The sequence below is a fragment of the Fundulus heteroclitus genome, chromosome 12, assembly GCF_011125445.2.
Source record: "Fundulus heteroclitus isolate FHET01 chromosome 12, MU-UCD_Fhet_4.1, whole genome shotgun sequence".
Taxonomy (NCBI): Eukaryota; Metazoa; Chordata; class Actinopteri; order Cyprinodontiformes; family Fundulidae; genus Fundulus; species Fundulus heteroclitus.
In genome coordinates, this window is record NC_046372.1 from 11,364,584 (window position 1) to 11,471,616 (window position 107,033).

General features: G+C 39.2%; 2 protein-coding genes across 3 annotated transcripts; both read right to left on the reverse strand.

The window, feature by feature from the left end:
- Nucleotides 1–14,453: 14,453 nt before the first annotated feature.
- LOC105931415 (creatine kinase U-type, mitochondrial) lies at nucleotides 14,454–22,729 on the reverse strand. The gene is made up of 10 exons (XM_012870091.3): nucleotides 22,599–22,729; nucleotides 19,650–19,811; nucleotides 19,185–19,383; nucleotides 19,005–19,100; nucleotides 18,700–18,921; nucleotides 18,507–18,592; nucleotides 16,464–16,587; nucleotides 16,176–16,310; nucleotides 15,934–16,059; nucleotides 14,454–14,743 (listed from the first exon to the last, which is right to left on the reverse strand). The coding sequence occupies exons 2-10, from the start codon at nucleotides 19,787–19,789 to the stop codon at nucleotides 14,627–14,629; spliced, it is 1,245 nt and encodes a 414-aa protein (XP_012725545.2). The 5' UTR covers nucleotides 19,790–19,811; nucleotides 22,599–22,729; the 3' UTR covers nucleotides 14,454–14,626.
- Nucleotides 22,730–26,511: 3,782 nt separating this feature from the next.
- rasgrf2b (Ras protein-specific guanine nucleotide-releasing factor 2b) lies at nucleotides 26,512–104,667 on the reverse strand. Of its 2 annotated transcripts, XM_012870063.3 has the most exons (29): nucleotides 104,007–104,667; nucleotides 67,920–68,026; nucleotides 66,193–66,340; nucleotides 61,324–61,413; nucleotides 61,104–61,240; nucleotides 57,347–57,463; nucleotides 57,108–57,187; nucleotides 56,005–56,198; nucleotides 55,788–55,897; nucleotides 55,590–55,708; nucleotides 52,206–52,366; nucleotides 52,053–52,119; nucleotides 51,496–51,632; nucleotides 50,975–51,057; nucleotides 48,410–48,658; nucleotides 45,825–45,917; nucleotides 41,034–41,521; nucleotides 38,856–38,981; nucleotides 37,758–37,847; nucleotides 36,106–36,212; nucleotides 35,344–35,456; nucleotides 35,132–35,192; nucleotides 33,408–33,511; nucleotides 32,385–32,469; nucleotides 32,104–32,301; nucleotides 31,694–31,773; nucleotides 30,179–30,296; nucleotides 30,020–30,088; nucleotides 26,512–28,543 (listed from the first exon to the last, which is right to left on the reverse strand). In XM_012870063.3, exons 1-29 carry the CDS (start codon nucleotides 104,280–104,282, stop codon nucleotides 28,451–28,453), a joined length of 3,900 nt encoding a protein of 1,299 aa, XP_012725517.2. In that variant the 5' UTR covers nucleotides 104,283–104,667; the 3' UTR covers nucleotides 26,512–28,450. The 2 variants fall into 2 exon arrangements, with proteins under 2 accessions (XP_012725517.2, XP_012725518.2); XM_012870064.3 differs by lacking the exon at nucleotides 45,825–45,917 and having other exon boundaries at nucleotides 104,007–104,666.
- Between the last annotated feature and the right edge of the window lie 2,366 nt (nucleotides 104,668–107,033).

The window sequence follows — 107,033 nt, forward strand, 5'->3', positions numbered from 1 at the left end:
AACACCAATGTTCCCGCGTTTTCACTTGCACTTTAATTAATTACAGCCAATTAAAGATATTGGTAGTTTGACTTTTGACCAATAGACCAGTTCATTGTTATTGTTTTGATGCGGGTTTTTCGCGCATGTGCGCCGGACTGGTAGGCAGAAGGCGAACACAATGGCAGACGCAAACAAAGGAAACAACGAGTTCTCCATGTATTCTTCTTCTTTAGATAACGTATCACAAGATCGTTTTAGGAGTAAGTTGATGGTTCATGGTATCAGATTGCCAGATCCACACAGCAAAAGCCTGAATGGACGGAGCGAGTCTGTGAAATGCTGGCCAAGTGTTCCGTATGGCAACATATACAGCTACCTTATAAACACGGCAGGCCAGTACAGACGAGAGAGCATGACAGCCATGAAACCACTTGACGGCTACAATTATTTTATATCGGGACATAGGCACCAGCAACCCCCGCGACCCCATGAGGGATTAAGCGGGTCAGAAAATGGATGGATGGATGGATGGATGGATGGATGGATGGATGGATGGATGGATGGATGGATGGATGGATGGATGGATTTTCAGACATGTTTGTGTAACATACGAAAGCGGAGTCGGACACAGACAGCGCCTCAGCAGAGAGGAAGACCCGCCACCTGTAGGTTAAAAAAAAAAACATTGTTCACAAAGGATTATTTTGGTGTTTTTGTCTTATTAATCCTTTTCACAGACACATGCCAGAGGGTTTGCATACATTGTACATGTACGTATATTATTACGAAACGAACGTTTATGTCTTGACTTAAGTATATATATGCAAATTTTTTATTTATATAATTATTTAAATAGAACAATGACCAGTGCAAAATTAAGTTGTATTTATCGGAGATGAAGTGTAGACTGCAAATTCTGTCGTAGTATGATGGCTCCCACAGTCCATTGGGAGTGTCTGCCTGCGCTCTTTTCATTGAAAATATCCATTTCTTTCGTCTTTCTTCGTCCTTCGGTAAACGAAAGAAACGTACATCCGACGATTTGGAATGCCTCTGTGTGCAACCGGGAGCACAACAAGTCATAGGCATTGTTTAGATTCCAAAAATAAACTAACTAAAAGCACGCTCTAAATCACCCGTTTTGTCATGGTAGTAGACGAGAACAGTAATGTTTCTGTCTACCTGCGGGACCCGGATGTAGCGCGGATGTAGCTCGTGACGTCATGCGTGAACTGGTCTATAGGTGGCTACAACTAAGAAAATTGCCATTTCATTGCTTTTATCCAAGTGGATTTGACCAAAATACTTTAGAATAATTTCGGCTGATAGTTATGAAAGGTTTTATAATGAAAGTACCGTTAGATGTCTACCGAAAATGTAATTTTTAAATTTAGTTTTCATTTCCTCCACTAGAGGGCCACTGATTCTGAATTACTGTCAGGATTTCAACACAAAAAGACATGGCACATTAACTAAATTCAGCAGGACCTTAATCTAGTTCATAGACCTAACTGATATTTAGATTTATTTCTTTTAAGCTGCATTATTTAACTAAAAAGTTGATAAAACCAAGTAGTATATTATCAGTTGAAAAATAATGAATCGAAACATTATACATTTAGGGCATCTTTCACAATTACCTCAGCACATGTCTTCACTACAAGTAGCTAGCTATTATAGTCATATAGAAGTGACATGTGGTCATGGATTTATAATATATGTACTTATTAACAATTCAATCCAAAAAATAAAATGAATGAAATGCCTACCTTCAGCACTTTCCAAACGTCGTACTTTCGATCGGGTGTTAGCGTGGCGTGTTGGTTCATGATCTGGCTTTTTCTTTTTGGAGTCCTGCTGACTTTTGACTTTCTCGGTTTCAGCTCCTTTGCGGGTTCTCCCAAATTTGGTTTTGTCCGTGTAATTCGAGTAGCACTTCCTGTGGTATCCTAGCTCAGCAGGTCTTGGCTATTTCTTTTTCCTTGCCATCAAGATCTATCCAGGACATGCAGCATTCAATAAATCTTTGTCAACTGGCACCAAAAAACGTTATTATTGGGCTTTCTCTGTTTGGAAACAAATGCATACAAGACCTTATGGGCACAGCCACGATGAACTGGTTGAACTCACACATCTCACAGTACAGCGAACTGATTGGCTGGGCGGGAACACAGGTTTTTTTGCGATCACTGCAATCATTATCCGTAGCAACTGATGCAAGTGGAAGAAAATTGCCCCCAAGTAGTTCATATGGAAGTTCTTAAGGAGACGTCCTACAGATTCTGGCCCACTGCCTAATGTAGTAGTATAAGGATCAAATCAAAAATTGTCACTTGCGGAAATGAACTTTTCACAGTTTTTCACCCCTTTTCTGGTTTAGTGACTGATTGTCTTTAGGGAATTTGGGGGTTGTTCCTGTTTTTAAAACCAAACAACTCATTATCATTAAGCCATTATTATTAATAATTCTTGTAGAATTTATTCACCTGCATTAAGATGTCTGTGAACATATTTCTTTTCTTCTTGTGGCTATCTTACATCAAAACAGTAAAAAAAAAATTAAATACATTTTAGGTCAAATTTTTAGAATGTATACACAGATGGACGTCACAGATTTGTTACACAATGACGCATCGGTTCACAATCTAGAATGGATTTATTGTCATGCATTAAAAAAAAATAGGTTTTTGGTAATCAGTATTAGGCAATGACGCATTCTTTTCTCTCGTATTTTATAATCCAATCTGTTCCGGAGACAGCCTATGAAATAATTTTCACTGCAGTTGGTCAGTGCTCATAGTGATAATTAAAAAGAGCCCAGAATAACACACCGCAGTGTTCTAAATCAGTGGAATTATTAGTTTTCTCTCCAGTTTAAACCCAAATCTCCTCCACAGCTACTGTATAGCAGAGCATTTTCAGTCTGAATGAACGTACGGCTCTTAATGGGATTATCCCACAAGCCTCAGTGCTCTTATTTCCCTCAACGTCTTTCTGACTGGGACGCTTTTGATCTTTTCCTTACGTGGCATTAATCTCAAACCTACTCAGCCGCAATGATTCAATTAACCAGCGGATGTCTTTTTTCGCTCGATGTGTTACAATTTTCAGCCTTCATTAGAGTAGAAAATGCACCCTGGATGCCACAGTTTCTGATTACTTGTTTCTAGCAAAAAGCTCATAGGAAACATTCATGTGTTACCATGATGATTCCGTTTCTTTCTTTCCTTAACTATCTCTCTGAGTTAAAGATACTTTTTCCCAGTACAGCAGTGGTCACCTTGTCTGGACAGACAAGATCAAAATGGCGCCCTGATATTGATGTTTTGCCTCTCATTTCCCAGTTTAAAAAACAAAGAATTTACTATTAAAACACTTTAATGCAGTAGTGGCTTTTATCCTAAAGACTTCAAATGAAAGTCAGAAATGAAAGGTGTCTTGTTTTTGCTCCATCATGTCAAATTATCACAGAGACACAAAACAACTAAGTTGTCACATTTTGTATGTTAAGAGAAGGACTAAAATGTGGAAAGAACCTAGGATGAACATCGTGGAGGTTTGATAATAAAAACAGAAAACGTAAATAACTTACAGAAGGAGAACAGGACATGGAGCAGGAGCAGAATAACAGGAGAAAGGAACAAAGAACAATGAAAACCAGTGAGCCTATATACTGTGGTGAGAGGGGAGAAGGGCATTGAATACAGGTGAGTAATCAGCTGTGGAGGAGAGCAAACAAGCAGACTGAGGGAAGGTAATTTATTAAGACAGAATTCTACAAACCAAAAGGGAAAAAACTAACAATATCTTAGAAGTAATAAATTCAAATGCACACATATCAGAACACACGATAAACCAAGAAATTAAACACAAAGAATTTAACTAGTATGGCATCATCTTTCTAGCAACAATGAACTAGAAATGGACTGACTGCGGCAAGGTATTTTAAACAATAACAGTGACCTTAGAAGTGATCAAAACACAAACACAAATGAAAACACTCAAGAATCATAACAGTAAATAGATTTTACTTATTTCAAGTTTTTAAAATGTGAGGAAATCCAGCAACCCTGCAACAGCTGGTATGTTTTTCTGAAACATTTGGACAGATGATTATATAATATTGATTTTAACAAGCATCAAATATGCCTTTATACATTCTCTAGGTGCTTTATGTGTCATGTTGCATGGCGTTTTGAGTAGTACCAAAGTGAATACAGGTTTCTTGGCCAGATGTTCCCAGCTCACCCTCACCACTCGTTTGGGTATATCAGGTCTGTCCGGCAGCCTCCCTAACACTTACATCACTACCAGATGGTGATCAGTTGACAGTTCTGCCTTTCTTTACCTGAGTGTCCAAGATGTAGAGCCACAGGACTGATGGTACCGTTACAAAATCGATAATCAATCTTTGAGCCAAGGTGGCCTGGTACCAAGTACACTTGTGGACCACCTTGTGTGCGAAGATGGTACTCTTTATGGACATTTTGTGCCTTCCACAGAAGTCCAACAACAACAGACAGCTCAGGGTCAGATCAGGGAGGCCATTCCTGCTAATAACATCCCTCCAGGTGACTATTATTGCCTACATGAGCAGTGAAGTCACGCAGGTGCACCCCTAAATACCCAGATGGCTCCCCTTGCAGGACACCATTCAGAGATTCCAAGAAGGCCGGTATTGTGCACTACGTTTTGGTGTATAAGCACAGAAAACAGTCATAAACATTTTCACATGTGTACATTTTACAAACTGATATAAACTGGAATATTATTGAATAGTCAGTTTATTTCAGTTATTCAATTCACTGAAACACATTATGCAGATTATGTAGTGTAGTGTTATTTTTTATTTTTTTATTTTTCCTTTTTTTTCCCTAGTGTAGTGTTATTTTTAATACCTGCCTAAAGGGTATCATTTTTAAAATATACTTTTAATCTGACAAATAAGGATCATCATATTCCAATTTACTGTGATGTAGCTGTAATTATTTTGAAGCCCAGTTTCTTCATAATAAACCAAAAAAAGAGGACTCTAACTATGTTATCAATAACAGGCATTTAACACTTATAGCTGCTTATAATTGCAGTTCTGAAATATATATACTACCCGTTGAAGAGGTTGTGAACTTGAAAATGACCCATGATTGCTAGTTTCCTAAACTTACACTTACTACCTACAGCAAGTTTATCCATTTTTGTTCTGTAAAAATGTGACATATATGTAGGATAATACACTGTCATACATTTCTCACACATAAATCTGACAGATTTTTTATAGAGCCTCCCTGATGAGGTCTTCAGATTACTTGGCTATTGGGATGTATGAGTACATCGAGCTGCTTACAATAATCAACACATATAACTACAATGATTGAATGGATACAATTTACACAGTTTTACTGAATGACTTTAGAATAGTAAGAAATTGTCTGTTAAGATATGTACTTTCACAAGAAGGCTCTGAGCCAGATTTTGATTTCTCCTCTACTGCCCTCTGCTGCCTCATCAAATAATGTCCCCAAATTATTAGCTTTTTCATCTTAGGCAAGTCTATATGAACCCAATACTTTTTTTTTTGATTGATTGATTTGATTTTGATTTGATTTGATTTTGTATTGTTATGTGTAATGCTGTGGTAGTTGTCTTTTTTAATTAGACAAACTAATCCCGTTTTTCTTTTATTTAAAATCTACAGGAGGATCTGATAAAGTTATTTATAAGTTCCTTATAAATGAGTCGAACAAATTACCTATAGAATTAGGTCAGTTTCAATAAACAATTAGTAAGCATTTAATAATAACTAATTAGGTGTTAACAAGCCACACATATGAACATCAATAGACAGGTAGCTAAAGGTTAAAGACTGGATGGATGGATGGATGGATGGATGGATGGATGGATGGATGGATGGATGGATGGATGGATGGATGGATGGATGGATGGATGGATGGATGGATGGATGGATGGATGGATGGATGGATGGATGGATGAACATCCAGTATTATTTTGCTTCTACAGCTATGCACTTACCAGCTACTAAACTAGCGAAAAACAAAAAAATATAAACAACTGATATATTTAGGCATATTAGTGCAGAGAACTAATCTGCACCTCCACTACCAAGTAAACGTTGTTCTTTTTGTGTGTTTTAAAGGTGATAGTGTGCATGTTGATGCATATTTAGGGACTCCCCGCTACTTTATATGTATTTATTTCATAAAGTTGACCATCTTGCACTGCTTACCTACTGCATGATCAGCAGATTTTAAAGGGTTGTCACAGTCACCAGAAATTTTAATTATCTCAATCATTGATTTTTATTGGTGCCAGCCGTGTACTCAACACAACCGATGACACTGCGAATAAATTAACTACCCATGAAGCTAACTATATTAGAAAATACATCTGGAATGCTGACATTCTTCATATTTAATGGGAAACTTTCTCATTAAAAACATGATAACTCTTCAACCCAAATTGTCTAAAAAGTTTTTTTGTGGGCATTCAATCTAATTTTAGTGTTTATCAAATAGACTTTGACCTCATTTAGGTTGTATTAATTGCAGCAATGATTCTATTGAACACAGACCTAATACACTCACTTTCTTAGCTGTTTACAGTAGCTCTGTAATAGCATTAATAGATCTACTGTGCATCATTAATCTTCTACCAGAAAGGCAATACAGATTCAGAGATTCTGTTTTAGTAGGACGATTTCAAAGGACTGATTTCTTAAGTAATTAAAATAATAATTTCTCTTGGCATGATGCCTTTGTTTATAAAGCAGGATCCTCTTTGGTCTTCTGTTTTAAGCCTGTAAACAAGCTGGAAATGTGTGGACCTGTCTTTGGTTTTGCCATCTGTTAATGAGCTTGGCCTTTTACTCCTGGATTAAACATATTGGAGAGGTAAGGGCTCAATGCCAGGGCAACCACATGCTCCTTAAGACTAATTATGGTCTGACTAATATTTTTATTCCCTAATTCCTTAATCTTGTCGTGAGTTTCTTTGGTGATTTTTTTTTTCGCCTCAGAGACGGAATGATTAGCAGTTAAATAATGCACGGCTTCATAGTTTATTTTGCCTTTAATGTGTGGTATCATGACTTTATATGCAACAACTTTCCTACTGATCTAACGTTTTTTTATTCACTTTTTATTGCAATTTATCAACAATAAATGTGAAAAGTAACTAGAGTTCAGTTGAGAAATATTAATCTCTGTTAAGAATGAATATTTGCTTTTCATTATTTCTTTTGAACAGTCCTTTTTAGGGACAAATCCCAATGCAACAAACAAACTATTTAAATGATGTCAAAATCAAGAATTTATTGCACAAGTAAGATTGCATATTTGCAGATTTGTAATGACCCCACAGAACAATATATGCATGCAGGCTCAAATATAAAGTATATATGTATATATAGTATATATGTATATAGAGTACATACAGTAACCCCCACAGATGTTTGGTATAAATGTCACTTAGCACATTGTACCTCACCTATAGGTTTGTTGTAGCCGTCAGTATTTGACCATTCTTCATAATGCTAACAGTAGAGCTAATTTAACCCGGCTGATTTATTGGCTCCAACCTTCCATCCTCGTCTTATCTTAAAATTGGTTGCAGTGGCAATAAGTCCAGGGAGAAAACCCAGATGAGACAACACTCTCCATCCCAAAAAAAGTAAAAAACAAAGCAACTGGACTTGTTTTCCGTAGTTGAAACTACGACCTGGATGACTGAGAATCTTCACCAGCAACACTCTCCATCTCATTTTAGGTCTACTCTTAGGCCAAGGGGACTTACAGTCCCCCCCCAGCAGAGGGTGTGTGTGCCCCAGGGTCTCCACCCTGTAGGACATGCTCTGATTGTCTTCAGAGAGAGGTGCCCAGGAGATTCTCTTCAGAATTTGTAGTCTATGCTTAAAAATAGACCTGTAGGAATTGAACTAGTTTAAATAAATTCTACCAATTATCCAGCCAGAATTATACCAGAGAGCAGTGGACGGCTAAAAAACAAGAAGATCAAATCAAATCAGTGTCTCAAAGCACTTTACAGAGTCAATTCAATCAAATCATACAGATTGGTCAAAGGTTTTCTATCTGAGGAAACCCAGCAGATTGCATAGAGTCATTGACGCCTGCATTGGGTCGTGGACTTTGCAGCAATCCCTCATACCGAGCATGCATGTAGTGACAGTTGAACGAAACATGGTTGATGTGATCACATTTATCCAAAATATTTTTAGCAATTTTTATGTACATGTTTCACCCTGTGTAAGTATTCAGTCGTCTGCTTTCACTTACATGCAGTATGACATTGTGTTGATTAAGGCAAACAAAAATAAATTCCACAAAGTCCACAAATTCAAACTTGTGCACCCAAATCTGTTTTTTGTTTTGTTTTGTTTTTTTGTTTTTGTTCATAAAAATCACTCCCCCTTCAGAAAAGCTAATAAAAGTTCAGAAATATTATGGAAGTCATTACCATGATGGATATATGAAAACGTCTGACTGGAGCTGTATATTTAATTTAAGTAGGGATGATTGTGACCCAGTGGGTAGTGTAGTTGTCTTGCAATTGGAAGGTTGTGGGTTTGATTCCATGTGTTCACAAAGTCACATGTTAATGTGCCCCTGGGCAAGGCACTTAACCCAAGTTGCCTACCGATCTGAGTATCAGTGTATGAATGTGTGATTGGGTGAATGTGGCTGTAGTGTAAAGCGCTTTGAGTGGTCAGTATGACTAGAAAGTGCTAGAGAAATTCTGCCCATTTACCAAGTAAAGGTAGCAGAATAAAAAATTGGCTTTCTTACTAATACAATATTAGAAATATGTCCTTTTCAGTTTTCTCTGCATGGTTAAATACACAAATTAATTAAAAAGTGTATAACATATGGTAGGTCAGACACTGATGTTGGACCAAAAGGCCACGCTAAGAGTTTCTGTTCTAATTTATTCCAAAGGTGCTCTATCAGGTTGTGTGCAGACCACTTTTTTTCACTCATCCGTGTCTTAGTGACCTTGCTTTGTTCGCAGATGTAGAGCTGAGCGGAAACAGGGGAGCTCACAACCTGCTGCTCCCATAAAGTTGGGAGTATGGAATTGCCTAAAATGTTTTGCAAACTGAACCACTGAGAGTTTCTTTCATTGGTACCAGCCAAAGTCCTCAAAGGAAGCCCCACACCAAATGTTACACTCAACACAACGTGGTCAGGCAAGTGTTCGCCAACTGCTACACCCAGACTCAGCCATTAGATTGCCAGATAGAGAGATAGATACTTCAGAGAACATAGCCCCATTTACACTACCCTTGTTAAACCGATCCAGGCCGAGCTCGGTCCGAGCTTGGATCAGTTAACCAAGCCGAGCTTGGTTCTGACGACTGTTTACACATCACGCTATCTCGGTTCCTTGGTTTCCTCGCCTCCTAGTGACGATCTGCGGTACTACTATTCTCTAGGATTGAAGGAGGGAATCACGCAAATAAAAATAGCGGCGCCCGTAACATTCAGGAAGTTATGTTTGGTTATATTTCGTTGTTTGCGGAGAGTCAGGCGAGGACGACAACTTTTGGTGAATTTACTTGACAGAGTCGGCTTTTGGGACATGGATAAGGCAAACAAATGGCTAATAATGTAATGAACGGGGACAGATGGACCCAGAATTCAGACCGACAACAGGAGTGGATGAAAGGAGGATTTATTAACCTCAGACTGGCAGAAAAAGGGATAGACAGGCTCAAAAAACAGTTCCAGTCAGTACATGAGAGCTGAACCCAAAAACAGGCAGGAACAAAGAAAAACTCAGGGAATCCAAAAACACAGGTCCTGGAAAGGCAAAAACTCAGAAAATCCAAAACACAAGTCCGGTCAAGACAAAAACAAGCAGGTAATCCAACAAGCAGGGCAAAACAGGTAAAGAATCAGCTGTCTCAGAATCCACAAAGCAAAATAAGGTCAGGATCAACAGATAGGGAAAAAACCCACTGGATACAACTCACCAAGTAAGCTCATGAGAGGATCTGGCACTGATGTTGGGTCTGGGAGCTGGTTAAGTAGTGGTAGATACAGGTGGAGCATGTTAGAACTAATTGCAGCAGGGGTGGAGATGAGCAGGTGTGTGGAGTAAGTAATCAGAGCCAACATCAGTACCGAGATCCCAACAGAACTGAGAAAACAAATGAACTGCACAGAAATAATACTGAAAACAATGACAGATATCAAACACCAACAGTACCTAAACTAAAAACAGAACTCAAACTATGACAGAACCCTCCCCTCAAGGGCGGATTCCAGACGCCCATAGCCAGTCCAAAAACAAATAACCCAAACAGGGTGGGTGGATGGGGGTCCAGGACGGAGGGAAAAAGTCCAAAACTGTCCAACTAAAAGTCTAAATCAAAGACACCCCAACAGAACAACCTAAACATAAGGGAACATCCCAGGTACAGATCGCAACTTCACAGGCAGTCCGGTGGGCGTCCCGGAGGACGGCCCCGATGGGTCAGGTTCTCAGGTGGGCGTCCCGGGGGACGTCCCCGACGGGTCAGGTTCTCAGGTGGGCGTCCCGGAGGACGGCCCCGACGGGTCAGATTCTCAGGTGGGCGTCCAGGAGGACGGCCCCGACGGGTCAGGTCCTCAGTCGGGCGTCCTGCAAAACGGCCCCGGCGTGTCCGGTAATCCGGGAGACGTCCCGAAGGATGACGGCAGGACAGAGCCTCAGGAGGCCGACGGCGAAACAGGAACCTCAGAGGCGGACGGCCGATGAAGACCCTCAGAGGTGGATGACGGAGCAGAACTTCAGGAGGCTGATAGCGAAGCAGGACTCTTGGGGGACGTCGGCGGAGCAGGGCCCTCCGAGGACGTCGGCGGAGCAGGGCCCGCCGAGGACGTCGGCGGAGCAGGGCCCTCCGAGGACGTCGGCGGAGCAGGGCCCTCAGAAGCAGTCGGCGGAGCAGGGCCCTCAGAAGCAGGCGGCTGCGCAGAACCTTCGTAGGTGGACGGCTGGCGAGGCCCCTCAGCGGCGGGCGGCTGGCGAGGACCCTCAGCGGCGGACTTCTGAAAGACAAAGCCCTAAGAGGCGCCGGACTACAGGCTTCTGGAGGCGCCGGGCTACAGGCTAAAGGAGGCGCCTGGCTACTGACTAGGGGAGGCGCCGGATTGCTAACTAGGGGAGCCTGGCTACAGGCAACTAGAGGGGGAACCTGGCTACAGGCTACTGGAGGCGCCGGGCTACAGGCTACTGGAGGCGCCGGGCTAGAGGCCTCAGAAAGCATCAAACTACAGGTTTCAGAAGGCGCCGAACTACAGGTTACAGGAGGCGCCGTACGACTGGACACAGGTGGGACCAGGCTACAGAGCTCAGGAGGAGATGCCTGACTAACAGCCTTGGGAGGCGCCTGGCTAAAGGGAGCCGTCCCTCCCAAACCCTTGGACACCATAAGCCTCAGAATAAGACTCCTGAGAGGCTCGGGCAATGACAGCCAGTAAAAAACCTCATAAAGCCAACTGTCACTCAAGATAACTGGAAACTGAGGCTTAAGTAGGAGCTTAGGGGCCTTAACGTTCCTCTGAGTCTTCTGCTGTTTAGCCCCTCGACGAGGACCCAAACCTCTGCCTCTACGTCGATATCCCCGACGTTGGTCATCCAAAGGAGGACTACTCCGGACAAACATGTCCCGATCAAGCGGAGAACCCACCTGGGACCCTACTTCACAGACCGAAGGTACCCACGCTTGAGTCTCCACCTCACAGGACCATGGGGGTTCCACCTGAGTCCCCACCTCACAGGCCTGTGGAAACTCCGCCTGGGTTCCCACTTCACAAACCTGTGGCAACTCCACCTGGGTCTCCACCTCACAAGATCGTGAGAACTCAACCTGAGTCCCCACCTCACAGGCTAGTAGAGAAACCTCCTCATAGGATGACGAACTGGCAAGTGAACCACCCATTCTGACAGGACTGGCAGTGTCTGATAGGCTCTTGGTATGAAGAACATTATCTGTGGTGTCATCCCAACCCCCAGTTACACCACTATCCTCTGAGGCAGCCACCATGTCACCCGAAATAGAATCAACGTTAGCGGTGACCACCCGGTCCTCAGGAACAGAGTCATGACACTTAACTCGGGCCGGTTCTGATGTTTGTGGTATTGAACGAGATAATTCCTTAACAACTGTCTTGGCTGAAGCAGGCGATGATGGATGGTGATAAAAAGTCTTAAGTGTCTCCCTATACTCCTCCTCCAATGTCTTTAACATCATCTCTAACTCAGGGGAGTAGTGGGCGAACAGCAAGTCCCTCAACTGCTTAATTCTAGGGGCAAAAGATCTTAGCTCCTCCTCTTTCTTAAAAACAAAATCATCCTTCAGGACCGAAAGGGGAGAGCTGGAAAACTCCACTAGGGCAGGAGCTGGAACCATCTCTGGCAGCAGAACGGGATTAGAAGCAGAAGAAGACTGGGAGGACCTGACAGATTGCTCAGAAGGAAGGGGAGGAACCCGTTTAGTGGGTCTGCGGCGATGTCTCCGGTGCTGACCTGACCGGGAGGACACTGGGACTTTATCTGTTTGCGGGGATGAGTCGGCAAAAACTTGCGCTGCAGGGCACGCCTCCTCCACGTAATCAGGAAACAAGTCAGGATTAAGAAAAAGATCGGGGCGGATATCTGCAATAACATCTGCCTCAACCTCCAAATACAGTCTCGGGTCTGGGACGAACCTTTGGGTGAAACTGACAGCGGAGTCTCTGGGTAAATGAGCCTTATTTTTCTGAACGGGAGGAGGGGTTTGTGTGTCAAGCAAAACCAGTCTCCCAGAGCGAACGTTCCGAGCAGGAAGCGGACCCCCGTCACTGTTGGCTCGGGCTTGCAAACTCAACTGCTTGTCGGTCGATGGGTCCATGTTATGGCCAGATCCTACTGTAATGAACGGGGACAGATGGACCCAGAATTCAGACCGACAACAGGAGTGGATGAAAGGAGGATTTATTAACCTCAGACTGGCAGAAAAAGGGATAGACAGGCTCAAAAAACAGTTCCAGTCAGTACATGAGAGCTGAACCCAAAAACAGGCAGGAACAAAGAAAAACTCAGGGAATCCAAAAACACAGGTCCTGGAAAGGCAAAAACTCAGAAAATCCAAAACACAAGTCCGGTCAAGACAAAAACAAGCAGGTAATCCAACAAGCAGGGCAAAACAGGTAAAGAATCAGCTGTCTCAGAATCCACAAAGCAAAATAAGGTCAGGATCAACAGATAGGGAAAAAACCCACTGGATACAACTCACCAAGTAAGCTCATGAGAGGATCTGGCACTGATGTTGGGTCTGGGAGCTGGTTAAGTAGTGGTAGATACAGGTGGAGCATGTTAGAACTAATTGCAGCAGGGGTGGAGATGAGCAGGTGTGTGGAGTAAGTAATCAGAGCCAACATCAGTACCGAGATCCCAACAGAACTGAGAAAACAAATGAACTGCACAGAAATAATACTGAAAACAATGACAGATATCAAACACCAACAGTACCTAAACTAAAAACAGAACTCAAACTATGACAAATAAGGATTTACAGACGCAGGTAACAGCGACGGACGCTGAGGTTCATTACACCGCTAAGGAGCATCATCACTGAAAATCGTGTATCACGGTAGGGAAGCTAATATTTTTGTGAATGTCTGAAATGTCAGCTGGCTGAAAGGAGGTCTGCTCATGCGCTCTTTGTTAATAGAGAACCGGGCCACGGAAAAACCGGGCCGAGCCCACACATGGAACTGGTCTGCATTTAGCGCGGATCGGTTGTGTCTGGCTCGGTTCAGTTCAGTTTGCGTTCCATTTACACTCGATAGTTATCTCGGTTACCGAGCTTGGACTGGTCTCGGCACGGTTAAAAAGAGTAGTAGTAGTGTAGTGTAAAGTAGGTATATATCTCTACTGCTCCAGAGTCTAATCGTGGCATGCTTCACAACATTCCATCAAACACTTCGATGATGCTACTCAGCCATAGAAGCCTGATTCATGAAGCTTTCAATGGATTGTCTTTGAGCTAATTTGAAAGCCTTGTGAAGGTCTGTAGCTACTGATTCTGCAGAAAGTTAGCGACCCCTACGCCTGAGCATTTGCTGAACCCGCTCTTTGAATTTAAGTGGCCTGCCACTTTATGTCTGAGTCACTTTCACTTAGTTATGATATCATTCACAGTTGACGGTGGAATATCACAATTGGGCTTATTGTAAAGGTAAAATTAGCTCATGAGAGTGATACATTCTTTTAAAAATGTTTGTAGAAGCAGCCTGGTGCTTGACTTTATACATTCATGACAATGGAAGTGATTTTGAACGTCTGTATTTGAGTTTGTGCCCTCTTTATAATTGAAATAAGGCAGCATAAGCTATTGTGGCGACTAATTGTGGTGGGGTAGTAATGAAAAACACCAGCACTGAAATTTATAAATAAAATGCCAACACAACTCATTTCACTTTTAGAATTTTATTTTTATCAGAATCCATGTACAAGTAATAGCTGTAATTTACATGTAAGTTTTTACAGCGTTATACATGTCATGAATATCTTATAAGAGCAGAAGATTAAACAATGAGCCACTGGAGCAATCGTTCTTCCTCAATGTTCCCAAGAGAGGAAACCTTTACTTCCTGAACTGAGAAATTGGAGAAGGGATCTTGATGTCCTGACCCCTTTCAAGCCTCTTTTCACACTCAATGAGGTAGTTGACACCGTCAACCACTAGCTGTACCAGCTCGACCTGCAAATGAATCACAGAAAGGATGCTCAGAAGGAGTTTTATATAATAATAATAATAATAATAATAATAATAATACACTTTCATTTAACCAGGTTTGTCCCATTGAGATCAAAATATCTCCTTTACAAGAGAGTATGCTGCCTGGCCAAGGCTGGCACTATACAGAGATTCAGTTACAACACACAGTCACAATGAACATAAATTTACAATAAATGATATGCAAATGACTCAGGTAAAACAATTCCATTGCTGCAACCTAAACATAATGGGATCTGTCATGGTCTTAAATACATTCAGAGATACTAGTGTTCTAAGTTTAAGCTCTAATTGCAAACTGTATCTACAAATGCTGTATGTTTTTACAAAGGATCACTTTTAAGCCAGTATTAATACAGACTATTAGGTTCACAACTATGCTTAAATTAATTATCTTTATTAATAACATTTTACCCTCTAAGTTTGACAATAAAAATAAGGGATTTTTAGTACTTGACATTATTCTCAATTAACTCTACATCAATGATTCATGTTATTGTCTATGGCAATGCTCACACTGGTCTTTCTATAATACTGGGTTAATTTCTCTTCATGAACCCATATTTAAGTGAAGAGTTTGTACATCAAATGCAAAGTACTAAAATGCAATATTCGAATCATGTAAGGTAAGGTAAGATAAGGTGATTTATATAACATGTATGTAGCATGTATTGTGTACATTTGTTTGCCTAATACTGGACTATAATTCGTTTTACACTGTAAAGCTGATTGTAAATCAATATAGTAGTTCCTTCAATAAGGAGTTAATGAAAAATTTTACTTACAGACTGTTGTTCCCTGAGATCGGCATTACTCTGTTTTCTGAGAAGATACGCCAGTTTAGCCCAGACCTGACACATCTATGACTTTGTCTAGCATTTGACCAGTAAAGCCTTGCTGCCACAGTCTATTTGGAGATCTTTCACGACCGACTAAGCAGAGCAAAAAACAGTCTTTTAACCTCAAGTGGCACTTCCCTGCCAGGATTAGAGCTTAAGGACCAGCAGGTAGTAAGGTTATTCCCAGCACACACCTGCTGTGGTCCGTACATCTGATCTCCTCAGTCTGACCCTGCCGCTTTCTGCCTGCTGTTCAGCTTTATTGTTACTTTATTGTTACTTTTTTTTTCCACCCCCGACATCCCCCACTTTTACCTCTGACTTGCCCAGACGGTCGAGGTTTGAGATGTCAACGGTGTCTCCAGTGGCAGCGGTGTCCACTCCTCCTGTGCCTCGCTTCTGTAGTCTTAAGTTCTCCAGGATCTTTTTAAAGCGTGGATCCTACATTTCAACCAGCACAAAACCAAAATTACCTCCAGACATGAACGCCATAGATACAGGGTAAGAATCTGTTACTGTGTTTGTTTGTTTGTGTCTTTGTCCAACTCTTCTCTTACCTTGCTGAGAAGCGGCAGGCGAATATGCACACCAGCCCTGAGCCCCGTGCCGAGGTTGGAGGGACAGGTCAGGATGTATCCCAGACGTTCGTTCCACATGAACTCCCATCCTCTCTCTTGAATAAGATGCTCCACCTAAATGTTACAAAAAAATAAACATAGTGAATAAAATTCCTGATTCATTGTTTGGAAAAATTTTAATTTATCACTGACTCACAAAACAAACATTTGTGTTTAAAATTTTGACTGGCTCAGTGAGGTGGATTGAAGAAAATTAATTTTTTTGACCTGCTTTAGACCTCTGCAGAACCTCTCAAACACTCGCTTCATATTTCCTCCTTTTTCCATCGATATGATCCTTGTGTGGTCCTCCTCATTAATCCAGATCAAGAAGTTCTTCCCATTGTTGTGCCTGAATCAAACAGGAAGCATTTTGGATTTTTATCGCAAGTTATAGAAGTGAAGGGTCTATCAGAGAATGTTTTATTTCAGTCACAGTAGGATAAGCAAATTGTCTTTCATTGAAATTGAACACACACTCAAAAACAAACAAAAAAATAAAAATAAAATAAAAACACGTGGAGTTAGGTTTTGACACTCAAAAGAGACAAAAGTCATAAGAACAGAATTTAAAGCAGTTTTTCTTAACTAGCGGGTCCCAACCAAAATGTGGGAAACAAACACATTTTCAGTGGATCATTGGCCTTTGTCTGGGGGAAATGGTCAGAAAATGAAGTTCCATTTAATCACACTCCTCTCACAAGGTGGTGACAATGTCTTGTCATGTGAGTTTGCACCAAACGTTTTGCACCATGTAAAAAGATATGCAAAGTTTGTTTTACATAAGCTGATTGGGCATGCCGAAACATGACGAGATGAGGACTGGATGCGTGACACATTTGAAATAAATACTGAAATCATCACATTGCTAAGAAGTTAAGACAGTAAGCTGGTGGGGCAATCGTGTGACTGCATGCAAGAATTCACAGAGTAGGCCTCTCTCACTTCTGGTGCTGCACCATGATGAGTGAGAACCCTCGCCACCCGTGGACCTACCACTCAGCAGTACCTGCATCTGTCAGATTGGCTTTAGCTAAAGACAAAAGACAGAAACAGACTGGTCATTGAACATGAGCTCAGAGCTGATACAGGTTTGTCTGCTTTAACTCCAGCCATTGAGGATCTTATGTGGAGCAAAAAACAAAAAACATGCTCAGTTGTCCAATTAATTTTGTGCATAATCTTGTTTTTGATATTGGTCTTACACCCAAATATGAGCTTAAGGCTGCTTAAGGTTTTTTTTAAAAGCACTATGTTATTTAGCAATTAGCCACTGATAGGTGGTCCGAACAAAGCATACTCCTTAACATTAATGTAAACTTGAATGCTTTTGTTTTGTACTTTGTCTGAAGTATTTTTGTCCTTACTGAAGGGTTTACTTTTCTATAATGCATTGTTGCTTATAGTTTCCGTGAGAGAATTCTCAATTAAAGCTGCTTATATAATTTTAAACACTTCTTTCTACTTGCAGGTTTTTATTCTGCATTTTGCATGCAAGAAACAATAGTGTGGTAAAACCGGTTGTTACAGATTGCTCTATTTTTGTTAGTCTTGTATAAGTGATCAAATTTTAAAAAGACCAGCTCATAACCACCAATTTACATATCTTAAAGGCAAATAAAGATTAATTGTATGATATCTTCCACTTGTTCTTTATAACATGTGTATGCAAACCCTGTATGGATTTTCCTCTGACAGAATAGAGTCTAAGTAGATTTACAATATGGGCTTCTTGCATGGGACAAAGTAGAGCTGACCAAAATCAACCAGGTCTAAGCTGACACATCTAAACTTCATATGGGTGCCACTTTTTATCCAAAAGTGTCCAGAAATGCAACTAAAATATAGCTGTCATCTAACCTGTAGGCAAAAAACATCTGGGGCCCATCTTTTAGTGTGTTTCCATCCCACATTGGCCACATATGTAAATGTTGGCTGTGGCTGTTGTTATCACTCCTATCACTCTGCTTACTAATAAACGCTGTTATCCAAAATGGATAAATCTGTCTGTCTGCGATATTTCAAAAATTCTCTCAAAATGTTTCTGTATACTCCAAAAAGATATTAAATAACATATTTTATGATTATAACAATTACAAGTAAGATTTTGGCTTCTTGTATTCTCACATATGTGGCCCACATGGGTAGGAAATGGAATAAAAAGGCCTTAGATGGAATTTGTCATACATTACATGATGGCCACATCTTAACTGGCTTTATATGAGCTTGAAAAAGCAGAATGTCCTCTAGACTCTGTTGCTTTTTGCTTACCAGATGCCACGAGCATCAGGCCAGTCTCTGGCCATCCCAGCTGCCGTGAGCAAAGGTGATACAGGTTTATCAAACAGGAAGTGCTCCTGATTGGCCAGTGAAGGGACAGAAGAATTGTTGGGGATATTAGACAGCATGTGTCATCAAAAGCAGAACAAAAAGCAACAATGTCCTTGTTTGAGTGTGTACTGACATCAATTAGTTGCTGTTGCTCTGTGTCAGTCATCTCTCCCAGGCTGTAGTACCGACCGGCCAGGTCTCCTTTCAGGCCAGAGAGGGCGGTGACAACCACACGCTCCACTTCACGGCGCTCGGACCGCGTGCATGCAGGTGGAAGGCTCAGTCCACGGATGCTGCGTCCGGTGCGCACACGAGATGACAACACGTAGCGCTCATCAAACATTCCTGAGGTGATCTGAGAAAAGAGAATCAAGGGTTACTGTCTATGTGAGCTTAGGTAATTTTATTAAAAAAAATATATATATGAATGAGTGCCACCTTGGAAGCCTCCAGATCAGTGGGGTGCTTCATTGTGCGCGGATCATATCCATTGTGTCTATCCTTAATGACGGGGTCAAAGAGCTCAGCAAACACCTGAGAGAGAAAAATCAAGCAAATGGGCTTCACAAAATTATTACAACTGTACTCAAATTAAATATTTTGTATATCAAATCCAACCTCGTAGCTTTCCTCATCCCCAGCCACCATGCCCACAGTCTTAATGAAGGGGTGTCCGGGGTTGTCCACCCCAGTCTGGATGCACTGGTCCAGGGTCCAGTTGTTGGGAGTTGCCTTGTCCCTCAGATGAGCATAAATGGTTGGGGACAAGGCTGCTGCCATGCAGTTGTTGTGCTTCCTCAGGTCAGGGTAATCAGCACTGTAGAAATGAATCAACAACAGCTTAGGTGTCATTTTGAGTCAATGCAATGTCCAGGACTAGATCAGCCAAAACAGCTAATTTAGTCTGTTGTTTTGGGAAACCACATAATCACAGCACTAAAGGATTCACATGTACTGTTAATTTCTCAGAGTCTTTAAGATGTGAGTCTTTAACTATATTATTGACATCAGGCTGCAGCCAAATCTACTACTACTTTGCTCTTGAGGGTTTGTATAAAAAAAAAACACTTCTCAGAAATGTACCTGGGGGGATAGAACCTTCTCCTTTCAGCTGCAGCAGTGTTATCATTGAGGAGAAATGTAGTTGCCAGTGTGCCGGCTCCCATGGCCATCAACACTGCTGTGTTACGACCGGTTATCATACGGGTGAAAGAGTTGGCCATAGCTATTTGGTCAAGGTATTACCTGGCAAAGAGAAAAAGGTCAAATACGACATTTCAATAACTTTTCAGCATTAAGCATTTGTTTGCTTGTGTTTTCTGTATGACTTTTGTCCTAAACCCTGAATTGTACCATAATTGTTCACAAAAGTTAAAGATAACCAGACTAAATAATGTTATTTAATGAAAATTTTTTTTAAATCAGAATCAGTTTAAATACAAATTACGTCCTATAATAGGAATGGTGGCATAGTGATTAGAGAATTGTGCTTGTGTCCTGGGGATTCTGCAATTGTTTGGGTTTGAATCCCACTGCCTGCTACTCTGGGTCCTTGGGCAAAACGCCTTAGCCCCAGAATGCTCTGCAGGCACCACACAGTGATAGCTCACAGCTCCCTAAGGAATGAGTTAAATGCCGAGAACAAATTTCAGTGGATTGTCTATTGTGATACAATTAAAGATGATTATAACAGGAAATTTGACATTGGTTGGACTTGATTTTATTTTTTAATGGGGCGGTGCATATTCATGACCATTTAAATGTAAATATGCTAATTAGCCCAAAGGCTACTTTACATCTGTAGTCTCTGGCAAGCGAATTAGAAAAAAGCAAGAAAACACCAAATAATTAGACACTAGACAGAAAACACCAATAAATCAATCAATGAATAACAATACAATAGAATAAAAGACAGTGGAACATTAACAACACTCTACATGACATGGATAATCTAAAATTAGTGATCACAGATCTGGTTCCCTGTAAGCCATTCTTTTTACAATTGGTTTTAAATTAACTTAATATAGTACAGTCTCTTATAACAGCTGGGATGTTGTTGCAAATTTCTGTACCCTTGACAGATAACACCTGTTGACTAAATGTTGTGCATCTGTGAGGTGTTACACAGTCACCTCCAGTGGATGCTCCTGTTACCTTTCCACTAGTGCTGGATTTTAGCCTAATAAACTCTCCCAGAGGTGGTGAAGCAAGTACATTTAAAACCTTAATTATAAATGAAATTTCTCTCAATAAACACTTTTTAAGAAAAATATACAAAGAAGTTAAATGTAAACATATACAGAAGAATAAAAAACACAATAAAGTCAGTATGTGGCACAAATGGTTTGGGGATTAATTTGTGATTTTTTTTCCCCAAATAGATAAATGTGTGAGATTATTTTAGTGCATTCAAAAAAAATGTCAACACTTTGTACACCTCTAGAAGTAATGCCAATGAGTGTGGAGGATGCAGGAAAAATTTTGACTGCAGTGTTTTCACATCATAATTCCTTGAAAGATAAATATGCTAAAAATATCTTTTAAGTTAAAGACAATATTATTCTAACTTATTTTTGGGTTTGAGTTGTAGATGTCAGTGTTTTTTACGTTCATGTGCATATATCTTTTCTGGTTGACAAAACTAATTGCATTAGGCCATCAGATCTTTAGTTGGCAAATACACCTCCAGCCTGCATGATGAGATTAGTCCTGAAGCAGAAAGAAGCTCTCTGATTGGTCGACCTTAGAGAGTCTCCCGCTCAGCTGATCAGTTGATTGGTGATTGGAACCTGAGAGAGAAGCTGCCACATTAGAATAATACAGATTTCATCCTAAAATAGAGGCTGCTCATTTTAATGATAGCATTTGAATGCAAATTTGATAGATATATAAATGCCGTGCTTTTTAGTTGTCTAATATCACAAAACAAATTTCAAATGTAAAATATAAAAGCTTGCAGTGTGGACAAAATTAATCACAATTTTGATGTTCAGTGAAGCTGAAGAGCCACCTAAGACTGCCTATCGGCCCTGCACACTGGATGATCCGTTTTGACTTGGCTAGCTGAGCTTATGCAAGACAAGCCGGAAGGACAGAAAGTGATACAGTGAGTGGGCAGGTGGAGTCAAACAGGTCCCAGATTAGATGAAACAGAAAGATCGGAAGTTTGATAATTGTTACTATGGGTGGGTGAAGTTTGATAAAGAAAAAAATGTAATTTGAAGTTTAAAATAAGCAGTCAGGACAATTTGGGAAAGTAAAAAAAAAGGAGAAACAAAATGTGATTTCTCATTGTGAGAACAGAGAGGAGAGAAAGAAAAATGAAAAAGAGGTGGAAGACCTGTAGCAGGTTAAAGGGTCAGCAAAAAGTGTGTTAAGAGTCACATAATGGTCCGTAGTAGGAAATGGAGTAAAATGGCCCCTTAAAGAGATTGTAAAAAGGGGGATTAGTTGGGATTTTCACCACAGAAGATTACATGAGGAGAGAAGAGAAAAGGGGTAATGCACCTGTGCCCTGTGACCTCTGTGTAAATGTAGAAAGGCAACACTGCAGTTGTTAACTTTTAAATTGATCAATTGGATGTTTTTATTAGGTTGAACCACATTAATAAAGTGCAGGAGACACAAATGGAAGTTTGATAAAGAATACATTTAAGACAATAGTAGCTGACAGATGGCTGACACTTGTGAATAGCAGGCAGCTTAAAAGGGTCTTACACAATTGGCTGCTGTGTAGACAAAGAGCTGTAAATGTTCATCCAATGAGCTACTTTCAGCTGAATGAAAGAGTGCAGTCTTGTTAAATGCTATTGTGAAAAATATTAACCTTTTATCTCAAATGACCCTGTAAATGCTCACAGATTACACATTAATGGGGTTACAACAGTTGTCACTGTGGATGTTTTAAAAATAGATGTAGGCTATGGACATCCTCAAGGCTAATCTGGACCCACATCAGGCCGCTAAACGTATATAAGAAAAGATTGCAGAAGCTAGCAGTGAAAAAGTAAAGGTTCAGATCTCATCACTTACCTTTGCTCAGCTAAAAAGAAGAGGAGGCTGAAGAGGGCCAGAGAGTTCCTTGCAGCTCAGTTCAGAGAGGCTTGATCTGCAAAGTGAGTGCAGATTGAAGAATGTGAAGGGGATCAGAGACGGACAACGCTACCGGTCCTGGATTAGCCTCTACCGGGCCATCAGACAGAAAATCCTCTTTTCTCCGTCACTCATAATGTCTGCCTTCTTGCTCCTATTGTAGCTACACTGAAGCCTGGAAACTTGTGCCGTTTGTGGACTATCTGAAAATGGGCCCTGATGCAGAGATTAGACCTATTTTTCATGTTTTGTCTTTTGGATTCAGTCTATGCATCATAGACATCAATCTCTGCTTTCCAAAACCATTTGTGGCAATTTAGTGCAGCCAATCAGCTATAAGATGAGTATTGGGAATGTTAAAAAGTGATTTTCATGGTCAGTAAGTCCAAATATTCAGGCCCTTACAGGCAAAAATGTAATGACCCTTTGTTTTGGTTGTCATTTGTGTTGGTCTTCCTAATATTTCATTGTTTAGTTATGTCTTAAAGTGTTGCCATATCCAAGTTAATTATTTGTTATTATTTAGATTAGAGTATTTCCATATTAGTTAATTCCTTAGTGTTAGTTGTCTTAGTTCTTTCTTGTGTTTTGTTGCCTGTAATCGTTTGGATCGGTCTAGTCTTTGGGATACCTTTGGTAAGTTTAATTCATTTTGTATCTTGCAACATATTTTGCGTAAACAACAAACAACAAACTTAATTTTTGTGGCGTATTGTTGAAGATTTACTCCTGTCATGTCTGTTTCTCTAGGCCTAATGATGTGCACACATTATATATGTTGTGTGCATATTGGGATGAAGGGTACAAAGTGAGCTGTGTTCTACCATGACAGGACAGAGTAAGCCACTTGACCATTTGAGGATGGAAATTCAATGTTCTACACACAGTGTGTGTAAGCCCCAACTGATCGAACAGTTATTCGCCTATTTATTCAGATAATTGGCAGTGCTACTCGGTTGTTGGAACATTTTTAAGCATTCGGTAGGTGGAGGTAAGTGAACCCTTATCAGTGCAGACAGAGCTTCTGCATTGCATAGTATCAGACGGTATAATGCTATTAGGGAGTTTATTGCTCCAATACCTGAAAAACACTTGAGTAAATTCTGTTGTAGTGGCATCAGCAGCATTTCTAAGTGGATCTGAGTCACTCATGTCACAGACTTTCATAAAAGTTTTGTTCTGCTGGAGATCACATTATTCAATTCCATTCAATATTATTTATATAGCACCAACTCATCTCAAGACACTTTACAAAGTTAAATTCAATCAAATCATACAGACAGATTGGTCAAAATGTTTCCTATCTAAGGAAACCCAGCAGGTTGCATGAAGTCTTGACAAGCAGCATTCACTCCTCCTGAAAGAGCGTAGAGCCACAGGGACAGTCGTCTGCGTTGTTGATGGCTTTGCAGCAATCCCTCATTCTGAGCATGCATGAAGTGACAGTGGAGAGGAAAACTCCCCTTTAACAGGAAAAAAAACCTCCAGCAGAACCAGACTCAGGGTGAAAGGTAATCCGCCTCGACCGACTGGTGCTTTGAGAAGACAGAGCGGAGACACAAAAAACACAGAAGCACACATTGATCCAGGAATCCTTTCTGTTATATGGTAATAGCGGATGATCTGCCTTCCCTGGACGGTGTCACAACTAATAGAACGGCAGGCCAGGTGTATCTATTATGAAGGGAAAAAAAACAACCTACAATTTCAGATGCATGGAAAATTATGCCAGAATGTTATTTACTTAAAGCGATGTCTCTTTGTAGGCCACTGAAACACAAGGAAAGTGCAGCGTGATGTGGATTTTGCAATTAACACTTTGAACTAAGTTTACCTGCACTCAATACCGAAAATTAAAAATCCTGACTCAATCACTCGTCAAACATTTTATTACGATTTTCCTTTTTCGCTTTGTTTCCCTCAGCCCTCTTGACTTGTCTATTCTTGTTAATCCTATCAGATGGTTTTCTACAGCACACATATATCTCGGCCCCTTTTCACCCTGCAGTTTCTGAAAGATTAAGGACCGTATCTGTTAAATATAAAGTCTTGCTTCGGGGAAATGACTGCTAAATATGTTAACTGAAAATCAGTCAAGGGGGATCATTGAGAGGAATCATTGCTGCTTGCAATTCTTAGCCATTTCTCATATAACTTAATAGTTCCTTCTCCTTTGGTTTCTTTCCATAGTATGTTGTTTGGTTGTATAAAGTCTGTAAAACTTAGGAAAAGGAGGAGTTTTTTCATTCATTTTGGAAGTTATTATTTCACTTTTTTTAAGCCAAGATTTGTGAAATATTAAACCAGGCATTAATGCGGTGTAGCAAGAAGTGAACTTGTTGATTCAAGCTGAACTGTAGGGTTGTAAGTTTACAAAAAAACTTTAGTTTCCTTATTCAGTCTAAAGAGTTTCATGTTAGGTATTCACGTGGTTCTAAATGTAACAAAGGGTTAGCCATGAGTCTGCCTGGGGGGTTACCTCTGTGTTAGCCTATAACTGTCCAGTTTGGGTACTGTAGTTCTTGCAAAAGTTCACCAAGGATCAACAAACTTCACAGAAACAAATGGATGAAGTTTGTAAAAGGCACTCCATGCATTGTTGTAAATTGAGATAGAAAATATGGCTGAGAGATTAACAAATTACAATACAAGCTGATTTCATTAGCACCTTAAACAGTTTAAATACATATTTTAATTTAGCAAATTAGCTAAAAATGCACTGATCGTTTTCAATGCGCAAAGTGCATCTGCCTCAATTGCATCAGATATGCTTAGATTTTAATTAAACTTGTGTTTCATGTTGTAGACTTTATTACGTTGTGCCCCTCCATTGAATGCAGATTGCTTTCTAGATATTTAAAGATGCATTTAGCTTCCCTATGGTTATGAAATGTCTTTGCAAAGAATACAACGAGTGGACAACACACTTTATGGACCAAAACGTAAAAACACTTATCATGCAAAATGTAATAAAAAAGGACCACATTTAAACAGTACAAGCACAAGACCGTGCTGAGAAACAATGATGTATATATCTTGTGAAATTCAGGCCTTTTTTTCTTTCTTCCACCTTTTGTGTGTGATGTGCGTGTACACATTGCGCAAGTAGGAAGATCGTTTTGTTTAAAGCTCATATTTTAAAGCCAGTAAAGTATGCAACAACATTACAACCGGCTGTTCCATCATATCACACCTTTCTATGATGGAAATATCTTATTATATAGTCACCACTTTATGATAATATATTTTCCTCTCAGAACATAACTGGCTGTTGTTTAAAACTGATAACTGTAGATGGCCCTAAGTGTAGATTGGGTTTGAGTGGCCCAACAGATGGTATCCTCAGAGTAACATTTTGACAGCTACGTAGCACAAGTGCTGCTAAACACTCACAAGTAAAACATGATCTGATATTGTGAAGAAGAGTGAGACTGGGTAGTATTATTCAGATTTCTGGTGTTTGTTCTCTGATATATGCTCTTTAAATCTGTGCGATTCAGAAAGAACTTGCTTATTGCGGTTATTTTTTTTAAGAAAATACCTTATAGGCTTAAATGTAAATGTATATAAAAATGTTAAGTGCATTTCTAAGGCTCAACCTGGTTATGCATAATTATCTTTCCTAATTAATTTCACAGAATAGTACAAATGAGGTCAGCTTTGTCTTGGAACATTTTGGATTCAGTCCAACAGTATGCAAGAAATAATCTTTCGTCTCGCATTACAATCCGTTGTGCACAGTTTGGCCCCTTGGACCTGAAATGAATTGTGGTTTATTGTAACAGAAGCTGCAGTAAAATTATCTGAATATCATCAAAGCCGCAGAGCATTAAATTCAAGGAGAGAAAAAACGTGTAAGGCATGTTGTATTTATTTTTCCCTGCACCCACAAGTGGAAAATGTAAACAGGTAAAGTAACACAAAATCATAAACACATAAATAACTACAACACAAACACGTCAATCTGTTTTTCCAAAACAGACATTCAGAGCTATAGACACATTTTTTTAAATGAGGAAAGCTCCAACTGTGTAAAAACAGGTTGGTTTGTAATTGGCAGCCCCAACACTGGGCTTGACAAGAGACAAACATGCCCGATTTAATTGGACAAAATATTGTTTTTATACCTTTCTTTTTTCAGCACAGATAATTTTCATACAGAGAAGCAGTGGATGAAGGTACAGGAGAAATCCAGTCAGACATCCACAACATGCAGCTGTTGTGTGCATGCAACACCATTTATCATATCATCAATGTGAAAAACAAAGTCTGATCATTCAAATGCTACATTTTTTTTTTCAATCTAATAAATACACATTTTTTTGTATGTTCATGAGATGAAAAACAATAATTCAATATAAATACCAACGCAAACTCAAATTGATTTATTAAAAGAATAAATGAAAAACAATAAAAATGTTATTCACAGCATAACGACTTCCTTACCAGCCGCATATCTGAGGAGTCCCTATTTACAAAAAAAAAAAAAAAAATTGTATATAGTCTAATGTACTAAATAAATTAAACTGTAAACAATGATCCCACCGTCAGTCAAGCAAAGCTACATCTCAGAGAGAGCTGCCCCTGCCTAACATGCGGTCAGCCAGAAAACACACATTCACACAGCTGACAGTTTACAAAAGCCAATGCATTAGAACTGCACACAGATGCTGCAAACGCTTTAGGCTGGCAGGGCTCGTTACAACATTTAAACAGCAGAGGGCGATGTTTGCTTATGTTTCGGTGTTGCATTCCCGATCTATACACCAACATGCTACGGTACCGTTCAGCATACATGACCTATTTTCTTAGAATTTAAAAAACAAAATTAGTTTAGATTTAGATTTAGATTTTTTCCAGTGTACACTAGAGAATTATACAAAGCTCCAACTGGACAAATAGTCAAGTATGCAGAAATTGACCGACACAAGTGGAAGGCACTGGAAAATATCTTAAATTTGAATCATTCATCTGGGCAAGAAAAAAATAAATAAATAGCTTTCCTTTTGACATAGAATTTTGCAACTAAACAAAGATTAAAAAATATATGTTATAGACTTAAATATTTGGTTTGGAATATGTGAAAATCTTGCAAGAAATATGGAACGTCACTTCAGTGCGTCCTTCAATGATAAATCTGAAGAGGGCTGATGTTTTTGTCCTATTCAGCTCACAGAGGATGCATTTGACCAAATAAAGTCCTTCTTGGAGTGATACATGCTGCGTTCAGAATTCAGGTTAAAGGCCATTCAAACAGACACATCCTAAGATGAGATCATGCAAGCTTAATGTGGTCATAACAAAAAAAGCATTTTCTACGGGGATCTTTGCTCAGGACATTGCATGGAAATGTTTAAGCGACATACCACAAACCATTGCACAGAGACACAAGCTCAGACCTCTCTTTGCATCTCCACCCAGTTATGCTACATCTCTGTTATGTTCATCCACTTCTCTGCACTCTCAGGCTCTCTGAGGAAGAGTGATCTAATGTGCACCACACTCTGTACTGAAGAAACCTTCATGCTGTGCGTCCGACACATATTCACCTTGGTCCGGTTGAAAACAATCGTTCAGACACTTTACCGATCTCTGACACTACCGATCTCTGTCCTCTTCTCATGCTACCTCAGTGTCCTGCAAAACAACTCATTTTCCACAAGTCCCATTCCATTCCATCTCCGCATTCCTCCAAAGACGTTCTTCCAGTTCTCTCTCGATGGATCAGGTTCAAGTGGGTGTTTAACCTTTGCAGGTTCGGTAGGTTCTCAAAAGCTTCAAACAGAGACAATTCAGGCAGGCAGTCTGGGCTCAAGCTTCAGTGAGAGATCATAGAGCGTGTCCTCGTCCATGGTCAGAGTCTTATCCATGAGGTACTGAGTCACCTAAGCCAGAAAGACAAATGAGAGAAGTGCAATTGTTTTTTTTTTTTTTTGGTAGGGGGGGTAGTTGCAGCGCATAGCTGTGAGGAATAAACCTTAGAAAGATTTTACAACAGAAATGGATTTCTGCACAGATGTGTATTTCTTCAAGAACCCTATAGCAGATACAGATCCATCTCCAAATTTTATATACTTTGCTTTCAAGACTCCCGGCTTGGGGTGGATGGCCTATCAAAAATTTAAAGTCAATTACCCGTATCTGACAAGGACTGGACTGCATATTGTGAATTCTGTGCCTCAAATATGAAATATTTTAACAGATGGAAAGTAAAAGAAGTGTGAATTCTAAAAATAAAAAAAAATAAAAAATAAAAAAAAACATGAAGAATATCTGACAGGCATGTCTTTAAGAAAAATGAAAAAAATTAGCAAACACCTGACACAGTTAGGGCCAACATTTCAAGTAATCGCTCTGTGAGAACTACAAAGTTGTTGTCAAACTAAAAATTGTTGGTCAAAATGTGTTAGCTTAAATATTTTGTGAATTAAGGCAAATGGCAAAAAGAGGGAAAAAACCACAAGTGATACAAGAACAAATGTTTTAATGTAGATCTGGTTCTTTGCAAGGTGAAAGCAGCACTGCAAAGCAGATAAAGTTGTGGACAAATATTCATTAGAGATCCAATAAAAAATGGCTGAAGACTGGAGTCACCTTAATTTAGCAAATTTAGGCCCTGATTGGGCCCTGGTCGGAAACCCAAAATCCTGCCTTTTTGCAATCAGTGAATGCACTATACACTATAAAGATACTAACAGTATACACAGTGGGAGAGTTGTTTTTCTGATCTGTGCATCTTTCCTTAAAACCACTTTAGAAAAGAGGATTACAAAAATGTCTGGCTTTGTGATCACAAAATATACAGTACGAGGTCTGATTCATAATTTTCACATTCGATAATCTCAATAAACACTCTTCTTAAAGGTGATAGCCAGGACCAGCTACTCGCAGCCAAAACACGGCACAAATAAATTACAGTCGCAGCTCCTTCCAAAATATATGCAAGGTCTGCAGCATGCTATCTTAACTCTGCCAAGCAGGCTTATGCTCCTTTTTGAACTGCTGCTTTGCTCTCAGGAACGTTGCCTGCTCCTGTCAACCTTACGCACGAGATGTGGTTCCATGAGAGCGAAAGGAGGCACTAAAAGGCTAGAGAGAAGTGTCCCTTCAGAGAATATCACCTGGCACCCACATAGGGAGGACACATTCTGCACTTCTGTAATTACGCCAAAGCTTCTCACTTAACTAACACCTAAAAACATTTCCTCCACTCAGAATGTATGTTTTTGTCGCTTTATCACTGGACAGTAAAAACAAACTGGTTCCTCTAAGAAATATATATATTTTTTTTTTTTTTTCTCTGGAAATATCCGTAACAAATTTCATCAGAAATTAAGACACCGCAGCAGAAAAAGAAGTACCTTGGGTTGATGCTCTATCCTGTACGGTGTTTGCTGGAACTGTCGGATCTCCCTGATGATGTGCGATATCTAATGGAGATGCAAACAAGAACTTGATGAATAAAAAGCAGTCCTGATATATTTTTATTTGGTTATGACTTCTGGACATTATATGCCTACCATCCTCATTTTGGAGAAATTAACAAGACCCTCCTCTGTAAAATTTGGAGTTCCTTCCTCGATAAAGGCCAAGTCTGTCAGATACATTCCCAGGTATGGCACACATGGAGGGTTGCAGCTGGGAAATTAGTGTGTGGAGATCAAACAGATCCGGTCAGAGGTTTTCATACACATATCGACATTATTGTCATAATCATTTTTAACTTTTATTGATGTATTTGAAATATTTACTTTTGAGGTGGAATATTATACAATATATGATTTTAATAACTTAAAAAAAACAAAAATCAGGTGTGCAAGTTTGAATTTGTTTGATTTTCCTTAGGGTCAAAGTTATACATAGAGTTATGCATATAAACATATAAACAACACACAGCTCCACTAATATTTGGTTACTTCTCCAGAGTTTCATGTACTTTACATGGCATACATGCATTTTCCACAGGGTGCTCAGGTGCTATGATGGCCACTCCAGAAACTTGATGTTAGTCTGTTTTATCCATTTCAGAACCAGTTGTGTCCCAGTTCTACCATCTAGGTGTTGATTTGAGGTGTAATTGAAGAACTTGCTGTTAGTCCTACTCCTGATTCTTCTTTATTCCACTCGCTTTGTAAGCTGCAACAGATTTATACCTCTTGGGTTTAATAACCTATTTCATCGACTCTTACTAATATACTTATGGTCACTCTGACCAAACAGTTCAGTGTTTGTCTCAGCTGACCATAAACCCTGTCGCTGGAAGGCATTTAGCTTGTTCATGTGGGCAGCTGCAAATTTCCATTGAAGCGATGTGTTAATTTAGGATGCTTTATTTCTTTCCTTTTTAGCACCACCCCAGTTGATGCCGTTTTAAAACTGGACTGTGCACAGTGAAACCAGCGCTCCATCAGTATCCAGTTTAAGATCAGACTGAGCTTAGGTAGTTTATGATTAGCTTTTTAACGTTCTAACCAATTTCCTTTAAGCTGAGGGTAATAGTTTCCGTGAAATGGTTGGAACTTGGACACAGTTGGGTCTTCAAACAGGACAAAGATAAACAAAACTTACCTTATTCATCAAAAGTGGCTTTAGAATGAATAAAACAGGCTGAGCTTTAGGAAAGACCTTCCCAAAAAGCTGACCTCAACCTTGTGGAAAATTTGAGTATGTTTAGCTATCAGCCACTTTAAGATAATTATTTAATAAATAAGAACATTATTGAAAAGTACATTTTCAATAATATATATAATGTGTTCCACTAAGAATATTATATACATTTATTACATGTACACTGATGTTTTTAAGCCTTTATTTCTGTGAACTCTGATGATTTATGGTTCAGAGGAAAACCACAATAGTGGAGGGTGTGTTGTGTAATCAATAAACTCTAGAAAACAGTTTTCAAATAAATCATTTAAAAGCTCTAAAGTTTATTTGCCATTCATGTAAACCTCTGAGCAGAACTGTACGGATGATTAAAAACTGTTTCAGGACTAGTTAAAATTATCTTTTTTTTTGTATGTATAATGTCTTACTTTTTCAGCGTCTCCCTCAGGTTTTTAAATCTTCCCTCAGAGGACACGGTCTTCTGCAGTTTGTCCATCAGAGCTTTAGTCTAGACAAGACCACGAACACACGATGACATTTATTTTAAAAGGATTACTGCAAACAAACCAGAACAAATATGGACTCTACCTTAACTTCTGACCCACTTATTTTTACTGTGAAGGTCAATAAAATCTAAAAAGTGAATTTTGCTCTCCTTAATATGGACCGAACATCAATGGATTAGATTATTCTAAATATACTCAGTCAACTATTGTTAGAATTGTATTTTTGTCATTTCTAGGATTCACATTGGGGAACACATTACAAGTAAAAGCATCACGACTCTTTGGTGACTGAAAATACACGGACAGTTTAAAATGCCCTATACATGTTGTACCTGCTTGCTGACTTTAGCCCAAGTCTTTTTCAGGCGGTAGATGGCGCTGCGATTGAGCGCAGACGTGATCTCCAGCACTCCGTTGTAGTTGTTCAGACAGCGACAGATGTCCGCCACAGCAACCCACTTCTCGATGGAGTTGGCTCTCGAGCCGACATCAGTGTGGCTCATAATCTGGGATGCCACCAGGTTGCTCATCTGCGGAGGAAATGGGATTTTTTTAAAGGAGATAGTGGGCCCGCAAGATGAATAAAAACCATATCCACGGAGACATAAGTTACATCATTAAAGTGTTGGCTAGTCTTCATGATGTAGGGAGTCCTTTCAGTCTTATCGACCTTCATCCAGCCCTGGCCCAGGAACTCTCTGATAGAGGCGAGACAAAGACAAACTGCTGAGGTCAGATTCATTTGCTAATATATAGCACAGGAATCCCTGCCTCCTGGAGGTATCGCAGATGTTTACCTCTGGGGTCTGTCTGCTTTTTCAGCATTTACAGAAGAATGTTAAGCCATTCTGACATATGGAAGTTAATTTAGGAGGAGAACGTCTTCTAAACCCAAGGGATAAATGCTTTTTGTTCTACATATTACAGACAGATAGGCAATTCAAAACTAAAATTAGATATTTATCATTTTATTCCTACATCCCTGTGACAAAAACATAATTAATTTTTATTTAAATAAGAAAAAGATGTATGTACAGGAAATAGCATTTTAGGACAATTGAGGAGATCCCTCGTTGGAGCTATTACCCAAATAAAGGGAAACAGTAGCTGATCAACATAAGGAGCGTAAATCTCTCAATTCCTGCTGGACTTCTGTTTATGTGTCCCAGAAATAACATTTTGATTTAGTTAAACTCATGTAGCCAATTTGTTCCATTGACCCTTCCTCCATCCTCCAGCTGACTACTCTCCTCGTTTTCTAAGCACCCACCGCACCACTGTATATGTTGCCGTTGACAAGTACAAGGCAAGGTGAGAAAAGAAGTAAAAAGCCAGCTGTGGTCCAAAGATAAACCACAATAGGCCTCCAGAGGACATGAAAAAAAGTTAACTTTGTCTTTTAAAAAAATCTAAACAGTTAGTCTGCTTTAAAGCAGAGTTTAAGGGTATCTGAGTGTACAGCACTGTATTGACTAAATACGATCAAATGTGCAACTAAAACATGATATAACATGTATTAAACAAACATTTTGGTTATACTGTTTTCTCATTGTCCACCTAAAAAGGCATGCAGTTATTTTATTACGATGTATACAGACAATTGAGTAAAAACAGAGAGTGCTGTAAAAGGACTGACTCGTAGGGGATGCTCCTGAAGACGATGTGATCCAGCAGAGTGATCTGCTCAGCCAGCTCCATCGCCGAGAGAGACTCGAGACACTCAGCCTTTGGACAGTCCGCCTAAACACACACATGCAGAACAGACTCTTGAACAAGCGTAAATAACAAGGTATATATGTGTCCAATAGAGCGAGCTGCTGCGGTGGATGTAATGGATGACAGCTGATTGTCCTCTGGTGAGTGGCAGCAAGGAGACAGTCTCCTTACGCCTTCTGCCTGGGGGACAGGACGATGAGGACTGACCAGGACTTTTCACATCTCACACACTACTACTCTGAAGCGTAGCTATTTCTATGATAGTATGAAGTGCTTTGGAAAAGTATTTATTGCACCTAAACCTTTTCACAAAACGTAATAAACTGATTTTATGTAATGGACCACAAATAGTAGTACATTATTGTTATGTGGAGTACAACAGTACACTGTTTTCAAGGTTTACAAAACTAAAAAAACTGTGGTGTGAATTTGAATCAAGCTTTGTGAAACCGTCTTTCAGTGGAATTACAGCTGCAAACTCTTTGCACATCTAAATAAAGATTGAATATTCTGTCCATTCTTATTTTCAAATTAGCTCAAACTCAGTCACTTTTTGCAGACATCAGTTTTCACATTACCACCAATTCTCAATTCAATTTTGGTCGTGACTTTGACTGGGATGCAACCCTGAATAGTTTTCTTCCAGGACAACCCTACATTTAGCTCCATCTACCTTCCCATCAACTGTGACCAGCTTCTCTGCCCCTGCTAAAGAACAGAATAACCACAGCATGATGCGGCCACCACCATGTTTCACAGTTGGAACGGTGTGTCCAGGGTACTGTCCCCCCTACACAGCTTCTAGCAAACTTTAAATGGGACTTTTTACGGCTCTCTTTCTACCATGGCTTTTTTTCTTCTCACTTTTCCAAAAGGACCACATTTGTTAAGTGTACAGCTAATAGTTGTCTTGTCAACACATATTCCTACCTAACCTGCCGATATCCTCTCAAATGCCCATTAGATGTTCAAAGCTTGGCTTGTTTTTTTTTTTACCAAACCTTGCTTTAAACTTTAGTACAACTTTAACTCTTTGCTGTGTTCCTTGGTCTTTATATTGCTGTTTGTTCACTAATGTTCTCTAAAAAAAATAAAACTTTTGAGGCCTTCAGAACAGACTCCGGTTATTAGTTAGATGGAGTCAGAAAGGATAAGTTTGGAGTGAATTTTATTTTGGGGATATCAGAAATAAAGGGGCTGAGCCCAACAATATGACACGCTTTTAGATTTTTATTTGTAAAATGTCACCTCACTATTGCAAACTACTTTGTGCTGATCTGCCACAGGAAATTCCAATTAGACACTTTTAAAGTTTGTGGTTGCTCTGTAACAATGGGTGAAAAATATGGGGTATGAAGGAAATAACACTGTTGCAATTTTGTAACTTGCAGTTTACAATTGTTTTCAATTTACCTAATACAGTATTTGACAGAGTTATTGATAAGAACAAGGATACCAGCAAAGGGTCATAAAGCCATAAATTCAGATTAAATAGTGCATCATTAAGTTAGGCACCAGTTTATGAAGGCAGATTTTGCAACAAGAGTTGATAAATCCTTTTTATGCCTAGAATAACTGCAGAGTTAGCATAGAAATTATTTATTTCCTCATAAAATGCATAATTAAATGCAGTAGTTATCTCACCATCTGTAGAATGTCCTCTATCCTCAACTGGGCATCGTCCTGCTCGTCTTGGGAAAGGGCGCTTGGAGAAAACACAAAAAAAAAGAACAGAAGAGAACAAGAAAGCATGTTTTTTTTTTCAATATTTAATTTAAAAGTGTAATCAACAGTTAATGCCAGAAACAGATTTTTTTTTTTTAACCATTTGCTGGTTCTTTTAGTTGGCGTTGCACCTTAGTATGTTTGCAGTAGCCTTTCTCTCCTGAGGCAGGAGGTCTGGATCTCTCAACACCTCCTCCAGGAGATAAATCACTGACATCTTCAGCTCCCCGTTCATCTCAAAGTCCTGAGCACAAAGACAAATAGACGCCTCACCGTCACATTTAAAGCACATAGCTAAAGTTACTGTAGCTGTTTCCATTCTGAGCACATGGACAGTAACCGCTGTATGAGTATTTATCAAACCCCCTCATTCCTAAAAGTCTATACACCTACTTTCCCTGCTTATTGTCATTTAACTCCCAGCTCAACTCTTGTTCAAAGGTCAGCTTTAACAAGCTCTTCTTGTTATGTAGACACTGTAGATAAATGAATGTGAGTGTATGTGTGTGTTTGAGCCCACCTGGGCGTTAATAAGCTGACTAAAGCTGCCCTATCATCGTAGTATTTTGTATTATTGAAGAAACAGAAAAACAGATCAATGCCGCTAGCTGGGAAGAACCTCTGTGCAGTGTCAGGCAATTACCTCGGTGTTCAATTCATTAACCAACGGCCGTTTAGCAGAGGAGTTGGTCGGCAGAGCCGGCTGCCCGGCTGAAACAGCAAGAAAATATTCCGTGTGTGTCTGTGTGCGCGCGAGCTGTTTACATTTTTTCAGTTAAGAGCAGCGAAGCTGCAAGAGAACCCATCAGTCATCTGCTTTAATTAGGCCACACAAATGCACAAACACAAGCCGGAACAGTCAGACCTGCACACAGCAGTGGGTGGAAACAAACCTGTGAGTGTTTGGAGACCCAGTGACGCAGCACATTGAGGACTCTGTTGGTTGCAGCTCTGCGGATGATGAACTCTTTATCACAAGTCCTCTCAGAGTTAGTAAACACTGCGAGGGAGAGTGAATATAAACAAAAAAAAAAAGTTCATGCATGAGGGTTACATATAAGCAGTGTTATAAGACACAAGTTATTTTACTGAGTCGCAGACCATGCACAGATCTCAACGTCATGACTGGCTTTGGTTAAGAGCAACCTAAGTGAAGTAAAAAGATGTTCTGTGGTCAGAAAAAAAACAGAACAATTGTCTCAGAAAATACAGCTACTGACTTGTCTGGAAGAACGATAGCGAACTGCAACAGCAGCTTTGGTGCAAAGAGTAACCTCTCCAACCATTGATGTTGATTGATCGCTTTTATATCATGTCAGAGTAAATTACAACAAAAGAGCTTTCAAATTTTTAAAGAGGTAGAATCTGGTATCAATCTAGATTTCCTGTCTCCCTGGAGTAAGAAAGCAATTCAAACAAGAGGGCAATTCCATAGCCACTCATCAAAATGGGAAAACAAGAGAACTCGCTGTTTAAGAAATTATGTTCATTTTCATAAATCAGGAAACGGTTACAAGAAATTAGCTACTCACTTTAAATTGCTCTACCCCACAGTCAAAGCAATAATAAAAAAGGCTCAAAAAATGTGAGGCTTGGACCCAAGTCTATCTCTCCCCCACACACAAGGATGTTAGGGGAAGGGGAAAAATCTGCTTAGAGAAGTAAGACTAATGCCAGGAATATATATTTTTTGTCCCACCATCAAAGATGTAAACATCAGGAGTTTGCTAAACTCTGAAAAGACTTTAAATGGGACCGTGTGCTTTGGTCAAATGATACTAAGATTGAGCTCTCCAGCTAAAATTCCTGACAGCTGGGAAGGTGTGTTTACACTCTCCTTGATGCAATTCATACGTCACTTCAAGGCTTCCAGTTCACTTAAAAATGGCCACACCCAAGTATTGCTTATAGTCTGCTATCGCAAATGTTTCGAGGGGCATCAGGATGTTATTATGTAGTGCAGGGGTCACCAACATGGTGCCTGCTGGCACCAGGTAGCCCACAGGACCACATGTGGTGCCTTCAATCCTGTAAAGAAAATAGCACAACCTTCCAGTGAACTGCATTTAAAATGCTATTTTATTCAGTTGCTCTTCCTTTTTAATCATACTTGTATTTACATAGATTTAAAAGCATTAAAAACACATTTATATTACATGAAGTTAAGGTGAGCTCTGACTCTTTAGCTGAAAGTAATGGTAGCCCGTACGACACAGTAGCAATGAAGTAGCTCCTAGTTTCAAAAAGGTTGGTGATCCCTGATGTAGCATGTGTCGATTATGAATGCAACAATGTGGTATTCTAAGAATGCGATATATTTTACATGAAAATGGTTGTATACTTTTGTTTGAGTTTGATTTTGTTCTTTTAATACGTTGTAATGTTAAATGAAATATTTTTGTAGAGACATGGATGACTTTTTCATCCTGACACAAGCAATGAAATTAGAACGTTTTCCTTTCATTCAAGGTTATGAAATGCATCATTCAGTTCAAAGCTCAACAGAAGGTTTCTGTGCTTTCTGAGAGCATTTTTGTGGGTTTACCTGGTGGGGTACCATGTCCAGCTCCTGCTGTGGCAATAGCAAAAGCTGAGGCAGGAGAGACTGAACAGCGTGAATTCTCCCCAGACTGAACTGCAACACACAGGCACATAATTATCATCAGCAGCAACAACACTGCTGCTTTTTTTCCGCTGTTACAGTCCAAGAGAAAACGGGGCATTAAATTACCTCTTATCACACCACATCAGGATTACAGTGGCTCTAAATAAATCCCTTGCCATTGTGAGCCATAACTTTTAGTCTGAAATTACTAAAAGTCCGCTGAGATCATCTTTTTGTTGCAGCGAACATTATTTGTAATTTTTTTCTGTCAACCCTTTCAATGTAAAATATGTTTCATAATTGCACAATAAAAAAGCTAAAAAGAATTTTTCATTTTAAGTTAAAATATTTAAAGTTGAAAACGGTTAATCTATTAACAACAACAACACAGGAGGGCAGAAATGTATTTGATGTATAATGAGGGTTGAAGGTTCAGTTCAATTTAATTTAGTTAAAATGTGCCATTTTGTGATTAATGTTGTCTCAAGGAACTACAGAAAAAGGTTTTACGAGGAATATTTAGTGGCATTTAGTGACATTTAGTCCTGCAGAGTTAAATGTTATTATTTCAAAATCTAAACTGAATTCCTTTGATAAATGTATTGCTAATCATGTTTGTAAGCACACTGGAAACAAACAGGTATTTCATTTTGAGATGAAAAGATCAACATTTTACCAAATTAAAATAGCTTCGATATTAAATCTTGAACCCGAAAACATAAATCAACATTATCATCATTCTAACAAACACTTTTTAACTCCAGTTTACTAATTAAACTTTATCAATGCCGTAGTGTACTCATGTCATTTTCCTGGGTTCACTGCATACAAAACCATCAAAAAACACTTTTAGAAACTTAGTTGATCAATTAAAGCCACCGTTTGGGTTTGAGTTTCTGTGCAGTAGATGGCTGGCTCCAGGTTTGAGGATCTTTGGCTGACTCTGTTAATCGGCTCAGTAACCTGTCAGTGGCCACAGCAATGCCCGCCAGGCACTGTGGTGTAACCACGTGTAATAAAGCACACCCACAGACTTACCTCCAGGCTGTCTGTAGCGGAGGTGGCGTGGCGTGGAAGGAGAGCGGCACGGAGACATGTCTCCCGCTTCGCTGCTCTGTGGAGATTCTGGGATGATTTTCTCCAACGACACAGATTCCAACACAGCTACACAGCAGGAGAAAGAGAACAATGATGACAGAACTGTTTATAATGGTGACCATTAGTGCTGCTGTTATACAGGACATTGTTTTGTGCGATTATAAAACTGTTCTATAAACAGCACATATTTATTATTTGCAAACATTGGTTTGGGATTTGACCCACTTTGTAAATATCTGCACTGAAAATATTTTACATCTTTGAAAGAAAACATGCATTTAACTTTTGGGTGTGTACAGAGAGAGACACTGACCAAGACATTGGCATTAACATAAGTATATGTCAACATAATGCAAGCTGAAACTCGCAAAGGCTTTGTTTTTCAGTAAAAGAGTCCATTATTTACCTGCAGCAATGACCTTAATTATGAATAAAACTGGCTTTACTTAATTGGCATGCTCTCTTGTCCTTCCCGTTTTTAAGTGTTCGAGAGAAATTGATCGGTGTATGACAGTAAATTTATCCCACCTAATCAGTAACTTATAGAAAGTTAGTTAACGATTCCACTAATTAACTTAAAAATTTTTAAATCCCAGTCGGTCACGGTAGATGACCGTTCATACTGGGCCTCGTTATGCTGTAGGTTTTTCTTCCTGCTAAAAGGAGAGTTTTCCTCTCCACTGTCGCTTCATGCATGCTCAATATAAGGGATTGCTGCAAAGCCATTTACAATGCAGACAACTGTCCACCGTGGCTCTACGCTCTTTTAGGAGGAGTGAATGCTGCTTGTTAAGACTTGATGCAACCTGCTGGGTTTTCTTAGATAGGAAACTTTATGACCAATCTGTCTGGATGATTTGATTTAATTTAACTTTGCAAAGTGCCTTGATATGACATGTGCTGTGAATTGGCGCTATATAAATAAAACTGAACTGAATTGAATCTTCTAGCCAAATCCGGACAGTTTCCCTACCCCTCCTTGAAGAAAATCCTCCCCATAGCATGATGCTGCCACAACCATGTTTGACAGTGGAAATGTTGTGTTCAGGATGATCTGCAGTGTTGGTTTGCCAGTATACGTTTTTGCATGTTTAATAGTAAAAAATGGGGTCTCATCTTATCATAGCACCCGCTTGTCTCTATCTAACTTATATGTCTTAAGATTGCTTTATATGACTTCCATTTTTCTACTCTTCCATTTTCTGCTCTTTTTCTCTTCAGGAACATTAAATCAGTACCCTTAATAATAGCTTCTAGCTCTTGTTGCTAGTTCCTGTACCTTGACCATTCACGGGATCAACAGTAAGAACTCTATTATGGAGAGGAAAGGAGCTTTGGACAGCTGTGCCGAATTAAGACAGTCTCTATTGGACTCTTTGTGTTTTGCAAACACACTACTGGTTACACAGGTTTTCTGATCTGATGTAAATGATTTATACTGTGTCACTTGCAAATGTGTATTCACACACTTCAATACCTCAGGGACTGTCTGGTTAAACATGCAAATTGCACAATGCTGAACCTAAATTTATTGCACAGTATTGTAGACTGCTGTCTGACTTTTTGACTTGTAAATGAGTCCATTATCTGCTAAGGACTATGTGTATGTTTAAGCCCCTCAGGGATTGATGTTGGCCAGTGCAATCAACTGGTTGTTTAAGAAAATGTCATTATGGTAACACATATTGACAATAAAGCTTTGCTCCGCTCTACTTTTGGCTAGGATGCAAAGTCTGTGTTACATATAAATACTAGCCGTACCCACCCAAATGGGTCAATGCAATCCATGAGCAACTCATATTTTTGGGTCTGCAAATATAATCTTAGCATCTTCCAGCACTGATATTCCGATGAGAAATTTGTTCATAATTTTAGCACTGATTAACTTCCTCTCCTGCTCTGTTTTGACAGTGTATGAACCAGCTAATAGCTTTATGGTACGGACCACAGAAAGGCACAAACTGATGGAAAATACATGTTGCTCATTTTGTTTGTTATTTACACTCTAAAAACTTTCTTTATTTTACCAGGCGAAATTAAAGTCCTTGGAGTGCTGATATACTGCAATGGACAGTTGGAAGTTTTGGGAAGTCTGGTTTTCAATACATTTTGACCTACTTCTCCGAATGCTCCGTCTCAGTTTTCCACAGAAAGGATCGATCCTAGGAACCTCCTCCCCATCAGCTGCTGGAGAAGGGCTCTGGTCTGGCGAAGAGGGAGTCAGGGGAGCTTGATCCTGAATTGGCTTACAGTTGTTGGGAGGAGGAGAGGTGGAAGAGGAAGGAGGAGAGGTAGCAGTCGGAGTTGGGGTCTGAGAAGTCGGCGTTTGAGGAGTCTGCGCAGAAGTGGGGCTACTGCCGGCAGAATGGGAGCTGTGGTGATTAAAGTTTGAGTTGGACAGAGGAGACGTCAGGTCGAGGCCTCCCACCCTGGCAGTGATGGGGGAGTGAAGGGAAAGCTTTCGGGCTCGGACAGGGGAATTGGTGCGGGACTGGATGGATAATGGAGGGGGAGACGAGAACTTGCGGCAGAGACGAGGAGATCTGTCGTTCATGTTCTCCCCGCTTCTGTTGTTTTGGTTTGTGGCAAAAAACAACTCCAAGGATCTGGAGAGAGGAGAAAAGCAATATGTTAGCAAAATAATGGGATATTAAAAAGGCAATAAAAAAGAGCTCAGGGAAAACAAGAGAAGAGAAACATAATTGTGGCAGTGTGCAAAAATGGTTTGTTATCTCAATAGGTTCATTATAAAACTTTTTTTTGAAAACAGTTTTCATAATAAACAAGAGAAATGTTGTATTTTGGACTAGATACTTCCTTTATATTAAAATTTTATGGAGCACTGGGAATGCTTGAAGCATTTTGTTATTGGATTTCTAGAGTGATTTGTATTGAGCGGGCGCAGAGTGGTCAGAGGATGTTAGAGCAGTGACAGATTATCTATTGTTGTACGTCTGTATTCCAGCACACTGGACCTGAAATAAAACATTTTAAAGGTTACCCTGGTGAATGTCAGCTTTAAATCCCAAATGTTTACATCCAAACCTTTCTAAAACATCAGAGATATTTTCACTTTGTATAGCCTGGGTGATCACTCAGCTTCAATAAACTGCAGCAAACTAGACAAGTGTACATAAACGTAATACAGCTCTAATAATGCTGAGCCCACAGATAGTCATCATCAGTATATGCAGTTTATCCCTTTGCTCTTAGAAGCTTTATGGCAGCTGTCAAGTTGGTTTGGTTTTTACGGCCTGAAGCTGTTTTAGGATCAATTTCCACTCTCATTAGAGTTTGTGCTGCACAGTTTATTCCCACAAAGAAGCTCTAATGGTTTTGAGGGTGTGCGGACTGTTGCACCTCACATTTAAACATGTGAAGACACCTGAATTATGATGTTGCTTTAACGTAGTCAGTTTGTCATATAAAATGCATTGAGTATAAAGTTTTATACTATCAGTTTGAATTATACAAACTTGATGTCACACTGAGAATTTTAGAAAAATCCAAGTTTTAATTGGAGCATGTTCATTTAGTGGGAAAACAGTACAATATAAGGAAATAACAGTTTAAAAAAAATAAACTCACCTAAGGAACACCTATATGTACCTTTGCCAAGAGGACTTCACTTAGTCTTCACATTTAACATAAAATTGCCTTTTTATTTTGCTTGGTCTTTCTAGATCATCTAGAGCCCCTTGTTTTCTCACATGCATTCTTCTTTCTGGCTCAGATCCCCACATGTTTTCTATGGGATTTATGTCCAGAGACCAAGCTGGCCATCGAAAAGGTTGATTTTGTGTCCGGTGAACCATTTCTGTGTTGATTTGGGCATATTTTTCAGATGGAACACACTCTAACAATGTGCCCAAGTCTTTTTGAGGAGATACAGAGGCACATTATCCCAAACTCTCCACTATCCATAACAGTGGGCAGGAGATGTTTTTGCATCAAACCAGACACACATCTGGAGTATTTGTGGGCAACATTCTCCAGACAAAATCAGTTTTATCTGACCAAAGTTAACCACTCCTGTTAAAGCCCCAGTAGTGTTTAGCCAGTTATTAACATTTGTATTGGTAAGACAGAAAAAAAGTGGCAATAAAGTTTTCTTTATACATGCAGGTTATTGTAAACATATGACCAGTGGAAGCTGCAGTATATGCCAGGGTTTTTTACCAGAAAAAGTTGTTTCAGAAGCTTAATTTGGTCCCAACTTAGAGTCTGGCGCTTTATCTCTACAGCTACAAGGAATCATCTTCAGCAAATGACAAGCAATGTCTAATGCCAAGTAGTTATGAGACTTCCTTCTTTGTGTGTTAAATGTCTGAGATATTCCTGTTTGCACTGGAAAGCGATGATGGTGGATAAACATTCAGATGTTTGGTGACTTTTTATTTAATGTTTTATAGATAAAAGCAACTTCAAGAACCTAAGACAGAAAAAGGCTTTTTTATTGCTAACCATTAAGTGCCCACAGCAAGAGCTGTGTTCACATTCTCGGCACAAAGTCATGCTTGATTCCAGTGCTCGTTGGACTCTACCAGGGCTGCCCCTTGTCACAAGTCATGTTCATGGACAGGATCTCAATGCATAGTTATGGAGAGGAAGAGATTTGGTTTGAGAACCTCTAAATTGCATCCTTGCTTTTTGCAGATTGTGTGGTTCTGTTGGCTTCTTCGAGTAATGACCTGCAGCACACACTGGAGGAGTTCGCTGCTGAGTGCAAAGCGGCTGGGATGAGAGTCTGCTCCTCTAAGTCTGAAGCTATGATCCTCGACCAGAAATAGGTTGGGTTTCCCTCTTTGTGTCCTCCACAAGCGGAGGAGTTTGAGTATCTTGGTGTCCTGTTAACGAGTGATGGTAAGATGGAACGACAGATGGACAGACTGATTGGGCCTTCATCTGCACTAATGCGCTGTTCCGGTCTGTTGTGGTGAAGAAAGAGCTGAGCCAAAGAGCAAAGCTCTTGATTTATTGGTCTGTCTATGCTCTGACCTTCACCTATGGTCATGAGGTATGGATCATGACTGAAAGAAAGAGATCCCGGACACAAGAGGTCAAAATGAGGTTCCTCCAGAGAATAGTGGAGCGATAGGGTGAGAACCTCTATTGTCCGGGGAGAACTCAAAGTAGAGCCGCTGCTTCTCTGCATCGAAAGGAGCCAGTTGAGGTGGTATGGGCATCTGATCAGGATGGACCCCCCCATGGGTGCCGTCCTTTGGGGGTTTACTGGGTGCGTCCCTCTGGGAGGAGACTCCGGGGAAGACCCAGAACTCGCTGGAGGGAAAAAATATCCCATCTGGTCTGGGAACGCCTTGGGATCCCCCAGAATAAGCTGGAGAATGTTGCTGGGCAGAGGGATGTCTGTTTTTTTTTTCCTGGAGCTGTTGCCCCCTTGACCCGATCTTATAAGCGGAAGACAATGGATGGATGGATGGATGGATGGATGGATCACAAAGTGGCATGTACACATTGTCTCGTGTTTGTTATGAAGACTATGGAGTAACCCAAGTTGTCCCTCTTTGAGTCGGATTAGGAGATTTTGCTTTTACCTCTTCTTACCATTCTCCTCTGTAGGTGTTGGCAAGATAAAATGGATTCACATCCTGTGGCTTAAAGAAAGATGTCACATTTACTGTCCTCATGAAACAGTAACGCTGATTAGAAGTTACGAGGAACTATTTCCTTATAAAAAGGAAATAATTATTTAAAATGCTTACCTTTCTTTATAAAACATAGTAATTGTTCAACCTGTGACTGTGTTTTTGTTGTTGTTGTTTTTTTTTACTTTTTGTATTGGAGTTTGTCCAACTAAATAAATCTAATCTATTTAAAGGTTGGATTTTTCAAAAATGTTTAGATAAAGAACATGCTACTATGAAAAAATAGGACTTTAATTTCAAGAAATGTAACAAATCTTTACCAGTAGTGCCACCAAATTTGTCCATATCTGTACTGTGATAGGCCAAACTATTCTTAATTGAAGAGGTAGAAATACTGCCTGAGAGGGGACATATGCTTAAGTTCTTTTTTTTGCGATTTAAATAATTCAGTTGTGGTCTATACAGAGTGGAATTGCGATACTTTGGCCTGAAATCCTCGCTATTGTTGCCACACAGCCCTTCTTATGCTTTCTACTTAAAAAAGATCAATCTTTAAAAATTTAAGGTCAGATACCAGGATAAAATTATCAACCCCCAACAATTGGATCAGAAAATTTTGCATGCAGAAAAAAATATTCTCTGAAGTTTAAGATTTTTGTCCAAGAACAGCTTAATCTAAGCAGATGGACTAATTCATGTGTTAACTAAATATACATCATTAAGGCTGAGAGTAAGCTGTGCATAAAACATTAACTCTCTTGTCAAATGAAAAACAAAATGTTCAGTTGCAATTTAAGGAGTCATGTTTAAAAAATGGATCATGAGTAAGGTAGTCATGCATAGACAAATACAAGCATCTGCTATTCACACAAGTCTGAAAAGGAGAACAAGTTGCATCTTAAAAAGAAATGTAAAGCTGAGGAGAAGAAGTGGTATGCTGAAGAGCAACAAGCAGAGTAATAGGATGCAAAGAGTTTTACTAAAAAAGGGAAGCCATATGTTGGAAAAAATATGTAAACGGAGGTCAAATTCTGGTGAGAAAGCATGCTTTTGTTTTAATGCACATTTTAGACATTAAATATCTATTCAGGTTCTCCCTTCATTCTTCTTCTCACATGATTGTTTAGAATGTCAGACAATGGCAGGTTGACTTACAATCCCAGTTAGTCATTCAGATAAAGGGTCAGTCAGGCCGAGTACAAGCTAACGCCATGCATTATTTCAGGATCAGACCATGACCAGAAAAGAAGAGAAGCCGATAGGAGAAAGGGCAGCAGAGACAACAGAGGAAAGATCAAGTTACTTGGACTGATCCATGGCTATCTTCTTGATCTTCAGACTGTAGTCAGGACATATAGATGAGATGGACAGACGGTCAAATGAGTGGCGCTGCGCCCTGGAATATGTGAGGACAAGAGAGACGCATGACAAAAACATGATTTAATGTTGGGATGGGATAGCTGGCTTGGGACAGAAAATCTAAGAGATATAACAGAGATGGAAGTTGGTCAGAGGGATGATGGTGGAGGAGCGATAAATTAATCTCTTGGAGCAAAACTGTGCCTGAGGGAGGAGGAGATACAGTGAGTCAGGGGAAAGCAGGATACAGCATGTTCAGACTCCTAAGATGATCTGTGGCCACATGGTAGAAAAAAACACAACATCAAAAATCACCTTTTTTACTTCTAACTTTGTAACTATTTTTGTGAAAGCATAAACTGAAACGTGTTTATGTGTGCAGATATTTCATCTGATTCTCCGTAGGAATGAGATGGAAGTCATCACCAATTTCAACCATGGCCCACTAAAGAAGTTCCTCAACCTTACAGTTTACGATCCTCCAAATATAAAGATGAAAATATAAAACCTAAATGAGGAAACAGAAGCTCAGGAGTCACATAAGTGATGATTTAGTTAAAAAAAAAACTAATTTACAAAGATACACAAGGAAGGCAGGAAACTGAACCAGAGACACAAGATGGAGGAAACATAACGGAGGAACCAACAGAGAAACAATCACAAGCAGGAGCTTAAATAGTGGAGAACACAGGTGAGTGGCATGGGGCTGACTGAGGAGACACAGGTGAGCGGGATTTGCTTAATTACAGGGGCAGACGGGGAGGAAACAGGAAAAATATAACAGAATTTAGGGAATGAACTAATGAGAAATGAATTCAAACTCAGAAACATATAACTCCCACATTTTGAAACAATTCTGTCTATTTTAAATTATTAAAACTCGCATGTCAAAAACATTTTTACCCTTCCCACCAATCAATAGAAACCCTTAATTGGCATTACTGCCATCAGGTGCTTCTTATAATTGCTGATCAGCTTTTTGTATGTTTTTTCCCTGGTACTCTGTAACCTGAGTCTCGGCAGATGGAAGTAATTCTGCCGAGCTCCACACGGCTCCACACATCATTCTGGAATAGGTGCCATTGGGAGGGATTTTAATACCCCATAAAATAGACGAGCCAATCGGGATTGCAGGGTGGATTTTTGTAGATGTGACGTATCAGAGAAGCAACTGTTTGGACTCAGACAACTATGGCAGCTCGCAGCGAGGAAGCAAGGGTGACCAGACATCCCCGTTGTGAATGACCTTTGAAATGTCCCTGATTTCAGTGCATCATAATGGAGTAAAAAAGTTTAATGCAGCAAGAGGTATTTACCCAGTCTCGCTGCTGTCCTAACGTAGTAGAAGAACTGAGCCGAAAGCACCTTCCCCGCCGCATCGGCATTGCAGATCGGGCAAAACAAATCAACCCCCCGACAGAGACTCTTAGCAAAATCAGAGACGTCCTCAGTTTTCATTAGAGAAATCTGGTCACCCGGTAACACTGATGCTGCAATTTCATCAGTGTTGTCCAATCTACTGAACATTAATCCTCAAAAAGAACAACAGAGAACGACTTTGAAGGCTGTTGTTAGTGGAAACGATGGCTTTGGTTTTAAAGTAGCACGTCAGTAAAGATGACGGAACAAGTGGTTTATCCAGTCATATGCAAGGCTTTGTGATAAGGCCCCTCCTTCTGAAATAAATCTCCAATGGAGCGATCCCAGACGGTTGTGTGGAGCTCTGAAGAACAAAATCCATCAGGCGAGAGTCAAGTTAGGTATTTTGACTATGATTCTAAATCTTTTGACGTTGGAAGACCTACTTCCAATCACCCTAATATTCAACGTCATGCACACATTTTCTAACAGTCTATCTATCTACAAGCGGTATGAATGTTTTATCCACGTCAGAATTTTCTGGTTATTGATCGACCCACTCTAAATCCATCTGACTAGCTTAGCAGAAAAGCATTAAAATAAAGATGTAGTTTAGCCATAACATGCCTTCTGTATAATACAGCTTACACTAAATCTGTTACGGAAAGCTCAGAATAAAGCTTGAAGATCTAGTAAAAGTGAAGAGCCACAAACGTGTAACTCTCTTTCTTGTGCACCTCTGACAGTCAAATGCTTGTTCCCATCCAGCGAAGGAAGACACAAGTAATGGTGAGTTAACTAATATACAAGCTGTGTCTTTTGGCAGAGAAACCCAGAGCTGAGAAGAGATGTGGATGGAGAATAAAGATTGAGAATAAAGACAATATTCTGATGCTGCCAGGGATCTAATGAGATTTAGATTGAACAACATGTGACACACAATAAATTCATAGGACAGTGCCAAACAAATTTTGTTGAGGCATCTGTTCTGTTGGCCCTTCAAACACAAATATCGCTTGTTTAAGCTGGTTGGTTTAAGCCCAATGAAGCCCCAAACACTCACCAACTATTGGGACTGTTTTATATTTTTAAGGAAAACACTTTAATGTAATCTACACAGCATGTTGACTAAACAGATAATTGCATGTTTTCATGTGTGAATTGCAAGACCTGATGGGTATGGAAGAAAAGGGCTTCTTGTAGATGTCAGCCAGTTTGTCCATGACCACGGATGCCATGGTGAAGATCCTGTATGTGTGCAGGAAGGTGTTGAGGAAGTCTATAGAGAGGAAGCGCAGGTCGGTCAGCCGCTCCAGCAGCCGCTCCACACTGGCGTAACGGATCTGGGGGACCTTGCAGGAGTTGAGCGTCTTGCTGAAGCAAATGTCAACATCATCTTTATGGAGGCGCACATCGGATCTGATGGATACACACGCACGCACATATGGACACACACAAAACAGCATGTGGGTGACTGCGGGGCAGCTCGGAAAGAAAAGTGCATTAAATGTAACGGAGCAAAAAACAAGGTCAAGCCAATAAAACTACAAATTAAAAGAAACCAACATAATACATAAAACGTCTACTTGAAACAAGTATTTCTTTTCACAGGTACATGGATCGATTAGAATCAAAATGCTCACAAAAGTTTTAGATGTCTAAACATCTTGGTATGTGTGATTTGAGTTTCTATATTTCCACACAAAAGTCTTCCCACATTTGTCTTATCTTCATTTTGTATTTTCTTTTAATAGCCTAAATAGGCATGGGCTGCAAAAGATTTTCATGGCATTATATCCCTGAAAGAACAAGAAAATATATCATAAAAATATATCACAATTTTTATTGTTAGTCTTTTCACTATTTCATACTTTATGGGGTTTTGGTCCAATTGTTTTGACATTTTGTTGGGAACAAAAAAGGAGCCATCTACTAGGGGATGTTTTGTACCCGCTTTGATTTAAAGTAACTTTTGTAATATCTGGCCATATTGCACTTTAGTCAAATTTGGTTATGGGATTGTATTAAATAATTTTAACCATCTGGAGGTCATTTAAAGTTTTTCGACTGGGTTATAAAAATAATAATAATAATAAATAATAACCGACAATAGGTCGAAATGTAAAGTCTTTTTGAAATGTATAAAAGCGGGGCATTTGATATGTCAGGACATGCACCTGGTGTAAAATCTCTCCAAAGTCTGCGAGATGTGCAAGTTGTTGTGACTTGCTCTGGTGACTCCTGCATAAGGGAGTAGCCAAATTGACTCACTCACAAAAGTGGGAGATTTGTGGACTTATTTCAATTATTCACCACAATTCACCCAGATGAAATAAACCAGCACTGCATGATTAACTACGCTGATACAAAATCTAGGTGTTTTAGGGTAAAAAATGGAAGGAGCTGGTTTGGACAAAATATGCATGGAAAGGAATTAGTGGTAGGAACCGATGAAGTCCTAATCTAATCCAAAGCCATGCTTAAAATCTAAGTGAATTATTAAAAGTAAATGTAAGTTTGGAAAATCAAGGACTAAACTAATTCAAAAAGAGGGAGATCATAGTTAAAGCCCGTGTCAACTTGAAAAATTTTTAAGGTTTACACACTGGGGAAATACATAATAGAGGAACGCTAAAATTAAAACTACTATAAACACTTCCAAAAATCACTACTTAAAACTTTCCCTCCTAGTGTCCTTCCTTTCAGTTTCTTGTCTTTGTCATGATGTTGGTTTTTGTTTGTTTGTTTTGGACTTTTCCAGACTTGTTTAGAATCTGCTCTGCACATAAATCCTGCAATTAGCTCAGTCCACTCCTCAGTCACCAGTCATCAGCCCAGACCAGCTCCACCTGCTGCCACTAATCACTTCCTAGTCTGCTCACCTGTTCCCCAGCCTTCATATACCTGCCTCATCTCCTATCATGTGCTCTGCCATTCTAACACTCCCAGTCCTGTGTGCTCAACCTGCTGGACATAGAAACTCAGCCCGGATTGAAAAAGGTTTCCAGTGTCAGCGTGCTGCTTGTCTGCTCTGTATCCCTTAGGTCCTGGTGCAATAAACCTTTTAAAACATACTCTGTGTTGGCTGGATTTCAGGTTCACACTTACGAACGTTTTATGCGGATTCTACATTTAAAGCCGCCAGAAACATCTGTCATACAGCTGTGCTGAACTTGCATGTTTTGAAATAAGCATAATGACTGAGAAGTCTGAAAAGTGAACTCCGGAGGAGTTTTGGGATTTGTACATAAAACATTTGCAGAAACATAGGGCATTTAATTAGTTGGGCTTTCTGCTCAGGTTGGTTGTTTAAATAACATGGATCTCCTTTTAATTGACTTTCCTACTAGTTGACTTGTTTCTTGTAAGCGAGATAAGTGTACAGGAAAAAAGATGTGCTCAGCAGTGGGTGGGAGAGGGGTCCCCGTCTAACTCCATTCCTCAGACAGTACAAACTAAGAAATTCCAGTCACTCTGGCACTCCTTCTGGCATCCAATTAAAATAAATTTAGGCTCAACTAAAAGTTTAATGGAAAATCTGAAGCAGCCTGAAAACTTTACTTTTTTAATACCTCGGTCTAGCTAGACACCAGAAACAGAGCCGTGCCTACTTATAACCCAAACTTGTGTCGATTTTGAAACTAATTTCTCTCCATAGCACTTCACTTTAAATATGCAGTTTGCTCTAGGTGCATAGCATGAACAAAGGTGTTTTTTTCACACAAAGATACTTACTTGATCATATGAGGCACGGTGACTTTAGAGTTCTCTTCAAACACACTGGTCATTAAGCCATTACAACGGATGTTATCGATGCACTGTAAACATACAGAGGGTGACAATTATTCAGACGAGGAAAATGGTTTGCTAAACACTGAGCAGACAACTGATGGGGAGAGCAATCCAAAACACCTTAAGGTAAGACGGAATATAGTTTAAAATGACTTTACTGTTTTCTCAATTTTCCCGTATTTTTTAATGATTACAAAGCTTGGGCTAATAAGGAAAGGACAAGACGAGGAAGCAATTTTCAAACCTGTCATTGCATTCTGTGTGGCAAGAATTAATCCAGTGCGACACGCTTGTATGGCGCTACCTTGTTTGTGAAGTACAGAGGCAGCGAGCCCATGGGAACAGCACCACAGTCTGTGTTTACTGATCACTAAGCCCCCTGAATGCCCAGCGGAGACATGATCTCGCTGTTTGGAGGTGTGCTCGTTATTATGTGTTTATATGAATCTGTGTTGGTGTATCACCTGGCTAATATCACTGGTCCATGCAGCCTTCTCCTGCCGTGACGGTGCCAGCAGTACCACGGTAAATGAAGGCGAGTCCGATGGCTCCACCACCAGCTTGAAGTCCAGCTGACCAAACACCTGACCAGCTGTTTTAGCTGCATCACAGAGGAAAGGAATCAGCGTTATAAATTGCAACACATACCTTAATGCATGTGCTCCTAAATGGAAAACAAGAACAGAAGCACAGAAGGTTAATCAAGCAGACCGTCTTATGTGCACTGCTGACGATTAAACATAAAACGGCGCCGGCACATCCACACGAATGCCTCACTCTTTCTATTTGTGTATAATTAACCAATGAAATGCAAAATTAATTCTCAGGAAAAGGAATTATAGTCATGTAATGTTAAAAGATCAAAACGTGATATTTAAAAGGTGAACATCTGATATTTAAAGAAAATTAATTATTGTTTGACATCTAATTAACCTTCAAATGTGATGAAGAGTCTGAATAACCAAACAGGAGGCATTCAAGTATAATAAAAAACAAAAACAAAAAAAACTGCTGTTCTTACATTCGTCATCGTTAGCATCTGGTTCTTCTATCAGTGTGCAGTCGATGAGGGACAAAACTCCCCATTGCTGTTAAATGAAGAAACTAATTTCAAGATTTTTTTTTTCCCTCCACTCATGTATTGTTGCAAAACACAGTGTAACAGCGATGTCACCTTCAGGAGGTGCAGCTTTCCACCGGAGCTGCGAGTGCAGACGAGGAAGTGTTTAGTGAAGAGAAAACACTGCCGTTCTCCCTCCTTCTTCAGGGACAGAGAGCCCAGGCGGACCTTGCTCAGCTTGCCCCGCTCCACCGACGGCAGCTGGATCAGAGAGCCTGTGAAGCAGGAGGGGCAAAGGATTACATGACTTTACATTAAACTGACTCAAAGCAGTCAAACTTTACCCGTCATTTGTAGCAGCATAAAAGTTCGTAAAGCAAGAACGCGCAGCTGAACTTGGGAATCCGAGGTTCTGACACATTCTTCAGGTTAATAGTCCATATGTTTTCAGTGATAGATTTTCAAGAGCTGTTAAGACTTTTTAGCTAATAATAATTGTATTAACATGAAAATTTAATATCATTGAATTTTAACATATTTTTAGTATAATGAGGCTCCGAGCAAACAGAAAGATGGACAAAGGGACGTATGAATCAGAAGGATTTGTGGACAAATGGAGAGAATCAATCTGAAGATGTCAATTATTTTATATTCTTCTTTATATAGTCAGACCTAGAAAACATTAATACCAAATTCCTTTTTTAAACATGTGTTGGAACTATTTGTATTAAATGCCTTTCATTGTTAGGAGCAACATTGCTGTGTCCTTTTCACGAAACATTGACAAAAATAGGACAAAACGAGCCTCCTCTGATGATTCAACTACAGAAGGGAAATCCCAGGCTTATTCCCTGTCTAAGGCACTTTGTCGTGTATTTAAAGACTTGTTGTCTCACGGCAAACATGCACAACAGTAAAACCGCTGACAGGTAAATTACACTGATTATCTTGTTGCAACACATTGCTCATCTGCAAAATCTTGGCTCTTCACATTCATTATACCTATTTCAAGGAAGCACCACCCCTAGACGGTAGTGTCCCTCCCGAACCAGACTTTGTGTTTCACCACACCAACATCTTAACAAACATTAGATCCTAATCTGTAGGATTAACTGGAACAAGCCGGATCATCAAAGGTAAAATCCTGCAACAGACAGACAGACACCTGCTGCTATTTTCCGAGCTCCAAACACTGCAGGTTTTACACATAGGTTCCCTATAAATGTCACAACGAGTCAGAGCCGTTCCACACCATACCATCACATAAGTCCTTATATTACTCCCGCTGAAACTTCATATAATTTTACCAATCTGAGTAATTTGGATAATTTACGTTAATATGAAACAGCTGGAAGCTTTTATTAGGTTTCTGCACTTTGAATTAGAATTAGAGCATCCAGGATGAACGCCGGTGTCCATATTGAATTACTGTAACTCAATAACTCTTCAACATAATAAAGATTTTAGAAAATAGGCATAATAACATAATAACTACTTGTTGCTTGAGGTGTGTTGTGCCAAATAAGGTCTGTGGAGTAATAACAGCCACAGAGGGACTTTACTTTGTTAAATCAGGCGCAGCTTATTGAGAAAAAATACACAGGTTGCATACAGATGTGGCTCGATCTCGCTTATCAGAGTTTAAGCCATGGGGGTAACAGGTCCAGGAGGGAAATCCCAGACATCCAAATCCAGACAGAATCCCTGAATCTGCAAAGGGCAAAGATGAGACCCTGAGGCTCCTAAACCAGACACCCACCTCTCCATGAGTACACCTTGAGATCTCATTCATGAACATCATGAACAGGACAGGACAAGAAGTAGACCTGGCTGTGTCTCACCTGCACTTAGACCCAAGCTCAACTTTGTGCTGAGAATATGAACAACACTTTCTTTGAGTATACAAGGGCCATATAGCTTTTTAGCATAGTATATTGTTTTCACAGATCTGCCTACAAAGTGGATCAGACAGCTGCAGCTGATCCAGAACGCTGCTGCCCGTGTCCTCACTAAGACTAAGAAAGTAGAGCACATCACCCCAGTTCTAAAGTCCTTACACTGGCTCCCTGTATCTCAGAGAATAGACTTTAAAATACTTCTGTTAGTCTATAAATCCCTGAATTGCTTAGCACCTAAATACATCACAGACTTGTTATCAGTGTATAAACCCTCCAGACCACTAAGGTCTTCTGGCTCCAGCCTTCTCTGCATACCTAGAACCAGAACCAGACATGGAGAAGCAGCATTTAGTTCCTATGCTCCACTTATCTGGAATAAACGTCCAGAAAACTGTAAAAGTGCGGAAAGCCTGAGTGTCTTTAAATCAAGATTAAAAACACATTTGTTTAGGATTGCCTTCGACTGTTCTAGTTAAACTAATTAATGAAACATCATTAATTCAGCTTTGTAGTCCAACTGTTATTATTGTTTGCTTTTAGTTTCTATTTTCCCATGTTCTATTCTGTTTCTACATTTTATTACTGCTTGCTTTTATTCTGTTTTATTTTCCTATATTTCCACCATGTAAAGCACTTTGCATTGTCTCTGTACTGAAATGTGCTATACCAATAAATTTGTCTCGTCTTGCCTTGCCATAGTAAATACCTGAAACATTAGCCACAAAATACCTTAAAGGATGAAGCTTTAATCCATCTCCAGATTCATAAATCAGATGTAGACTGGACGACCAAACTCCCATGACCCCTTAGCAACTCCACAAAGGTAAAGATGCGGTTCACTGTTCCTCATCCAGCATAAAAGCCACACTGCTCCTCTTTAAACAAAGAGTTAAAGCCCCTTTTCCATCACCCCGAAGTAAACTTTCTCTGGGGGGTGGGCAGTAAAATGTCATTAATCAGCCAGAACACATCCAACCCCTTTTGCTAAACGCTGGGACCACAAGCCACAACTTTGCTAAATTAACTTTCATGGCACTAATGGATGTAAATAGAAGAAATAAAGATGAACTGCAAAGTAAAAAACTAACTTGGGAGGTTATGTGGGAAACCCCGGCCTGCTACAAAGAGAAGTTTAAACCCGAAAGGTGCATCACTTTGTTTTAAAGCACACGGGAACTACTGAAGTAAAGGATTTCATTTATTTGCAACGGGCACAGCGGAACATAAAATGTCCATCCATAAGGGAGCAATAGCATTGTCAGTCAGTTACCATCTGTCTACCAGTCAAAACAGTGAAGGTCAGCAGACAGAGGATTCCTCAGAGAAGCATTAGACAGCATAATCAATGACTTGACAAGGTTTGAAAGAGATCAACTGGCATGTCTCTTGGAGACTCTGTGGCTGTGGTGCACATCTGTCCAACATGTGAGGCACGCAGATGTTACATTGTTGAAACAAGAACCCAAGCATTCTCTCCTACACCCAGCTGCTCATTTTCTATTTGAAGAAAAGAGCATAAATCACTGCAAACAGGCAGGCCCGTCTCTCTGGTGAGACACAATCTGCTGAAGAGCGTTGCCGTGCCCTGATGAAGACTCACCCTGTCTAACAAAGGTCTGGCTGGTGTCCAGCAGGATGTCGCAGCCCTCAACAATCATCCTCTCAATGGCCAGATTCTTCCGAATGTTTTCTGTGTCGCTCACTTCATCGTGCATCACTCTGGACAAACACAAATTAAAGGTTAATTCAGTATCTCCAACCAGTGTGCATAGGAAAAGCTGAATATTACAACACGTACCTAGACAATTCCTCTAGTTTGGACTTGGCAAACTCAAGACTCTTGCGCTCCACATGCTCATGAGGTGTGTGGGCCAGGAGTTCATGTAATGTTATGATGTAACGAGGGATCTTATAGGAGGAAAGTGCATTATGGAAAAGAAAAGTTGAGTGATAGAAGCGAGAACCTTCATATATATATATATATATATATATATATAAAACATATTATGGTCTACCTGGAACATGGGATAAGTGAGAAAAGTCTCCAGCATCCTTCCCTCACAGGCAGCATTGGACTCGTACTGTTTTAGCAGTTTGTCGAAGTCCCTGTTCTGCTTACAGTTGGCTAAAACCTGCAGGCTGTACTGATGGTTGCGTACAAACTCCTGGTAGATGTTTAGCATGGGCAGGAGGATGTCAAACAGGTCAGCTGGATATAAAAACACACAATATAATAAATGTACAGTAATCTGTACATGCATTTTCAGAGAGCGCATATATTATGTATATTCAAAATTATTATATTTTTCACAGACATTCCATTGTTTAGAACATTATCAATCTTAACGGTTGTTTGCCATTGCTTTGCTAGTAATAAAAACAACCCTTAGTATCTTTATAAATAATGAATTAGACTTGAAATGGCTATTAAACTGTGGTCAAAGCTGTACAAAAGAGATCAGAAACAAGCCACTTCAATACTCATGAATAAAGACCGTTTAATGAATAAAGTAATCAATGTCTGAAACATGTTTGGCATTTTTAAACTGTATTTATGGCCCGGGAACAAAAAACAAAAATATACGTAAAAGAAAAAAACTGCACATCTGTTAATGATGGGATCTCGTACAGGCTTTATACAACAGTAATTGATATAAAAGATGTTGGTGATGAAAAGGTCTACATTTAGACTCCGCCTGAAAAGAAGAGTCACATCAGGTCGACAAGTTTAATCAGCGCTCTCCTCACTGTTATAATTTGTCACCAGTAATTTGCTGCCACATCTGTCAGCCGCCTGTCTCCAGGGTGATGCTTATCTGCTCAGGGGTCTTTTTTTAGGGGAGGGGGGAGATGGTTAGATGGCTTTTGGTCTGGATGCTTATTGTCTGTGAAGACAATAAGTCTGCTCGGTGCAGACTGAGATAGGAACATGGACGTTTCTGTGAATAGGGCTGAGTGACATCACCAGTGACGTCTGGTCTAAATAGGAAATACTGAAGCGGAGAATCACTAAAAAAAGCTAAAAAAAAAAAAAAAAAAAAAAACTGCCTTCAACGAGTGTGAATATAGACTGTGTTTGTGTGCTCTGTGCCGTATGTGAGGGCAAGTAACAGCTTACCCAGCACCAGAGTTGGCCAGTTGGCAATCCTCGCCTTCAAGCCTTGATGGAAAATCTCATGTAGGAACATGATGGTCTCACTGGAGACAAACACATGATGACATGTTTTGTGTTTTTTTTTTTTTTTTGTCCCCAGCATCATTGATTTTAGAGAGATTTATATAAAAGCAGGTGAAACATTTTGCTTTTATTTTAGCACAACTTAACTCTAAAATAATCTCAAACATACAGTAACACACCTGTTGAGGAAGATACTGCTCACATCGTCGTGGCTGATGGGAGGTTTCTTTGAGCTGGCGGCCATCCTCAGAGGTCTAAGGAAGCAGTTGACCAGGATATAGAGCTGGTGGACATACCTGTCACATACACACAAAGGTAAAGAGAACCATGGAAGGCATTGTAATGTGCATTGTGTGGTGAATGCATATCGCCCAAAAATTAAACACATATGGTAGCACGATGAGACATTGTAGATACGTAGTGGCATGCAATCCTGTGGAATAGGGCTCCCAGCTGTTGTGATGCACTCACACCAGCCTATTAACACCTTGTGCTAATAGGCTGGTTGCTAAGCCACTGAAAAGGGTTTTGGGTTATTTGGGTGGCAGTTTAAACGCAAAACACATTTGCCTCTCTAGCATCATATTTAGTGATGAGGAGGGCCGAGGATAAGGAGGAAAAATACACCTAAGCACTGGCTTATGTGGTTTGACATTTTACAAATCCTGCGGTAAACCCGGAGCTTCGGTGTAATCAGTGAATAGCTGGTTTTGTTTTTTGTGTGCATGATTCTTCTTCTTACTTCATGTGTTGAGATATGCGAACAGAGCTGTGTCCAGAAAACTCCTGTTAACAGGACCTCTTCGTGCTGCTGACAGATAGCTCAATTTTAATGGTGCCTTCCTTCACAGCAAGGCTAAAACTGATGGTCAATCCACAGAAACCACCCTTATTTCCAAGAGACTTCGGAAGATTGTCAGTGAATATCCTAGCACAAGTGTTTGTAGCATTGTGTTAGGTTAGGCAGGAAAACGGCTGGGATAAGCCTGTTTGGCGAGCCCAGTGCACACAGGGGTGTCATAATTATGTTTTATCTGGTTTTCCAACTTGACTGTAACTTAACATGTAACATGCTTCTTTATGTATCTATTTATTGTCTTATAATGGAATTGTTATAACAGTGTTTTATGTGTGAATGCAGTGTGACGCATAGTTTGGACTATGCAGCAGCCAGAGTCTGAAACCCAAATCAAATTTCCTTTGGGACAATAAAAGTTAATCTAATTTATACCGCAGTTCTGTAATTCAGGTATGTTCAAATGATCATGGATGTCTGTACAGGCATCTAAGGTTGGTGCAAAGGGGGCCTGAGATATAAAATTTGAAAGTTTAGTTATCACAAGCTGAACTTTGATATATGTACTTACTTCTATCACTTCAAAAGCATTGACCTAAGTATATTCTGCATTGAATATTTTTTTAAATTTAAACATGTTGACTAGAAATAAACTGGCTGCTTTATGAGATCAGCTATGCTTCATGGCATTAATGTTTTTGGTCTTTATATTAATAAAGTATGTCTGAGATGTTTTCTGGTTACGATGTTTAATTCAGTTACATTTTTAATCTAGCTGTTGTTAGAGAGAATGGCAGTAATAGGTTGAACTAAGTCTGACATTCAAGTATACACATTAAAAATTCCTCATAGCAAGTTGCTGTTTGATTTAAACAGAATTGCAGTGCACATTTGTGATACAACGTTAAACTGTAAACTCTGGAACAAGAACAACACTTTAGGATCTTAAAGTACGTAAATCATCATTTACAGAAGTTTGTCAAAACCTAATCCGCTGAGCGCCTAAACGCAGCCAAAGAGGAGCGTAAATAAATAGTTTGCAAGTAAAATGTTCAGCTTTACATTAACATTTGCATCTAAACTTCTACAGCCCATAACAAGGATCCAGTTTCTGTCTTATCACCACAGAATATGAGGAGGAATGTTGACGTCTGGGGAAAATCTCAGAATCTTGCAATTAAACAACTTCAGGATCACAGAGTCACCATAACAACAATATGTATCGAAAAGCTTCTATACATATTTACCAGGTGTGCAACTAATTATAGTTGGTGTGTAGTTACAAGAGAAATCATTTAAAATAAAATGTATCATACTACTTGTAGACAGCAATCTAAAAAGGAAAAAACTGAACTTATACTAAGATAGAGCATATATATGGAGCTTTAGTAGATTAAATTTAACGTTAAAAGCTGCAGCTCATCTAAAATGCTGCTTGCTACCAGAGTGCCTACAAACACCGGGAAAATGGATCATATTACACCAGAGGTTACTTAACAACAATTGATCCCTCTTTGTAAAGGGATTGATTTAAAAATATTGTTGGTTTACAATGCACTGAATGGTCTTGGACTATCAATCATTCCATCACCAGAACTCTGGAAACAACTTCCTGAAAACCTGAGGCAGAAACTATTGGTACCTTTAACTCAGAACTGAATCAGGAATATTCCTTACTTCTGGTTCATTTTCCCACAAAGCGCTTACAATTAGCTAACTTATGAGTAGTGCAAGTCTGCAAACAAACGTGCTTCACTTACAGTTATTAGATAGTTTACTACAGAATCCAACTTGGATCTACATGCAGAGTGTGAGGATTTAAACTTTCAGGATTATGTCATCTAATGAAGGAATTAACAACTTTTCAATTTTAGAACAAGAAAATATAGAGAGGTAAATAAAAGGTATGAGTTTGCTTAGGAGCATAAAGTTTGGAATTTGAATTTAAAGGAGCACTGTGTAAGTTCCGGGATTCTTGCAGACGTCTGGCTCCGCTGGTAACAAGTTGAAATGACACCAGTGTTGTGCACGTGCACGGGAGAAAAGGAAAAGCATCTGCTGCTGCGACCGCACAGGGGTTTTGTTTAGAGGTGCAATGCCTTCTGGGTTAAGAAAGTTATAAATATTGAAATTAGCCTGTATTCTCTCGTTAATGCATCGATTACAGTGGAGACTCGACAAAGTAGCCAGGTGAACGAGAGCACCCAGTGCGTCACACTCAAGAAGCAACTGCGGTAAATAGAGGATAACTTATTTTACAGTTGTACGGGCATGTATGGGAAAGAAAATAAATACTATTTAACTTCAACACTTATACTATGCACCTTCAAAAATGTCATGTTTGATTAGCTCAGAGTCAGTTTGTTTCAAAGTGACGGGAGAGAAAGAATTAGAAGAGGAGCAGATGGTTAACTGATGCCTCCTGGTCAACTTTACAATCTGAGGCTGACGCAGTTTGTCAGGTCTAGATTTAGTGTTCCCGATAAAAATTCAGTCCGTTGCCATCCTGAATATCGTGAGGGATCATTCATTGAGCTCCATCTGTAATGCAGTGGCCCCAGGGCAGGAGATCTGATTTTCATGAATAGATGGCTCACCTGATTGGCCACTGTCTTAGAAAAAAAATTGTGTTTAACACTGGACAAAAATAAACAATGTGATACTTTCTAACTTCAGACAAATGATCCGTAAAAAATCTAAAATTAAATTAAGCTAAAGTTGGTATTGCAAAATGTTGGTTTATTTCTAAGCCAAGCTGTTTATTTCAAAATTTTATTGTTTAATTATTATTAGGATTAAAGCATCAGTTTTTTTTCCTCTCTTTTCGTTTTTATTATAAAAAGCGCTCCAGATAGAAATTCTCAATTACTCCAATGCTATTCTAAATTATTATTCATGACATTATGTTATTAAGGTGCTACATTATATCATACAACAACCGCCTTGAGTGATCTTTAATCTGCATGTTGTACTCCTGCTAATTTGACTAATTCAAATGAGTAAAATTAAATCTAAAGTAAAATTACGTTTATAGGCCCACCAAATTGTTATCACATTATTTCCATAGGAAGATAACTATGCCAAGGTGACAATTTAGATGCAGATTGTGCAGTTGCTCGAGGCATAATGCGTTTACATACTCTGTCTCTGCCTCCACCATGTTGAAGACAATTTGGTTCCTCTTCCTCATGCTCTCAGCATGAGGAGAGCAAATGTAGTCCTGGACAATGAGTTTCCACTTCCTGCGACACAGCCAGCCTCGCATGAAACTCTGAACCTGCGGATGGAAACGTTTAAAGATGCACAGCATTAAAGGTATATACACATATGATAAATTAAACGGAAGCCAATTATATTTACCTTTTTGATCTTTTTGATATCAGGGTCTTCATTCTCATGGTAGACGTGATAAGGCCGCATCCGCTCCTTAGTTTTGTTCAAAGCTACAATCTTTTAAGAAAAGAGAATTCAGTTCCCATTCAAAACATTACTGACACGTAACCAGGAGACGCACAAACAATCATTTTTATAATTTGTTAACTGAGATATTTATTGACGTGCACTTGTTTTTCCACAGTAATATCTAATTAAAGAAATGAGGGCGCTTCGTTTTTATGTTCAGCTAATTGCCAGAGTATTATGTTTTGAATTAGAGAGTATGCAGAGAACTGTAGGTGTGTTTTCAGCTGATACCAATCAGACTTTCCTCATCACTGAAAACTTGAAGCCTTCATTCAGGAAAAAGAGCCAGGGAAATAAACTTTTTCTGGCTAACAGAAAGCAAATTCTAGCTTTGATTTGCACAGAGAAACACAAAGAAATTCAAGCTGCTACCTTTTAAATGACCAATGGAAAGCATATGTGACTCATCATGTCATATATGCACAATATTTGTAGGTTTATGGAAAGAAGAAGCCTCTCTCTCTCTCTCTCTCTCTCTCTCTCTCTCTCTCTCTCTCTCTCTCTCTCTCTCTCGTTCTCTCTGTATGTATGCATATATATATATATATATATATATATATATATATATATATATATATATATATATATATATATATTTTATTTTTTTTTTTTTTTTTTTTTATTTTACAAAGGTACTCTGGTCAAAAGGGACTAAAATTTAACTTTGCCGGCTTAAGGGAGATCAATATGTGTGGTGCAAACCCAACATATAACGTCACTCCAAGAACCCAAGACCACCATCCCCACAGTAAAGCACAGTTTTCTTGAGCAGAACCTTCCGTCCTTTGATATAAAACTGAGACGGAGTTTCACCTTCCAGGAGGACAAAGACCAGAAGCATACTGCTAAAGCAACACTGAAGGGTTTAAGGAGAAAAAATTTTATTTATTGGAATGGCCTAGTCAAAGTCCAGATTGAGGTCTGGACTTTGATTAGGCCATTCCAATATGTTATTTTGTCCTACTTGTTTGCTTCACAATAACCAGTTTTAGGCATATTCTGTAAAGAAAATGGTGTAAACTCTCAAGAAATCCTTTTTAATTCCAAATTGTGAGGCAACAGAACATTAAAATAACTGTGGAAATTCTCAGTTATCCTGATCATCGCAATGGCAAACAGGCTTAAAGTCTCAGTCAATTCTGGTGGCTCACACTTGAGTAACCAGTAGTTGGAGCGCTGCTGTCATCAAAATGGTCAAGGACTGTAAATACTTTTGAGGCCACTCAGTGTGGGATATTTTCCCAGATGGACAAATCTGCTGACTATACCGGCAAGATTTCTGTGTGAACCTGAACTTATGCCCCCGAACTCTAATTTGAAATTTTTATACGTCTTTATGAGGGATGCCAAAAATGTAGAGGGTGTAGTAGATAACAAATGAGGCTTTATGCAAAACTGAGTGCAGCATTGAAAGAAATACCTTACTGATCTCCTGACTCCGGCGTCACATTTTTTTCAATCCGTATGTTATTAGTTTCAACCCAATTAACAGTATTTTTTCCTCACAGCTTGAGAAATTTAATTAAACACATTTTCAGACACAGTTTTTCATCTTCATTTTCCGATTCACCAGAGTTAGCATGGAAATTGTAGCAAAGAAGAACCAGACTGACAACTCCTGAGGGTGACACTGACTAGTTTGTATAAATATTCATGAATGCAGAGCAACACACACACACAAAGAAAACAAACAAACACGAGTATGTTTTAATGAGACGGACAGCCAGCTGCACATTGGCTCTTAAGTTCTTATTCTTTTTTTCATGAGCAGCTCTATTAAACATGCCGATGTTTTCTATTGCAGAACAACTTTCATCAGCATTGTTTTATTATAAGCCAGCATCCCTGAATCCTGGCGGTGAGATTCACCACAACAACACACATTAGAGGGAAGCACCACACTTGTTGCTCTAAGGGAGATTTACAACTACAAGTCTGTTATTTCTTCTCAAAGACAAGATTGCACATGCAAGCTGGGTGTTTAGACAAGCGATTACTGACACAAATGAGCAGAGGCCAAATTGGAAACAACAGCACAGCTTTGATTTATAGAGAGTTTACCAGCTGTCCCATTAAGCAAACAGCATCCCGTTTGAACAACCGCTGCCCGCAGCAGGATTCAATTTAAAACGAGTCCCTGTAACCTTAGGACTAACTTTGGAGCTGCTTCTGAAAACAAATTTAAAACCTTCCTTTTTGTTCCACAAAACACTTGACTTAGTTGATAAACTAAACCTAATAAAGAGGTGGTTATCTTAAAACTTTAGACCGTCTTTTCAGCAGTTACTTTGATTTAACAGAAAATTATCATTTACATTGAGAAATATGCTGTTATCTAGGAAAGGGTTCACAAGAATACAAACCCAGCAAGGGATCATTTTGTCCCCAAGGTTCTTGAGGTAGAAGCAAGAAAATTGGGTCTGTGTTACAATTGAGTGAGTTTGACAAGTGGCTAAACTGTAATGGCTAGATTATTGGGTCAGAACATCCAACTCTTGTGAGGTATTCATGGTCTGTTGTGGTTGTGGTTTCTATCAAAAGTGGTCCAAGATAGGAACACCATGAATCAGCAACAAGCTCATTGATGCTGGCCCATATGGTCCAATCCAAAAAACAAGCTAATGTAACTGGAACTGCTGAGGAAGTTGAAATGCATTTCGTTGAATATGGGGGTGCATAGACTACCAAAGACCAGCCACGGTGCCCATGCTGACCACTGGCCATCACCAAAAGCTCCAGCAGTGAGCAATCAGAATCAAACCAGCATCTCCAACTAATCTGGCATGTGTGAGATGTGCTGGACAAATAAGTCAGATCCACGGAGGCCCCACTTAGCAGCTCACAGGACTTAAAAGGAGCTAACATTTTGTCAGATACCAGGGCACACCTTCAGTGGTGCAGTGGAGTCCATGATTCAACATATCAGCACACAATTATGCATGTGGTTAAAATATTATCACTAACTGGGACATGACATTAGCCAAGCCTTTACCACAGAAATCACATCTTGTCCCAGTTAGTCCCTTTTCATCAGTTTGTTTTAGGAAGTACCCTATTGTACACAGATAAATCATCTGACTGTTGGGTTTCTGCCTGAATCCCTAACCCTGATTTATAGCAACATATCCTGCTATGTTTGCTCAGGTTCACTGACCCTTTGATGGCAGACCAAAGATAACCAACAAAGCTCAGGGCCGATGTTGTCTTTGCAATGATCGCTAACAATAAGGCTGTCTCTGCACGTTTGATATTCCTAATTATCACAATGTCTTTGTTTACAAGTCTGTCCTAGACACATTTTATTTACCAGTTTTGGGGTTCTACAGTTTTTTTTATCGTCTAAACTGTTAAAAAAAGTGTTTGGCGAAAGCGATATTTTTGAGTGTTTTCACTAGCAGTTTACTTGAAAATATTTGTTTTGGCAAGAGCATTTGGTAAACAAAAGCACAACACATTATTTCTAGTAATCAGAGTGTTATTTCTGTTATATGTTATTTTTTAATCTTTTCTCATTAGCTTTTGACGTATAATGACAAAGCTCACCTTGTTCTTTTTATTCCAGTCTTTTTTTACATCTTTTAAGTGATTTATATTATGTTTTCTTATGTGTTTTATATTGTATTTTACTCTAGTTGATTGTAACTTTATGTGTTTATCAGGTATGCTGTTTTTTTGCTCAGCACTTTGGTCAGCTGTGCTGTTTTTAAAGTGCTTATGAATAAAGTTGGCTTGGCAATTTCATCCTGAGGTCTTTTTCATTGCAGTTTTTAAAGCAGTGTGGGAGCACTTCTAGTTTGCTATAGCAAAATGGCGCTATCAATATAATTAATGCAAACTGCTAAATAGATAAGAGTAGGGAAAAAAGGAGAAAGGGGAATCATTTTGATTAACAATGTTGTGAGGCTCTGTTGGCTTTTACAGGCACACACAAACGTGATTTGCTGTGCAGCGAGGGAAACAGGACGTGTTGGATGAGTTTTTCTGTCTGTGAGGAGGCCGATTAACTATCTTTATTGAAGAACTCCTACACCCAGAAGTGACCGAGCACCGCTCACACCCACTCCTTTATTGCCATGAACACAAACATGGAAAACAAACCGCAATGTGCCCACTGACGCTGACATGTACAGTCTATAGGTTTTTTCATGTGCTTCTTTTTGCTTCGCCTTTGTGGTTTGTCAAAATGAGAGGGAACACAATGCTGTGTGGGTAGGTAAGGTGAACAGAATATAGAACAAGACTGCAAAATAGAGGGGAAAAAATAACGTTTATGCAAGAGTCCTGTCGAAATGCCTTTTCAGGTTTTGTATCCTGAAGACTATCATCACGCACAATTTAGTAATGTTGCAATACTGTAAAGTGCTTGGTGTTTCAAACTCCTTTTAATATTATTGGCCCCGGATTTCCATTGAAAATGATTTGTTTCACTCTCCTGGAGCAGAAGCATGCCTTAAGGGTCAGAAGTGCAATAAGAGTAGAGACATAAGACCATCCAATAACTGGATGACTGAAGGAGTCATTTTAATGGAAAGCACTAAATCTGCTGTCCAACTCAATTTGTGCAATGCTGTAACTCAGTTTATTTACGTATTCATGCTTTTGAATACGCACACATTGTTTTAAACAGAAAAAAAAGGTTAAAATGGAGGTAAAAGGTGAAATTAAAACATAAACAAATTCACTGGAATAAATTGCAACATGACAAAGGTTTAAAAGAAAGTGCTTGAATTGTGTGTGCATCTACGGACACAAGTGCACATGACGTACCTCAGATTTAAGCCTTTCAATTTCAGTGTCCTGGTCCTCCAGCTGAGTGCGCAGCTGATTGGCGGCCACCTTCTCAGTCTCTACAATTTGTACAAGGTGGATGTACTTCTGCATCAGCACCTCTCGTTCAATTATGATGTCGGAATAGCTGTAAAACAAGAGCATTTTATATGTAGACAAACATTTCTGCTCAGAGGTTTACACACACTTCTATTGCACATGGAGGCCATTTTTATGTTGGACTTTTATTTATCTAAACATAGTTTTTTTCTATTGTGAAATGATTAGACAGTCGACTGGATGAGCCAAAACACACCCATAGTAATATATGATCTTTATCTGGTCCCAATTCTGTTTTAATTATTCTAAAATAACAGAAATAGATTATTTCTGCCTACAAGTCCAAGTCCAGTTTCAAATAAGCTGTTTCTGAGGTACTCTGTGTTGAGACTTTGCTGAGATATTTCAGTCACAGTTGTGTTGATTCTGAAGCAGTGGTTCACATTTGCTGTATATATGATACATGTGACAGCAGAGTCACAAATGCAACAAAAACAATAAGCAAATGAAAAAGCTATGTATAAAAAATAAGACATCTGCTTCTACAGGATTTAAAAAGGAATCTAGCAACCAGGTACTTTTAGTCACATAACATTATCATTGATTTGCAACTGTTTGCTAGACAAGGGGATACAGGTTTGTGTTAACACAATGCCAAGACGGACAGACATCAGCAATAACCTGAGGAAAATTGTTGCTGCCCACCAATATGAAAAGGATTATAAGGCCATTTGTAAACGATGTGGACATATTTAAAGAAGAAGTAAATTAAAAACTGACAAATGGCTTTTAATAGCTCAACTTGGCTGTGACACACAAACAGAAAGACAAACTGCAGATGACCAAGGATCGTGGCTTTTGAACTGCAACTTCAGAGGACACGAGTAGTGTAGGAGAAGCTGAGAAACCTTTGTAATTAAAACCACCACGTTGGGGTCAATAGGTCCTTGGAGTGTTCTGTTGGTCAAGCCAGGTCAGCATCTAACTATACCGCACAAAGCCCTACGTCAACTCTGCTGACCCTGGGAACAATCTCATCTCAGCTGGATAAAAAGACGATAGATGTTCTGTAATCAGAAGAGGCTACATTCCTACAGCTTTAAAAAAAACACACACACAGTACATTTTGTGTTCAACACACCAAACTAAGGAAGACCATCCTGATTTTTATAAGCTGAACTAGTCAGTATCGCTGAGAGTACCAGATGACACTGGTGACTTGCCAATGTAGATTGACGCTTTTGAATCGGAGGACCTGGCGAGCACATGTGTATCACCAGGTATCATTTTGACATGCTATCATTTCAAAATGTGCTTTTAAAACAGATTTTGGTTTAATCAAAGCAAATTTCTGGTCAGAGAATACCTAAAGCAAGAGAAATTATTAGTATTGACATATCATGTCAAGGTTTGTGAATGAGGGCTGTGTGTCTTAGTCTAATGAAATTTGTTTATTCCTAAGAATATGTTAATAGTCTCTATCTAAAACCTGTATAAATTAGACATGATCACGAATCAAAATCCAACAATGTGTTCTGTGAGGCTTGATAAAAACCTTCAGTTTGATTTTCTTTCTAGTAACAGGGTCAGAGCATACCTTTTTATGCTAAATGCGATACCAAATTATGACAGAAATCCATTTGGGTGTAGGATTTCAGGTTATGTACCTTGCCTGCTGGATGGCCTCGACCCATTCGTCACATTCGTTCTCCTCATCTGTCCGCAGCTCCAGAGGTTTCTGTCCATCATGGCCAAACACAATCAGGAAGTAGTGCTAGGAGGAAAAAGAAAGAATGATTGATTAGAAATGTGAATGGGACAACAAATAATGATGTGCCGTTCCAATTCATAGCATGAGCGGCAGTGATTTAATACATGGTGATTTCAGTTGTTTCGTTTGCAAACACCTCTCCTGTTTATGTTTTCACCCTATACAGCACCTCTCACCAGTTGGGCTGCATATCATCTTTGACATGTAGACCATCTTGCAAAAGCTGGTTTGTGGGTTATTATCAGAGAGGCACAATATCCTAGCATTTACCTCAATATTGGCCATACATCTGTATCAGTCCCCATAGGTAAAAGCGGGCCGATATTAACACAATGTTTGTTTCCATCTTGTTGCGATTTATGAATGTATGCCATTTATGAAAGGGTAGGGAAATATATCTAATATATTAATATAATATCAGTAAATATTGTTTTTTGGCCCTAACAGTATAATTAATATTGAATATTGATATCAGCCATAGATCTTGTGCACAGACTAGTGTCTATACTTATCCTGTTAGATCTCAGTGCTGCATTTGATATAGCTGATCACAATATTCTCCTAGAAAGGCTGTGTGGGGATTGAGGTAAAAGCATTAGGGTAGTTTATATCTTATTTCGCTGACAGATTCCAGTTCGTTCGTGTAAAAATCAAATTGCAAACTTGAGGTTCACTAGTGGAGTACCACAGGGTTCAGTGCTTTGGACAATCCTCTTTACCATATATAAGTTTCCGATTGGTAAAATTATCAGATGGCTCAGATTTAACTTCCACTGTTATGCAGGTGATACACAGCTATATTTATCCATAAATCCTGATAAATCCAATCAATTACTTCAACTACAGGCATGTCTTGATGACATCAAAACTTTGATGACTTCAAATTTCCTGTTTTTAAATTCTGACAAGACGGAAGTTGTACTCTTTGGACCAGAGTCTTTAAAAAAAAAAAAAAAAACTTTTAAATCAATCACTTAATCTGGATTGCATTAAATTGGCCTCTGGTAATAAAGCAAAAACCACTAGTGTTTGTTTGACCAATACATGTCATTTAAATCCCATACTAAACAGGTATACAAAGTTTCCTTTTTTCACCTCTGGAATATTATTAAAATTATAAATATTCTTTCCAGGAGTGATGCTGAAAAACTAGTCCATGCATTTGTGATTCAAGGGTGGACTATTGTAATTATTTACTATCAGGAAGTCCACAAAATAAAGTTCAAAGCCTCCCACTGATCCAAATACCTTCTCACATATAAAGCTCTTAATAATCAAGCTGCATCAAACATCAGAGATATGATTTCGCTCTCAGACTGCAGGTCTACTGGTGGTTCCAAGAGTCTCTAAAAGTAGAATGGGAGGCAGATCTTTTGTCAGGTTCCTGTAGAACCAACTCCCACATTTAGTCTGTGAGGCAGACACCCCGTCTACTTTTAAGGCTAGGCTTAAGACTTTGCTTTTTTGACCAAGCTTAAAGTTAGAGTGTCTTAGGTTATCCTGAGCTAACTTTCTAGTGATTCTGCTATAGCTTCTTGCTGTTAAAAGGGAGTTTTCATCTCCATTGTTACCATATGTATGCTCAGTATGAGGGATTGCTGCAAAGTCAACGACAATGCAAACGACTTTGTAGCACTGTGGCTCTATGTTCTTTCAAGAGGAGTGAATGCTGCTTGTCTCGATGCAATCTACTGAGTTCCTTAAATAGAAAACCTTTTTGACCAATCTGTATGATTTGATTGAATTGACTTTGTAAAGTGCCAAGAAATGTGTTGTAAATTGCAGAGAACTGTTGCACCTGATTTCTCCTGACTTCTCCTCCTTTTTGTCCTTGGTGTTTTAAAACATCTATCAATGATGTTTACTTACTGGCTGTGCCAGCAGAAACCCCAGGGTCAGCTGCTCATACACTCAAATCTGCCAGGGTGAGAGTTTATTTTATTTTAAACGTTTATCTGTAAAATACTGTGACCAATTAAATTGTAATTCTATGACATATGTGCGATTAAGATCCCTAATCATAAACTATAATGACTCTAAAGTTAGAATACAGACTCACAGATGCACTATACTCCATGTCAATATAACAACATGGCAGTGTGCTGCTCATTAATAGATAGTCATAATTGAGATTATGACTTTTGATTGCCTCCTGCTGGAATACCATATTATTTGGATTTGCACAGCACCGTTTCAATGCAGGAGATGAAGAGTGTGCTAACAGTTAGTTATACAAAAACACAGCTTTGTTTGGAGAAATATAGTTGCAAAATAGATCATCTTAGTTATAATACAGTGCTTTCTTTAGGAAAACAAGTATGCTAAATAATATTGAGAAACCCTATATTTCAAAAAGACAAAATTAATTATTATTTTAACAAATAAAGGAAAATAAATTACTTTTCTGTTAGCAGAAGTTCTGCAAAAACTGTTCAACTACATGACGACAAAACAGAAGACATACATTTATTTTTACTTTTCTGAGTTAAATAAGAACATACTACTGCTGGAAAATCAGGTTTACATAGGCAATGAAACCACCTCAGTTTATTATTATTATTATATCACTGACGGTGTTCATTTAACATGAGCATCGCCACTGAGGGGAGCTTCTTCAGTTTTTTTTTAAAAAATAACAATACAAAGTGCTACAAACAAAACTAAAAAAATGTAAACTATAGAAAATCACAACTGGTAAATTTAAAAGATTATATATCAATTATAAAACTTGAAAAAGCTGACTTTGTTAACTGTCAGCTCCCCCCCAGCAGTGTTTAGCCTGGGAATGAGCCGTACCATCAGATTTACAGCAATATTTATCTGTAAACGGCTGGATTATCCTCTACAAACTCCTCACAACAGCCGCTTTACCCAAAATATTGCAAACCAAGGTAGCCCCATGATAATATAAAACAACATAACTATGTACTGTCCATCACTGGAGTTATGTACCAGCCTTCCATACATTGTCTGGGTTTGGTCATCAGCATATGATCTGCATATAAAGGCAAACTTTCACATGCACGTGATACTCCTTTCATTTTGCACATGCAAATTGCTTTGCACCTGGTACGAAGATCGATTTTGCAAACATTAATTAGTTTACACGGTTTTATACACGCAAACCTTTTGAAGATCAGGCCCATAGTGTTGCCTGTGCTTCCCCTCTCCACCCGCCAATTATCATCACTTAGCCTGTTCTCCACTGGACTCTTCTCTCTCAATCGGTTTTCCAACTGTGTCTGCTTTTGTCGATACAGTATGAATATTTGTGTGAATTTGTCTCAAAAAACTCTCCCACACATGGGCACATGCCATCACAAGCCAGCACAGAGACACACACCTACAGTAGAACACGTATAAGCACTAAGTGAAGCGAGAGGCTTTTATTCAAATGGTCGCGTCCTGGGGCAGTGGGTTACCAGAAGAGCTGCTATTCTTAGTTAAGGAAAACAGAGAAGACTGAACTCTGCATGGACTTTCTGTCCTCCTCTCCTGCTCACTTCATCCATCCATCTATTTCCTCCTCCCTCTCTGGTTGCAGGTCACCTATCTTCCCACTCCACCTCCTCTACCCCGTTCAGCCAGCAACCTCACTCCTCTTGTTTTCAAAACCCACTCCTCCTCCTCCTACTCCATCTCCCTTCCTCCTTTCATCTCTTTGTGTTTCTTTCTCTGAGGGAGGACTCAGTGAACCAAATGTAGTTTAGAGAAGAGACGTTTGCCCCGTGGGCTTATAAGCGGGCTTCAGCCCCTGCAGTGGCTGGGAACTGAGGAAAGATCATTGAAACGTGAACATGTAGAGACCCTCCTCTATCTTTATCTGCATCTCCATCGTCTTCATCCGGTTTATTATGTATCTGTCATTTCAGTTCGCCACCCGACTTCGTGTCACCACATCAACAATAATCTGAAGTCCATCAGTTTCCAATGGGGAGAGAGAGAGCGAGAGAGACAGAAGAGAAACACAGTTACATAATATGTCTTAACCAAGTACATATTTCTAAACTGTGTCACAACCTAACAAGAAAACATTGCCATGGCAACGCAACATTTGACACTTTAGCTGTGTTTTACACTTCCATTTTCTGCTATTTGGCGCAGCCATTCATTTGCGCTCTCAAGGACCCATCCTGTAATTTTAGACATTAGCAAAAACATCTTTCAAATGGAAATGAAAGATTTTTCAAATCCAGATTTCAGAGATAGACGTACAGTCTCAGTCGGAGCTATCTGTTTACTGACAATAAAAGCTTCACAAAATTTACATAACAAAGAATCCAAAACAAAAAAATATTGGGATTATGTCCAATAACTTATAGGTGTTGTTAACTTTCATTCACTTCACTGTTTTGATACCATATACAGCTCTGGTCAGATGTTTATATACACTTATCAGAGACACAAATCTCATATTGATATTAAGTAGCTTTTAAGCATACTCCACACATTTTTAAGTTTTTTGTGTTGTAGTTTTGGGAATGCCTTTCCATAAACTTAATGTTACCCTGATTTTTTATTCAACAATCAGTTGCTGTGTGTTTAGCATCAAACACACAGCAACAGTTCGACCGTCTCAGAGGGACCGGTGGCGATGTATGGCTGCCTCGCCTCTGTCAGTCTGCCCCAGGGCAGCTGTGGCTACTAACATAGCTCACCACCGTCAGGGTGTGAATGTGTGTGTGAAATGGGTGAATGACTGATTGTAGTGTAAAGTGCATTCAGATCGTCGGACTAGTTACAAGTACAAGTACAAGCCATTTATTATTAACCCAATTCCGCCCTGGTTTTAAGCATCTCAACATGCAGGAAGACCAATGTGTCTAAAGACAGTGAAGAGAGATTGAAATTGCCATTGACCGTGAGGAGCCATCCAGGACAGCATTCCCTCCTCCAAAATTGACGCCATTAAACATGAGTAAAAGTTGCAGATCTCCACAAGGACAAGCCAAACACCTTCTGGAAAAAAGTTTCACAGATGAGATGACAATCAAGCCATTTGGCTATATTTACAGGAAAAATGTCAGTTTCATTCATTCATGTGAACTATGCCTAAACTGAGATGCATGTAAGTAACCAATCCAATAAAAATGACCTCTACCATTTACAACAATAGGAGTGGTCAAATGTCCAACCAGAACTATGCCAGAACCTTGCTGATGGTTACTGTGGTTCTCTCTGACTCGGTAGGGTGGTTTTATAATTCAAGCCACTGCATGGAGAAGATATTCTTTAAAAAATTAAAACTTTTATTTAAACTTCTGATCAAAACCAAATGTCCCTGATATTAATGACTCTGGGCCTGTCCAAACAAGCAGCACTAAGTTGTTTGTGCAATAAATAAAAGGCATGTGAAATTAGCGGGTGTGTTACAAGTGATCTATGTATAAAGATTGCTGTACCTGCTTAAATAAAGGACGTACATCAACTGGCAGCCATGTGCACAATACAAAATCTGACCATCTGGAAATGATTATGGACTTCAGAATAACTCGTCATTATTAACATCTCCTATGTACATCAATAACACCAGTGTCTGGGGATCCACCCGACCAATGAGCCGACATCAACAAAGAAACACTGTAACTAAAGACAGTGAACGTTTTCATCCCAGCCAAAACAAAACTCTAGAGCAGCACCACTGTATCACATGCTGGTCTGGTAACAGCACAGCAGAAGAGACACAATCCCAACAAGGCAGTGAGAGCTGCTGAAAAGATAACTGGTGTCTCGCTGACACATCTGCTGAACATCTTCACAGAGCTCAGTGTGGGCAGAGTAGACGGCATTTTAAAGGACACCATACATCCTTTTCATGGTGTGTTCAATCAGGTACTGTTTAGGTACAGTTCTATAAATACCCATGACGGACTACCGTTTGTCTTGGAAACACCTCATTGAACTGATTTGTAAAAGGACAAAACAAAGGCTATAATTTCTTCGACACCTGAGGTCCTTCGAACCATGTAAAGTTCTTCATTTGTATTATACCTCAGTGATAATGAGAATTTTGCAGTACTGTAACATCGTCTGCTATAAACTGTAGATATGTAATGCATATCATATATAAGCTGTTTAATGAAAACACTATTTGCCCTAAGATTCTACTTTATGAATCTGCCTACCATAATAACCACAGTCTGAATCTTGAATACAGACTGTTTTCATCAGGTCGAAGATGCAGGGTTTAACAATTTAAAGGTTAAACTGAAAAAAATGGTTTTGTACATCAATCAAATCTGAAAATAAATATGGAAAATTAACCAACAGGAAATATGCCATAATCTGCTCATATTTTAATGACTACTTTTTATTCTGTTTGTGTTTGTGCCTTTCAATATGCTGCTGTATGTTAGTAAACAATAGTGTTGTGATGCAAGACATATTTATGACAGCAAAGGAATATTGTATCATTTGCTCACCCTCCTGCCATGTTGCAAAATATACTGGAGCATAAAGTCAGAGAGGGACTGCATAGTTTTATGCCCCCAACTCAGACTTCTGAATCAAAGGATGTGGAGGGAATTTAATTTGGTTTGATTCTCAGGATTTATGTTTTTTTCTAGCCGAGTCCTAACTTATTATTGATACTTTATAATAAAGTATTGGTTTTATTATATACTGACTATTAAACATTGGGTTTGCAAAACGCACTTTTGTTTTTATGTCATACATAAAAATCCAATTCCTTCATGTTTTAGTTGAGCGTAAATGAGAACAGACACTCCTTGGACATATTTTCATTATCTTTGAAGTCATGTCTGTCTCGTTTCCTAATAGAAACAAAGTCATTGGTTGAGTGAAAATAATTTTAAATTTAAATCTGCTAGGGGTAGGAATAATTTTTGCATTAACTAAAAGAAGATTTCTTGTTTTGTCATCCACTGCTAACTGGTATTGTTTTTGTTTTCTTCTTTTATGGGGCTCTGATACAAGATTTTTGTCACACAAAACTAGTGACCCGTTTTACAGTGCTTGGCAAAATTCATTCCCTTTGAACATTTTTGCATTTCCTGTTAAAAATAACATATTTAACATATTTTGTTGGGATTTTATGTGACAGAACACAAATTAGTGCAGAGTTGTGAGTTGTAAACATGGTTTTAAACGTTTTTTTCCAAGTTAAAATCACAGCAAGGCACCAATTTGTATCCACAACCCGGTACTCTGATGCCCTCTAATAGATTTTAGGGCAATTTGCAAATAGCGTTCAGTTATACATCATTTAATTTCAGAGGTTTATTTGTGAACAGTGGTGAACAAACATGATGGAAACTGAAGAACACAGCAAACAGTTCAGGGATAGGTTATGGGGAGTGGGTTATGAAACAAATTTCTATCTTCTGGACATCTCACAGAGTTCTGCTCTGTACATCATCCAAAATTTGAAAAGAGGAAACACAACTGCTAACCTACAAAGCTAAATTGACACACTGGGCAAGGAGACCATTAGAGAAGAAGTCAATTTGTAACTCTAGAGGAGCTACAGAAAACCACAGCTCAGGTAGGACAATCTGTACTGAACTGAAAAAACATTCAAATCATCCTCTGCAGCTTGCTCTGAGCCATGTAGGAGAGCAGAAATATGGCAGAAGGTGCTCTGGTTAGATGAAGAAGAGACATACTCGAAATAATTACACCAACAGGTGGTTCTGCGAAGTATTGACTCAGACCATGAATACAATTGCCTGCAACAATGTTCAGGTTTTTCTTTGGAAAACATGTTGGAAAAAACTTGTTTCCTTTATCATTACAGTTGTGGACTACTCTGCGTTGTTTATTGCATAAAAGCTCATTTCAATACAACATTTTAGTTCCAATCGACAAAATATTGAAGTGATATCAATTATTTACTAATGTAGTCATTTTTTGCACATTTATGAAATAATGTGTGAATAATTTGGCTTTTGGTTATTAAAAAAATGCATTCTGTCGGTAGCAACTGAAATAAATGTTTGGAGTTTTTATAGTTTTTTTTCACATGTCAAATATTAATACTGATTAATTTACTTTACTCCCAGTGTGATAACTCAGTGGACACTGCTAAGGCAAGACTCCAGAGGAATGTTCAAGCTTTAAACCAATTAAGATGCTTGTTAATGAGATTCATGAAGATACGCAGGCAGGGCGTACTTTGTCCATCTTGCAAAAGGCCCTGTGCTGACTCAGTAAACAGCTTTGTTGGTTATTTCACCAATAATCTGACATTTGAAAATGTCAGGTTGCTTGTGAAATTGGCTTTTTTTTACTTGCTTTTTAGTCTACAGGTACACAGCCATAAAAGGCATTTTGCCCCTTACAGATTTCCTCTGTTTCTGTCACACGTGAATTTTTCCTGTGATCAATCAGATTTTATTATCAGTACAAGATAGACAGAGTAAACACAAATGATGACTTGATTTATTATGGTAACAAAGCAGTTCAAAACAGCCTGACCCCATGTAAAAAAAAGAATGATTAATCTTGACCCCGGTTGGTCAAACCCTCATTTATTTCATATAGTCAGAAATGAATAATAATTATCATTACCAGATAGTTTACTGACATATGGGGCTCAGAGCCTGCATCAGAGTAAGCCCTAATCAATCCACGTCAAAATTCTGTCACACTAGCTGCTGTGTTGGCCTCTGAGAAGATATTCAGTTCTCTACAAATATTTACAATCTCCGCCCACTTTAAAAGACAAATTGTTTTCACCTTAAGAAGTGGCACCATCAAAATGCTTGCTTAACACAACCAACGACCCAAATCTGTCAATTATCACAAGTGCTACAGAAAACGACACTGAATTCATGCATTAAAAACAAGAGCATGCAATATCCAATTTAATATTGTAAATTATTACACAAAAGGTATTTCTGTATTCTATCTGATGATCTCAAACAATTCGCAGCCAAATCAAAGTAGTTGTCGTCATAGTGAAAGGAAAGTTCCTCTTTAAAATCAAAGGCTTTACCTGTCAAAATATAAAACAATCTTCCTAGGTTGTTCTTAAATCTAGTCTACAAATTATCCAGCAGTTTACAAAAATATAGTCCAAAAATATTAAGATTGGCACTGTCTTTTAAAACAGTAACGGTGAAGTAGCACCTTTTAGTGATTTATTCATCTCCAGCATATATGAACATATGAAAGCAGACGTTTTCGAATTCTGTTGGTCTGGAGCCTTGACAAGTTTTAGCACAATACCAAAGTAGAAAAACAACAGCAATAATTTTTGCTATCAATATAACAAAGGTTATCAGATCATTTTTAAACTTCAGTGTCTTCAGCATATGACAAGTGGATAACATTTATGACAGTTTCCATTTTTTACAGGAGTTGACATCCCAGGAAAAGATCTCCAAGGTCAGACCAAACACTTGCAAAAAAAGTCAGGAGCTCCACTGCAGACTCAAAAAGTTTGTTAGTAGATATGTAAGTAAGTGAAATTTTATTTATATACCCCGTTTTCACAGACAGGTGTCAAAAAGGATTAACCCACAGATTGCCACTCTGGGTCCCTGAGCAAGCCCCTTAGCCCCAGTTCATTGCAATGTATGTTGCAATAACATTAATGATTATTATAAAAATACATAGCAGTGTAGAGGAAAAAAAACAATCATGAATGCATCTCACAAAAGCTTAAATGAATCAAAAAGCCTCTGGGAATAATAATCTCTTTAGCTGTTACAAGTATCCACAAATTCCACCCTCAGTAACAATATAAGCAGTGCATCCCACAATCTGGGTGCAACAGCTTGGAGAGATCGGTCGCCTCAAGGTCCCAAGCGGATGTGGGGGATCTCTAACAGGTGTTGATTTGATTACCACAGACTATGAGAAGAGGTATGTACTTGAATCAAACCAGAAATGCATGAAGGAGTCTGTCCATGTAAAGCTCTAAAGGTTAAGACTAAAATTTGAAACCTAGGCCTGATTGCCAGCTAGTGTAACAACCTTAAAACAGGGGTTATATGAGTTTCTTTGTTTGAGCGAGTCAGTAGTCTTGTAGCAGAGTCTTGGGCAACCTGAAGACATGCCAGACCTTTCTTATTGAACCAAGTAAACAGATTGTTTAAAGACAAAAGCATGAATAATCAGCTTAAGTTGTTGACAGCACTGATCTAACAAACAGAAATTAATATGTTAAAAGTGACCTATTGTGAAAAATTACCTTTTTTGTATATTTTTGTACTTATGTTTGGGTCACTACTGCATCTAGAAACAAGCGCTAAAAAACATCCAGCTGTGTTTATTATGTTTTATTTATTATGATTGTGATTATTATGTCACATTCATAAGGCTACAGCTTGAGGTCTCTGATCTGACCTTTCTGACACTACAGCAAAGTAAGGGAAAAAAGCACAGTAGAAGCGGTGTGTGTATCCCTGTGTGTTTTAGTGTAGTCATGTCTGTGTGCGCACACGCATGTTAGACTGTGAACTGTAGCAGATAGCTCTTGCAGCCTGAATCTGATAGTGATGGAACGTTATCAGGCAGTCCAGTAGCTCTCTGTTCCAGGTCACAGATGTCACAGAGCGTCTAAGAGAGACTCTTAGGTTTGCCTATTGGAAATAAAATGCACAGCTTTTGTTTGCCTAAGCCATGTGGGAGCGCTGGCGCAAAAGATTTTCAACCACGGTGAAATCATTTTTTTAGGTTTGATTTTATGCTGACTCCCGGGTTGTGGGCTGCTCCCTGAGAGAGATTTCATGCGTATCCCGAGTACGAGCTGCTTTCAGTGGGGGGAGCCCACTGCTCCCCCCAGCTGCTCTGAGTCTGACAGGTATACAGCCACTGCCTTCTACTGCGTGAGGTGGATAGATGGACACATCAGAGACAAAACTTAACAACTTTCAGTGTGTGTAAAATGACAGAAAGCCTCGGTAAATCCACAGATGTGACACAACACATCTGGGTATAGAAAGCTAAAATGTCCTTTTTCTTTACTTTTTTTCCCAGGTGTGGTTCATGGTTCACCATTAATACAATTTATTTTGGTTTGATCCCCTCCACTCAAAGTGGTCCTTAATGCTAATGTCGTTGCTCTTCAGTTAGTCTGGTCTTCCTTGGAGAAAACCCTTCTCATTTCTCCATGCCCCTTGATCAATTACTGAAAAGCACTGTTCACTCAAAACTCTTCTCGAGTCAGCTCGGTTTGACCCTGCTGTTAAGTCGTGCCGGAGATACCCGGGCCAGCCCTAAAAACACTCCTGAAAAACTCACAAGTGGATGGAACCGGTGGAACTGGGACTTAAGACAGCCTTGTAGGAATAGGCTGCTGGTTTACCATTCAGAAACCGCTTCCTACATCTTTGCTTGTTGTGCAAGAGGCTCAACTTCTTCAGCTTCTGGGTCAAAGATGTTGTTTTGTACCGTTGTACATCTGTTTGCAGTCATGTTCATGTGCTTAAAGTGTGAGTGTAAACATTGAGTTGAGGGGCGTCGCCAGCTACAGCTTATTTGCATAAAAGTGACAGAGCTCTAAAAACAGCTCATTCGGAAACAAGCTCAAAATAGGCAAAACTGAGGAGGTGGAATCTCATTTTCAGAGAATGATTTTGTGCAAAATCTGTAATGAACGTGTTTTGTATAGCCCGTAGACCTGTCCTAAATGTTTATCAGACAGTATAATAGGTCACCTTTAAATTTTAAAGTTCTTGACTGTACAATTAGATATTTACCGAACAATTTTGGCTTGAGTGATATGCTTTCCAAGAGAAAGCTTAATCTCTCTTTAAAGAACCTGGTAGCATGACTGAGGTTTTCAAAGACCCATCTGAATAAACAATATCTGGACAATGTCGTATGGACAGAAGAAACCCAAAATAGAGATGCCTGGTAATAATGCATAGCACCATGACTGATGTAAACCAAGCACAGCATATCAACAATGAACACCCATACAAATGGCTTGGCATGGTTGTGAAGGGACGATGATCTGGCCTTGTTTTACTGCCATGGAACTAGGGGTGAGTGAAATGATGATATTAGATTGGACAGGATTGGATTGTAAATAGTGGCAGTTTTTAAATATGCCACTGTATTTAATAAATCTTCACAGTTCTTGACACAAGTTGGCAAAATTATGCAAACTGATTAAAGTATTTTTTAGAAATCCACCTTGGCCTACATGCTCTGTTATGTCTTTTTACTTGAATAGATTGTATGTTTTTCTACGCAAATTGTGATAAAATCATAAATGTGATTTTACTGTGAAAAAAATAGTTCTATGAAATTTATGCTATAACGCCCACTCCCAGACTTAACCCTGGCACGATGCAATCAGTAAGTCGACCATGATCTCCTCTGGAAAGCAAAGTTTTCTACTGTGGCCATCTGTCTGACTGCTAAAGCTTCGTCGATACTAGGTTATGCAAGCCATGATGCAATCATGGAAGGAGTGTGGGCAAAACTTCCTCCACAACAATAGGAGAGACTAATAAAGTCATACAGAGAATGACTACTTCAATGTATTTCAGCTAAAGGAGGTTCAACAAGCCACTGAATTATGGGTTCTACTTAGGTTTTCACTGACAGCGTGAGATGTGTTGTAAGTTTTGGTACACTTAAAGTCATGATTAAATATTTTGAAACCTAGTACACTCAAAATGTGAACCAGGGCAGTTGTCCACTTTATGTTAACATTTATGTTATCAGTTGGATTAAATAGATCCCCCCCCCCACCCACCCAGTAAACATTACATAATGGCTTGTTTTAACCGTAAAAAACAACCTTTTTAATGAATTAACTAGAAATTACATTTTAAAATACAGCAGAAAACTACCCTGGTTGACTTGTTTTCAATGGAAAGAACAGATTATTTATATTTTGCCCTGTTATTAAAAAAAAAAAAAACCTGGATTTAAAAAGTAATGTGCTTTCCACTAGTATAGTTCTTTGGCCATGCGGTGCAATTAATGTTTTAGTCTCTCTCAAACTGTAATATCAGCTCATTAATTCATTCCTGTTTTCACAAGATATTCTACATTAGACGAGTAGTAAAATTGATACATATGTGTTTATCACTTATTCTCAGTTTTTATTCAAATCAAAATAGGGATAATTAACTTTTCTTTTGGCTAAATAATATAAATGACTGGAGTGTTTCCATCTTGTGATGAATGTATGTTCCTCTATTTCTTGTTTCCTCCAGAATCTATACATTTTGAAGATCCACGTAAACTGACTCCCTTCCTGCCAGGCTCTGCTCTAGTATAGAGTCTGTGTAATTAAACCTGTGTGACTCCAATTGAGTGGAGTTGCTGCACCTAGGACGTCCACTATACATTCCAGCCTCTCCCAGTGTGTAACTGCCAGATTCTTAAAAAACCCTAGTGTGAGTTAACCATCCAGCAATTCTTGTTTGACTACCAGTTTATGACTAGTGCCCGTTTTTGTGGATTGTTGTGTTTTTGCCTCGCCCTTGGCAGATTCTCTTTAGACCTTAACTTTTTTCAGCCTCAGACCTCGGACCTGCCTGTTGCTCGCTCCTTTCTGGATGCCTATGCTCATATCAGCCTGTATGATTTTTGACCCAAGCCTGGACCACAGATTCCCTTTCTGCCTCAGGCCCTCTGTCTCACTCAAGGAAGGAGTTTTCCCCGCTGCTACAATCAGCTTGTCTAGATGCCCATGCAGGTCCTGCATTATCCCCTTCTTCTAAAAAGGTTAGAGGCTTTCGTCCGGTACTCTCAAGCACTGCACCGAGCTGTCCCCAGACACTAATCTCTCTCTCCCCACGCAGTGTTTCCCAAAGGCAGTCTAGCCTGGACCTGTGTCAGCTAATAAAAGCTTTCATTCCTCTTCTGTTGTTCCGTCTGAATTATCAGGTTCCCAATCTTCTGACTTATTACAATAAACCTGTCCAAATGATTGGAGAGCTGGAGTTTCTCTGCAGTCATGGGGTAGAATCTGGTCAAGATGCCGTCAATCATAAGGCAAACACAAAACTCAACATAAGATGTAGATGGAGGCTGGGAGCTGGAGAAAACTTGTCCTGCTCTCGTCTCAATTGTTCGGGACTGGACCAAAAACAGTTTGGGCCAATCACGTTGCAGTATTATGGTTTAAGGCTGTGACGAAAGCAAGAGCTGCTGAGCACACAGCCACACCAAAATAAACATGGCAGGGCAGGAGGGCACACGTGTAGCTGCTGCTATCACAACTGTTTTATCAGAATCCACAATTTCTTCTTTGAAAGAAGAACAGCAAGAAGTACGTAACATGTTGTTTCTCGTGGCACCTGCTGCTTACATTTTCATTTGATATCGTGATTGGCTAAAACCAACCTTTAGTAAGGGGGCACTTGGTGTCGCTTTGTCCAATCAGCTTGGAAATTTCTACTAAATGTCCCTCCGGATTCGATGGGAGCAGTCCCAGATTGATAACGTGCAGAACAAAGAGTGCTGCACATTATCAATATGGCTTACCAGGTTAACCTAAGTGGTTCTCTTCACTAAATTGCTCGTTAAAATTTAGCAGACATTATTTAAATCATGTGGTCTAACTACTGTTAAAGTTGTTTTATCTACAATTAATCCATTAGTATTTGATTATCATACTGGACCCAATGGTTACAGTTATAGTTAACCAATTCTTTGCAGCAGCAGAGACCCAACAGCCCCAGGGCGGTCATTAAAGTTTAATATTACTGCACCCCTTACAGCAGTATCTGCATCAGACTATAGCACCAAAGGTTTGCAGTATTGAATACACCCATACTGTCCTGTCCTCAAAAAACAAAGGGAAAAAGGAGAACTGGGTCGTTCCTGTGGAGGTCGTAAAAACACTGAGAGAGATCTGAACCCTATTTGGACTCTTTTGCTTTGCATCCTGACTCTGTTGCTGCTTTCAGGTCCACCAGCTCTTTTCCCTTCACATCAGCTCAAAGATATCTTCCATCCCTCTAGGTTCCTTTGCACTGTAGGATATTTCACTGAGACTAATACAGAAAGGATGGAAAGGCTAAAAAAGAAATAGCTTGAGACCCTTCTCTGCTCTTTTTGTCCTCAAGTTACAAACAAGCAATTTAACTCCCACATGAAACATCTTTTTCCCTCTAATCTGCTAAGCTGTCATGTAATGACACGACTGTGACAGAATGACATAAAGGAGTGTGTTGTACCACCACAGAGAGTAGGACAGGCGCAATGAATGGCAGAAAATTGTATTATTCACAGGCAGCGTTCTGTTAGTGATTTTGAATCGTCTGATGTGAGAGGACTTGAAATGCTCTGCGACAAAGAAAATGTTCAACTCGGCTTTAATGCTTTGCTCTTTATTACCAAATATAGAATCAAAGATTAATTTTGACCTAGTGAAATGTTTATTTTAAACAACATGGCTCCATGATTCAAAAATATCCCTCGGTAACAGAAATAAGTGATTCAGTGCTCAGATCCACATGACTAGAGACCAAAAGAAGCACCACTGATGCAACGTTGCCGTCTGGTACCAGGGTATCACAGATGGACCTTGTTTTTTCCTCCTGACTCTCACTCAGACTCTTAACACAGGAAGCCTTTTGGTGCTTTGATTGTGAGCAGCTCAGGGCAGAGAAGCCTGAATGCTCAGTGTTAAAGGTTGGATAGGCGCTAACTGTGTATGCAAACCCAAGAGGCAGTTCAGACAACAATAAATAAACTGCCACAGAGCATTTACAGCAGTAATTGGCTTCTGGGGATTACAAAATGTATATGCACATATTTGTTGACCAGTCTTGAACCCGTCTAATACAATCATGGAACTTGACGTGCTTTCCAATTACTTAAATGCCCTATAATACACAGCACCTTGTATTTGTACCCTTTAAACTTTTGCACACTTTGTTAAGTTACAGCTGCAAACCTCTACGTATCTTAAGGGGACTACATATGATACAACATACATGAATATAATTGATATTTTTACGAAGTAGATAGAAACCGATATAAGGTTTTCCATATTTTTTCAAAAAAAAAAAATCTGAAAAGTGTGGCTTGTGTCTGTGTGCAGATTCATCTCAATCTCTTCTTTTCTTCCAGGATTGCTCTGTAGTGTTTAGAATCTCCCATCTTCCTATTAAGTTTTCATTATTTATACCTTCATTTACCCAGAAGGTCTAACTGAGATCAGAAATCCCCTTTAAATGGACATAGCAGCCATGCAAATCAAATAATTAATACAACAAATTGACTTTTGTTGAAGACCTGTCAAGAAAGAAATATGATATTCCTTCTCTTCATTTTTTTTCCCATTATACTCTTAAGACCCTAAAAGGATGCAAGTGTTTTTTAGGAACTTTCTGTAGATTATTCCAGGAACATGGAGAGTGGTAGGGAAACACTTGTTTCCTAAACCCTTGGGAACATGCAAAAGCACTGCTGTCTACAGATAATTAATGATCTCCAATCTGCTATATTTCTCCTTTGGTTTATGAGAGATTTTGCTTCTGAAATTATACGTAAAGAAGCAGGATACAGAGACACAAGGCTCCTTGAACTGGAGGCTGCATACATGTGCAGTATATCGCCCTAATACCTCATGGACAGAAATTAGCCTTCAACAATCCAACTCTGACCAACTTATTTGTCCCTGGTAAAGAAAAGCATCTGCACAGGATGATGATGCCAACACCTTGTTCAAATGTAAGGGTGGTGCATTCAGGAGGATATACAGCTAGTCTTCTGTCACACACAGCCTTCACATGGAATACAAGAAGTTCAGTTTGGTCTAAAAGGACCAGGGCACCTTCTTCCATGTTTACTGTCTCCTACTGTACTGTCTCCTGTAGCAAACTTTAAACAGAGGTTTTATGACTTTCTTTTCTTTCTTTTCTATTCTTCTTGCCAACCTTCGTTAAAAGTCAGATTTGTGGATTGATTGATTGATATGAACACTTTTCTTTACCCATGTCACCCACTCAATCAAGTAAAGTAATTTGTTACACAGTATATGCTGAAAAACGCTTGAAGATTATTAAATGTGAAGTGTTAAGACTATGCAGGATAATTTGGCCAGGATTGAGACAATGTGCTCTGTGTATAAAGAGTTTAATACACTTCATCTATTGGGCAACTACACAATCAACAGTACTTATCTAGGCTCAAGGAAATAATACCACTGGATTAGATGGGACTGGCAAGTATCCCTAGTCTAAAATGAGTATGAAGGTTTTAATTAAATAACTGCGATGCAAAGATTTGAGCTAAGCGTGAAGAATTTATCGTCACATCTCAAGACGTTATGACACTATTTAGTCAGTAGTGATCAAAATACATAGGGATGGTAATATTGCCAGGACTAACTGGTAATTCATAACTTTATTACCTGATGTTAATGACTTTGATAAAACAAAAGTGTTTTTTATATATTAGAAACACATTGAGAAGGGAGCAACTAAATCCACTGTTATGTTATCCTCATACCTCTGTCAATGTTGAAGCACCCGCATCCCAGTTGATTCAAAGTGAGGAGAATAAATTATAAATAAATACATTTAACTAGAAAATAAGTAGCGGTGTCAACAATAATCGATTCAGTGATGCATTGCAATGCGGGGCATGCACGATTCAGCATCGATGCGGCAACGTGCCATAATCGGTCACTGTTTATTTTCTGGCCTCAAACGGACAAGTTGTGAAGTTTCAATTACGTCCGGGGGCATAACAACAACAATCAAGATGGCTAAAAAAAAACACTTATGGTCACTGCTGGAAAAAGTTGGCTGTTATTGCTCTATTAGATTTTAATTCAGGTTCTAAAGCAGAGAGAATGCCATATCCAGTATCCCTGTACCAATTTTATTTTATTTAACATTGACATTTATGTCAAAGATACAGACATAGCAGCCAATAAAATATGTTTTTATTATCTGATTGCTTTTGTTGCCTCATGACTGATGAAAAATTTGCCTTGTGTGCAGTAGAATTTTGATGCATCACAATGCATCGTAGAATCGAATCGAATCGTTACCTGGTGAATCGTAATCGAATTGAATCGTGAGGGCAGTGCCAATGTACACCCCTAAAAATTAGCATTTTTTGCAAAACCGCAATGTGAATTCTGTAAGATGTATTATTCAGCTGAAAACTGCTTATCATGTATGGAGCAAGAATTATAATTCCCAAGAATATCAACACACAAAGAGGACACACTGTCACCAATCCAGACGATGGTCACAGTTTATTTTTGGATGAAAAAAAATAATCATCTATTAAATACCTACGCAGAGACTATGCATATAAATAAAAAATAAATATTCAGATATGTATGCACACATACATAAATACAGAAGTATATGCCTATACATTTAGCAATTAATCTTATAATTCCTGAAAGCAGACATGCGGGCTATGTTTCGACGTATAAATGTCTTGTTTTGAGTGAAATTTGTCAGAATAAGGGCAAATTGTTCTAACGTCCTAAATGAACTGAGTTCAAAGGCTAAAATATGCAGAAGTAGTTAGGTGCCATAAATTGTTAGATGTGAATATAATAAGAAAGATAGGATCTCAAAAGTGTTAATGCCTTACAGCATTCACACTGTTAGTTTTTGGGTTTGCTTAAATAGTTTTTACTTGAACAAATATTTTGAAGGTACACACTGTTACAGTTTTAATATAAACAAGGCATACCTTGGTTACAGCATCCTTCATTTCTATGGCTGCACGAAGAGCTATTTCTTCTACTAAAATATGAAAGTAGCAAACCTTGAATCCGATTCTACGTTTGGTGTTGTGTTTTTTAGAGTAAAAAAGTTGTGAATTGATGTTGAGTCAGGCTTTTAGGAAATTGCAGGCTGTCAAATATCTCCTGTATCACTAGGTAAAGAAGAAGACCCACCAAGCTATATAGAAATTAATATCTGTTTTTGAAAAGGCCGGGTAGCAATTAATTTCTATTTACTCTAAATTATTATTTGCATGCAGAGCCTCCAGGTGCCTTAACAAGCTAAAGATAATAGTTAAAATGGATGGGCTTTGTTTTGGTGTCAGCAATTCCTATCATCTAATCTTTTTATATAAAGGTTAAGACCGTATCATCTAGACCTTGACAACAGAAAGCTAACACCAAAAATGTATCATTATTTCAAGTTTTTGGAAAAGACTGAAAACATAGGATCAAGCTTTTTACTATATGCTAAAGTTCTGTCATCTATTTTTTACTCTTATAAGTTGAATCAAAATATATTTTTGCACATGCTATTGGCTTTTTTTCTGAGTGAGATTTACAACACAGAGAGGGTTGAGAACTATAATTTCTTATTTGTCCATATCTCTGCTGACCTCACCTGGAACAGACACGTCTCACACCAAGAGGGGAAAGCACAAAGGCTGCATCTGAAAACGTCTAATTGGCAAGGACTCTAGCCAAAGCGGAAGTGTGTCACCATTCACCGTAAGTGCTGTAAATAGTGCAATTAGTAAAGACGGAGGAATGGAAAGAGCCTGTATGCTCCCTATCATAGTTCCTTTCACATAGGAACCTCTCAATGTTCTTAATTGACACAAAGGAGCTTAAGGAATTCCACAGTCCTTAAAAGCACAGCCAACCTCACGGAAATTTATGAAAATGGCCAGAGAGACGAGAGCTCACACTTGTAAGTAGCACCATTTACCCTTTCACATATTACATGACTTATTGGCCATCCATGTAGATAAGAGGCCTTCGGCCATCTCCGCCTTAGTTGTCTACTGCAAATAAGATCCAACACGTAGTGGAACAGGAAAATTTTAAATCAAAAGAAGAAATAAAATTGGCAGCTGTGATTGGATAAAATATAATGTGTATACACATATGTTATTATTTGTGTATGTGCTACACATAATTCATTTTGCATATAATGTGCACACACTATTTCCTGTTAAAACCAAAACTTATTCATAAAATAAAAACAATAAAATTAATGAAACTAGATCATCGTCAGGATTTACACATTACTCATTTCTTTCAACTCCATTTCCTGTCAGGTAACTGTCAAATAAAACTTTTTAAAAAGTGCATTTTCCTTCCTCACCAGCTTTTCTCAAACCTCTACAGTTCAGTGATAGAGGGCCTTCTGTTGTATTGGTGCACTGTCTGGTTCTCAGGAGAACACGAAGAACCTGCAGAGGGTGGTGAGGGCAGGGCAATGCAGTATTGGATTGCAACTGATCTCTCTGATGGAGATTTATTCCTGTAGACTCCAAAAGAAAGCCAGCTTGATTGCAACAGACTCCACTTTCAGGTTCAGGACTTTACAAAACAAATTTGACAAACTCCAAAAACAGTTTTTGTCACCAAGCGGTCCATTCAATCACCACAATCACTTGAAGACACCTTATGGACAGAATGTAGTACATATTTGGACTGATGCTAACCTTTGTTTTGTATGCTACTTTGTGTATTAGTTTTTGTATGTATACAGTACATGTATGATATTCACACTGACTAACGAGAGCTACTAAAATATTTTTTCATTTTGTGAAACAATGATAAATTATTTTCCGTCAGACGTGGTTCTTCTATTAAAAGAAGAGCATCTGACTGTATCACAGAGGAATCAGATTCATAATGGTTTCAAGCTTAATAAGTGATGTAGACGACTTGCACTGTGTAATTCAGTTCATAAATCCATCCATCCATCCGCCGTCTGCTGCTTATCCCAGATCGGGGAGGGACATCCCTCTCCCCAGGCACATCGTTGTGGGGGACCCCAAGGTGTTCCCAGACCAGGCAGGATATATAGGCTCTACAGCAAGTGCTGGATCTGTGGGACTTGCCTAGAAAACCAGATTCAGGATCGCCCAGGGGGATCCTGATCAGATGTCCAAGCCACTTCAATTGGCTTCTTTTGCTACAGAGATGGACCGGCTGTCCTTTAAGTTCCCCCGGATAACAGAGCTCCTTTTCCTATTTATAAGGCTGAGCCATGCCAGCCTTATAAGAGCAAGCTCATTTTGGCCACTTGTATTTGGGATCTCGTTCTTTCAGGCATGATCAATACCTCATGACTATAGGTGAGGGTCGGAGTGTAGATGATGAATCAGGAGCTTAGCTTTTTGGCTCTGCTTTTTCTTCTTGACAAGACAGCAGAGCAGCGCCTACATTCCTGCAGACAAAGCCCTAATCCATTTGTCTGTCTCCCGTTCCATCCCAGCATCACTTGTGAACAAGACACCAAGAGACTTAAAACTCATCTGCTTGAGGCAGAGGGGGAGAAAACCACCTTTTTTCCAGTCACGGATCAATTCCAAAAACACTTTCAAAACATGATGTAATACATAAGTGCCTAACACACAAAGGACACACAAACTCCAGTTTGCACACATTTAGAGTGCACAACTAGATGTCAATTTGCCTCACATCGTGTAAATACTGCAGAGGAATATGTAGTAGAACAAACATGACCTATCCCGATAAATTGGAATAATTTATTTGCATATAAATGTGTGTAAATAAATGATTCCAAGTGCACTACTTCAGTGAATTGGATTGAGCGCAGAGACTTCGTAATGAAATTGTTGTTTCGCACCAGGCAGATTCTGATTAACTACAGGTTTTTTTCGGTATGTGTTGAAGGAAATCACACAAGCTCATCCGTTAGCCGTTAGATACAAAATGTAGTGCTTTTGCTAGGCTGCTGTGAAGCAAACCACATTTCTGGTTGGTACCAGTGACGTGCAGTCAGGGGAGGCCAGGCCTTACTTGCCATCATGGAAAGAAAGAAAATATATAATAGCATAATATAAATTTTGATTCGGTGGCTTCCATTCTGTGAATGCATCTTCCTGTCTCTAGATCATAAATTCAATTGTTCAAACAGCTATGAACTGATTTTCCACAATTTAATGTATGTGGATTACGAATTGTGTTTTGGTCATCAAACTGTGCGCAGGTAACAGGTTTTCGAGCTGCTAGGTGATCATAAACGGCAAAGAACGGGTTGTAGGTGAGGCCGGCAGTTCCTTGGCTGCTAGGCAGGGGGCGCTCAAGGAGCACCGCTCCTGATCCTAAAACTGTAGAGTGACAGCAAGTTATGGAAGTATTATTAGCAGGTTATGATAAACAAGTAAAGCACTAAAAAGACTCAAAACATACAGCCAGAACGGGACTGATCAAGGAAGGCTTTCCTCCCTGGCAGTGAGCTCCACTGAGACTGAGAGAGTTTTAAAACTGAAGAAGAAAAAAAAATAAATAAATAAATAAATAAATAAAACTGAAGAAGATAAAGAGTACTTTTATCGGAAAGTGACTGATATATTTGTGCAAAAAAGAGTGCCGCATTGACTTAATTTATAAGTAGAGGTAAGACAGCGATAATTATTCATGTTTTGTTTATGTAATGAAATGTGCGTAATGTGGGTTATAGTTTTTAAATGTGTCACAAATGCAGAAATCCATCATAACTCATAAACTGTTACCAATCAAATGACAAATAATTTAGTTTTATTTTTTTTTCATCAAAGAATCAATATTTTTTTCCATGTATCTTGGTGAATTGATTTGGCTCAATCAGTCTCCTTCAGCACTTTGCAGTGAGTCTACTCTGTAGAGTGTATATATTTGTAAATCTGACTCTAATGACGTCAGTGCCTCACCAGCTATGAACCCTACCGCACGTCACTGGTTGGTACATACTGTATTCACACAAACATAGACCAGAAAGCTAGCAAATCCTATTTGTACATGTGAGGGTATCGAAGAAACACGTTTTCTATATGCGTATGAAGGCCAGTTGTGTGCTTGCCTTTAAATTTTGGAGATAAATAGAAAACAAGGAGGTCCGTGCTGTGATTAGTAAGAGATAATCTCAAGGGACCTGTTGCTTTTAAATCTCATGAAGAAACACAATGTATCCGACAGAACAGGGAAAGATTTTTGGCTCCATATTGAAGAACGTGACGTGACTGTCAGAAGAGAAAACAATGAGCCTGAAAAAGCACATAACACAAAGGAGGACACTGGCACATTTAGAAAAAGACAAAGGAATATATAACACAACATAGAGGCCGATAAAAGCTGGTCAGTGCTAGGTTTCAGAGGTTTTGTTCATTTACACAGTAACAAAAATTCAGTAGTTTGATGTTAAAAACATACAATTGCCACTAAATGTATTACAAGCACCATATATCAAGTTATTGGGAAGAAATAAAGACAAACTCCCCCCTCTGTATATCCCTTTGATTTCTCAGCCCCTGTTGTGCTCCCACAGGGGCAATAATATGCTGAATGAAGCCTTATAAAAGGCTCCAAGGAAAAGAGCAAAACAACAAAACTGCTAACATAATGAAAACCTTGCAGACTCAGTAATACACATTTTAACTTATTTACTGCACTATCATCCATCATACTTGCCATTAAGAATAATAATGTAGAGAGATCTGGAGCATGTTCTGCCTTAAAGGTAAAGTTTGTCAAGTTAGTATCTTCTTATTGGATCCTCGCCTGGATTAGGTGGAGACATTTATTTGTGTGCTAAAAATGAGGCTGGGGCTGTTGTAACCCAACATAAATACAGGTACAACAGATGGATTTCACCATTTCCTAAATGCCATATGAACTGAAACATTACATCATGTTTGTTTAGTGACAAAGCAGCACAATGGTCCAAGTCGCACTTTCATATCACAGCCTCACAGTAGTGGTTCCTTTAGCTGGAGCCTTTATGTGAGAAATTTGTGTGTCCTTCCTCTGTCTGTGCGTGTTTGTTCAGAAGATTCTCCAGTTTTCTTTAAAAGTCCAAAACATGCAGGTTTGGATAAATTGTGCCATTCAATCTGGCGAGTGTGAACATCCCTTGCTTGACTGCTTTGCTGTACTTGAACGAAGTTGCAAACAATCTGCTCGGCACAGTGCCACGGTGTCTGGTCTTAAAAGCCTAGGCCACAGCCCGCTCCCCAGACCATCCCATGGGCCATGATACATATTGATAAATAATCACTACACAAAAGTCTGATTGTAAAATAAAGCAACCACCTTTTATATTTTAGGAAATCCTCCTACAGCCTCCTACAGTTGCCATGCAACCATATGGTGATGAGTCCACAAATATTCTCAGAAAGTGATTTTTGGAACCACTGAATCTACCTAATGATGTACCAGTTAACGTGACAATCACTGAACTCAACGTCTCATGTTCTGCTGAATTTATTGCCCTCTGTGCAGCTATAGGACTCTCACAGTCACAGAAGAGTGATAGCTACATATACTATAGTACAGATGTGCCACAACTTTGATATAAAAGCACAACACACTATTGTGTTTACAGTTTTTCACTTTAAACACACCTGTGGACACCATGATATATCTGCAGACTCGAGGTCCAATCTTTCTGCTTTCTTGTTTTACAGTTCTACTTTCTCACCATTGCTTGGAGAAGTCAGATTGCAATATCCTGCTGCTTTGATGCCAAAGATACTGAATATAAAGACGAGGACAAATCAGAACACCATAAATCTGTTGAACGATGTTCTTGAGAATTGTTGCTAACCTGATCCTCAGAAACACAAGCAACAAAACCATACTTGCCTTTGATCCAACGTGTACGTCATTTTCTCCCTGCTGCCACTTTTCAGGACACGATCCGATCGACATCAGCAACAATACCAATCACAAGTAGGACTACACACGCTTCACATGTTAAGATCTTAAGTATCCGGTTGTCGACACAAACCAGTAAGCACCGGGTCGGGAGAAGAGCAAGCAGAGAGAATTGGTTTGAGAAATTTGAACTATATTGCCCTGGGATGTTTTTGTTGTTTGTTCATTATTTTTTCCTCACATGCCTAACCTGTGACAGTTCGCTGACTGAGTTTTAGTCCCAGCAGCTTCATCCAGATCTGTGTGGCATTACATGCATCGGTTGTATTTTGCAAAAAAGAAAGCATTTTTAAACACTGTGAATTTTCACCAGGCGTTTGGAAACAATAGTAATCAAAAGGAAAAAAAATATATAAAGTCATGCAGAAAACAAAGTACACTATCTTATTTTCTTCCAGGATTTTACATACTAATGAGGCATTTACATCCACTCCTCAAAGTTATGTCAATACGGGGTTTTGAACTGATTTATTAGTTACTGGGAAAAAAATAGCAATTTCAATGAATTTTCATCAAAAATGAATGAGGATTTAAGTATATATTTGAGCATGTATATATAATTTTGACCTTGTATAACCGCATGTAAACCTCGGAGTCCAAGTGCATTTTTATATAATAAAAATAATGTAGTGTTCGCCTGATTTTAAAATTATTACAGTTTTACTCGGAATTGGTGTGTGTATAACAAACAAAAATATGTCCTTGCTTCTTTTACAGGATTTAAAAGAAATGCAACAGCAGGTGATGCTAAATGAAACACAGAAACCTAAAGCTTAGCCAACGCTGAATCATGAAGCCGGTCAGTAATCCAAATTCTACAGATAAATTATAGCAGATTGGCTGATAAAGGACCAGTCCACCGCCTGCACCCTGCCTCCTGTTCAGTGACTGTTGGAGATAGACACTGGATTCTCTCGTGACCCTGCACAGATAAGCAGGTACAGACAATAGATCAATAGATACAAAAATGAAGGTGTTGCAAGTATGTAGAGATTGCAAGACAAACACTTGACTCCACTGATTGATTAAGGGCTGTTCAAAAACTTAAGCTAACAAACTTCACTGATCTGAAACAATGTTGTAAAGATTATGGTCCAAAATTCCTCTGCAACAATGCGACCAACTTAAGCTATACACAAAGTATTAGTTGCAGATTTCCTGCTGACAAGTATGGGTCAAAAATCGCCTGAATAACATTCTTCACTTAGTATTTACACACATGGTTGTTTTTTGGGCAGTTAAGATTTAAATAATACAATAAAATAATAAAGATCAGGGCATTCAAATTATGCCCTGATATGTAAACCACAGAACTGGGACAAAATGTATTCCTTTATTGTTTTTTTTCCATCACTGGATCACAAAAAAACAGATGTTCATTGGGTTTAAAGCTCAAGCCGATGCTTTGAGAAATGTAGTAAACAGGAACATTTTAAATGATTACAACATGGGTTGTAATCATTCACAATGGGAGCAACTTCAAGGCTCGTTGGGTATGTAACGCTGCCGTCCATTCATTCACCGCCTTCATGTTTAAAGCAGCTTTCTCACAGAGAAAAGCCACTAAAAATGACCCCTGATGCTTCTGAAGAGATCACGTCACACCACCTTTCCATTTTTATGTCAAGGTAGGATTTATGATGTCATAAAAGCGAAAAACAAACTAATATGCAGACTACGTGTGAATATTTTAATTCAAAACAGCCATGTAAAAGAAAGATGAAGCAAAACTGCAGTTCAATCAGTTTTACAGGGCATTTGCCCCGTTTTGGGTCTATATGCATTTGCAAGGTAACTTTAGACTTTAGCTCTATATTTTATAGACGGGGGAAATGATACATGAGCATATTTCATAATATCCTGTTTAGTTTCTTTAAAGGAAGTGCATCATAATCCTATTACAGCTTTTTATTTTCAAACAGAAGGATATGTTAATGAGCAGACTGTTTTTGAACCAAGAGCCATTCCTGGTGAGTAAAACTCTCCCGCAGCACAATTTGCACCTTAATTTTTATTGCATTGCAATCTGAAGGGACCAGCTTTAAATTCTAAATCTTGTGAAACCTGTAATGGCTTTAGCAAAATAAATAAAGGAGATTACAAACAGACCCGCCGAAGAAAAGCGATGGGACTCTGGGAATAACCTTCTTTACTTTTACGTTTTAACTACAGCCTTTAATGTATACTAGTTGGATGTTTTTATGATTTAAAAACACAAAGTAGAGCCTCATTAAGTGGCACGAAAATCCTAGATTATTTCAATAATTTCATATAAATAAAAATATGAACAGTGTGGCCTGCATTTGTATTCATCTCCTCTGAGTCAATATGTTGCAGAACCACCAGCTGTTAATACAGCTGCAAGTCCTTTGAAGAACAGCATGTTTCTACCAGCTCTGCAGTTCAGACCAGATGGAGAGCACCGGTGATTCAGAACACCAGTTTTACCGCTTGAATTTAGGTCCACACTGACTGGGCCATTGAAACAGATCAATAATCTTTAATCTAAACTATTCCATAGTTTGGCTGGCTGTGTGTTTAAGGTTGTTATCATGCTAAAGCCTGAACCTTTGCCCCTCTCTCAAGTATTTTAAAATCTCTAACAGGTTTTCTACCTCATATTTTGCTCCACCTACCTTCCAGTACACACTGAATAGTTTCCCTGTCCCCGGTAAAGAAAAGCATCCCCAAGCACCATGCGGCTCCCACCATGTTTTACACCTATATTCAGGATGATGTGCAGCGTGAGTTTTCCACTATGCATACTATGCACTTTACATGTAGGCCAAAAGGTCAATTTTTAGTCTTATATTTTAGTGAAGGATTTGAAGGATTTAGCACGGGTGGTGAGGGATTATGGGATGCTGTATGTAGGATCTGGTCATGGTTAATGCTGCACAAGTCCAGAGAACGGCCCAGCGCATTACCACTGCTCCCACCCACCTGAGCAATGCACTGTTTGATCCTCTTCCATCAGGTAAATGTTTCAGGAACATTGAATTCAAAACAAACGGACTCAAAAACAGCTTCTTTCCAAAAGCTGTGAGGGCTATCGCTCCCTGCTGAGAAGATTGTGGTGTATTACATGCCACAGTATCACTACTGTTAATGCATATATGCATACTTTAATTCCTCAGAAATATCTGATTGCATATTTCTGTATGAGAAGGTTTAAAACTACAGCAAAGAATTTGGGGCATGAATGTATCATCAAAGGAGCTTTGAGGGGTCAATTCATGCAATAAAACAGTAATTCATATTGTTCAAAAAGGACTGATATCAGACTTTCGGACCTCGGTACAAGATTTAGCAGAGGGTAAAGACTATTTTACACTCTCAAACTTCTCAGGAAGTGTGTTTGGCCAGTAGTCAACTGACTGAGTTAGTCATGTTATACACACTATAACACGTGGTGACAATAAAGATCCTTGATTCTTATCTGACCAGAGCCTCTTCTACCACATATATTCTGTGTCCTTGTCACAGTTCCCTGCTTGTGTTCTGATCTCATTTGTGTATTCCTCAGTTCCCTGCCGTAGTCCTTCCCCTGCGGCTGTTTGGTATTCTGTTGATTATTACTCACCTGATTTTCATGCAGTTTATTATCCCCCAGTTGCATTTAGGTTCCTGGTTTTCATTTGTTCCCTGTAGGATTCACAGCGTCAGCTACACTGCTTTACACCCAGTTGATCCTTGTACAGCTGCATTGTTCCTGGTTCCTGGTTCCCCAGTATTTTGTGAGTTCTTAGTTTTCATTCAATAAATAGCATGGCCTTCACAATGGCTCAATCTCACCACTGCTGCACTTTAAGTCTAGCATTACAGCTTGACAGTTCCCTCCATGGTGAGAGTTAGTGTGTGGACAGAACAGGAACTATTCCTGATTCTGCACAAATTCGAACCATGAGTGAGGAGAAGGGATTAGTTTGAACTGTAAGCCCCGCCCCCAAAGGTTTTTTTGCCCATGCGAAATCCTCGACTTGCACAACACTAAACGCATCGAGGGACTTTTCTTCATTTTCTTTGACACAAAAGGCTACATCCTGGGTAAATTATATTTTCTTATGAGAATGGTCAACACTTACATGCATGCCATGCTGTTCTGTTTACATACCCTGTTGCGCGTGCAGCTGGAGGAACTGCTGCTTAGCAACGGCTCTGCACCTCATTGTGGCATTGCCAGAGAAAGGTTGTACCGGATTGTCCCCAGTTCGCCATTTATTCCTACTATTTTTCCTATTTTTATCAAATTACATATTTTAACATAATATCTTGTGTAAAAAGCATTTTTCTTAACCGGGCAAAGCTAAATTTAGGTATAGTTCCTTTAATTGCGTTCTTTCGAAAATGATTCCTGGTTTCTTTTTTGACAGATTTATGTAAATGACAACCTTGCTGAGTATATGACCAATAGTGTTTGTGTCCAGAGATTTGCATTCCTGAACTGTGGATCTGTTCAGCTCCTCCAGTGTTGCAAAGGTCCTCATGGGTGCGTCTCTGACTAATGCTCTACTTGCCTAGCCCGCCACTTTAGATGGATAAGCATGTCTTGGTGCCGTTTCTGTCATGCCATACCCAACAGGTTAGGATGAATGTAGATTGAACAGTGCTCTGTGAGATGTCCACAGCTTGTGGATATTCTTTTACAATATAATCCTGCTTTCATTGGCCTTCCTGGTGCTGTTTGTTCACTAATGTACTCTAAGACTAAGACTAAGATTGTGTACGGCTATTCTGGTCATGCTGACCACTCATAGCACCTTAATAAGAGATCCACATTCACCCAGTCCACAGAACAGCTGGATTTGTATTGATGTTAGATTACACGCAGGGGAACTCTAGTTACTAACCAGGGGACTACTTAAAGAAATGTGTCGTACTGGATTTTATTTAAAGATATCCGAGTAAAAGCAGAATCAAAACAAGTGCACGATGAACTTCGCAGATTTCATGAAGGTTTTCCTTCCACTTTACATTTATACTCTAATCATGACATTGGCATTTGTGAGTTGTAGTTTGACACAACGCTGAAAAGCTTAAGACACATTAATACTTTTGGCACCGTGTCGACTGAGAAATCTAAATGACCGGGATTTGACTGTATTCATACAAAAAGCAATACAAAAATCTGAATAATTCACAGAAATTGTTCATTCAGGTGATAAGTCACATTTGTTTGTCAAGCTAATATTACTTTTACTTTTCTGAGCATTTCAATAAAAATTTATTTTTTCTTTGTATATAAAGAAAACCCATGTCAGAAGCAACATATATTTGCCTTTGCCATATTAAAAGAAATGGCTTTAAATGGACCAGATGTTCTTTCATCCATCTAAGTTTCAGAATATTGTGCAAAACGTCAATATTCAAGTGTAAATTGTGTAAAACACAGCTGACAAAAAACACCAACAAAAAACGACTTAATCTTGCTTGCCCTTCAATGCACCACTAAATCCCTCACATTCTAGTTTTTGGTCAGAATTATTTCACTAAACTAAGAATTTATGCAAATAAAATACCGTTTCTCCATGTAGTCTCTTTCTTTTTCTGTATTGAGTCTGTTCCTCTACTGTTTCACCAACGCAATCTTCCCCGTTGAGTGACAAATAAAAGATTATTTCATTCCATTCTCAAACTGAACAGTTGTTTTATTACCACCCCATTAATTTCACATTAACGTCAACTGTCAGCAAAGTTTGATGTATGAGCGGTTATCAGGGGAAAGAAAAAAAAATCCACTTCATAACTGTCATCTGTCCCTGTTTTATGGACTCCCCGAGCTGTGTCAGATGTATTGGCCCCTTTACATGCTTGTTCACATCAGCAATGCATACCCACAGTCGCTGTGGAAACCATTCAGACTGCTACGAATACTCGCCAAATTATTTGAAGGGTCTGCGTCTCTCTGAGAGCAAAACAGAGGGAAAGGAAGGGAGGCTGGAGCTGTGTGTCACTTGTGTGGCTTACTGTGGGGGTGTGATGCTGCAGGTTGCTGCCAGACTGACTCTGCCGCACAGACGAACGCTGAGGAGAAAGAGCAATTCACAGAACCAGGAAAGGCCTTCCTGTGTTTTGTTTTGTTTTGTTTCACATAAGCGACTAAAGATGGCCAAGTTCTGAAATGCTGCTTGATTAAAACATGAGCTGACACCAGAGAAAGCGTGCCGTCATTGTTCGATTTTCTCTTTTTCTACGTACGGCCATGAGCACATCTGTGGCCCAACACTTTCACACCAAAGCCAAAGAATCTTACCTGGGGACAGATTGAAAATAACCCCAATTAAACACCACAGCTGCAGTGTTACGTGTTACGTGAGAAAAGAGTGGGAGAGAGTGAAAGAAGAAAAGGCGGCAAAATATGACATCACTGCCAAGCTCCGGAACATCAGACAAAACAGATTTTACGCTGACATCTGTGCCGGCAACAGAACAACTACATGGCAATTTGTTCTGTTCATCATCAATAGCAACTCCACTACAAGCAAGGAGGTATCCTAGTGTAATGGCACAACCCCAGAGCCTCTGTTTGCACACAACTCTAATGAACTGTTTCCAGACAGACATCAACTTTAAAGAAAAATACATCCAATGTAGAAGTAGGCTGGAGTCAGAAAATACCTGAACTGTAATTCCAGTTATGTTTCAACCACAGAGTTGTATTGTATAAAGCAGGTAAGCCATTAAATGCGGTTTTCATCACTTTTTCTGGTAAGACTTTTTGATGTGAGACTGAAATCTTAAATGCATGATGCAGCCTAAGTGTTCAAGATGAACAAAAGCTGCCTTTGCCGCTCACATTAGGGAGTCTACACTTACCTTTCACTTTGTTAGTACTGTGTTGAACCCCTATTTGAGTTCAGAATGACCTGTGAACAGCCAGATTCAATTGAATTAAATACAAACAACAACATGAGCTGGGGAAAAAAAGCTTCTAAGGACTTTGAAAGTGTTCTTGCTGACCAAAAACCTTAAACTCAAAACATTTAGTTGTCTCAGATGTCGATGTCACTGTGGTTTATCTCCTCCACTCTAATTTCAAAGGGATGTGCACACAGACACACTCTTTTCATGAGCTCAGCTGAAAAATGACCCATGTTACATTCCCTTCATTGGTTCCCCGTTAAATCCTAAATTTAAATTTAAAGTTCTCCATCTCACACATATACATCGTTTATGCATCAGTTGTGATCTGGCCTGTATGGTGCCGTCATCTTGCCACCCCTCCCATGCTGTGTTAATCAAGCCTCGTGCACCAGACATGCAAACCTGCCTCTGCAGTCAACTTCATTCCACAAACCTGTTTCCTGGTCTGCATAAGCTCTCCAAAGACAGCGAGACAGTGCCAGATTATTGAAAGCTTTCAGCAGGTAGATGGCCAGCGTTCTTCATTTATTGCGTTTTGACCACGTTATCTGGATTTTCCTGCCTAGCCAAGACTTGTCAGACATCTACCAAAGCTTCTGTTTTTTCTGGACCACAGCCTTGGACTGTTTGCACGATTATGACCCTTGCCTTGCCCTCTGGATTGGTCTGCCCCGTGTCTGACCACCCATACATGACCCAAGCCTGTCTCCCAGACTCAGACCAAGCCTCAGCCATACTGTCAATTCACCTCTAGTAGAATGGGAGGCAAAGGTTTTAGTTATTAGGTTCCTCTCCTGTTGCTGTTTTAATTCATGAGGCAGACAGCCTGTCTACTTTTAAGACCAGGTAAAACTTTCTTTTTTGATAAAGCCTATAGTTAGAGGCTAAGGTTATCCAGAGCCATCTCTATAATTATACTGCTACAGTCTTAGGCTGCTGGAAGACATAATGACCACGTAACTTCACTCTGCAACTTTCTCCTACTACTCTCCAATTGTTTAATATTTGCTGTTAGTTCCACTTTAACTTTATTTTCTATTTTTCCCCATCATAGTAGCCATTTTTGGCCTTGTGTTCTTTTTAGCGTTGACACTGTCCCGGAGGGAGGCATCAGCCTAGCTACTGTTGTCAGCAACTTCACGTTCTTCTATAGATGCTACAGTCGGCCATGTCTTTCACTGTTTAGCCCTGTCAACAACATAATGCAAGTGACAGTCCACTGCGGTTGATCTAGGAGGCGTGAATGCTCCAAGTCTGCTGGTTCTTAGAAAACCTTTTCACCAGTATGGCTGTATGAGATAATAGAATTGACTTTGTAAAGTGCCTTTAGATGACATGTTCTGTGAATTATCACTATGTAAATAAACTGAATTGAATTGAAAACTACCATATGTAAAATGGTGAAAACCTAGATAATGTACAACATTGTGATAAATATATATATATAAACAAGGTTCACTGTCTCATGTGACCTGAGAACAAAGGAAATAGTGGTTTTGTATTTGGCCAAAACATTTGCAAATGGTAATTCCCCATGTTCCTGGGCAAATGTGCCAATACTTTTGGAAAAAGACTGTTGTAGAGAACTTGCAGGCCACAACAATTTTAGTCCAAATATCACTCCGCATATCACTAAATTAATGCAGAAAGAACTGACCCAGAAACATTCAGCTGCTGGCTTGTTATTACAAATCCAGGTTGCATAAATTATTTAAATCCACTGAGCTTTATTTCAAATTTGAAATTTAGATCAAAAGGGAATGCTTCTTTATTCACTGAGCTGTAGTCTAAGGTGAGTCCAGTTAAACCAGAACCTGCAGCACAGCCCTTTCAGCAAACTTCAACAATGTGTAGCACAGTTGGAACTGAATAAAATACTTAAAGCTGATGTCTGAAAGACCTGCTTGAGATTACTTTTTTGTTGTGGAAATAATGGTTTTATTGTGATTTGCATTGTGTTATGCAATGTTGGCTACATTGTTTACATTTAAATATTCCAGTTATACAACTCTGTGGTTACATCACTGGTTGTGCACACAGATGGAGATGTCAACTCTGTGAAAAAAACTAAGTTGCATTAATAAAGCAATAATTCTATATAGCATCTTATCTGGGAAATTTCCGAGTACTTTTGACAACTTTTTAAATTATTTTTAAATAAACAGCACATTTGATAAGAATTTAGCTAGGTGTCTAAGCTTGTGTTTCCTCTGGACTGGATAATAGAAGTAACCTACTTTTTTCTTTTTACTGTGACAGGAATTGCCACTGTAACACTTTGTAACACGTTAGTACGCATTGACCCAACATTGCAGATTTGCAGTTGCGCCATACTCCCTCCATTTTTATATAATGTACAGAGCATTGCTCTTTAAAAGGTTTATGGCTGAGGACATTGTTCTATAACCAAATACTGCTTTGAAATTGTAATATATATATTACGCCTGTTTCAACACGTTTTAAACAAAATGCATGCAGTAGTAAAGATTCTGGCAGGATCTTCAAAATTATCCTCCATCCTTTCCAAATTGCGCTACAGAGAATTACTGAAGTTACTTTGATAATACTTGTTGTGAAAATGTTTTAATTGAATGCCAAAAATTAGAAGAAGTATTGTTTACCCATGAAACGTCAAGGTGTTTCTTTGTTTACCAACATGATTGGGGAGTCTTGACTGCTATTGTCATGATGAGAGATAGAAAAAAACATTCTAGTTTTTCATTCTGCCTCACTTTATTTTAACAATGAGGTTATAATAAATGTAACCTTTAACTTGAACATTAAAATGTTTGCTGTTGACTATTTGAACACTTTTTAACTTCTCAGGGAATGTCTGTCTGGTACATCCATGCAATTGCACAATATTTTACATCATCCTGTAAACTGACTTCTACTTATCTTTTTTTACTTGAACATCAAAGAAATTGAACATTATTTTTTTTCTGCCAATAACTATTTGCATACTTGTTTACTTCTCTGGAAGTGTTTGGAGAATTTGTGCAACTGCAGCGTATTTTACATTGTGTCGTAAAGTGACTGCCATTTGTCTTTTTTTTTTAATTTTGTTTAAAACTTATCAGATGCTAAGGACTATTTGCCCATTCAGTTTCTCAGAAATTGTGGTCTGTAAATTCAACTTGAACATTTTGTCTTTGAATTGTGTCTATGTGTTATATGTGATTTCTGAGCCGGTGTCTCACCAAAATTTCATTATGGCTACATAATGACAATAGAAGACTCTTAATTCTTGACAGTACTCCATAGCTTCTTCTCGATGGGGTTTAAGTCAATCAAGTTTGGTGGCCAATCAAGCACAGCAACAGTATAGCCATCAAAGCAGGTAGTGGTACTTTTGGCAATGTGGGCAGGGGCCAAGTCCTGCTAAAATTGAAATCAGCATCTCCTTTACGCTCGTCAGCAGAGGGAAGCACATAGAGCTCTAATATTTCCTGGTAGATGGCTGTGCTAAATTTAAACATGATAATACACACTGGACCAACACCAGCAGATGATATGACTCCCCACATCATCGCTGACTTTGGAAACTTCACACTGGACTGCAATAAACTAAGATTCTGTGTCCACACTTCCTCCTTTGGGACTCCAAATAAAACACTTTTATTACAAAACAGGACTTTGGCTTACTAAGCAACAGTCTATTGCCGTTTCTCCATTGCCCAGATGGCAGGATTCCAGCATTGTCTCTGGTTCAGGAGTGGCTTAACACAAGGAATTCAACAGTTGTAGACCATGTCCTGGATTCATCTGTGCTTGGTGGCTCCACAGATGCAGTCTAATGCCTTGTGAATACTCCCCAAAACTATTGAATGGATTGTCTTCACAATCCTTTCAAAGCTGTATGGATCTCTGTTGCTTATGCACCTTTTTGCACCACAGTCTCCATCCACGCAACTTTGTATTAATATACTTCAATTCTGCACTCTGTGGACAGCTAGTTCATTGGAAAGAAAAGATGTAATATACATAGGACACAATGTGGATGATATTGAAATTATTGAGACGCACCAGTAGAGGTTTAGCTGTATGTTACCTACATTTGTCTAAGCATACTAGTGGAGAGTTTTGTGGAAGGAAAAACTGGTTCAAAAAGGCGCACAAACAACAACATGGATGATATTCCAATATATTCCTGTGTAGCCTTACTACGTGTCACATAATTGTGTTTATATAGCCTCAATTCACAACATCTAAAGGCACTTTACAAAGTCAATTCAGTAGAATCTCACAGTTTTTTTAATCAAAGGAAACCCAGCAGACTGCATCGAGTCGTTGACTTGCAGCACTCACTCCTCCTGGATGAGCGAGTAGCTTCAGTGGACAGTCGCTTGCATTGTGTTGCTGACTTTGCAGCAATACCTAATATGCATGTAGAGACAGTGGAAAGGAAAAATCCCCTTTAACCTGCAGCACAACCAGGCTCAGTGTGAACAACCATCTGCCATGATTGACAGGGGGGGGGGGCGGTAATGCACTGTAATACACCATGATTTAATGTATGTGATTTGCTGATCTGCAGCAATTCATTTAAAAAAACGAAATAAAATATCCCACCTGTTTCTCCAGCGCCTCCTTCCCGGTGGTAGATATCTTTGGCGCCGGTGTGCGCTCGCAGGTGCAGCCTTCCAACAGGTAAATCCCAGCGGGTCGCGCACTCTGCTCGTTCTCGAAGTAGAACAGTACATTCTGATAGAGGGCGAAGAACTTCTCCGACCATCGGCTGTTCTCCGCCGTCTTCTTGCTCAGGTAGCCACGCTTGGTCCCTTCTTTACGCGCCACTGCCGACAGGAACAGTGCGTGTCCTTCGTTGTAGCGGACGCTCTTCTGCATTATTGCCGCGCGGCTCGGAGGGCAGAGGGAAGAAAGTGGGAGCGTTTACCGGGAGCCCATGATGGCCCCTGCGGGCTTCATGTAAAACTTTCCCACCGAGAAGCGTCTCAGTGGCACCGTGGCGCACGGAAAAGTTGCCGCGGTGACGAGAGCGCAGCAGCAGAGGAACTCATGGTTAAGACGCGCCGATCCAGCAAGCACCGAATAATAAAGCCATGCTTCTCTGAAGAAACGAGTCTGAGAGCAGGACACTGAGGCTAAAACCCTCAAGTGGAGACTCGGTGAAAGGATCACCGGGCGACACGCTGTAATCCGCTTTGGCAGCGGTTAACTCTCCCTCTCTCCCCTGCGCTCAAAGGCGCAGTCTCACAAGGTCTCTCTATCTATCTCCCTCTCTGTGATGCGCGCTGATACTGGAGTTGGTGGAATTAAAGGCGGAGCAAGAGTTGCTTGTTTCACCGGGAGAGCGAGAGATACAGAGATGAAACTGTCCTCTCTGTGGCAACTGTTGATTTAACTCTCCTTAACAAGCACATACATAACAATGGTAGATTGATAAGGAAGGGACCATAATAATTGTATAATATTTCTATTAGGATTTTCTATTTTTAAGTGTGCTGTTTGTACGAGCATCCCCTTTACCCCTAAAATAAATCCCACCTGTCTATAATGTCAGTAAAAATACAGCTGTAGCTTGGGGGCCTCAGAGGTTTGGCAGAGAACATCGTTATAAAACAATTTCCAAAGCTTTGAACATCTTGCAGAGCACTATTAAACAATCGTCTAAAATTATGTACAGCATTTAGCAGAACTGTGAACCTACCAGGTCATGGCAATCCACCTAAACTAACGGGTCGGGCAAGTAGAGGAGCAGTCACAGAGCTAGCCATAAGGTTATATGTAACTCTGGAGGAGCTGCAGGGATCAGCAGCTCATGTGTGAGAATCTGTTGACAGGACAATTACTAGCTTAGCATTCCACAGATCTATACTTAAACACTGCACACCACTTTGACAAAGTATCCTCATAGCAAAACATGCTATGGAAACACAGGACAACACTGGACAAAGAGCTAATAGAGGCAGTAAAAGACGCATATATAAAAAAGGCCACACTTTTCAGCTGGAATGCCATATATCATTTCCTTCCACTTCACACTTATACACTATTTTGTGACAGACTATCACATAAAATATCAATAAAGTACATAAAATGTTATGGTTGTAATGCAAAAAATTTTTTAAGTCAAATTAAAAAATGTTGCTGATGCAGTGTATGTCACTTTTACATTCTAGTTTAAAGACAGGTCACATCTTTGTCTAACTTTGTCTCATCCAGTTACCAGCCTGAACACTCATGCCACCCTTAACCCACTTCAGTTTATTACAGAACAAATGTGTTATTCATATCCAGAAATATACAATAAGATCAATCCAACACAACCCAAACATACAGACGGGTTTTAATTGATTTACATAAATTCAGATCCATTCCAAGCTATATAATGCAGTGCAGTGAAATTCAGTTTAAATGCTAATTGGTATAAAGCTATCTAAAGAAGGCTTACTTCATTGAGTCTCTGATTTAGCAGCAATCCCTTATCCTGAGCATGCAAGTGAGCATTTGAACAACCTTGTTTGTTCAGACACTTCTACATCCACCATCTCCCCCTGACCCTTATTTATGTGTAAGCTTACCAGGCTAGAGGTAACAAGACTGTATTACCATCAGTGCTTCACTTAGATTTATTTTCACCCCTTCCCACTCTGTATTTCTTTCACATAGAAAGTCCTCCTGAATAAGTACTACAACTTTTTCCCCCTCTCTCTCGTTTTACCTCTCAACCCCCAGTTGGTCGCAGCAGACAGTAGCTTGTGGCACTTCTGGTTCAGCTGGAAGATCCTGTTAAAATAGAGGGGTTCCTCTCCACTGACATCACATGTTTGCACAATGTTAGGAATTGCTAAAAGGTTAATAAATCAATGCAGTCGATCCATGCATACAGACTTAATCAGTCACAACTTTTTTTTTTTAACCAATTGTATAATCTAAATTTGACTATATCATATTGAATTGGACCGTATGTGACTGAATCTGGTTGTATGACTGAATTCTACTGGAATTAATTAGATTCATTTGAATTTAGACTCACCTGGACTTGTCTTGTAAATTGCTTTGAGAACACATTTTCTAGGGACTGATGCAATGTAAATAAACTGAAGTTGCACTTTTTATATCTTTGTAGCATTTGTTCCTGGTTCACTCATTTTGCAAAGAAGAAGGGCAAATAAAACAAAGTTCATGCCTTGATGGCACAGCAATTTCAAGAATGTTGCATCATATTTGTAATTAATTTAACAAGTTTACGCAAATAACATTAATAAGATTAACGTAAACTAATTAAACATTCTGCACCAGATAGCAGTTGCCTTCCAGATCCTATGCAAAAATATACACACATTTATCTATCATTTGTGACATACTATCACATAAAATATCAACAAAGTACATTATATTTTATGGTTGTAATGCCAAAAAAAATAATAAAAAATCAACGGTGTACACTTTTTTTGCTGACGCAGTGTAGGTCACTTATACATTGTAGTTCAAAGACAGGTCACGTATATATATATATATATATATATATATATATATATATATATATATATATATATATATATATATATATATATATATATATTTTGTCAACCACCTTAGAAGAATTGGGAAGCTTAGCATCTCCTATGCTTT

Excerpts from the sequence above, each read along its gene's own strand:
- rasgrf2b (XM_012870063.3), bottom strand. The coding sequence starts at position 104,282 with ATGCAGAAGAGCGTCCGCTACAACGAAGGACACGCACTGTTCCTGTCG. Across the intron at positions 37,848-38,855 it reads CCGCTACAGACAGCCTGGAG|TTCAGTCTGGGGAGAATTCA; the intron begins GTAAGTCTGTGG and ends TGTGTGTTGCAG. Across the intron at positions 36,213-37,757 it reads TGGACATGGTACCCCACCAG|TGTTTACTAACTCTGAGAGG; the intron begins GTAAACCCACAA and ends TCTCCCTCGCAG.
- LOC105931415 (XM_012870091.3), bottom strand. The coding sequence starts at position 19,789 with ATGGCCAACTCTTTCACCCGTATGATAACCGGTCGTAACACAGCAGTG. Across the intron at positions 16,311-16,463 it reads TCTGCAGAGGTCTAAAGCAG|GTGGAGCATCTTATTCAAGA; the intron begins GTCAAAAAAATT and ends TGTAACATTTAG. Across the intron at positions 16,060-16,175 it reads GCCTGCCGCTTCTCAGCAAG|GATCCACGCTTTAAAAAGAT; the intron begins GTAAGAGAAGAG and ends GTTGAAATGTAG.